We start from the raw sequence: 144,179 nt of genomic DNA, 5'->3' as shown, positions 1-144,179 counted from the left end.
TTTGTCTACCAAACCCAACTCTATATCTTCCCCTTTTTCATTTTCTTGTAATTGAGAAATCTCCAGGGATGCAGTGGTTAGGACCGTCATTACTTGCTTTTCAGTCTTCTGCATAGAGGACACCATTCACCAGAGTCATCGGAGTACTATGAGGCCAACACAAACAAGAAAACAACCAATAGCAGTAAAAATCTAGATTCTAAGATTGAAATCCTCAAACCAATATTTTGGATTGAGCCTTTGGACATTATCTGAGATTGCCTTTAAAACATTTTGTTAAGTTTTTGTATATCTGCTGTGTTTCCAGAGCCTTTTTTTAGAGTAGTTACTTACCCACAAGGTTGCCAGCAAAAGCTCCTTGTATGTGTTACTTGACTACTGTCCAATTGTGGGAGGCATTCCAAGGTAATGCAGTTACACACATACTATGACTAAATTCCCAATCACAGTGTAACATAGAGTGAGTGGCTAAGGCCTCTCCACGCTCTCCTAGCCATAATCCAGCTGCCTCTAAGGCATCTAATCGAGCTGGAATTCCTTCATCAATTTCTGTCTGGGAAGTCATAGCTTTAGTAACATTGGTCATTACTTCAACCACTGTATGTGCCATTTGGACGGATTCTGTCAAGGCCATGACTGAAACAGCTGCAGTAGCAGCAATGATTATAAATGAAATTATGAATGAAATGTTTTAGTTAATAAGTGGGTGTTACGATGAGCGTCCAAGGTCAGCTGTGCCATCTGAGGAATCGGATTGAAAGGCAGGTCCTTCCTGTTCATTGTAAGGTTTTATCTACCCACTGAGCCACCAGCCACTTGGGACCTGTAGGAGACAAAGCATGAGCATAACCACCCCCATGCCAATAACTTTTAAGACCTTGTCATTTAGGCCTTTGCTGTGGATCTCTGTACAGGACTAAGGGCTCTGTACAGGTGGGAGCTTTTTGTTGAAATGTTACTCTGCAGCTGTAGTGCCAACGTGTTCTCGATTTTAAAAAATTAAGGGATTGCCAGAGAAAGCTGATTTATAAGGGGTTCACCCATATTCCCCCTTTTTTGTTTTGTAATTAATAATTTTAAAGCAGCATTAGCATGTTCAACAATAGCTTGTCCTGTAGGGTTATAGAGGATGTCAGCTTTATTTCTGATGTTCCACTGTTGGAGAAATAATTTAAGTTTTGAGATGTATAGGCTGGCCCATTATCTGTTTTAATTTCCAGTGGTACCCCCATATGTGCCAAACAGGACAGCCAGTGACGCTTAACATGTAGAAAAATTTGAATGGGTACCTATAGTAACATGTACCCAAATGATGGAATATGTATTATGTCTGTTTGCCATAAGGCATTAGGGGTTAAACCTAACTAACAGAACTAACTCCTGTTGATGTAGGAGACCCTCCCGAAAATTGGTAATCTGGGCAAACCTTAATATCTTGAGCTTGCAAGAGCGTCGAATAAAAGGTTTTCATGAGTGCGTGAGCATTCTGGTGAAAAAAGCATGTAAACTTTTTGCTTGCTGAAATGTAGGAGTTGTTGCTACAGTGGCCTCCGCCTGTTGATTTCCTCATGTTAAAGGTCCGGGGAGTGGAAAATGAGAGTGAATGTGGGTTATAAAAATAGGATGATTTCGTTGATCTATTAAAGTTTGGAGAGCCAAGAATAAGGTTAATAGATGCTGATCAGCTAAAGGCTTAATAAAGGCTTGCTCTATTCTTTGTAACACTTTAACTACATATTGTGAATCACTAACTATATTAAGGGTTCTACTGTAAAATGCTGAAGACTTAATATTGCAGCCTGTAATTCAGCATGCTGAGTTGACCCAGACTCAAGGCTGTTAATATTTCTCCATTCCTCATTTTCTTTCTAGGCTATACCTGCTTGTGAGACTTACCTGATCCATCAATGAATACAGTTCTTGTCCCAGGTCATGGGGTATTATTGATTTTTCTGCATCAAGTTAAGGTGTAATTGAGGAATGTTTTGCAAGAATGTATTTGTCGGAAGAGAGTAATTAATTTCCCCAGTGAAATCTGCTAGAGCTATTTGAAAGTCTATTGCCTGGGAAATTAAAGTGGTAAATTGTTCTTGAATAAGAGGCAAATGTAGAATCTGAGGGTCATAACCCTGTCAGTTCTTGTGTTCTTTTTCTACCTTTGGCTATTAGATTTGCTAACTATTAGACAAATGGAGTTATTGTTTTAGATGGGGTAGCTGGGAGAAAGATCCATTCAAGATATTTTACTTCAGGTGTTGTCTTTTTAATGATCTAGGGTACTGTACAGTTAGATATACAAATAGCTGAATAGGGTCTTTTAATGACTGATGATGAGCTTGTCAGGTTTGTATTTGAGTAGTTATTTCTCTAAATTCTTGCTGCGTCTCCATAGATAGAGTTCTAGGTGAATTTAGTGCTGGATCACCTTTGAAAGTATTAAATAAGTGAGTCAACTGTTGAGTAGTGATACCAAGTGTAGGTCACAGCCAATTGATGTCTTCCAATAATTTCTGTAATTCATTTTAAATTGTTACTTTTACTGGAATGGTAAGTTTCTGGAGGGGAGCAGTTCTTGTCCCTAATATCCACCCTAAGTATTACCAAGGTTCTAATTGCTGTACCTTGTCTGGAGCAATTTGCAATCCTGACTCATTCAAAGTCTCCTGAAGCATTACAAAGACCTGATTTAATTGCTTTGGGTTAGAGGGAGCTAACGAAATATCATTCATATAATGGTGTAGATAAATGACAGGAAATAGTTTCTTTACTGGATCAATAGCATGATAAACATAGTATTGACAAATTGTTGGATTATTTATCATTTCTTGGGGTAGTACCTTCCATTGAAACTATTGCCTTGGTTCACTATTGTTAATGGAGGGAACAGATAAAGCAAATTTCTCTCGATCTGTAAAGACTAACGGGTTAGTGAAAAAACAATCCTTAAGATCTGTAACAATTACAGGACATTTTTCAGGAATCATTGTAGGACTGGGGAGCCCAGTTTGTAGTGCTCTCATAAGTTCTATAATAGCACTGATTGCCTTCAAATCATGTAGTCATCTCCATTCACCACCTTTTTTAGGAAAACAGTTCCAGGGACTGACTGAAGGTTCTAAATGATCTGCTTCTAATTGTTCTTTTATAAGTTTGTTTGCTTGTACTAATTTTTCCTCTTTTAAGCGCCACTGATAAACCCATACTGGCTCTGTTGTTTTCCAGGCCAATGAAAACAGGGGCAACTTTACCAGTGACCCCTAGCCAAAAGGCTGAGTTTGAATAATTATTCTCCATTGAGAGAGAAGATCCCTTCCCCACAAATTTAGGGGAGACTCCATGACATAAGGTTGAATCCATCCTTTGGGTCTGTCTGGACCTACACAGGAAGGGGAGCGAGTACTTTGTTGAAAAGCTTGAGTTCCTCCCACTCCTGTTACTAGCAAGGGTACTGGGGCTTTAGGCCATTTCTTAAGCCATTTCTTAGCTGCTATGATAGATATATCTGCTCCTGTATCCACTAATCCTGAGAATAGTTGCCCTTGTATATAAATGAAGAGCAAGGGCTTTCTGGTGTTAATAGTAGCCGTCCAGAAAACATCACACTGACCAGTGCTCCCAAACCCTGCATTTCCTCTTACTGTGAGGTGGCTTTGGGAACCCAGTATGGTAACAAAAGAAGTTGAGCTGTTTGGTTCCAGTGTTGATACTTGAAATCCCACCCCCTTAAACATTATTTTAATTTCGCCTTCAAGATCTGAGTCAATTACCCCTGGCATCACCTGTATTCCTTTCATTGTTAAACTAGACCTTCCGAGCACTAAACCCACCTTTCCCTCTGGCAAGGGGCCATAAACTCCAGTGGGAGCTAGATGAGTAACATCTGATTCCTCAAGGGTTAATTCTGTGGTGGTGACAAGTCCAGGCTGGCACTTACTGCTGTGGAGGCTCAGAGGTCTCCAACCCTCTGCTTGATTGACTGAGAAAAGCCTGAGGCTGAGGGACCCAGGGAGCTGTTTGGGCACCGGGCCTCATGCCCCTCCCCCTGTTTCCCGACAAGGGATTTCCAATTTTGTCAAATTTAGACTTACACTTATTGTCCCAATGCAGCCCGTTGCCACATGGAGGACAAGGCTTAGTAGAAATGCCACATGTTCTGACCTGTTGTGTTTTACATTTCTTCTTACAATGTCCTGGCTTGCCACAATTGAAACATAATTTGGACCCTTGTTGTTCTTTTTTAAACTCTCCAATTTGCAATGTTCCGAGAGCAGCAGCTAATGCTCTGGACTAATGCGTTTCTGTCCCTAAATTCTGACATCCTTTATATATTTTCCTATCTTTGAAGTCTTTCCCTTCAAAGGAGCAAGTACAGCCTGACAGTCTTCATTAGCATTCTCACAGGTTAATTGAAATAACAATGTATCTGTTGCTTCTGTGTCATCAACCTGTCTACTTCCTGCTGCCTGCAACCAATTAATGAATGACACATAAGATTCCTGTGCTTCTTGCCTAACTGTAGCAAAAGAGTCTGTCTTTCCCCCAGACTCTGGAACCCTTTGCCAAGCTTTAGCAGCTTCATCTGAGGCCTGATGAAACAATCTAGCATCTTGCCTTACCTGTACTCGGGGATCTAAATAGTTTCCTTGCCCTAGTAACATGTCTTGCCCAATAGGAATCCCTGCCCCAAAATTCTGCATTGCCTGCTGCTTGGCTTCTTCTGATATTTGAACTGCCACGTGGTGAACTGGGCCGGCATCAGCACTGTTTTAATGAGTGCCGTCCAATCCCAGGGAGTCATCTGATAACTACTAGCTACTCCCTCTAATATTCCTATAGTAAAGGAATTTTGCAAACCATTTTTTATTATGCTTCACCTGAATTCTCTAAAAACCTATAGGGCAAAGAGTCATGCACAGGTTGTTGACCTGGCTGTATTATAGCTGGAAGGCTCCAAAATCTCCAGCTTCCTGGCATCTCTAGGACAGTTCTCCATAGCTGGGTGTGGAGAGGCTGAGGAATCCTCCACGAAAGGTGGAGTGGGGTGGCTGATTCTGGGGTCTCCTCCTCTGAGGGGGAGATTGGAGCCCCCTCGCTGCCAGGACTGATTTCCCTAGAAAGCGGCTGCAATGCTGTAAATACCAGTCACCATAAAAGAAGGGTCTAGGTGGAAAGATTACACCTAAATCTTTGTGCACCCTAAAAGTTTCCCCTACTTTGAACCACATGTCAGAATCAAACGTGCCCCCCTTAGGGAACCATGGGCAGCACTCCTTCATGTCCCTTAGAAGCTGCAAGAGCTTCTGCTCTCATAAGGAGCATTGAGCTACTTTCAGCAGCTGTTGTAAGACTTTTGCATAAAGTTGCTGATGTTAGCTCTAACTTCCATATTACTGCCTCAAGCCTCTTAAATCTTTTACTTTCACATTGATGCCCCAAGCCTCTTATCGTTTAACCTTGCCCCAAACCTCTCATTTCAGGAAACCAAAACCCATCACTCCAGTCAGGCGGAACAGAATGATGGAACCACCCTAACCCACCCAAAACTGCAAACGGTCTCTTGACAAGAAAAACAAGTTTCAGGAGACCCCATCCCCAACCAATCAAGGACAACCACGACTCCTCAGCTGAACAACCACCCCAGCCCAGCCCTAAGTTTAAAAACCCTTAGTCTGGACAAGCTGGTTGCTATTTCTCTTTAGAGGTAGCCCGGCAGGTCTTTTCCTCAATAAACCTGCCCTCTTCTGGTTACTCAGCACCACCTCGTTCTTACAGCTGATCTTTCGAAAATCCTGACCCCATGCTGTCTTACTGGAAAAACCCTCAGGGCACTAGGTATGCAGGCAGCTGTCCCAAGTGGGGTGCCACTGATTTGAGATAACTTGAGCATACTTTTACTTTTGATCCAGATTGCTAATTCCCTTTCTAGTTCCCCTTCCTATACCGTTGCATTGCTGGTCATGTCCAGTCACATCACTGCATATTCAAGTCACGTGGCAGTCACCACTTGCTGAATCTCTCGGCCTGCCAGGGGTCATTGCAATGCAATAAACTATAAGCAGACACTGCGTGGAGTGAGGGGACATCACAGGGGAGCAAATGCTCCAGATCTCTGGATGCAGCCCAATTTATTTTCAAAGTGGTTCCCTAGGTTACATGGTGTTTTAGGTAATTAAGTCCTTGAGATCATGTCTCTGTTCACCATATAGCCAAGCCCAGCATATTTCCTGTTTCTTGCTGTTTTCAGCAAAGATACATCAAAACAAATTCATTCACTCCTGAGCATATCACTCATTGCCTCTTTCGGGGCAGTGTTCCAACCCTTTGTCATCCAAACCTTATCTAGTCTCAAATATTCAATACATTCAGTTTAGACAGAGTGGTGTTCCAACCCACCAGGCATACCTTATCTATTCATGTGCTTACTTTGATCCTCGGCTGGTCAGATGAGAATGCATGCCTCAAGGTTACATTTTGTTCATTCACCAAACCCCCAACCCTACATTTGTAGTCTTTGTTTAAATGAATATTCATTTTTATTGCATTCATATTCTATGGCTAGTGGGTACAATCATATACAGTGTATGCATCAAGCTAGATGTTTGAAATCTAAAATTTCTTAATTTGAAACGCATTTGGCCTCATGGGTATCTAGCTATGTACTGTGGACTGGAACCAGATAAAATTTATAATACTTCATCTTTTATTTGCAAGTATAAGTATGAGATTTGAATTTCTCCTGGTTAATTATCTCATCTGTGGAGGTCAGGATGAGGTCCAGGTTAATAATATCTTATTTTGAAAAGGAATGATATACATCTTACGAACGTAATATGAGGGCTGGGATTAGCCTTTCTTTGCAAATATGGGGACTGAGAAATGTAAAGAGGAAATGCCTTGCCTAATGTCACATGACTAGGTCACCACTGAGTCCTAGCTCAGCACCTTCCTGGTGATAGTTTTATTGCTTTCATCTCTGTCGGCTCTCTTCCCTCCTGTAGCATTCTGCTTAGACACAGGATTCTTAGACTCAGAAATGAATTCAAGCTGAGATGTTTACAGCTGACAGTGGCTTTTGAAAACATCAATATTTTGTCATCAGCTTTCATTGTCTGTAATATGGCAACATGACAAGGCCCAAGGAAGAGATGTTTTTAAAAACATAACTCCATTGTTGACGCTTGCGGAAGACCAGCATGAGCCCCAAATCTGATTGTTGTAACAAGTACAAATCAGTGCTCCAGGATTTCTGGATACTACTATTTCTATTTTTTAATCATTATGTGATTGATTGATCAATTACTAATGAGTAGTCTTACCTTTTTTTATGTGTATTTGCTTATTCAGTAAGATTTCTATATAGAAGTGTTTCTAACAAGTTGAAGGACTAAGTTAAAGACAATGTCACAACTGTTCAAATCAGTGGTACATACAAGTTACAGGGAAGATAATATAATGTTGTCATAAAACTTAGGAATCAGAGGCATTTTCTTGCTTACAGTATCACCAGCACATTTTCAAGTATATTTCATTTAAATAAGAGTATAAAAAATATGAGATCTCATATTTAAATAACCTGACAAATACTCATGCATCATGTATAAGGAATCCCCTTAATAAATAAAAAATTTCAAGTGTGCCAATAGATTACCTAGATACTTTTATCTATATAGTTTATTGTGGTATCCTGTACTAACAAATATTTGGATTGTACTTGACTGTCTTGTATGTAACAAATATGACAGAATACTATGTTATCTTTTATATTTCAAATATAAGTACAGTCATACTAAATGATTAAATATGGGCCTATAAAACCACATATAAATAAATTTCACACTATTATACTTAAAAGAATACACTACTGAATACTTCATGCTTACAAATGGACATTTATTTATAAGACAAAAAGTACTTGTTTAAAAAAGTGTTTAGTAATTTTTTTTCTTGCTTCATATAAAATGCAATCAGGTTTAAACAACTTCAGGATACATAGAAAGTAAAGCATCATTAAAGGATAGTATTCAGGAGTAATTATTTGTCAATATTAAATATAAGTTTCTTTTTCAGAAATTAATTCAACATTGTTATAGGCTTTCTTTCTTTCTTTATTTATTTTTATTTAATTAATTAGTTTATTTTTGTTACAGATGTTTCTCCTTTTTCCCCCACTGATACCCCCCTCCCCGTCCCTCCCTGCCCTGTCCCCAGCTTTGTTGTCCATGTCCATTGTCCATGCACACATGCATATAAGTTCTGTGGTTTATCTGCAGTTTATCTGCCCCCCCCCACCCCCAGGCTTTCTTTCTTTCTTTTTAAGTGTTTGCCTAGAGACTGGTCCAAGGCTTCACAGCTTTGCTAGTTCACCAGTGTAGAGATGTGAGTGACTCACCAAAGAAATGCCTTTCCCAATTAAAACATAAAATAAAACGAAAAGTTGGGTTGCTGGGAAAGTTGGTGTTAATAAAATTGGGTTTAGTCCACAAAACTATCAAGTAGCTTCTGTCCATCATGGTTCACTTCTAAATACAGTAACCACATTTCCTAGAATCAAGAATGCGTCCATCCCCACTGGCCGAATGTTCTCAATTGCTTATTTCTTACCCGCTGCTTTGTCATGACCAAAAGTTAGTCATGCTTATGTCCTCCCAACAAGTCCCTGAATCCCAACTGCTTCTGAGTCTAAGCAAGAGCTACAAAGGTGGAAAGTGACCTCATCAGCTTATCCTAGGAACTGGCTAACTCCAGCAAGACACCGTTCAAGTCAGGCCCCGCTGATCATGTTCTCTTGCTTGCCTGACTTTCTGTTAAAATTCCTGTTAATCTTTGTTACCCCTCCTCACCACACTTTTATGAAAAAAAAAACAAAAACAAAAAACCTGTTTTCATTTGATTTTAAGATACAGATCTCTGAGATCTAGGCATTCTCCCTTGTAATTGCCTTTCTTCTAAGTGAAGTAGTTCCCTGTCTAGACTCAGATTTGTATTTATTTGACACTACCCTGTGGCTTGAGATTGGATGTAAAGAGAGGGGCAGAGTCAGGGCCAACTCTTTGTTCTAACAAAAAAATCCAAAGCCATTTCCACTGATGTGCCCCCTGCTAACATCAGTTCTTAGCCCTGTAAAAGGGACTTCATCCCTGAGCATGATAAGGGACTCCATCCAGCCCAGAGAGCAAAGGCAGGGGGAGAATTGCTCAATTCCTCTCCATATCAGCACTTAGAATAAAAATCCATTTAACAGTGAACATTTGTGAGAAAGTCTTATCCAAAACTGAATTTCTTTTGCAGTGGTCTCCCCCATCATGGTTAGAAAGGTAAACATGCCATCTTATTCTCCATACAGTGATGTTTGAAGAAAAGAAAACAACCCCCACAGGGGGATGAAAAAGTTCATATAAAGCCCGAACTTGCTAATTTGCCAGGAAAGGAGGATTCATGTCGCTCTGGAAAGAGTTCACAGTTCACTCTGATTGTGCAGTGTGGGTGCTGGATGTAGGACCAAGATAGGGATAACGTCAAAATAGTACAAGATTTTCAGGCATTTTTGATTGGTTACTAAAGTGAATCCATCTTTTAGGTGATCATTCTTAATCATGACATATTTTGGGTGGGTTTTAAATCCAGTCTCAGTTCTTCAGCTCCAGAAAGGTTTAGGGCTCAAACAGGCTTGTGGGCTGGCAAAGATTTTAAGGAGGTAATTTCTTACAGAGGTCAAAGATATGTTTCTGGGACATGAATCTCTAACAGAGCTGGTGAAACATGTTATGCTATCAAAGTTGTGTCAAATGATGGTAAAATGTGTGACTGTTAGGAAAGTAGTGTGCTCATGAAGCCCAGAAATATCAGAACCCTCACTTTCCTTAAATCTTAAAGGGAAATGTGTATTTAAGATAAATAGGCTCATTTATTAATAGAAGAATAAAAATTGAGGATTAAGATATTAAAATATCTCCCAGACATTAAACATAAACCCCAGTCTTTCCATCTGTATTAGTTTGGTAGAGTACTACTAAGTGAATAGCTTAAACAATAGTAATGTATTCTCTGAAAGTTCTGAAAGCCAGATGTCTGAAATCAAGGTATTGGAGGCATTGCTTTCTTCTGAGGGCTGTAAGGTGTCAAAGAAACATAATTAAATAAAAATTCCTCCCCTTACCCAGAAGACTGCCCCACAAAGGTGGTAGAGAAATACCATAGCTTTGTAGTTCAGTGAGCATTAAAGCTTGTTAAGAGGTTGCAAAGACAGAGGACAATCACGCCCTTGCATATAAGCAAGCAGATACAACCCTTGCTGTATCTTTATTAATAAAAAAATATTTTTTAATTAAAGTTTACATTCAGTTTTATTTTGTGTTAGTTTTAGATGTACACTGTAGCAAATACGTATTTTCAAGGCAGACTTGACAGCACCATTTTCCACCATAATTTCTGCTAGATTCACATGGTAATTGCAGTGACCATCTCTGTTAGCTAATTGGCTTTATGAAGAAGAAAAACAAACTCTCATATATTTATGACAGAAGGCAGTTTTGCAAAGTGGAACAAGGTGCCTATAGAAATTTGGCACCTACCCTCCCATAGGAACTGGCAAGTCGGGGTGCTGTCTCTTTTGATGTTTAGATTTCAAAGAGATGGCTCCCAAGCCCTTCAAAAAAGACAAGCCTGGTCATAACACTGACAAAAAGCATACTTACTGTCTAAAGATATGTGTGTGTGTGTGTGTGTGTGTGTGTAGAGAGAGAGAGAGAGAGAGAGAGAGATTGATGTGAGAAAGAAACTTTGATTGGTTGCCTCGCATAGATGCCTCGACCGGGACTGAGTATTGAACCTGCAACCTGGGTATATCCCCTGACCAGGAATCAAATCCATAGCACTTTGGTGCATGGATGATGCTCTAACCAACTGAGCCACACCAGCCAGGGCTAAAAACATTTACATACATTTTGATCAGCCAGTGTGTCTCAGTGGTTGAGCATCAACTCAGGCACCGAGAGGTCACTGGTTCGATTTCCAATCAGGACACATGCCCAGGTTTGGGCCCGATCCCCAGTGGGAGGCACACAAAAGGAGGCCAATCGATGTTCTCTCTCTTGGATGTTTCCATCTCTCTCTCCTTCTCCCTTCTTCACTCTCTCAAATCAATAAAGAAAAAACAAAACAAAACATTTACATACATTTCAAAGAGACAGAAAAAGAACATACACCTAAAATTTCTAAAATAAATGATCTAAGAAAAGAGATTTTCCCTAATTTCCAAGAGAAAAAAATTAAGCCTCTTTTTAAAAATTTTTATTTTTTAATTACAGTTTACATTCAGTTTTATTTTGTGTTAGTTTTAGATGTACACTGTAGCAAAGAGACAATCATAAAATTTATAAAGTGTTCCTCCCCAACATTAAAAGTACCCACCTGACATCATACATAGTTATTCCAACATTGTTGACCATATGATCGATGCTGTACTTTACTTACAAGGACAATTCTGTAATCATCCATCTTCACTTCTTAATCTCTTCACCCTTTCACCAGTGCTCCAACCCCTCTGTCTCTGGCATCCATCAGTCTGTTTTTGTTTTTTGTTTTTTTTTATCTTTAAGTCCATTTCCATTTTGTTCATTTATTTTGTTTTTTAGATTCCACATATAAGTAAAAGTGTATGTTATTTGTCCTTCTCTGTATGTCAAGCCTCTTCTTTTTAATTTTTACTTGATAGGGGGAGAGATCTGTTTTCTGGCTTGTAGATGAACAGCTTCTCTCTGTCTCCTTACATCATCTTCCTTCATTTGTGTCTGTGTCTGTGTCAAATTTCCTCTTTTCATAAGGACATCAGTCATATTGGGTTAGAGCCCACCCTCATGTCCTCGTTTTAACTTGAGTAGCGCTGAAAGACACCACCTCCAAATTAAAGTCCCATCTTGAGTTCCTGAGTGTTAGGACTACCGCATTTGGAATTTAGAGGGGCAGATTCAAAACATAACATCCAACTACCACCTGCAAGGATAAGAGACTGAAGAAATCAGCATTACTCAAAGAGGAAGAATCACAGGTTAACTGGCTGGAAGGTTTGATCAGGTAGGAAAGGGGTACACTCCTTGAACTCAATTCCTCAGGCACAGAAGTACAGGAAGGCAAAAACAGTGAGCGGAAGAAACGGTACCGCTGCTCTGTAAAGGGAGTTACCAGCCTCCGGGCGGCTGCTTGAAAGAGAAAGGAACAAAGTTCTTGTTCTTTTAATTCATTATGACTTCAGCAACTATGAAAAGTAGCTCAAATAGTGAGGAAATTCGAATTTGTACCTGAAGCCTAGAATGATTTACAGTTCTTTCTGTGAATGGTGTTAACATGTCCGAAAAATACTTAATTGGTATAATGTAATATAAAAAGCTCAAAGCAGTGCTCCCCCGCAGGGGCTCATGATAACCATTCTGCTCTAAAACAAGTAAACACTCTTTATGGACTAGTGTACTTGTAATCCTCTAAGAAAATGATTTTTACCCCTTAAAAAGGTATAAATCTCCTCCTGTTTGATAAAACAGAGATAAGAAAATCCATATATGCTAAGCAAAATAAGCCGGTCAGAGAAAGACAAATACCGTGTAATCTCACTAACAGGAGTGAGGGTGGGGCGACTGGATAAATAAATTGAGGAGATTAGCTAAAGAACATATATACACAGCCCATGGACAGGGAAAATAGTGTAGTGACAGCCAAACAAGGGGGATATGGGGGTGGGTGGAGGTAGGCAAAGGTTTTGGGGAATGGGGAAGTCTGCAATAATGTCAACAGTAAACATTTTAAATATAAGTAAATAAGTAAATCACACACACACACACACACACACACACACACTCCATCTACTCTTTATTAACCACAGCAAGAGTCCTGTGTTTTTGTACAAATACACTAGTAGAGAAACTGGAAAAACATTACTGAAAATTGCTATGCAATCCCAGTCTCTGCTGGTTGAAAGTACCAGAATGGTATATTTAAAACTTACTGGAAACATTTATGTCAGTTAAATTCTGGGCTAAGCCCCCATTCAAAGAATTTGAGTCTGAGCTTTTTGGTCCGAGATGCATCAACAAGAACCATGGCAAATAGTCATACTGACGGCCTTCTTGTGAAACCTGGGGTTTCTGCTAGCCAGTGCCTTTAGTTCAAAACCTTGAGTGGTAGCATTGCCCCCAGGCATGACGTTAGGGGGATGGCAAAATCAGGGATCAGCAAAGCTATGAATATGGTGGCAAGCTAAAGCAAACAACAGTGAAAAAAAGGGTCAGAAAAATTGATAAGATATGAGACAGAAGGGTATACAGCAGATATTTTAATTGCTGAGATTTGTAAAGCAGGGAAAAAGAGGGTGAATTAGCAGATAGAGAGCAAACCATTAAACATTCACAATAATTTCTAGTAGATGTTATTTCAAAGTTCAAATGGAAATAAATGCATATGCTTGATGTATTAATTTAATTTTTAAAAATGTAACAATATTTGCCAGCTGCTATGTTTCATGTATATGGGTGGATGACTCAATGCAAAGAATCTGGAGTGGAATATTAAAATAAAATATTCTATTTTAGATTAAATTAAATACATTAAAAGTATATGCTTCTTTAACATTGAATAGTACTTTTGAATCTAAAATAACTATGAGGTCTCAGCTCACATAAAGAACAGAATTAACAATATTAACATAATAATAGTGATACCTCGGTTCTCGAACGCCTCGGATTTCGACCAAATCGGTATTCGACCAGGAGATTCGAGAAACTTTTGTCTTGGAATCCAAACAAATATTTGGAACTCAAACTTCCGAGATGAGCCGAGTTGAGCCGAATGGCGTTCATTCGGCCCAGCGCGCCTTGCTTGCGTCATCAGTGTGAGTGCAGAGAGAGAGTCACGCTTTGTGGAGAGAGTCACGCTTTACACTGAATTTAACCCTTAGACATACTGTACACTTTTATTTCTTGTTGAGACTTATGTTTCTCTACATATTATATACAAATTAGGCCAGTAAATAGGCATTTTCTGGGGCTTGGAACGAATTAATCCAGTTTCCGTTATTTCCTATTGGGTTTCATTGCTTCAGTTCTCGAACAATTTGGTTCTCGACCGTCCTCCTGGAACGAATTATGTTCGAGAACCGAGGTATCACTGTACAATGTATAATTTGAATGTGATTGTATAAAATATAAATATACTAAAGCAAACTCTTTTCTTTTTTATCAGATTCTGTATTCTGGTATATACCTGAGGTATAAAATGGTACAATGTAGGAGGAAAACACAAATTCAGAAAACTGTGGTAAGTGATCAATAACGCACACTTTTCATACAATAGTTAATTTTAAAAAAATGGTTGTTCAGTAAAACAACTATCTAATTGCACATAGTATACAAAATGTGTTGATTAATATGTTAACTAATTTCAACTGCTTTGGAGGTGTAATTAAAAAAATAACTTTGTATAAATAATAATTAGCTATCTAAAAGAGTAAGTTAAATCTTAATTAATTTACTTCAGTGGATATCCATGATTCATTGTTAACTAAAAAAGGTATGTCAGAGAATAATTTTATTAAATGATGCATATTCTGACTTAAAAAAAAATGTTTTATTAATTGTTTTAGATAGAGAAGAAGGGAGAGGTAGAGAGAGAAACATCCATTGGCTGCTTCTGCACGCCCCCTACTGGGGACTGAGCCCGAAACCCAGGCGTATGCTCTGACTGGGAATTTATCCAGTGACTCCTTGGTGCATAGGACAACACTCAACCATGGAGCCATGCCGGCTAAGCCATGCTCTGACTTTGTAACATGTGTATTTGCAAGTACATACATATGTAAATGTATGCATACATATAAACATACAATATAAATATTTCTGGCTTGCAATGTAGACATTAACTTCTAAATAAACCTAATATGTATCAAGATAAAATATATTCTAGTTTTAAACACATGAGATGGTGATTTTGTTGGCCTTCACTTTCCTGCAGAGATTTTTTTTTTAATGGTCTCTAAGGAAAGATAATGATGCTGTATCCCTGAGTATATCATCTTGAGAAAGCACAAGATTATAGCTTTTAAATGATAATGAGTTTGAATTAAATTTTGGCACAGTAATGAGTTTGCAACATTTTATTCTTTGTCCTGGCTTCAATCTCTGTTTTGAAAAGGAAGTATATACTGTTAACAGCTGATATTGTTAGAGCAAATAATGGTAACATAGACATCTTTTCTGAGGGATTTTGACAGAATGTGTACCATGGAAACAATCTCTGAGCAACAAAATCATCCAAATTGGAAAAAAATTCCCACGTCTACTTACCCTTTTTATCTATACTTTTGTGATTTTCTTTAAGCTATTTTGATTCGCCCACTATTTTGAACTCCAGGGGAAAAAAAAATCTATGACTAAGTTAATACTGTATTCTATTTGAATTAGAAAATCAAACCACAGAGTTATGGCTTTGACTGTTCCCTTAGAAATAATCAAGAGTAGCGCATTCATTGGAAGTAGGAGGAGAGCAAGATCCTGGATGCCTACCTGCCTTGCCCAAGGCCAAGTAGCTACTGACTGAGACAGCCTCCAGGGAAATACAATTTTTCCTCTTCTTTTTCAGGGACTGTTTTACTTTAGCTGTAACAAATACAGAATGTAAATTGAGGAGTTACCCATTTAATTAGTAATAAAGTATAATTTTAAACAGTATGCATTTATTTTTTTTTAAAGTCAATTCTAAAAAATATTTCCCAGGTGAAATTTTTTCATTAATTTGTTTAAAATTTACATTGATTTGATATTAAAATTAAATGATATTTAATTTTTAAAAAATTATACTGAATACCCTTTGATATCCATGAGATTGGGTTTATTAAATGTTACCTAATATCTTATTTTTTATAAAACAAAATAGAGAATGATTGTGTATAACAAATTCTTCATCTTGTTGATTGTAAAAGGAAGTTACTTTATTATTATTATTATTATTATTATTTTTGCATTTAACTTCAGATAGAGTGAAAGAGAGGAAGGAAGAGAGAGAGAAACATCAATGTGAGAGAGACACATCAAGTGGGTGCCACCTGCACGACCCCAACTTGGGCCGGGAACCAAACCCGGGACTCTCTGGTCCATGGGCTGATGCTCTAACTGCTGAGCCAAACTGGCCAGGGCAAAGGAAGTTACTTTAAATTAGACCTTTTAAAAACAAAAATAAAAATTGAGTAATAATTTATGAACAATCCATGGAAAAATAAATTATTTTCTGTATAGGCAGATATATAATCCATCTAAAGTTACTTTCTTATTTGATGTTGATTCATTTCATTTTTTTGTGTAGCATATATTTTTTTATATGAGCAGCTGCCATCTGTTTAAACAAAACAAACAAAAAGTTTCCAGAATCCTCTTTTCGCTTGTACAATTCTGAACAATTGGTTCCAGAATTGCCTCTGGCACCTTGCTTCTAAAATAAAAAAATAGCAGACAAACATGCTGTAGTTAGTTTAAACCAGAATGCTCCCAGTAAGTCTGTAATGGCTCTCTCTTTGTAAGTACTGTATATTCTATGGAGGACTATTGCTCTACATTATTTTCTCTGTGTATTTTCATTCATTTATTCTGTCACATATTTAATGAGGATATTCCATGTGCTCAGGTTTAAAGTTAACATTAGTGGGATAATTGTGAGCAAAGCATGAAGTTTCTTAACCTAACCTGTGGAGTCTCAGTCTAATGGATAGATATCACACTAGCAAATAATCAGAGAAATAAACCAATACATGTAATATACCGAAGTTCTGATGAAAACAGTATGCCTCGTAACCTTGAAATGGTTTAACAGTAGGAGTAGATCATTTCACATAGATCAGAGAAAGCGTCTGTGAAGATGTGACTTTAAATTAAAATTGGAAAGAAAAGTACAATTTCACAAGTGGAAGAATGTGTGAGGAGAATGAAAAGAGTCCCAGGCAATGCAGACAGTAACTGAAAGTGTTATTGGGGAGAAGAAAGGGGATTGTCTTCCCCTGTTGCTAGTGAGAGTGGGCTTCTTGGGGTACCACTGGAATAAGCATTTCCAGAAGTCTCTACAGGAGGATGAGGTAGAGTAGAAAGCTTTCTTTGCATGGAATTACAACCCTGGGTTTCCAAAGTTCCATTTCTCTTAGTCCAGTCAATAGCTGGGGTTTCAGCAGGGCTAAAATCAAAGTCAGTGTCCATGTTGGAGCCGGGTCCAGTTCAACATCAGGCTAGATTAGCTTGTATTTCCCTGCTGGAGCCCATTAGCCATTGCGTGTGGGATCTACAAGGCCATGGGGTATAGGGGTGAATGCAAGAGAGTCAAGAGAGCATGCCCTGAACAACAAGAGTCCTAAGAGCCCAAGAGTTGAGTGCCACAAGAGAGAGAATTCTTTTGTTAAGGGCATTATGTATTCCCAAATGTTTGTGCCCTTGCAGTGGCCACGCCCATTCTGGCCAGTAATCTCTGTTCCCACATGTGATTGACAGGCTAGTCCCTTCCCTATGTCACCCCAACTTTACTGGGCATGGGACTATCTTCCCTTTGTTGGATCCCTCCCCCAGTGTTTTGCAGGGAACATGCCTATGTCTGGCCTTCCCTTTGCTCCTTTCCTGCTTTTTAATAACTAATTAATTATAACAGTGTCAAAAGTGTCTTTGAACAGAAGCATGTCACATTTGCAAAAATGGGCAAAGGACAGGTTGGCTGGTATCCAGAGAGAATGGGAATGTAGCATTTGAGGCAAAGCTCGAGAGGTTTCCATGTCCTGTTAAAGAGTTTAAGAGCAATGGAAATGCATTGATTTTTGCTTTTAATATATATTTCTTAAGGATATGGAATAATAAGATTTAAACTTTGTAAAAGTAATCCTCAATGCTGGATAAACATAGTAGTTTGAAAAAGGTGGGCGTACTTGGAGGCAAATTAAAAGTCTATTGCTGAACTGCAGGAATGAAATGGCAGGTGGTTTTCCATGTGGAAAGAAGTAGACAGGTTTCAGTGGTGTTGGAGAAAAAACAATGACAAGAATATGGTGACGGGTTAGCTAATCGATACTGGAAGAGAGTATGATATTGTGGTTTCTAACTTATATAGCTGTTTGAGTCAGTTCATTTGCTAAGAGAGGGAATGCTGAAAGATAAGGATTTGGGGGGGGGGGGGTAGAAAGATCTTGACTTCAGTTTGTTTTGTTGAGTCTAAATTGCCCTTGAGTAAACCAGGGGTGATTCAAGTAGGCATGTGAGTTGTACATCTAGACCAAAGAGTATTTCATGGTAAAGCATTTTATATGTGGAAGCAGTTTTTACTAGAACTAAAAAAAAAAAAGTTAAGTGATTTTGGCTGACAATATAGAACTGTTAATAAAATCGTGATCACCCCAAGGCAATTTAATGTAATCATGTCTTAAATTCCACTCTCAAGTATAACTGTTATGAAAATGAATAATTCTTTTATTCTGAAATTATTGCTAATCTTTAAATTAATGTTTAAGAACATATTTAAATTTGAAGTAAAAATTAAAATCTAATTGAAACAAAACAAATAGTGGTATTGGAATATAATACTGCTATATACGTATAGATTCAAATATATACCCAAAAAAGTTCATCAGCCAGCACAAGGGCATTTCATTATTTTGTTTAATTAGTGAATATTTGGGCTTCAGAAGCATTAAGACATTTTCCTTACTTCAAACGTTGAAAACATTGGTGCTTATATCCTAGATCCCAGGGAATGTAAACAGTGTAATTTGGAATATTTCTTAGTTACCATGCTGTAGGAATTGTCTTATATGCAAAGCTTATGATGAAACTTTAAATGGTATCTTTTATCTAAGACTTTATGATTGTATAAAGTATCATTTGTTCCTTCAATAAAATATGGTAAGAGATTATTTGAAAAGTGCTAGGCAGACCCTGAACTATAGGACAAGATTTCTTACCTTTTTTCAGGCACTTATACTCTATCAGAGTCAGATCACTATAAAACTAAAGTGCCAGACAGTGTTATAGGAGAACAGCATTTGGGTCAAGTAGTAACCCAAAGGGAAGTGGCCAATTGTACTTGGAGGTGGGGTTAGAGTCTTATCAAGGCGGAAAAGAGTAAGTGTTCTTACTTCAAATGGAATTAAGCTGAAGTACATTTGATGGCACAGAGGCACTTTCTTAGATATCTATGTCACATCTTCTCCTCTCTCCTAAACCATTTAAGACTTCCTTTTCCTGCCTTGTTCCCAGACAACTTTAACTCTTTTAACTGAGAAAATGGAAGCAATGAAAAGAGAATGTCTATATGTACCTGCCATCAAATTGATCAAATCCATCTCAATCTATGTTTTGTTTAGATTTTTTTGTCTTTCTATCACAAGGTATACACTGGACTCCTTGCTAAGACAAAAGACCCACTTGCGATTTTGATCTCTTTCCTTCATTGCCTTCACTTCAACATTGTCCCCTTTCTACTTCCTCTACCACCGTGTTTTCTTTCTATTGAGGCATTTTCACCAACTATGATCCTGGCTTTGCTATATCCCAACTTCAAAAACTGTGCTTTGACTGAACTCCTTCCAACTGATAAAAACTTTATTGACTTCTCAGTTCAAGTACATTATTTGAATTTGAATTTTTCAATCTTCTGGTTTTCTCCTCCCTTTCTCCTTTGAAAACACCTCAGTCATGATTCAGTTCCCGTGACTCCATTGACCCAGCTCCTTTTATCATCACTGATAGACCCTGGCTGCCAAATTCAATGGACAGTTTGAAAAGATCATCTTTCTCAACTATCAGCAGCATTTGACAAAATGTTATCTAGGTGATATATACATAAACATGCTGCACATTTATATCTCTAGCCCATATCTTACTCCTTACCTCCAGAAATGTACCTCCTCAGTGACTTTCACATGCATGTCTAAGAGAGACTTCAAACTTAATGTGCACAAAGATAAACCTCTTCATAATTCCCTCATCGAACCTATACCTTTTGCAGTACTCCAATCTCAATAAAAAGGTACATCCATTCAACTTGCTCAGACCAAATATGTAAACTCTTTGTGCCTTCTCCACTGTATTTCAAATTCTAATACATGAATAATACTATTAGTTGTTTCATTGAAATCTATCCCTTGTTTCGTTGAAATCTGGTCACTTTTCACCATCTCCCTGCAGCAATCATTATCTATGACATCTAAATTAATCCTTTAAAAATATGTCACGTCGTATCACTTTAATTTGTCAAGGTTTTCCCAATCTTACCCAGACTACAATCCAAAGTATATGTGGTGGTCTTCCAGGATACATGTAATCTGAGTCACGATTTTATCAAGAACCCATCTATATACCTCTTTCACTCTTTCTCACTCACATTTTGATTTGTTGTTGTCAAAAGATAATTTCTGCCTCAATGACTTTGCATTTGTTTTTCTTTCTATATGGGAATTATTTCCTCAGAATTTTCTCTTTTTTTTTAAATATTTTATTTATTTTTGTTACAGATGTTTCTCCTTTCTCCCCCACTGATTCCCCCTCCCCCACCCTCCCCACCCTGTTCCCAGCTTTGTTGTCCATGTCCATTGTTCATGCATACATGCATATAAGTTCTGTGGTTTATTTCTCTCTCACCACCCTCTCTTCTGGGGATTGTCAATCTGTACCCCACTTCCACATCTCTGGGACTACCCCATTCCTCAGACTGTTATGTTCATTATATTCCACAAATAAGTGAGATCATATGATACTTGTCTTTCTCAGTGCTCATACAACTTAACAAAAGGAAGACAAAGAACCCAATTAAAAAATGGGCAGAGGAACTAAATAGGCACCTCTCCAAACAGGACATCCAGATGGCTAAGAGACATATGAAGAAATGCTCAACATCACTAATCATCAGAGAGATGCAAATTAAAACAACAATGAGTTATCACCTCACACCTGTCAGAATGGCCGCCATCAACAAATCATCAAACAACAATGTTGGCGAGGGCGTGGAGAAAAGGGGACGCTAGTACACTGCTGGTGGGAATGCAGACTGGTGCAACCACTATGGAAAACAATACAATGTTACCTCAAAAAATTAAAAATTGAACTTCCATTTGACCCAGTGATCCCACTTCTAGGAATACACCCTAAGAAGCCTGAAACACCAATCAGAAAGAATATATGTACCCCCATGTTTGTAGCAGCACTATTTACAATAGCTAAGATCTGAAAACAGCCCAAATGTCCATCAGTAGAATTTTCAGGCACTTTAAAAAAATGTCCTTATAGTGTCTGCTCAAATATTACCACATCAGGGAGCCTCCACCCAGTAACCTTATATGAAATAATACATACTTAAAATATTTGTCTTGCTTTACCTGCTTTATTTTCCTTCTAGTACTTAATCAACCTTATATTCTACTCTATCTAAGTATTTGATTTTGGTCTATTTCTCCAGTAAAATATAAGTTGTATCCACTAAAACATAACTATACTGAAGTTGTCTGTTTTGCTCCCTCAGCTGTATTAATTGTGATGAATCTGTGTATAGCATATATTTATCACATACTATTTGCTAAACAACTGATGGACTGACAAACTGAATAAGTGAATGAATGAATAAATGATTGAAAAACAATGAAAGTTAAGGTTTCAGAAGTTATGGAAAACCCATTGTGCCTAGAAATATATAAGTTTTAAAGTATGACTTCAGAAAATAGAATTTGTTTTGTATAAGAAAAAAATAACATGCTTAATTATTGTTCTTCCAGAAACAATTAATGTTTTCTACCTTTATAAAATCTTAGGAGTCAATTTCATTCAGGGTTTCTTGATATAAATGAATAATTTTGAGTGTTTATCACATGCTTGGCATCACTTTAAGCCATTGATATACAAAATGAAAAGAGACCAGACATCATTGATCAGGGAGAACAACCATTATGTAATTTCTATACAGAAGAATAAGTGCTGTGATTGGAGAATGTAGTTTTAAAATACACGTAGCAGAGGCACTTCAGATGGTTTTTATTCTAGGTTTTGTAGATTTAACTATTAGATAAACTAACCAGTTACTTAAAGCACCAGCAGAGCAAGGACATCAGTTATAAATTGAATTATTAAAATTTGTGATGATTTCTTTTTTTTTTATTTTTCTATTTTTTGTACAGATAGAGTGGGAGGGAGAGAGAGGAAGGGAGAGAGAGAGAGAAACATCGACATGAAGGGACACATCGAGTGGCTGCCACCCTCACGACCAACCAGGGCCGGGGACAAACTGCAACCGAAGTACGTGCCCTTAGCGGGAACCGAACCCGGGTCTCTCCGGACCGCAGGCCGACGCTCTAACCACTGAGCCAAACTGGCCAGGGCTGTGATGATTTCTTAACATTAATTTTGTATCCTGCTACTTTGCCAAATTCATTTATTAAGTCTAGTAGATTTTTGTTGGAGTCATTGGGGTTTTCTATGTACAATATCATGTCATCTGCAAATAATGACAGTTTCACTTCCTCCTTTTCAATTTGGACCCCTTTTATTTTTTCTTCAGGTCTAATTGCTATGGCTAAAACTTCCAATACTATGTTAAATAAGAGTGGTGAAAGTAGGCATCCCTGTCTTATTCCTGTTCTTAAGGGAAATGCTTTTAGTTTTTTTCCCATTGAGTATGATGTTGGCTGTAGGTCTTTCAGATATGGCCTTTACTATGTTGAGATTTGATCCCTCTATTCCCATATTGCTGAGCGTTTTTTTCAGAAATGGGTGCTGCTGGATTTTGTCAAATGCTTTTTCAGCATCTATTGATATGATCATGTGGTTTTTATCTTTCATTTTGTTTATGTGGTGTATCACATTTATTGATTTGTGAATATTGTACCAGCCTGGCATCCCCGGGATGAATTCCACTGGGTCACGGTGAATAATTTTTTGGATGTATTGCTGGATCCGATATGCTAGTATTTTGTTAAGGATTGTGGCATCTGTGTTCATCAGGGATATTAGCCTGTAGTTTTCTTTCTTTGTAGTGTCTTTTTCTCGTTTTGGAATTCAAATTATGCTGGCCTCATAGAAAAAATTTGGAAGTCTTTCTTCTTTAATTTTTTAAAATAGTTTGAGGAGAATAGGTGTTAGTTCTTCTTTGAATATTTTATAAAACTGCCCCGTGAAGCTGTCCAAGCCTGGGCTTTTCTTTGCTGGGAGTCTTGATTACATCTTCAATTTCCTTAATTGTTATTGGTCTATTCAAGTTTTCTATCTCTTTCTGGTCCAGTTTTGAGAGACTATGTGTTTCTAGAAATGTGTCCATTTTGCTTCAATTGTCGAATTTGTTGCCATATAATTATTCATAGTATTTGTTAACAATCCTTAGTATTTCTGTGGTGTCAGTTGTCATTTCTCCTCTGTCATTTCTGATTTTGTGTATTTGGGTTTTCTCTGTTTCTTGATGAGTCTAACTAAGGGTCTGTCAATCTTGTTTATCTTTTTGAAAAACAAGCTCTTTGTTTCGTTGATCCTTTAAATTGTTTTGTTTTGTTTTTTTTTTTTGTCTATATATCATTTATTTCTGCTCTGATCTTTACCATTTTCCTCCTTCTACTTGCTCTGGGGTTTTCTTTTTGTTTGCTTTCTAGCTTTTAAGTTGTGATGTTAGATATGAAACTAGACCATCAACTTACATCATACACAGGAATAAACTCAAAATGGATAAAAGACTTAAATGTGACTCATGAATCCATAAAAATCCTAGAAGAAAATGTAGGCAACAATATTTTGGACATCATACGCAACAGATTTTTCACTGATATATCACCTAAGGCAACAGAAACAAAGGAAAAAATGAACACATGGACTATATCAAACTAGAAAGCTTCTGCACAGCAAAAGAAACAACCATCAAAATGGAAAGGGAACCCACTATATGGGAGAATATAAGTGCCAATGATACATCAGATAAGGGGTTAATTTCCAAAATATATAGAGCGCTCATACAGCTCAACAAAAGGAAGACAAAGAACCCAATTAAAAAATGGGTAGATGCCCTGGCTGGTTTGGCTCAGCAGATAGAGCGTTGGTGCGGGGACCAGAGAGGCCTGGGTTCAGTTCCCGCTAAGGGCATGTACCTCAGTTGCAGTTTGTCCCTGGCCCCGGTTGGATTTGTGTGGGTCGCAACCACTCGATGTGTCTCTATCACATCAATGTTTCTCTTTCTCTCCTTCCCACTCTATATCTCAAGATAAAATGCAAAACTGTCCTCAGGTGAGGGAAGGAAGGAAGGAAGGAAGGAAGGAAGGAAGGAAGGAAGGAAGGAAGGAAGGAAGGAAGGAAGGAAGGAAGGAAGGAAGGGATAGGTAGAGGAACTAAATAGACACCTCTCCAAACAGGACATACAGATGGCTGAGACATTTGAAGAAATGCTCAACATCACTAATCATCAGAGAGATGCAAATTAAAACAACCATGAGGGATCACCTCACACCTGTCAGAATGGCCACCATCAACAAATCACCAAACAACACGTGCTGGTGAGGGTGTGGAGAAAAGGGGACTCTAGTACGCTGCTGGTGGGAATACAGACTGGTGCCGCCACTGTGGAAAACACTATAGTGTCACCTAAAAAAATTAAAAATTGAATTGCCATTTGAACCAGTGATTTCACTTCTAAGAACATACCCTGAAAGCCTGAAACACCAATCAGAAAGAATATATGTACCCCCATGTTTGTAGCAGCACTATTTACAATAGCTAAGATCTGGAAACAGCCCACGTTTCCATCAGTAGACGAATGGATAAAAAAGCTGTGGTACATATACACAATGGAATACTATGAAGCTGTAAGAAAGAAAGATCTCTTATTCTTTAAGACAACCTGGAGGAACCTGGAGTGTATTATCCTAAGGGAAACAAGCCAAGTAGAGAAACACAAATATCACATGATCTCACTTATTTGTGGAATATAATGCACAGAACAGTCTGAGGAACAGGGTAGACCCAGGGACGTAGAAGAAGGGTACAGACTGACAACCCTCAGAAGAGAGGATGGAGGGGAGGGAAGAGATAAACCACAGAACTTATATGCATGTACTCATAATCGATAGACATGGACAACAAAGCTGGGGACGGGGTGGGGGAATGGTGAGGAGGGTGTCAATGGGGAAAAAAGGAGAACCACCTTTAACAAAAATAAATTAATAAAAAGAAAAAAAATTGTGATGATAAAAAGGGCTCCAAAAATTTTTTAATGACCTCTATTGTCTTGTTTCATCAAGTGGCACAGATTATAAGTCTTTAATCACCTTTTTCTAAGGATGCACCTACACCTTTAATTTTATCACCATTCATTTACTGTGAAAGCCTTTTATGTAATGCTTATGACTACATTTGTCTATAAGCTGGAAAAAGCATTATTGAATGCTGTTGGCTAGGGACATCTGCCAATGCAGATCAAAGATTATGCAATACCATTTAAATCTACATGTGTCGGGCCATAAAAAATCAGAAGAGAAGGTGTTTTTACTCCATTTTCTACTTTCCCTGACTCTTAATGGTTCCTTTGATCTTGCTCAGTAGCTAAAATTGGAACACTTTCAAGTGAGAGAACCAGGAGTTTCACATTGACAGGGGAGTAATTTTGTTTCCTGAGGGTATGATTATCATTTTGTTAATTTGCTAAGAATAATTTTTAAAATTGAAATCTGATTAGTAGATTCCTAAGAAAATATATAATATTCCTACTTTGCTAAAAGAGGTAAAATAACTGTCCTCCTAAAGTAAAGTTATAAAAAGATCACACTATACAGTGGAATATCTGTTTTGCATTGATGTTAGTATCACAATAACTGAGATGGAGGTACCAAAAAAAAAAAAGAGACATATTAAGTGGCAGAAGCAGAATCATCAAAGAGCAAAATAAAAGTATGGAAATAAAAGCAAAGGATATCGAGAGTTTATACATTGTGTCAGTGAGTGCAATAAAGGTTGGTAGACTTAATCCTGTTTACACATTGGGTTATTTCAGAGAAAGGTATTGCCTACAAAGCATACAGAAATAGGCAAAAGTCAGTGGAAGGACAAAAGATAATTTGAATGAAAGTGGATCACAAAGAAGAAAGAAGTTACTAAAAATCTGTCCCTAAATATAGTCTTACAAACTACGTAATGAATATCTCGACACAAAATTAAGTAACTACATTTTTATTTTATTTTTATTGATTGATTTTAGAGAGAGAAGAAGGGAGAGGGAGACAGAAACATCAGTGAGAGAGAACATCAATTGGCCACCCCCTGCACGCGCCCGACTGGGAACCGGGCCCACAACCTGGGCATGCGCCCTGACTGGGAATCATCAAGCGACCTCTCAGTGCATGGGTCAACACTCAGCCACTGAGCCACACCGGCCAGGCTGTAACTACACTTTTAATATATTGCTATATATGCAAAACATATATTTATTTATAAACATTTATGCAAAACATATAATATTTAATATAATGACTTAATAAATCTAAGTATTCAATTATTTATAAACTAAGATTTTTGTACCACGTTTTACATTGGCTAAATCATACAATATGTTTGGTTGTCTTAAAATGGAGACATATGTCAATCAAATTGAAGTAAGCTAAGCAAATCATTTGAGGTGTTTTTATTCTACTTGTTACCCATGGTTGTCATGACATAAACCCTTTACAGTAAATAACAACTTAGTTTTGGTTTAGTGGCGTTTTCAGTCCTGGAATTTTTTAGTAGTTATATTGATAGTTGTTGTTTCTATTTTTCTGTAATATGTAAGTCATTGTTTTTAAATAATTATTTTATTGTCTGCGTCCATTGGAAAATAGTGCTGTGCAGGCATGGAGGGTGGAAGTGGGGTAGAGGGAATTAATGGGGGACAACAGGAGAACATCTGTGATACTTCCAACAACAATAAATTTCAAATACATAAATAAATAATTATTTATGTGCACAAATTGTCAGTGTGCCATGTGAAAAGACAAACGTAGAATTTTGTTGTAAACTTTTTCTGAGTGTTTTATTGTTTCCTTGATTCAAGTGTATCCAATAAATTGTGCAGTTAGTTGATATATCACATAGTTTCACGAATTCAGGAGAATAAAATAAGAATTTCAGATGATGATATCAAGAGAAATATTACAGATTCTCACAACCCGTTTAGGAGATAATTGCCTCAAATTATGCAAAATATTCATGGATTTACGCAAAAAGGCTGAATTTACATGAGATTTAAAAAGTGATTCTTTTGAGCTGATTTATGCAGTAACTTCTTTGTGCTTTTGGGAAAGATTTTCTTTCAGCTGGACTTGAAATATGTCTTTGTCTTTTAAATGAATACATTAGGAACTTTTACTTTGATAAATAGCCATAAACACTCTGAACCTCGAGGGGTTCTACCTTTGGATCCCACTCTTTTACTCTGAAAGTGCTGGGCCAATCCCAAGGCCTTTGATAAACAGATCACCTGGGAGAAGCGTGCATTTATTCCAATCAGATGTAGGAAAAATATGACTATTGCTTTCAGTGTTCAGAAGTAAGCATATATCTCCTAGATATTGGAAAATAAGTTTGCACTTACTATAACCTCTATGTCTTTTCTCTTCCTGCCAGTATGTTCTCACAGCAGAACTGAAAGTGAGTCCATTAACGATCATCCACAGAACCATTTAGCTTGATCCTTTCAAGGCTTTGAGATAATTGTTGTGTTTCATCTTTATAAGTCTAGAGTGAAAACAAATTGAGTATCTTTATGTCAAGATGTAAAATATAATTTTATTATTATTTTTTTTAGCGTAAGGGACCCACAAAAGCAAAAGTTCTTATGCTCATCAAAGCCATAATGCAACCCTGGACTACATGTTACGGGAAGGCTGGGAGTAAGTATGAACTACCTCCTGTGTCCTCTCCAACATCCATAAGCAGAAACATGCCACTACTAATAATGCTCATCTTTCAGATCCTTAAGTCTCATTTTATGTGAGGCTGAAAACTTACAAATTGTTCATGAAATACTTATGGTTAAAAATGCCTCTGGTAGTGAAAAAATGTACAACTACGATCGACTATAGAAAGTACCTACAATAATTGATCTCAACCCTTTTCTCAGCTTGGCAAATTTAGTGACTAATCTTAGTCTGCATCAAAATCAGAATGGTATAACATTCATTTAATACTTATAAATGAGGTGTATATTGCAAGAGAAAATGTGTTCTAAGAAAAACTCAGTAAAAGCACTGGTTCTTATTCTGATATTCAAATAAATAACACAGGATGAGAAACAGCAAAAGAAGTAGGATACCAACGCCTGGGCTGGAGGTCCAGATGCAATTTGCCAAGTATGGTGCATTTTGTCCAAATGACATGAGGATTCCAGTTCTCCTAAGGATTACAGTTGGTAAGTGTTCACAAATCTAAAATTGCTTCTCTTCTGTATTTGGAGGACATCTAATATATAAGCTAAATTCAGTTTTTTCTTCCAAATTCATGATTTCTTTGGTACTGTTAATTATTCCTTTTTCTAAAGAGTGCATTCGAATTAACTTATTTAATAATCATCATTTCTATGGTATATTTCATCTGTAGCAGAGAGATATAACAATAATTTGATTACTTAAAAAAGAGAGGGATTTCTTTCTCTTTTAGTACTAAATTCAGGTCAGTGTTACAGTCAGCTGACAGCCCTGCTCCACAGAGGCAGCGCCCTGTTCTTTCTGATCTCCAGCTTTACAAATTCTGGCTAATACTTAAAGCTGGTTTATCTTCCCATTATAAACTACAGTATATAACTTATTCAATTTTTTTTTCCACTTTTAGACTCTATTATTTAATTCATCCTTAAGGAAGCAGATTTTGGGTTTGAGTATAATAAACAGTTTAGAAGCTCATAATTATAGCCCTCTGATAAAATATTACTGGCTTATTATACAGTGGTTGCATCACCAGAATTTAGAGGCTGACTACCTGGGGAATATTTCCAGCTTTATTATTTATTAACTGTATAAACTTAAGCAAATTATTTAATTACTCTGTATTTGTTTATTCATATCCAAAATGCATGTAATAATAGTTCTACCTCAATAACAGATTGAATCAATTAATAGCTTTGAAGACCTTAGATTAGTAGCAAAGCTATGGTAAATGCTCAATAAATAATATTAACTCCTGTTTACTGAAATAATAAGTACCTGGAGTTAAGGTAAAGAAAAAATAAGTAGTGGTATCTCTTTTGTTTACTGTTGTTTCTCCAATGCCCAAAGTTCCTGGTAGATAGTAAACACTGAACTTTTTGATGAGTTAATAAAATTCAAGGGATTCCATCAAAATATTCTTACATCATTTATCAATTTGTAAATTCAAAGAACTCATCTTTACTCAAAGTGTGGTTTAATGTAATTGATATAGCATAGTGTTTGTGAACTAACATATTGGGATGAATCTGTTTAATTTGAATGTTGGATATTCCACTGCCCAAGGTTTATTTAACCTCTGAGCCTCATTTATCTTATCAATAAAATAGGATTAATAAAAGTGCACCTCTCAAATGTTATTTTAGGATCAGGTGATATGATATGCCTAAAGTGCTTAAGATACTACTTATATGCCCAGCCGGTGTGGCTCAGTGGCTGAGCATTGACCCATGCACCAAGACGTCGCCAGCTTGATTCCTGGTCAGGGCACATGCCCAGGTTGTGGGCCAGATCTCCAGTGGGGGGCATGCAGGAGACAGCGAATTGACGTTCTCTCTCATCGATGTTTCTCTCTCTCTTCCTCTCCCTTCCTTTCTCTCTAAAATCAATAAAGAAAAAATATTTTTTAAAGATACTGATTAAAAAAATGATAAATATATTATTAGTATTATTATTACTACTGTTATTACTTACCATTCAGATAATTACCGAAAGTATAGGAGTTCTCTTTTGCTGTAATTGAATTAGCATTCACTAAGACTACTTTATACCCTTGTTGTTCTTGTTTTTTTTTTCATTAACTTGCAAAATGCTTGTTTTCTCAGTAGTCACGTTTCATACCATTTTCTATTCCATCTGCTCTCACTGGTATATGACTGCAATGAATGCCAGCTGGTGATTCATCCTAGTGATTTAAGAAATAGTGTTCTTTAGATATAAAATCAAGTAAGTCATTTTCTCTGTGATCAATTACTCATGTCTTTCTTCCTTAAAAGAGTTTTAACAGTGCTGCCACTCAGTAACCTCCCAGAAACATGGTCTCCAAATATCTTCTCCATTGCAATGAATTATTTTTTGCCATCATGCCCCAGAATAGTAATACTTCTTTTGAACATTGGCTACTAACCCTTTAAGCATAGTTGCTGAGAAATGTCTTCACATAATCTTTTACACTTACTTTTTGTGAATTCTCTCACTGACAAAAGACAATCAAGTAATCTCTGACTTTATTATTATTTAATGAGTCTTTTTAGTAGAGACAATCTCTTTGGAAAGATTACTAAATCCTATTTAATTTTCTCTTTACAGATCATTTTGAATACCCTCTGACTTCTATAAGGTAAGGTTTTTCTAGTCTGCTCTACACTTTGAAGACAAGAAATATTCATCCCAAATATCTTCATTCAGGTAACCATCAAATGTATGTTATCTAGTTCCTGAGGGTTGGCATCTGCTTTGTGCTGAGGATAAATGAATACATAGGATTTGGTTTGTGTGCTCCTGGAACTTCCACTCTAATATGGGAGATGACTGAGTATGAATGAAAGTGAGAAATAGAGCTAGTGCACTTAAAGCTTATATTAAAGGAAAATAATTGATTAAATTTTGAAGCATGAAGAAATTTTTGCAACTTACTCAAAATATTAACTTGGTTGACTTTTGAACTTCATGAATGTTGCTAATTTTACTGTAAATCACTGTATTTTATTTATGTATTTATGTATTTATTTTTTGGTATGTACCCCTAGCAGGAACCAAACCCTGGACTCTCTGGTCCGCAGGCCAACGCTCCAACCGCTGACCCAAACTGGCCAGGGTGTATTTTAAAACAGTCTATTACAAAGAAATAAGAATCATTTATTTCAGACATATAGGATTCTTCTCTCTCATATTTTCTACTGAAGCAGTGCTTAGATGAATGAAGTACAAAAACACACTAAGTCATCAAAAGGATCACATTTCCTGAGAATTTATTAACCTCAGCTTTTAAGAATCCAATATCATTACTTTTTTTTTTTTTTTTTCATCCTCATCCGAGGACATTTTTCCATTTTTTGTTCAGATAGAGTAGGAGAGAGAGAGAGGAAGAGAGAGAGAGAGAAACATCGATGTGAAGGGACACATCGAGTGGCTGCCACCCGCACAACCCAACCAGGGCTGGGGACAAACTGCAACCAAGGTACGCGCCCCTAGCGGGAACCGAACCCGGGTCTCTCAGGACCGCAGGCCGACACTCCAACCGCTGAGCCAAACCGGCCAGGGCCAATATCATTACATTTTTATAGGTTTATTAACATCAAGAAGTTATCGCATAATGTTAAGGTCTAGTAGTCTATTTGTTTTTGGTGTGGTATATATGTTTTTGGAATATGAAATCATTATATAATCAGAGTTTGACCTTCTGAATGTTCTATAATAATAAACTTCTACTCATGTACGTTAATTCATTTCTTATGTAATTTTGATTAGTCAGAATGCTTTACCACTAATCTAGAAAATTGTAATTTCATCACAGACATATAGAATTAAGAACAAATTATATTTTAAACTTTCTTATGAAATTGAAATCAAAGAATTTATGTAGATTGACTATTTGGGTAATATTATCTTTCAAAAATTATTTGAAATTATTTTTATTAAAATTAGTCTTTGATTTATAACTGATATGATAATTTTTAAAGCCTCAGGAGCAAATCATATATCTGTATTATCATATTCAGGTTAATAGAAGATATTTTCTGCCATGAGCTATAAGAATGACACTGGGGTTGGGTCTTTTGGAGAGAGTTGATGCAGGCTGTCATGTAGCTTGTTCAGTCCCCTTAGGAGGTTCTCTGGAGGCATCTTTAAGTCAACTGAGTGACCTGCTGACTGAAGAGCTACAAGATATGCATTAAACAAGGGTTTTTGTTTGTTTGTTTTGTACAAAGCACTATGTTAGAGTTTGCTTCCAGGTTTTAGGAGAGAATTTGTGTACACTCTCCAGGTTAGAATGAGCATGACTGTCCCTTCCAATCTGACTGAGCAGGTGCATAAAGTTGAAGTTGGCTCCTAGCTGAGTGCTCAATGTTTGTGGAAAATGAGAGAGTCTATGCTGCTTTAGATATTCAGGTTCCTTTTGGAAATCTGCTTTAATTTCTGCCTATTAATTTCAGTGATGCTTCTTACCTCTGGGTTTTAAGGGCTGCCATCATTGCTTATTTCTCCAGTAATGATACTATGGAATCTTTTATAAGTAATGCAGAGAAGTAAACAAAATCACATACTCTGGATCCAGAGTGGGTATTTTTGTTTGTTTGTTTGTTTGTTTGCATCTTCAATCTTGTTCTTTTTAGCTGTGTGAACATGGGAAAAATAGCTACATGCTCTGGTTTCCTCAACTGTGGAATGGGGGTAATAATGATACTGATGTCATGGTGCTTTCAAGAAGAATATATGCATTCATAGACATAAAGCATGATAATCTCACTCAAGAAACATTAGCTTTATATATCCAGTGTGTTATGGATGTTTAATGGAACTGATACTAACGTCTTTTAATAAAAAACCCTGATGATTGTATGTTGCTGCCTCACCTGATCAATTTTCCAAGCTTCTCTGATCTGCCCAGTGTTGCTCTGCTCTGTGCTGTAAGATGCTAAAATCTACACCCTGGATCACGGGTTTTCCTTGTTTTGAGTTTTCCATAGGGTTTATCCAATGGATATCACTTGAAGTAAATAAAAGGGCAAGAGGAGAAAGAGGTCAAAATATTGTTGCTTTCTGCTTCTTGCCATAGTGTGGTATTAAACAGATTTCTCTACCCACAGATGCTGGCTAGGGACCCTATATTGAACTTTATTTCTGTCACACTGCTGTTCTCCTACTCTTTCAGGACCGTGGATGAAAAGTCTTCTCCTTGTCATTTGTCACTGAGTGCTTCATTCAACCTTATTTGTTCTCTGACAGTGTCCACACTATTGTATGAAATTTCTTTCTTCAGTTAAATATGATAAACACATTGAACATTACATCTTTCTTTATTGATGAATTAAATATAAGATGAGGACCAAAATGCATCAGTAAGTACTTCTTTGAGGCTCGCTAAGAGACCCCTGAAATGTCTCTGCTCTCTAATCACCAAACACCTGCTCCTCATCTATTCCTGATATGGGAGCTGTTGCAGAGAATCTATGTCCATTTTTTTCCCCATCATAGTTCTACCTTCCAAAGTTAGGCAAAGTTACTCCAAGAGATTCAAACATAATTTACACAAACAGATCAGGGATAGCTAAAAAAAATACAATCTATGCTTCTTCTTAACTAGATGCTCACTAAACTCCTGAATAGTTTCTTTACTCTATTTTTGTCATCAAGGTAGAAAGAGAAAACAAAACAGAATACCATTTTGGGACAATCTAACCTGTGTCTCCTAATTTTCAATGATGGAGAACATTCTGGAAGCTCTTTTTGTTGCCAGAGGAGGATCAGGATGAGGAAATTCTGCCCCGGCACGTTCTAGAAATAGGTTCTTGTGGTGTTGCAGGAAAGGCATTTCAGGGACATTCACAAAGGAAGAGTTTAGTGATAGTGGCAAGATTTATTACAGTGAAAAGAGATGGTATGCCCTCAGAGAGGCAGGAAGCAGAGGCAGGGTATAGACGTAGTGACCCGGAAGTCCTTGCTGGGCCTCCATATATTTCCTTGGGTTTGGGGGGGAAAGTAGGCTTTCTTTCAAACTATCCAATCTCTTTTCTGGATTGTCCAGGGGATCCTTTCTCCAATAGGATCCTTTTTCCAAATGTTCCCAGGCTACTGCCCTCCCCCTTTATGGTGCCATTTTGGCTACTACTGTGCGTGCTTCATAGTTCTGCTTTGTCATTTGGCTTCTACTGTGCAAGCACTTAGTACAGGGAATTTCCCTTCACTGCATTTCTTCCAACCCTCTCACACCCCACACCCTAGTTAATCTGGCTGAACGATGCTAGCTGCCCCCTGGTGTGACTGAAACGCATCTTTCATGTCTACTTGGATGCCTGGAGTAACTGTGAAATTGTCCTTTCCTACTTTATCTGGTTTAATCAGATGTTTGGCTCTGCTGTTCTCCCTTCTATTTTGTAAATGTCTAACTGCCGAATGTAACATTTCCACTACTGTGTAGATGCTTAAAGCAATGACACTGGAATATCTATGATAGTGTGGTAAGAACAAAGTACAGAATAACAGTGTGCCTGAGGAAAATATGCAGGATATCTCACAACTCCTCAACTCTACCCTCATCCTTACCTTCTCCATGACCTTGGAGGACAAAGAGAGCATCTTAGAACTTCAAAAATTCCACATGAAGGAATACAGAATTCACATATAACATGCCTGCAGTGAAAAGACTAATGATCTCTAGAAAATGAGAAAATCTATTTATGAGTATGAAGACAGTTGGTCAGGACAGTAAACGGTACTGATACTGTTATACTTAGCTAGTTAAGCATTACCATCTAGGCAGCTTCACCAGGAAGCTGCACCTTCACACTCCCCAGGGAATCACTGGTTTATTCCCTGCTAATCACTGGGGGAAGGGGTCCAACAAAGGAGAGATGGCTGCATGTGCAGTGAGTTGGGGTGACATGGGGAAGATGACTGTCTGTGAAACCTGGGAACAGAAATCATTGGCTAGAGGGGGCAGGGCCACTGCAAAGCTGCAAAAATTTGGAAATACACAATCCCCCAGGCAGAACTTTGCTTGCTTAACTCTCTTAACTCTTAGCTCTCTTGTGGATCCCTTGCATTCACCAATGTCCTTAGAGGCCACATGACTTTGGGACATGCTGAACCCACACCTAGTGGACTGCTGGACTGCTGGACTGCAGTTGAGAACACAAACTATGCTAGCCCGATGCTGGATTAGATGTTGCTCCAACATTGAACAGAACCTCTGGGCAACAGCTTTAATCCTAGTCCTGCTAAAGACACAGTTTAGCTTTCTCCTTGATGGGATGAAGGGCAATGGAACTTTTTAAACTCAGATGTAATTCCACAGAAATAATGCTTTCTATGGTATCTCATCCTCCTGTGCCAGTCTCAGAAAATTATTTTTTTCATGATATCACAGGAAGCCCACTTCCACTGGCAACAGGTGGGGACAGGGAGAGCTCCCCAACAATAACAGTTCCACACATAAAATGACTCAGTTTCTAAAGGTAAAGAGATGGTATTTTTCTTAGATAGCATTTGATAGTAATTTTTCTGTTGTCTTAGTATATATTGTCTTGAGGTTTTAGTTTCTTTAGGTATGCTATCAAAAATTTAATATTGGGAATTGTTATTAAGATAAAAATGGCCATCATTTGCTTAGTGGCTATATAAAAATTATTATATAGACATTGGACTGGAAAGGAATCTTATTGTTGTCTTTGCTCAACAAATTTCTAGCCCAGTACCTGGATTATACTGGATTCTAAAACACTTGTAAGAGACATTGTGCCCACATGATTGTCTACATTTTTGTATGGAACAAATTTTAGCATAACAACCTTAATAGTAATTTCTGTATTGCCTATATTTGTAAATAGTTTTTTTTTTAATTTTCTTATTAAACTACCTATTAGATGCTAATCAGAATATGATAAAATTATATATATATATATATTATATCTTTTTCTTTATATAGACTTGTTTCTTTTCCCACTGGAAATCTTATACTTGCTCCAAGAAAATGTATCTAAGAAATTTCACTAGGATTTTTATTCTAAAACTCATTTTGTGCCCATGTACTTGACAGAGTCACATTGTATGTATATTCATGTTCCTTTTCATTGCAAACAGTTTCAAAGTTGGATTTCTCCTTTGCGATGTACAGCGTGGGGAAAAACTAGGTTTACAATTGTAAATATGTGAAACAGAGTTACTTCTTTTATTATTTATCAATTATTATATTCATTCCCATACGAACAACTATACATCTTTCTTGCCCCACCCTGTATATTACTGAATGAACACATGAAGATGGACACATGATAACTCTAAATGTGGAAATGATTAAAAAAAAAAAAATACTTACGTAAGATAAGCACCATAAACTATGAAAGGGTGTGTGTCCTTCCTTTTCACCCCCTTCTTCTATAGAGATGCATTGCAAAGCTCTGTATTCATAAAGGACACTTGTCTCAAGAAATGACAAATACTATAAGCACACATGAGACCTTTCATATGAGGATATTGTTCCTTAAATCATTGTCCTTTTGTTCTCAGCAGATTAGGACTTAACTCATTTGTATGGTTGATTTTATTCTCTTTTGGATTTAATTTTAAATTAAATTTTAATGAGGTAATATCCCTTTCTTAGTAAATTGAAGAAGAATAAAGATAAAATTTCTTCTTTTTTCTTCCTAACAGAATTATATATATATATATATATATATATATATATATATATATATATAATTTGCAGCTACCCTTTGAGATTCGTAACATATTTCAGCTTGGGGCTTTTCTTTTTAATCACATACACTCGCTGCTTTTCCTCTTGGACCCCTTCAGAGAAATTTGTAAAGGGATTTTTTTCTCTCAACGATGAGCAAAATTTCCTCTTAATCTTAAGTTCACATTCTTTTTTTTTTAACCCTCACTCGAGGACATTTTTCCATTTTTTGTTCAGATAGATTGGGAGGGAGAGAGAGAGACACACACACACACACATCAATGTGAAAGGGACACATCCAGTGGCTGCCACCCTCACAACCCAACCAAGGCCGGGGACAAATTGCAACCGAGCTATGTGTCCTTAGCGGGAACCAAACCCGGGTCTCTCTGGACCGCACGCCGATGCCCTAACTGCTGAACCAAATCAGCCAGGGCAAGTTCACATTCTTGATCCCAATTCTCAAGGGTATTTTTTTTTGCCACATATGAAGAAATTTATCAAAAATAGAGTTATAACTTTACGCATTTGTTTTCTTTTGAAATATTGTATTATTTTATTTATAGACTTCTGTTGCCTGGTGGCATGAATATTTATTCATAAAAGGAAAATGAGTATAGTATTTAGAGAATAAATAGAACATTTTTTGTTAAGCTGCTGAAAATAACAATAAATCATGCTAATTAATTATTTTGTCACGTATGAACTAAAAGCAAGCAGTTAAGTTCTATTTGTTTCAATGGCCTGTGTTAGAGTAGATTTTTAAGTAAAATATTTTAGGAATTCAGATCGCGCTTATTTAACATAGATTTGCATTTAAATATCTTTTAACATTGCTTCTAAATTATTTGTTATTCAGTGAGCAAAACTGATGGTTATTGCATTAAAGTTTTAATGAGTAAAGGTTGAGAATATTTAATACAATTTCATGATAATAAGTATGAGAGTAGATTAATAATGAAAGATGCATAATATGATCTTTCATTATAGCTGGAAGGTTAAGAAATTAATTTTACAGACCATGAAATGGAAATAATGTCCCCACTCTTTTTATTAACCAAGGCTTAGATCAGTGTAATCAACTCTCCTATTCAGAGCATGTCTATTGTCTTATTTAGTGGTACTAGATCGAAATTTCCATTAGTTCATCAGGTTACTATAATTCAATAAATAATACCCAAGTAAGAAATAGATTCATATTACATGATAATTTATTGATAAGATGTTTTATATCACTTAGCAAATACAGCAACATTTCTGAAACTGAAACAAGTGTGGATTTGTTAGCTATATTTTTATGTTAGGCAGTTTATTAGTACGATGCCATTAATGTAGGAATCTACCATTAAGCAGGAAAAAAGGGGGAGTATTAAGAATACTGTAAACTTCTCAAATAGTTCATTCCCAGTCATTGGGTAAATTGTAATTCAAACTATGAGTTTTTTCTATAAAAATTAAAATCTGAGTGTACAAACACATTCAGCTAACATATATGAACAACCCTCTATATTTAAAAGTCATATATTATTAAATAGATTCAATCCATGACTGGAAGTCAGTATATGAATTTCTGTGTAGCACAGTGTTTTTCTAATTTTACCCTTAGCAATGGATGACATTTCAATCACTGAAAAGCTGTCTCAGCACTTGAGAAAATATTTGCCTTTGACAAATTTAAAACCATAGCAGAGAAAGGGCAGGTAGGGGCAGAGGGTAAGGCCAACACTATGCTCTCCTGGTTCCCCCCTATAATTTGATTTAATTGAATACACATAACCCAAAAAGCCATATATTTTACTCATTGTCCCTTCCTAGAACTTGTTTGCGTAAATCTCAGACCCTTTCATCTACAAGAAGAGTATTTTATATCCTTGGGTTTTTCAAAACCCCAAACTCTTATTGAACATTTCATTATATTTTAAAGCAAACTGAATATGGCTGGTGTTTTCTGAGACAAGTATGATTAAACAGTTCCCAGCTCAATGCTACTACCATGTTCTCAGTTTCATAAAATAACGATAATACAGTATAAGATACTGGTTAAACTCAAAGCCCACTGAGTCAAGTTGCCTAGATTTAAAACGTTGCTTCACCTCTTATGATATTGTGACCTTATATAGGTTTCAGTTTCCTGTTATATAGGATGAAGAAAAAGATAAAACCTAAGCAAAAGACTGGTGACTTAAGTGAATAATCCTTGTAAAACAATGAGATAATGCTGGACATATGTAAGCATTCAGTGTGTATGCATGTGAAGTTATTCTCCTGTATTTATCAACCTCCTTACTCTCCCCATAGCCAGATGCACACTGTGCTATAATTAAAACCCCCAGTATGTTCCAACTAAAATATTGAATTTAGTAAACGAATAAATTAAATTGTTAGCAATTTCATGATTCAGAGAACCATTAGGAGATTTTTCTGAAGTACTATGAAGATGGGGATAAAAATATGTATTTAGAAACTTTTATAGAATCTCCTTGTGTGTTATTCAGGTTGTTTTATCCTTACCAAATTACCATTTTTAGATATCAAAAACTTAACTATATTGTGTGTTATGATTATTTGGTTAAGTAGATGGACCACCCCCCCGCCACCCCTCAGAGTTAGGTTTGGTTGTGGAGACTGTGATACCATGTAAATACACCAATGGGATAGGAAAAGCTTTATTATTTACATAATTGAGATTTCTGAGGAGAGCAGGTCAGATATCTAAAGCAAATCCAAAATAGCTAGAGAGGAAGGAAAGGAGACTTGTCCTGGGTTTTATTATGGTTTGGGCTTTGGACCTAGTAAAAGTTTGCTCCTATGGGCAGGACATATGAGGTTTAAATTTCCTATCTGTACCCAAGGAAGGGGCACACAATCTTCCTTACTAGCTTGTCTAGATGTGGGGCTCAAGGAGAAGCGGAAGGAGTAAGGCTTTAAAATGATCAGTTGTCAAATATCAAAAAATGATGTTGGTATCCTCATTATGCTGTGACCTCAAATTTTAATATTAAAATTTACTGAGTTTAATTAAAAACAGTTTGTCACTGTATTTTATTCAAAGATGCCTTTGATTGATTTTTACTAGATACAGTATTTCTCATTGATTTATTTTTTATTATCATTTATTGATTTTAGAGAGTGTGGAAGGGAGAGAGAGAGAGAAACATTAATCTGTTACACTTACCTGTGCATCATTGGTTGCCCTGACCGGGGATCAAATTTGTAACCTTGTCGTATAGGGAAGATGCTCCAAGCAACTGAGCTACCTGGCCAGAGTCCATCTGTTTTTAAAAGATATAATTGAAAACACTTGTGAAGCAAAACAAATATCTCTTACCATTTTTTAACCTTTATATAATTTCCAAGCTCTAATCATATACCACTTTACCTTTTAGTTACTTGCTTTATGTTTTATCAATTGAACTAAATTCTAAACTCTTAAAAGAAATGAATTCTGCATTGTATTATTTTTTTCATTTTTCACCTATCCTCACATGTTAACATTTAATAAGGATTTACAATCCTTTTTTAATAAATCAATTTATCATTAATGTATATAAAATTTTTTGAATAAAGTTTTTTTGTTGCTAGAGCATAAAGAATAAATTATAATTGAAATTATAATGTTTATATTCATCTCAAGAATATGATCACTTAAAATATATTTTCTTATAATCCATACATGAAGTTATTACTGGTATCAGTAATAATTATATACTAAATTTCTAATGAAATAAAATAAATAGACTTATTAACAATAACATTTATACATTTTTAGAATTCTAGTCAGTGTTATATAATAGGACTTACAAACCAAATGATTATGAGGAGCTGAAAGGTCATATAAATTAATGAAGCAATTAAGTTTCCAAAAGGAATTTCTGGTGACTAAGAAGTTAAAACACTTCAAAAGTACTAATGAAATGTCAGGGTATCAAATACATCTAGAGCAAAAGTGAGAAGAAACTAATTGATTAGAAAGGAATAGGTCTTTTTGTTTAAAATACAGTGGAAATATATTAGATACAGATAAGCAGTAACATCATTTGGGAAATACATAGACCAAATTCGGTTAAATATAATGGAAAGAAGGAACAATGAAAGCAAAATGAAGTGCTTGACATGAGCTATAGGACTCAGGACTCCAACTTGGAAGGAGAGACCCAGGGAATGCCCAAGCTGACTGAGGGAGAGGTCCCAGCATGCACCTGGAATAGAGCAATCAGTCTGTCCCACTGGAGTGGCTCAGTGACTGAAAAAAAAAAAAAAGTATTCTTCAAGGAGATGAGATTGGCTCTCTACTTTTTGTGCTTGAGAATCTCAAGAGAGAAAATTTCAATGATCAACAATGAGTTTGGAGCCGACTGAGTAATAAGGACAGGTAGAAAATTAAGCAAATAATAGCAGGGAAACCATAATCCATAGCATTTATAACTTTGAGAACATGAAGATTAATTATAGTTAAAACAAAGCCACATATCTGTGAAAGTTATTTGCAATATATTATTAAAAATAATTGCTATAAATATTATATAATTATGTATTTAGAAACAATAAAACATATATAGAGATCTGAAAGAAAACTCACACATGCTCAGCTTGTGTCTCAGTAGTTGAGCATCGACCCATACACCAAGAGGTCGCCGTTAGATTCCCAGTCAGGGCACATGTCCAGGTTGTGGGTCCAATCCCCAGTGGGGGGCATGCAGGAGGCAACCAATTGATGTTCTCTCTCATCGGTGTTTCTCTCTCTTTCTCCCTCTCCCTTCATCTCTCTCTAAAATCAATAAAGAAGGACAAATAAAATAAAAAGAAATTAAAAAAAAACTCATACATGAAACTGAGTGATACATAAATATAAGGGGGAAATGGTTAATCTTACAAGTAGATTCTTCAAGAAAACTCAAAGAGAATGATTTATAGGTTAAATATATTGACCTTTAAATGCTGGCAATTATATAGTGAGTTTCTTCCCAGTTTTTAATTCTATATCAGCTAACACTCTTTTGTCAAACAGCAAAGAGAGCAAGTCAGATGAGCCCCACTGTGTCTGCATTGCTGCTTGACCGCAGTAGACGTACAGAGCTGGTTTTCTCTTCCATATAGACTATTACAACTAATATGTATTCTTAGAAGCAGTTATCTATTTCCCACAATTGGAATTCCCTAGATTATTGGAGAATTACAGGAAGTATCAATATTACATAGATCTGGTAATTTCATTGATCAAATCAGATCTTCTGATTTATAGCAAAATAAATATTAAGTATGCTTACTAAACATGAAGCCTCTTACCTCTGCCCTAATAAAGATTTAGTATATCAGTCTTTTATAGATCAAGTGAAGGGAGAACTCTGAATCTAACTTTATTACTTAATTGCCAAAACATGGTAGTCAAATTAACTTTTTTTCATAATGAAGTGTAAAAATTCAACATGACTTATTCTATCCAGTATCTGGTAAAATATTATTTTATCATAGCAATTGCAGATATTAAGCTGTAGGTAACTTGGCTTGCTTTGGTACTTTCAGTATTTAAAGCATGGCACACCCAAACAGGTAAAGGATATAACTGTTAATTTCTCCATCTCTGATTTGAAACATTTCTTCTTTAAGCGGCTGTTACATATACAGTCATTATAGGCCTCCTTAGAATTTGTGTCATTTATCCACCTAGTGATTATAGAATTAGAGGATTGGAAGTGGTATTAATAGACATCTGATTCATTTTGCCTGACTACCATGGCAGTCTATATGTTCCTACTCAGATGGTTTTCTGATTCATACTGGAAGAGCTCCAGCCATGAGGAAGCTAGTTACTTTCTTAGGTAAAAACTAAGTCTTTCTAAACTAAAACTAAAACTGAAAACTGTGTTTTCTGAGATATTCTGATGATTAGGGAAAAAATGAAATAATTCTCCAGTGCCCAATATGTTGCTTTTCTGTGCATTACATTAAATCTTTAATATGTGTTAGCTATTGGTTGTAAACTTATTAAAATTGTTTTCAAAAATTTTGCAAAATATTAACATAGTAGAACACAAAAGTGCCTATTTATGATTTGGTAGGTACGTGTTATTTAAATGTCTTGAAAACAGATTATTCAGTGTTAAATTTCTATGTAAATTTCACATAGGAATCACCCTGGGCATGACATTTTCTCCTTAAAGGATAGATAAGAAAAGAGAAAGAAAATGATAATTAATGGCACAGAAAATTAATAACAAGTAATCTTCCTGTGAAATTTCTATCTTTTTGTTTAAGTTTTATTCTCCAGGCCAAACTGGCACAAGTTTTCTATGACAGTCTTACAAAAATTACGAATAATCAAGTACAATTCTCCCTCTCCTCCCCTTCTGTGTGCAAGGGTGTCTATATTCCGTTTTCTGGACAATCTAATCATTAGTAAAATTTCACATTCCTTAAGGTTTCTTATGTTTAGTATACATGCCACTAGTTCTTCCAAGATTTACTCAAATAAAATGACTTTGTCTCTCCTCAATAACATGATCAATTAAAGAACTTATCTAGCGCTGGCCGGTGTGGCTCAGTTGTCTGGGTTTCATACCATGTACCCCAAGGCTGCTGGTTCAATTCCTCTTCAGAGCATATGACTGGGTTATGGGCTTTATCCCTGCCAGGGGGCATGGAGGAGGCAGCCAATGATGTTCTGCTCTCAAATCAATGTTCCTCTCTCTCTCTTTCCCAGCCCCTCTCTCTAAAAGTCAATAAAAAAATCTTTAAAAAATTGTAACAAACATATCTAGTTTATTGATACACACTTTAAATATTACCCAGGTTATATTCTATGAATTGTCTGATCATGAAGAAAAAAATCAGAACTATTATTTTTCTTTCTGAAAACTACTATTGATGGAGGAAGAGTGCTTTAGAAATTTTTCTTCATCTACATAACATTACTGACAGAATTACTCTCCGAATTCACTGGTTCATCACACAGTAAAGAATTGTACAAAAACAAACAACAACAAAAAACTAAGTTAATCATTCACAATTATATTTATAATATTTTCTATTTCAAATGTGTCTCATATCGTATTGATGGGTAAATACCAGTGGTTCAATAAACACTTGTCCATATTTAAGTGGTTGAAGCAGAAAAATCACAATTTGTAATAAAACTCTTCTACAGTTTCGGTACATACTAGTTCCAAATCACATGCAAGTAACATAGCTGCTTTTTCCCTGAGTAAATCATGTTTTAGCTTTAAAGATGTAAAAAATTTTTGTTATAAGTGAGATCAGAACAGCTTCTAGGAGTTAAATAAAATGAAATTTATTTTTATAAATACTAGTTTATTTCATAAAAATACAAAAATATAAATATACATTTATAAAAATATGAATAAATTAACATCAAGACATTCTTCAACTAAATAAATATGGCAGTAATAGTCATTCCTATTTCTTTAGGGTATGTTTTTTTTTTTTCCATTTTAATTTACAAAGCAGTTGCACAATGTTTCATTTAATAGTAAAGGTAACTGTAAGTCAATTAAGAAAACATTTATAAAGTTATTATAACCAAGAAAAGGCACAAAAAGCCTTTATGTATTTTTTATTGATTATTGATGTGATATACTTTCCTTTAGAGGTTGTTAGGCAAAGAGGGTGAATTGTTATTATTTTTAAAAAATCTATGTCATTCATATTCATTCACAGAAACTTACTGATTAAGCAAACCCTTACTAAGACAACACCTACGTATTGTTTTAATTTTGATTTTTTAGAAAATTTCCTCCAAGGAAGAGAATACAGGCCACTCAATCTAGGAACAAAGAGTATTTCCACGAACATCGATCAAGTCTTCTAATCCTCTAGTCTCGGTCACTCTCGTCACCCCCATACATATCGGCCAGTTTTTTAAACCGAGGCCCCCAGTCGCTGAGGTAATCATAATCCTGGTTACAATCTGCGGTGAGAGACTCCAGAGAACTGAGCGAATCTGCGATGGAATCGTTCCCTTCGTAGGCGTAGGTGGCCAGGGAATCGTAAGGGGGCGCACTTGGGTCGGAGTCATTCTCTTTTAATCTTCGATGGATGAAATCTTGTACGTCAATGTTTTCCCACAGAGGCACAGTCCTCCTTATCTGAAAAATAGTTTCCGGCATCACATCCCTTCTAAGTTTACTGTCTTCTCTTGCTTCTGGATTCCTTAAGGTGCCAATGTCAAACGCTTGAGTGTCCTCTTCCCCACCGCCTTCGTCGTTGTAGGTCACGATGTTGTCCCGGACATCGTCTTTGGAAATGATCAGAGGTTCCTTTTTCCTTTGCCTCTTCAATGAAGCAAACAGCACAACCAAGACTATGTAACGAGAGAGAGGGAGGGAGGAGAGAAACAGAGAGAGAGAGAGAGAGAGAGAGAGAATATAGTGAGATTCCATAATGCAGGTTTTAATTAAATTAAATAGAACACTTCTGTGAATTAAGTTTGTGTGGTGTGAGAAGTACTAAGACTGGGTAAAAAGAGGTACCAGCCTATACAAATACAGGGTGCTTGGGGCCAGTAACTAGATGCTCTGAACTGATAAAGGGGTAGATATTACAGTGTCATTTATTTATTTTCAAGACTCACTCTTCATGGAGTCCTGGCATTAAAAAAACTTTACTCAATTACAGTTAATGCATTTGGGCCAACTGTAAGTATATAGTATCTTATTCCTCCCAAACGCATGTTTGTTTAAAAATACTAAGAGTGTGAAGCTACAGTAATTATATGTCAAGAGAAACTGAGCATTAGTTTAATATTTTCTTAATGACTCAAGGGAATATATGTAAATCCTTATTCATATGTGTGCATATATACATATATGTACATTCTGTGTATCTGTTATATGTTTATATAATACATATGTATATGTATGCATAAATTTATGCATAAGAATTTATACAATATGTAACATACACATAACAAATAATAAATATATATAAAACATATGTACATCAAAATGTATATACTACTGATCTCATCCTTTTCCAAAGTTCATATCTGCTTACTTAAATTCCTTTATTGATCTGGTTTAAAATCCTGCTTAAGATCGTAAATATACTTCCTTATTGTATTTTATATTTAAATGTGTAAAATACAAACTCAAATTCATCTTAAACATATGCTGATCTTACAAGCTAGCTCAGATAATATCTTGTTACCGGGGACTTCCTTGACTTCCACAGTTGCATTCATGCTTTTTAGCTAAAATGTTAATTGTACTCCCTGTATTTTCTGTATTGTTTTTATTATTATATTATTAACTGTATTATATATTTACCTATCTATAGCTATAGTATTAACTGTAAACGTCCCCACATATGATATACATTTTCATTATATTGCTGGAATTTAATATATGTATATATTTGACAATAAACATGTGCAAAATAAATATATTATGTAATTTAAATATATTTTAAAAATAAGAAAAAAGCACATTGTTTTCAAATATAAATTTTCCATTGACAATGCACCACATCTCTGATATTCTAAATAGGAAAAGTTAAGAATTAAATAAAGAAAGTTTCCCAAAAGCACATTTACACATTGCCAGGAAGAAATAATAAACAGGTTTCCCTTGCTTGAGAGCAGCTAAACGTTTTGTCAATACTATTTATGTGTCACTGAAAAACAAGAAAATGTAGGCTCGAAAAAAAATCTATTATTTCTTTTCCCAATCTGTGTTTCAAGATTATACAAAGCAAACTCATTTATTGAGACTGTTCTTCATATTGGCCCTTGAGGCCTTCATAACTCACTGAAACCCTGTCCAATGCTATTGTCATATTGGCCAACACACAATCCTCAGCTTCTACTAATTGGTAGAAAGAATTTAAAAAAAAAAATTATTAGAAGCATCTTTAGTTAACCTCCACAGAATGAGCTTTGAATGCTGAGCTACATCCAGAATCATCTTGGAGACAATTTTTAAAAACTTCTATAAAGACGAGACATTGCTGTACTAAAAAAGATAAAAATAAGCCAAATCTAACATAGATTTAAAGTCCTACAATCTAGTGAACCATGCCGTAGGAAAAAAGGTTTCTTTCTAAACTTAATATTGAGTGCGTTAATTTATAAATGTTCTATTTTTTATAAAAGAACAAATATATAGTCAATTTATTTTAAAAGTTTATTACCTAATATAATGTGTACTAATTCTCACAAATGGTCCTTAGGACCTATAATGAGTGTTTTCTCCTCTGCCAGGTCAAAATTATCTACTTCTTTTTCCTATACTGAGTTTATTAATCTGCGGTATATGAATGGAACGTGGAGAGGCTAATATAAGGAATTTAAAAAGAATATAATTATTTTCACTAAATTATAATTGGAATTTAGCATTTTCATTCTCCATTTTACCATAAACTATAGTGATAGTAACAGTATGTGTGGCTGTTAAATCAATAGACATCACTTATTTTATATTGCATTAGAGTTACAACATATCTCAAATGATCATTAGATTTGTACCAGAACAAAGCAATATGACAATAATCAGGTGCATTTGACTTTTTTTGTTTTTTGTTCCATTGACAAATATATTTTGTTTTGTCTTACATGTCTCATTTTTATAAATTTAAATTGTTTCTAAATAGGTCCATAAGCTTTATCTGACTGCCAAAAATGTTCAAGGAACCAAAGATTAAAAAGTCCTGCCCTAGGTTTTTATTCCCTCCTTTGCCTAGCAACAAAGAAAACTAAGAATTATCTTTATTCCAACCACAAGAGGGTATGTCTAAAATATCACTGCCCATGCTATATCATTGTCTTGCAAAGAGAAGATTTATCTATAGAAATGCAGTAACTCCATCTAGCCAGTAGTACACAGCCTCAAAATAGCAGCAAGACTGCACTGCAACTTTGATAATGAAACCTTCTGAGGTCTTATTATCTGGTTCTAACCAATTTTAACTAAAATAATAGAAAATCACTCCACATTTAGGTGAATAATAAGTGTGTGCCTTCTATATTTCTCAGGGCAGAAAGGTGACAGACGTTTCAGAGTGAAAAAAGCCTTCTAGGATTTCTGCAGAGGAAAATATTATACTGTTTAATTTGATAATGCTGTTATAGCTAAGCTTTCTTTGGGGCTGCTTTTGTTCCCCCATGTATACATGTATATCTTCATGTATGTCTGTGTATTATATGAACATATGAATAGAAAAATCAAATTTGAAATACACATGATTTTATCTTATTAATTAGAGAAGTAAACTATCTGAGCAAATAAAGCAATATGAAAACATAAAAGTAGCAGTTAGCTAAAAGTGTAAGCAAAAATGTCATCTCCATAGGGGTACAAAAATATCTTACAGAAGAGCTGAACTTTCTAGCAGCAGGTGGAGATGCCAACCGCTGATGGTGATGGTAGTCGCGTGTATGTTCTAGCACTCTGAGAAAATGTTTTTCTAAATAGTTGGATCATTTTAACTGAGTAATAATAGTTTCCTCTTACTTTCATCAGTCCCCCACTGAAGTCCTGCAAGGATATCTGGCCAAAGGGATTTCATCCAGATAGTTTGAAAGGATTTGCAATGAAAAGGAGCCAGCACATATGGGCATTGGAACATAAATTTGGCTAGCTAGCTTGCCGTAAGCATAAGCATTTTGGATGAATATTTTTTGGAAACATTCTGGAGTAATGTTTTACAGTGGAACAACTGTTTAATTGAATTAAATCGTTGTCCTGTTAGGGCATGCTCCACTAAAACATTTGCTATTGGAAGTATGACTTTATTTAGAAAATATTGCAGGACAAGATATTCCATAGTGATATTTAAAAGAAATGAGCATAAGCTTTTAATTTGGTGTATTGCACCTGCATAAAACAAATTTTATGAAAAACATATAGTGACAACTGAAATGCATTTGGTGTCTGATATGCATCACAGTATTTACTGGTAATATTATTTGTAAAGGTAGTCTTTGGTTTTGAGAATAATGGTTAGAAAGGAGAATTCCGAATTCAAACCATCTGAGTTTTAATGGTAATTATAACACTTTCTAAGTGAGTTACTTCGTGTAAGTCATTAACCCTTTCTGTAGAAGAGTAAAAGTATTTACTTATAGAGTCGATAAAAAAACTAAGTCAATTATTAAATTAAAACTCATGGCTAACACAAAACAGTATAAAATAAAAATAAATTGATAATACATATAAATTTAATATCACTAGCTATTCTATCCTTGTTTTTGATCTCTCTAGAAAGCTAGACCTATCCCCACAGATGAAAACTCATTTTTTTTTTCTAGTTGAAAGGACAGTTTAACAAAAAAAGTTAAAATATTCCATCATTAGCTTTAGAGAAGAGGGCTTTTCAGTGCAGGATCCCTGGGCAAGGAGGCGGGGCGCTGTGGCAGGGGACTGGCATCCGGGGCGGAGCCTTACCGAGTAGTATGATGACACAGAGGAGGATGGCGACCAGGGCTCCGGTGCTGAGGCCGGCGGACAGGGCCAGGGCCTGAGCGCTGCAGGACTGCATGTTGCCCTGGTGGTCACAGGCGCACACGCGGATCGTGAGGGTGCCGGTGCTGCTCTGAATTGGATAATCGTTGTCAAAGATTAGAATTGGGAGTAGGTAGGTGCTCATTTTGTGGCGGCTATACCCATCTTTCCGGGTCATGATGCCTGCTGTGTTATCTGGGGAAAAAAAAACGGTGAAGGGGAAATAACTCACATCAGCTTTTCATTTTGCATCTTAAGGTCTCATAATTTTTTTGTTTTCAAAGAATGCTCTCTACCTTTGTTGTCTACGATGGTGAAGTTTGGATTGAGGGGAAACTCTGGCACTGGTTCAAAGAAGAATTTGTGGCCTCGGGGAGGATCATCTTTGTCCATAACACTGACAGTCTGAATCAACTAAAACAAAATACATTAAATAAAGCACAGCAAAAAGCAACTGTTGTTATCACAAGGCATTTTTAATCAGGGTTTGCGCATTAAATATACCACTGAAATTAAAGAAACAGAAAATATGCTAACTTCAGGAAACTATGCCAAGGTTTTTATATGGCTCTAATGTAAATTCTTTAATGAAGAATACAAAATGTCCATCACATATTAGTTAGTTCTCTATGAATCATATGATTCCTGGCCAGTGCAGTGCCCAGCCTCAAAGAAAAATGTGGTCACTCCAACATTAATGCTCTCTGAACATTTTTATAAAGCACCAGTCCTTTTTGTTATTAATTGGTTATCAATTTGATGTCTCCACTAGATAATGGTTGTCACAAAGGCAGAGAACATAACAGATGCGTTTTTAAAAACATAAACGTTCAGCATAACAACCTCCTATAAATGAAAAGCACTATTAATATAGTTTTGGAAAATGTGCAATAGGTCATATAATATCAGAAATCAAAAGATTTTAAAGTGCCCAGCTGGTGTGGCTCAGTGGTTGAGCATCGACCCATGCACCAAGAGGTCGCCAGTTCTGGTCGCCAGTTCTATTCCCAGCCTGGGCACATGCCCCAGTTGTGAGCCAAATTCCCAGTGGGGGCATGCGGGAGGCAGCTGATCAATGTTCTCTCTCATCTGTTTCTATCTCTCCCTCTCTATCTCCAATCAATAAAGAAAAAAAAATTTTTTTAAAGATTTTAAAGCTATGGGCACCATAACTACAATTAAATTGCATGTTTTATTTATATTATTAATCTTTCTTTTAATGGTATTTGTAAGGTTTAGAAAGATATACAAATAAATGTTTCTAAAGGTTTGTCAAATCAGAGCCTGCGTGGAGAAATGACAAGACCTCTTAGCTGTGCTCACTGTGAGTCAGAGGTGTGCTGTGGGGTGATGTCTGGAGCAGCAAATGGCAGATTGGGCACCAAAATTCCTCAGAGCACTTTATTGTGGAAAACACACTAAGTTACACACTGGGGTGCTTGTTTTTCCAGTTCTGGCATGCTATCTGCGTGATTCGAAATCACACTATTTTAATTACTCTTGCTTTCAAATTTCTCTTCTACAAAAACAAATGGTCACGCCACTTCCAGGTCACATTCTTGGATGAACACTTATTGGAATTTCTCAGTAGTTTAATGGTTCTATCTAATGTAGATGATTTTATTAAGAATACACAATGTCCCTCAAGTGTTAGCAGGGTATATCTCTGTGAATTGTGTGATTCCTGGGCATGCCAGTAGTTCAATATATGTGTCATTATGGTTGTTGCGAATCTTCGATAGGCATACTAATCTGCATAGTCACCAGTCAAGAGTTTTCCTCTTTACTTTGGTATTAACCATAATTTCATTCATTTTGACAGAGTGACATGTAACCTTATGTATTTTTATATAATGCTTTTGAAAATGCACAAACTGAACCCACTGTTTCTCCTTAGAAGTTTGGAGCATGACATAGACAAAAATGTACATAAGGCTTAATATTCTTGATTAAGATCATGTTCCAGATTAGCGATAACATATCTATAATTTAGTAATATTTTAAATCATAAACAACATTGGTCCTTTGATTATATGACTCTGGTTTTTTTAAAATAATTTTGAGCTTCTAGCCTCTAGAACTATGTGAGAGAATACATTTCTACTGTTTAAGCTGTCAAAATTGGGATAATTTGCAGATGGCTGCTTTCTTCCTGGATCTTCATGTAGTCTTTCCTTTGAGTGTTTGCCTGTAGAGATTGACCTCTCTGTGCCTCTTCTTTAAAGGACACTAATCCTGTGAGGTCAGGGCCACACCTTTATGACCTCAATTAACCTTAATTGCTTCCTTAGAGGCCTCATCTCCAAATACACACTAGTGGTTGGTGGAGTTCGATTATGAATGTTGGGTGGGAAAGAAACATTCAGTCCATTATAATCTCTATTAGAACAGATGATTATATTTCAATTTTATTTTCTATATTTAATAAAATCTAATGGCATTATATAGGATTCATCCACTTTTTCTTAAAGAAAGATCTAAATAACTGGTTAAAATTTCTCTCAGTAAAATTTGTACATTACTCCACTTGTAAAATACTCTATTAGTGTCAAAAATAAACATAGTCTGCATTTGCTTAAAATTACTTTAGAGATATCTGAAATAGCATTCTGTAATATTTTGCAGTTTTGCAATTTTTGGACTTTGTAATTCTTCTACAATATTTTTTTATCTCAATAATACAAAGTTGAAAAAAATCACAAACAAAATGTAACTTCTATCAAACCAAAATGTCTGACTATACAATTAAAAGTGGCAAAATGTAATCAGTGAAAGAATAATTATGATTCCCTTTATATTAATATACACATTGTTATTTATATATATTTAATGCATTTCCATTATTAATATAATTCAGTATCAACATAATTATGAATCCAGATAGGAACTTTTAAAATATGTTATATTCATTAAGTACCTGGAATATAAATTAAAGCATAGATTATAATTTTTCTTATTTTAGCATTGATTCCATAATAAAAACAATATTTATAGTCATCTTTTTCAGGTCACTTTGAGTGTTTTTGGTATGGGGAGATAAAAAAGTGACAAGAAGGACTGACAATAGAGGGCATGAAAAAAACGTGTACAAGTAAAGTAATGCAAAGTCATCTGCCTTTGTGAAGAGGAAATATTATTTGTAAAGTTTATAATAATTTTATTTACCTGCCCAGGTTTTGCATTTTCACAAACAAATGTTTCATAGTACATGGCAAATTCCGGAGCATGGTCATTTATATCTAGAATTCTGATGAAGACAGGAATGTGGCTACTTTGTTTTGAGTTATCTGCGAAGAGAACAGGTATAAGATTTCAGTCTCATTTATAGAAGAACAGTGGTACAACTCTCCCCATTTGTAACTTAGCAACAGATCGTTTCTGTGGTATTCACTGTTTGATTGGATTGCTGATGGATATCACAGCTTTCTTCCATGGTCCAGATGGAAAGCATGATATAAAGAGGAATATGATTGATAATAAACTATTATTTGTAAGAGATAATTTTCTTAAACTGGTTATTTTATGAAGTTAGATTATATTTCTATCTTATAGCAAGGTATAAAGATAATCAAATTTAAAATAGATGGATATTAGGTAATCATTAAATTCATTAAAAAATCCAGGCATTTTAAATCATTTCTCTCAGATCTTTCTAGTAATGGAATTGTTCCACTCAAGAAAAATAGTCTACTTAATGCCATTATTTAACCACTTTGGTGAAAAAATAGTGTGTACAGTTGTATGTATTTATAACTTACTTATTTCTGTGGCTATGATGGTGATGTTGTGCCATGGAGATAATTCCCGGTCAAGGGGCTTTAAAGTGAAAATAGAGCCATTTTCTGCGTGTACACTGAAAACCCGGTCCAGGTCAGTGTGCCGGTCCACAGAGTAACTGGAAAAAACAGAGACTCATAAATCCAAGCATTGTTTTAAGATTGTTAGTTCATGTTATTTCATAGACAATTAACACCATGTTTAAACAAGACATGGTCGGTCAAATGCTGAGAACATTAAAAAAATTTTTTTAATGTAATAGTCATTTAGACAATTTGATATATTTGGCTGTTTCCATTATTTCAGTTCTATGATTACATGTACTTTGGTCATCATTTATACTCATGAGCCCTTGTGGCAGCTTTTAGTTAAGTTTTTAATTGTCACTTGATTTAATTATCCTATCATAGACCCATGCAGTGCTTGAGACATACTAAGCAGTTATATTAAACTTGAGAGAGTCAATTCCACTGGGTAAAAAGAAATTATGTTTTAGAAAACACATAATAATATGTGTCCACAGTGTCCTTATGAGCATAAATGAATGTGGAGAGGCTGTTGTAAAAACATTGCTTTTGAATAACTGTTCAAAAACATAGCTGAATTGAAGGTTTTCCTCCAATCTACCCCTCCAACCTATTCCAAATAAAAATGAAATGACATTACCACAGAGTCCCATAAATATTTCTCATTAGGTCTAGATATGGAACATGCCACCAAAAAACTTTGTATCATTCTGTTGTTGGCAAAATAATGCCATTCCTTAAAGGATGTCCATCTCCACATGCCTGGACTCTGATTATGTTACTTTACATGGTAAAAGTTACTTTGCAAATGTGATTTAGGTCAAAAAAAATGAGATGCATATTAAATTGGATTATCCAGATGGGCCTAAACTAATCATATGTACCCTTAAAAATAGAAGAAAGCAGAAAAGTAAAATGTTAGCTGATATATGAATCATACAGGGATCTTGTTTTAAAAATTCTGATTCCATAGGTCTAATGTGGGAGCTGGGGTTCTGCATTCCTAACAAATTCTTAGGTGTATCCCATGTGGCAAATCCATGGACAAGGTTTATATAGCAAGGTGACAGACCATGGAGTACACTGGCTAAAATTATAAAGAACAGTTACAGACAACTAACAGACAAATCAGCTGCTGGCATCGTCCTCATTTTTCTAGGTTATCTATTAAAAGCACTTAATAAGCCCGGCCAGTGTGGCTCAGTGGTTGAGTGTTGACCCATGCAACAAGGGGGCACCAGTTCGAGTCCCATTTAGGACACATGCTCAGGTTGTGGGCCCAATCCCCTGTGTAGAGCATGCAGGGAGCATCCAGTCGATGTTCTCTCTCATCAATGTTTCTATCTTCCTCTCCCTCTCCCTTCCTCTCTCTCTAAAAACAATAAAGAAAAAAAAAATTAAAGCACTTAACAAAGAAACTTCTTTTTAATCTGGTGAATTGGGAAATTACAGTTCCCATTATAAATCTGTAATATATTTACAATCAGGCACTGACTTTGACAAACATAAGTAATATATATTTAAGTTGCTAAATATTGTGAAACATTGGCAATTTTTAGACATTGGATGGAAATGCATTTATCTAAATAGTATGACTTTTTTAGTTTAGTAAAGAACATGTGATTTAGTCTGTTAGTATATGAACTGGGTTGAACCTAAGGCACATGTTAGTAAATTCAGATTTCAAAAATGATTTAAACAATTTAACATAATACATGCTAGTCCTTGCCTAATTTATTTTCCACTAAACTTTGTAACTGATTTGTTCAGACTGACAAATATTACGTCAAAGTGGAATAGCTAAGAACTTTAAGTAATTGTTCCCAGGTTTTTTTCTGTACTTCACTCCCAAAATATGGTATCAGCTCAGTCACCTTCTTGTTGTCATTTGGAGGGGTGATGCAATGAAAAGCATAGCTCCATGGAAAGGTGGCATTCCCTCACTTTTTCAATCATCATGATTATCATTTTTCTGCATAATTATTATAAAAATATTTGGGGGTCTTTGAAAGACTCATAGACATATGGTCACTGCATAAAAGTAACTATATTTTTGGTGTGGAAAATCCTAGGAACAGGATACTTAGAAACCTAGATATAATAATAAATACATAAAATGCATAATGATAACCAAGAATTTTAACCAAGAATTCTTCGTCAGACAAGAATCTGAGAAAGTTCTTATTTTTAAGATCTCTATTAATGTACTAAAATTGAGGATGACAGTCATATGACATGTTTTAAAATCTCTATTGCTTAATAGTGCTAAAATGAAATCAAATATAATGTTTATCTCTAGTTGTCAACCCACCTACAATTTAATTTCTAATGTGGGCTGAGAAAGACACTGAAACATTAAAATAATGGTTTATTTTTTTAAATTCTGCCTATGAATAACAACAATCTTGAATGAAAAGAGATAGCAAAGTAAAACAAACTAACCCCATCCATGTATTGAATGGAACTCAATTCATATTATTCGCCTACATATGTTTCTCTCCATTATTGAAAAGGTCAATAGTGAACCATTATCTGCTTATGGCTGAATAGATCTTGGATTACTTCCTACTGTTCACATTGAAAATCAAAGAGGAAAATAAAAATCTCTGTGTGCCCATTGCTGTTTGCCTTCGAGATTCGTATCATGGTTTCTATGATTAAGGAATAGTGAACAGTTCTAACAATATACAAATCTAGTTTTGACACACTTGGAGCTTATGTGGCATCAAAATAGGTTGAAAAATTGGCGGCTCTACTTTTAGGTTCAAAGCTGAAAGGCCCTGTTTTCAAGTTAAGCATTCATGAGGGACTGGCACTTTGGTGATTTAGAAATAGCTCACTTCAACATTAACACTACATTTTTAGGTCTATATTCAGAACTTTGTCCCAGTGCAAATAATGTCCTGCAGATATACAAAGCCCTGGGATAATTTTATTTTACTTAGCAGCCAATATTCCATTTTCAATGCAGAATAGGCCATTCTGATTTACCTATTAATAATAAATGCACCGGATTACAACAAATGGCCAGAAAAAGCCCAATAAACATTTAACACAGGACAAAGCCATCCCTGTGTTCCAGCAGATTGCCTATTAAAACAACATTTTATTGATCTCCTTACATAGAATTTGAACAATAATTTTTAAAAAAGATTACTGCATAATTTTTTGAATGAATACCTTCTTCAGAGACAAGATCCAATCATATAGGCTGCAAATAGCAATTTAAAAAAAAGATCACAAGAGAACTGAGCCTATGGAAGCTGAAATCTGGTTAAGTTTGATCTTTGTTTATTTTTTATGTTCTACCATTAACAAACACACATCAGATCCCTTTATTTAGATCTGCTAAAAAAATAATAATAAATTAAATTAAAGATACCAGAACAAATTGATAATATAAAGATAGCATTTCTTTTTCTTTTTTTTTTTACTGAGTTCCATGCACATCGTCAACCATCTAAGTCAATATAATAATTAGGCTATGGCCATAATTTTTTTTTTCTAGCTACTGCTTGTCAGAGATGTGTTTGCTGGTTAAGAACAGTAAAACCTTTAGTCACCTTCAAAAAGACCTTTGTCTATATAATGTTTGAACAAAATAGTTCAAATCTATTTTTTCACAAATATTAGTGACATATTTTCAAATTATTATTATTTTAGTCTCTATAATAAAATCAGCAAGTACTAGGGATACAGATATATATGAATGCACTTACCCATTTATTCTCGCTTATGGTGGAATCATGTACATTTTATTGAGGCATAACTAATTTCTCAGTAACAAGTTTGTTTTGGACTTGCTCTTGATTTGAATTCAGTAAAAAAGAGTTTTTTCAAAAATTCATTGAACTTTAAATATGTTCTGCATAAAATAGGTGTGAAATAGGACAACACGTGGTTTCAGAACCTGTAAAGCTATAATCAATCTTATAACTTGGGAAATACATGATTACTAATGAGGTGAACACAGTTGACAACATCTGCTACTATAACCATAATCTCATGTTGCAAATGGCAGATGTATTTCAGAAAATATGTTTGATGAACAGATTTACTGGTGGGTGAGAATTAGTTCCCAAGCTTTCCCTGGAAAATGTTTCTCCGTGATGCTTATCATAGCCTATTTCTGCTCTGGGGATTAGCCATCCTTCTAAATGCTATCAGAGCAAACAAATGAGTCACATTACCATGTTACCTCCTTGTTGAATCATTGCTGGGTTTTCACAGTATAATTGTATATTTACGGTATTTATTTCATACATTTCTATGCTAACAGGAAGCACCTATATTCAGGATAGCTTTATACGTTGGCAGATTTGCCAGTATAATTTTGGAAACGTAATTTGAGATTAATTTGTTCTCAGTATTTGTCATAATTCTTGAGATTTTTACAGCTTAAAGTGCTGTTCGTTGCTTTTTCAAGACTTGATACCCCGTGAAAAGCAAATATTCCTGGGATAGCTCTGAACTTAAAAATGTATCAACCACTTTTATATACTGTGAAGGAAGGTTGCAAATTTTACAATCAGTTCTCGGCCCACAAATTTTACTCCTAAACTTGTATCCTCATGATAGTAGATATAGGGCAGAATAAGCGTGCATGTATGTATGTGTGTGAACATTGTGTGGGGTGGCTGCGTGTATGTATGTCTCCAAGCAATCTAAATTTTTATCAGATGGTGTATCATCTACATTATAGTATGTTATATAATACAACAAAACTTGAAGAAATTAATGACATTGGCAAATATTCACAATTAATAAAAATACACATCTATATGTATATTTTAAAAGCTCTACTCAATAAAAAATAGTTAGGAATACAAATATATATAAATATAATATCTAAGAATTTGGAATAACTCAAAATGTGGATCATTAAGTGAAGATAAACTTTTGTTGTATTCCTATATGTTGGAATTAGAAGAATAAACTGTTGATGAATACAACAACATGGAAAAATCTCAAGGTAGTTTTGCTAAATGAAAGATGTTAAACAGAAGAGAATAAACACTGTATGACTTCATTTGTATAAATTTAAGAAAATGTAATCTGATCAAATCTATATTGAAAGAGTAGATTAGTGTTTGCCTGGGGGTGGGGGTGGGTTCTGAGAAGTTTGAGAGGAAGATATTACAAAGAACTATGAGGAAAGAATAAGATATTTGTACATTATATTGATTTTGGTGATGATTTAATAGGTGGATTAATATGCCAGAGGTTATGAAATCATATAATTTATAATTGTATAGTTCATTTTTTGGTCAATACAATCTCAATACATTTATTTAAAAAGCAGAATAAAAGTAAGGCCATAATTTTCTGAGCAAACATGTTTATAGTGTGAGCTTATGTAATTCCATATTGTAAGCAATGGAGGAAGCAATGAAAAATGGAACCAAATCCTGAGGGACAAAAACCATGTTTTCAAAGCAGTGGGTGGGACATCAGAGGAATGGCAGCATGAGGGATGGACTCTCCCCCTGAATTTTCAACAATTTAAAAAGCTAAAACTCAACAAACGTTTCCCTTCTCAATGCACAAAAATACCTGAGAAATCCAAGCAATGAAACATCTAAAATGGGCAAGTGGTAGCAAACGGGAGAGCACGACGGGAGACAAGCTGAACTGAGCCTTGGACCTGCCCTGCAGCTGGAGGCTCACAGCAGGCTCAGCTGGGACAGAGGAGGAATCAGGTTATGGCTGCCACTGCCTTCAACTGGGAGGAGCAGGGAGATTCAGTGGCATTCCTGCAGGAAGGGCAGTACAAGCTGTGGCTGAGCCCTGAAACGTGGGCGAGGAGGACACAGAGCAAACGTGTGCCTGAAGCTGTTGGCTGGTCAGCATTCCAGACAGAGAAACAAAGGCACGGTGCCTCGCTTCCCCATAGTCTTCCAGAGCGTGCCTCCCGTTGCCCTAGGTGTGGAGTTGCAGAGCACACTACCTGCAAACCAGAGAACTGGTACAACCGAATCCGTTTTCCCTGAGCCAAGGGTTCATTATGTGACTGGTCCTGGGTTGGGGTGCAGGTGGGACCCCACAAAGGTCTTAGGTCACCATTACTAGGAAGGCAAAACAACACAGAAGGCCGCTGGGTTCACCCTGCCCAGCCCACTCATTATGGCTACACCGATGCAGTGGTTGGCTGAAAACAACAGCACAAGGAATTCACAGAACTGATCAACTTGTGATTCAGTGCCACCTACTGGAAAATAATAGAAAAACCTCTTCGTAGTAATCTGGTAGTAATCTGCCACTCATACACAGATGCCTAGACAAAGACACTATACATCATAAATGATGAAGGCAGTGAGGCAGCCCAAAAAGAAAATAAAAAACCTCAAGAAAACAAACCTAAAGACATGAAATAATGCGATATAAATGCCAGCAAATTCAAGATTGTAGTTCTGAAAAATCTCAATGAGATGCAAGAAAATAGGCTATTTAATGACCTCAGAAAACAAATTGACAAAAATCAATGAACAAAATGTATATTTTACCAAAGAGACTGAAACTTTAAAAATAAACCAAATTGAAATTCTTCACATAAATAACGCAGTAAAAGAGATAAAGAATGAACTAGTAAGCATAGGAAGGAGAAACCAAGCAGAAGGAGACAGGAATTAGTGATATTGAAGATGTAAATCTATAAATAATGCTCAAGGAAGAAGAAAGACATGAGCATAAAAAAATGAAAGCACTCTAGGATAATTGTTGACTTCATTAGAAACAGCTACATATAAATAATAGTCATACCAAAAGAAGAAGAGAGGGAGGAAGGAATGGAGAGCCTATTCAAAGAAATTGTTGAGAACTTCCCAAATCTATGGAAAGACCCTAGATCCTTGAACCCAAGAAGCAAACAGAACACCCAATTATCTCAATCCAAAAAGGCCTTCTCCAAGGCACATTGTATTAAAATTCAAAACCTAATGACAAAAAAAAGTATTATTGAGGCAGTCAGGAAAAGAAGAAATTAACCTATAAAGGAAAGCCCACTGGATTATCCTCAGATAGGAACTTCTCAGCAGGAACTCTACAAGCTAGAGGACAGTGGAATAAAATATTCAAACAATCGAAAGAGAGAAATTACCAGCCAAGAATAATATATCCAACAAAGTTATTCTTTAGATATGAAGGAGAAATAAAGACTTTTCCAGGCATACAAAAGCTGAGGGAATTTATCATCCCAGGAGACAAATCTAAGCTGCAAAGACAAAGTTAGAGTCAAAGGAAAGGGTGGAAGATGATTCTCCAAGCAAACAGCATCCACAGAAAAGGAGGCGTAGCCATACTTATATCTGACAAAATAGATCTCAGGATAACAAAGGTGACAAGATACTAAGACGGACATATTAGCCTGGCTGGTGTGGCTCACTGGATTGATCATCATCCAGGTTTAATTCCTGGTCAGGACACATGCCAGCTTGCAGGCTCGAGCCCCAGCAGGGGGTGTGCAGGAGGCAGCCTATCGATATTTCTCTCTCACATCAATGTTTCTCTTGCTATTCTTTACTCTCTCTCTAAAAACTAAATAAAAACACATTAAAAAAACAACAAAGATGGACATTTTATAATAATAAAAGGGACACTACATCAAGAAGACATAACACTTTTTTTTAAACCTCACCAGATGATATTTTTACATTTATCTTCAGACAGAGTGGGAGGGAGAGAGAGAAACATCTATGTGAGAGAGACACATCTATTGGTTGCCACCTGGGGCTGGGGACAAACCGCAACCGAGGTACTTGCCCTTGGCTAGAATCGAACCTGGAAGTCTTTGGTCCATGGGCTGATGCTCTAACTGCTGAGCCAAACCGGCCAGGGCAACATAACACTTCTTAATATATATGCACCCAATCAGGCAGCACTGATATATAAAGCAAATACTAACAAAATTAAAGGAGGAGACTGACGAAGACACAATCATAGTTGGGAACCTAAATACTCATTGACAGTTCTAGATAGATCATCCAAACAGAATAGCAATAAAGAAATATTCTCCTTAAATGACACATTAGACCAAATGGACATATTTGACATTTGCAGAGCCTTTCCTCCCAGAATATCAGATTATGCATTCTCTAGTGCAGACGGAACATTCTCAAGATAGACTAGATGTTGAGTCACAAAACTAGTCTTAACAAATTCAAGAAGATTGAAATCACCAGGCATATTATCTGATCACAGTGCTTTGAAATTAGAAAACAACTGTGAAAAAAGAAGTAGAGAAACCCACAGAAATGTGGAGATTAAACAATGCTACTAGGAAATTACTGGGACAAAGAAGAAATAAAAGATGAGCTCAAAATATAGAGAGAGACAAATGAGAATGACAATACAACATAGCAAAACTTCTGGACTGCAGCGAAAGCAGTAATAAAGGGAAGTTTTTATCATTACGATGTCTCAAGAAGCAAGATAAATCCCAAGTAAATAACCAAATATTACATCTTAAAGAACTAGAAAAATAAAAACAAAATGAACTCAAAGTCAGTAGAAGAAAGGAAATAATAAAAATTAGAGCAGAATTAAATTGAATAGAGAACAAAAAAACTATACAAAAAATTAATATAACAAAGCTGTTTTTTAAAAAAATTTATAAAACTGACAACCTACTGGCTAAGAAAAAAGGCAATAGACTCATATAAACAAAATCAGAAATTAAAGAGAAGTTATCACATACATAAAGATATACAAATGATCGTATTAGAACACTATGAAAGACAACATGCCACCAAATTCAATAATCTAGAAGAAATCGATAAATTCCTAGAAATATATAACATTCCTGGATTAAATCCTGACAAATTGATAAATTTAATAAGACTGCTAAACAGTGAGGAAATTGAAAGAAGCACCAAAAACTTCTCAAAAAATTGAAGTCCCGGACTGGATGGCTTCACTAGTGAATTCTATCAAACATTCAAAGAAGATTTGGTACCTATCCTTCTCAAACCCTTCCAAAAAAACTGAAGAAGAAGCAATACTTCCTAACACATTTTATGAGGCCAACATAACCCTGATACCAAAACCTGGCAAGGATAACACAAAAAAAGAAAACTACAGACTGATATCTCTGATGAATACATATGCAAAAACACTAAACACAATGCTAGCAAATCGAATACACCAATACATTAAAAAAAAAAAAAAAAAAGATATATCACGATCAAGTGGGGTTCAATCCAGGGGCGCAAGGATGGTTCAACATATGCAAATCAATCATTGTAATGCACCACATTAACTAAACAATGGATAACAATCATACGATCTTATCAATAGATGAAGAAAAAAACCTCTGATAAAATACAACATTCATTTATGATTAAAACATACAATAAAATGGATATAGAACATAACAAAATGTATTTCAACATAACAAAGGCCATATGACAAACCCTTTGCCAGTATCATACCCAATGGTAAAAACCTGAAGGCTTTTTCTATCAAATCAAGAACAACACAAGAAAGTCCACTCTCACCACTCTTTTTCAACATAGTTCTGGAATTCTTAGCCAGAGTAATCAGGAAAGAGAAAGCAATAAAAAGCATCCAAATTAGAAAGGAAGAAATAAAAATGTCACTTTTTTGCAGATGACATGATTCTGTATATAGAAAAACCTAAAGACTCAACCAAATTTTTTTAGTAACAATAAACAAATACAGTAAAATTGCAGGATACAAAATCAATGTACAAAAATTCACTGCTTTCCTGTATACTAACAATGAAACCACAGAAAAATAAATAAAAAAAATATTTCATTTGCAACTGCAACCAAAAGAATAAAATACTTATGAATAAAATTAACAAAGGATGTAAAGGACCTATATACTGAAAACTGCAAAGCATTATTAAAATACATTGACAAAGACACAATAAAAAAGAGAATCCATGTTTATGAATTGAAAGAATAAATATAATTAAAATGGCCATATCACTCAAAACAATATACACATTTAATGCAATACCTATCAAAATCCCAATGTCATTTTTTAAGGAAATTGAACAAAAACCTTCATCAGATTGGCATGGAATCACAAAAGGCCCCGAATAGCTAAAGCAATCCTGAGAAAAAAAGAACAAAGCCAGAGGTTTTGACTTCAAGTTATCCTACAGAGCTATAATAATCAAAACATCATGGTACTGGCCGAAAAATAGGCACACAGACCGATGGAACAGAATTGAGAGCCCAGAAATAAAGCCACGTGTATATGGACAAATAATTTTTGACAAAGGAGCCAAAAACACACAATGGAAAAAGAAAAGCTTCTTCAATAAATCATGCTGGAAAAATTGGAAAGCCACATGCAAAAGAATGAAACTAGATTACAATTTGTCCCCATGTACAAACATTAATTCAAAATGAATCAAATATAAATAAAGAGAAAGAACAGGATATGGGTATGGACAAGAGTGTGGTGATTGCTAAGTGGAGGGGGAATAAGGGAGGTGGAGGGTATTCAGAGGATAAATGGTGACAGAAGGAGACTTGACTTGGGATGGTGAGCACACAATACAGTGTACAGATGATTTGTTGTGAAATTGTGCACCTGAAGCTTGTATCATTTTATTATCCAGTGCCACCCCCCAATATTTTTAATAAAAAGAAAAAAAATCAAAGACCTAAATATAAGATCTTAAACAATAAATTACATATTACATAGAAGAAAACATAGGCACTAATTTACGGAACTTGGTCATAGAGAACATTTTATGAATTTGACCCCAAAGGCAAAGGAAGTAAAGGCAAAAACAAATGAATGGGACTATATCAAATTATAAAGCTTCTGCATAGCATAAGAAACCACCAACAAAACAAAAAGACAACCAACTGAATGGGAGATGATATTTGCAAACAGTAAGGGATTAATATCTAAAATACATATTTTTTAAAATTATACAACTCAACACCAAACAAACAATACAGTTAAGAAATTTGCAGAGGACCTGGTCTGTCTGGCTCCTTGGTTAGAACACCCGCCTCCAGACCAAAAGGTCCAGGTTTGATTCCCAGTCAAGGGCCCATATCTGAGTTGCAGGTTCGATTCCCAGCCCCGGTTGGGGTCATGTGGGAGGCAACCAATCGATGTGTCTCTCTCACATCAATGTTTCTCTCTACCTCCCTCCCTCCCACTCTATCTAAAAATCAATGGAAAAATATCCTCAGGTGAGGATCAACAACAACAACAAAAAAAGCAGAGGACCTGAACAGACACCTCTACCAAGAATACATACAAACAAACAGCCAACAGATATATGAAAAGATGTTCATATATCACTAGCTGTTAGGAAAATGCAGAACAAAACTATAATGAGATACAACCTCACACCTGATAGAATGGCCATTATAAACAAGGTAATAAAAAGTGTTGCAGAGGTTGTGGAAAAAATGGAAACCTCATTCACTACTGGTGGGACTGTAAACTGGTACAGCCACTATGGAAAACACATGGGCAGTTCCAAAAAATGAAGACTAGAGTTACCATATGACCCAGGAACCCCTTTTTGAGGTTTCTACCTGAAAAACATGAAGACATTTATTTGCAAAAATACATGCAACCCTATGTTCATTGCAGCACTATTCACAGTGGCCAAGGCATGGAAACAACTAAGATATCCTTCGATAGACGATTGCATAAAGGAGACGTGGTACATTTATTCAAAAGAACACTGCTCAGCTGTAAGAAAAGATAAAATATGTACTGCCATTTGTGACAACGTGGATGAACCTTAGAATAGTATGCTAAGCAAAATAAATCAGCTAGAAAAACCTAAGAAACATAATTTTAGTCGTATGTGGGATATAAAACAGAAACTTATAGACACAAACTATGTGATTGTTGTCAAAGGGTAGGAGTTTGGATTAGTGAAGGGTGAAGGGGCTAAATATGTGTTGACAAAAGATGATTTCACTTTAATTGTTGGGCACACAATGCATTATACATAATATATATCAAAGAGATATACATTTGAAACCTAAATGATTTTATTAACCAATGACATCCCAATATATTTAATAAAAAGAAAGCCATGTTTTGCCTTTTGCATAATTTTGTTCTTGAGGACTCTACTTTGTACTGAAGTCAGTCTAAATAGTTGATTAATTAGAATATTATATTAATTACTTCTAATTAATAATCAGATCAGTAAGAAAGTATAGTATATCTTCTAAAAATTGACTATGCATTTAGATCAACAATACTTTGAATCCTCCATCTGCTAATTATTTTTACTGTGTCCTTGGGAAAGTTCCTTAAACTCTTTGCATCTCAGTGTATTCTTCTATAAAACATGGGTGATAACAATGGTACCTACCTTATAAATTTGTGGTGAGGATTAAATGAGCTGTAAATATAAAGCTCTTTAGACAGTTCTAGTTCATAGTAGATGCTCATAAAATAACCATTTTATGGAGGAAAAAATGGGCACAATGTTTGACAGTTTTATTTCATCAAGTTTTTGCCACAATTGGAGTAGTAGAACATATATGTTGTTACCTATTATTTAACTTTATAATAAATGGAAATAGTGTATAGAAAACAGTGTTAAACTGGTACAGCTTAATGAAACTCTTGATGTTCTCTGAATAAACAAATACCCTTGGCAACATAGAAAAGTCCAGTGTCTCTCTCAAGTTCACCAACATTCACTGAATTCCTAATATGTAAGATATCATACAAAATGAATGAGAAAAGCATACACAGATTATTAAGACTTTGTCTCATTCATACTGAGAACTGCTCAATAGTTTGTACATAAATGGTTCTTTATCTGAAAGAATTACTACACTGCGACTTGTCTACAACTTTCTAACAGTGGATGATATTAATAGGCAAAGTTACAATCAATGAATTTTAAAAAAACATAGACCTTAGAAAATTAACAGAAACCTTTTGTGCCATAAACTAGGGAGAAATAAAGGGACAGCAAATATTGACTACTATTTTTTTTATCTGACAAAAACTACCAAAGGCAGATACTAATTGAGCATTTATAGCTGGCTTTTGGTATGAACAAGGTCCTATTCTTTTTAAGTATAAGTTGCAATTTATTTCCATTGTAATATTGCAAAAACATGGACATAATGTAAGCTTTCTATCGTTAACTTAAAATGAATGCACACCTAAGAGATGCCAAAACCAATTGGCCACATACAATTTTAATAAAATAAAAAGAAATATTATTTTGGAAATAAACATGCTAGTACACATACATAGACCACTTGAGAAACTAGATTATTTATTCATTTAATTTTTGGAGTTTTGTTTTGTGTAATATAGGGATTTTAAATACATTTTATGTATGCTGATAAAAATTGTCAGAGTAACCTTCTATGCATGATTATTATTATAACTTGTTTTTTAAATAATATTGAACAATATGCAAAATACATCATTTGAACACAAATATTTATTTAAAAGAAAGATATGAGTTAATTTTATTTTAATTAACCTAAAATTAGCCAAATATTTCAAGCTAATATAAACTCTGAGCATTAACTACAGATTAAAATTATGGACTTGTAATATATAAATCAATCAGCAAATTAAATATTCATTAGGATATATTTAGTGCAACAAATGTTGCTTATAAGTTAACACTATTGAATAGTCATTACATATTTTTAAAAATTAATAATTATCTATTAACAGTGTGGTTACTAATTTCATGTCTGATAGTATGACAAAGTCTTGTAAATTTGAGCTTTTCCTATAATAATTTACCCATTTATTTTCTTTAATTAAAAAATCAAATTTTAATGAAGCAGACTTTTACTCATTTTCCTAGCCACACATTAGCACATGATGCATTATTTATCTGTTATTTCAGTAGTCTGTTTTCCATATTTTTTCCCATTTTCATCCACCATCTATATATCCATTTATTGTTTATACTCTCCTTAAGCACTGGGTATAAGAATTATTTAAGTTTTTGGCATATTAAAAGCTTTAAATGGTTAATGCAATATTCAAACTTTGTAAAAGTATTACACTATACTACACAACATTATACATATTTTTTTTTTCTTTTTCCTCACCCGAGGACATTTTTTCATTTTTTGTTCAGATAGAGCGGGAGGGAGAGAGAGGAAGAGAGAGAGAGAGAAACATCGACGTGAAGGGACACATCGAGTGGCTGCCACCCGCACGACCAACCAGGGCCGGGGACAAACTGCAACCGAGGTACGTGCCCTTAGCGGGAACCAAACCCAGGTCTCTCTGTACCGCAGGCCGACACTCCAACCGCTGAGCCAAACACTTCTCAAATATTATTACTCTTTTTCCTAATTTTGTTATTAAATAAATGTAATTGACATTGTTTCTCCAAAATTTTGATACATGGTTTGACTAGTGACTGGTTTCAAATGAAGACATTTCAACAGTTTCAAAAGTTATCTCTTAATATTTCTAGAAGATCATATTTTTTTTCTAATTTATTTGTTTCAATCACTTTTTATTTAAACTATCATTTACCAAAAAAAAAAAAAAGACAAGAACAGATAAGGGATTAAATCAGAACAGATAAAATCAGATAAAATCAGAACAGATAAGGGATTAAAAGTCATAGGCTCTGAAATGATCAGCCCGATTTGCAAACCCAGGCTGGACACTATTTGGGAACTTGTTCAACTACTCAGTCCGTAGTCTCGCCATCTTCAGAAAGGTATACTAGTAGGTTTTACTTTGTAAAGCAACGAACCAAATTAAATAAAATATACAGGGCATTTAGAAGACTGCCCAGGTAAGAGTCTGTGCTATGAAGTGTTTGTACTTGATCATACATTGTGCAATGCTATTTTTTTCCACACAGCTTGCAAAGGGTGAGATTATACTTCTGCAAACGCGTTTTCCCAAAATACTTACTGTATGAAATTGTTTGTAGCATCTGGGTCATATGCTGTAACTTGTCCAATGATGCTGCCCTCCTTTACATCTTCATCTACCTCTATCAAGTAAGACATTTTACTGAACACAGGAGGCTCATCTATATCTTCCACAGATATTTTGACCACAGCTGTGTCTTTGAAAGGTCCCAGGTGTTGGAATCGTGGATCGAGGTGCGTGTTACTTGCGTCCACTCTTAAAGTGTACAGCATTTTGTTTTCAAAATCTAAATTCTGAAGTTCAATCAATTAAGAAAAATTAATATAATATAGCAGACATAACAATGGAAGATAACGTCAATATTTAATGACCAGCTCTCTTAGTAGTACCAGTAATTCTGGATTAATAGCTTTCCCAATTATTGCTTCATGGGTATATAAAATAAATTAGTAAATATTGTTCTGCCTTACACGTATTTACAGGAGATAACTGAGTTTTATGGCATCCACATTAGTATTGATTCCCACTTGGTAATACATTTCACATTTTGGTGTTCACAGGTTTATTATCTAATGGATATGTAGTTTATTATTATTATTATTATCATCACAAAAGGTATACAAAATTAAAATTAGAAGAAAAAAATATAGTAGATATTTATCAAACTATTCATATAATTTACTTCCTTAGTTTCTAAACCTGGTATTACAAAAAGAAAAAATAATAATTTCATTCATCTGAACATTGTGGAAAGCAAGAGGTGAATGAAAGCAAGTCATCAGGACAATAGAAAGTAATCAATATTTAGCTGTATTATTCAATGTAAGCTTCATACTGTTCTCCCTCATTACATTAAACATCAAGAAATCCAACAAAAAGCACACTGCATCTTCAGGTTTCATCACCTTGAACAGAAGGCTACATTTCACAATTTGAATATGTTCTAAAAGTGTATGGAACAGTGATGGCTGCATGCCTATTTTTTCTGCCTTGGAGAAACGTGAAACAGGACTTCAGAGGTTATCTAATCCTGGTTTGATTGTTGCCATTGATAAGCACAAGCAGCCGAGGTTTTTAGGACTTTTTTTTTTGTTATTAATAAATTAATTAATTTTTGTTACAGATGTTTCTCGTTTTACCCCACTGATTTCCCTCTCCCCCTCCCTCCCTGCCCTGTCCCCAGCTTTGTTGTCCATGTCCATTGTTCATGCACACATGCATATAAGTTCTGTGGTTTATCTCTCCCCCACCACCCCCTCTTCTGGTGATTGTCAGTCTGTACCCCACTTGCACTACCCCATTTCTCAGACTGTTATGTTCATTATATTCCACAAATAAGTGAGATCATATGATACTTGTCTTTCTCTGTTTGGCTTGTTTCACTTAGGATGATACTTTCCAGGTCCCTCCATGTAGTCTCAAAGGATAAGAGATCTTTCTTTCTTACATCTGCATAGTACTCCATTGTGTATATGTACCACTGCTTTTTTATTCATTTGGCTACTGATGGACACTTGGGCTGTTTCCAGATCTTAGCTATTGTAAATAGTGCTGCTAAGAACATGGGGATACATATATTTTTTCTGATTGGTGTTTCAGGCTTCTTAGGGTATATTCCTAGAAGTGGGATCACTGGGTCAAATGGAAGTTCAATTTTTAATTTTTTGAGGTAACACCATATTGTTTTCCATAGTGGCTGTACCGGTCTGCATTCCCACCAACAGTGTACTAGAGTCCCCTTTTCTCCACACCTTCGCTTATAGGGCTTTTTAAGTGTCAGTGCTGAAGGTGCTTCGCTTACTCGAAGTAAAATCACAACTATTCCCACTTACATGAAAGATAGACAATATGTAAAGAATGGGAAAAATAAATCTTAGGCTTTTCTTCCATGAACTGAAAAGAAAAATGCAACCATAAAGTGCTCAATGAAAAAATGAAGACACGAAAAGAAACCTGTTTGACAGTTATGATCCCTTCCTGTGTGTCCTTGTCAGTGATGACATCGAACACGTTGGCTTCGTCTCCTTCAGCAATGCTGTATTCCACCTCAGCATTTTCCCCCACGTCGGGGTCACTGGCCTTTATCCTTCCAAGATGGGTTCCCAGAGGTACAGACTCAGGAGAATTAAACTGATACGTACCTGAAAATTAAATCAGAGCTCTTGACATTTCATCTTTAGATAGCAAAAATCCTTTATTTCTTTTGCCATTTTTACTTAAATAGATTAATTTGAAATTGGAAGAGGTTTTCATCGTATTGAATTGTAAGCTGTCAAAAATTATAGATTTAATAAGTTGGAAAAATAATTTATAAAGGCAGAACACTCTCATTTTGTAATTGAGAAATATAAGTTCCAGAAAGATTAAGTGAATGTCCCAAGGTTATTCAGATAATTGATGGTAGGCTTAATATTAGAATCCAGAACTCAGACTTAGGGCAAGAACCAAATAAATCTTTTAAATAATTTAATGTAAATAAAAATGTGTAAGGACAGTGTTGATAGCTCTATATAAGCAGCACATATTTGATTTCTTGCCCTGTTAAGCATTTATTTATTTATTTATTTATTTATTTATTTTTTTATTTAATCCTCATCCAAGGACATTTTTGCATTCATCTTCAGATAGAGTGAGAGGGAGCGAGGGAGGAAGAGACAAAGAGAAACATCGATGAGAGAGTCACATCAACTGGCCACCACTCACACAACCCCAACCGGGGCCAGGGACAAACTACAATGAGGTACGTGCCCTTAGCAGGAACTGAACCCTGGTCTCTCTGGACCGCAGGCTGACACTCTAACCACTGAGCCAAACCAGCCAGGGCTGTTAAGCATTTATTTTTATATTCTAAATCAGGGATAAAACAGTTTATACATAGCAGTGTTGTTTTTGTTTTGTCAATGTGTTAATGCCTTTAAGTGGGATCTGAATATTTTTGTTTCCTGCAGTTCTAGCCAATCATTACATTGCATTGTGTTATCTCTGAAAGCATTTTAGTTTCTGACTATTCATTCAATATAAAAAAAGGAAATAAAAATACAAAAATATGTCAACAAAAGTTAGAAATGTTTTTAAACATTTAATATGCATGGAACTCTATATAAGGCTAAAGGCCCTCTATGTTAACTTATTGAATTCTAACATTAGTCTTTTTTTTTTTTTTTCCTAACATTAGTCTTTAAAGGACCAAGACAGGTATATTATCCTCAGAGATAGGGCTCAAGGAAATCATCTTGTAAAATTGAGGGAAGCAGAATGCAAAACAAAGGTCCTCTGACTTCAAAATCTGTTCTCATTCCAGTTTGCTTGGTGGTTAAGATGAGGGACTTCCAAATATAAATGCCTGGACTTGGATTGCCATCACTGGACAAGTTAGTTGAATTCTCTAACCCTTGTTTCTACATCTATAGAATGATAATGATAATGATAAAAATTGACTCATAGGTTTGTTATGAGGATTGCATGAAATTATGCCTTTAATATACTTAGCTCAGGGGCCCGCTCTTAAACATTTTTGCTATTACTATTGTAGTTCCAAACTTTTGCTAAGTTTATAATAGAGTTACAGAATGGCAAGCCACTTGAGAATTCATTAAATCATACCCTTTGATTTAAATCGAAGGAAAGTCAAAACAAATAGACGTATGTTAATTAGGCATATTAGTTTTGTTCTTAGCAAATTTTATTTTTTAACATTTATCACATGTTTAAGTCCGCCATCCAAAACTGAATCATCAAATACTTTAAATTTGATTAGTTTGGAAAAATGTTTTACTGTATTGGCATCAGTATCATAAACTGAAATTTGAGGTCCTTAATTAAACATTTTAAGATGGGGTCCTTTATACATTCATTTACTAAAAAATGGAAACATTTTCAGCAAAGCATGGGTGGGGATCTGTTTTCACAGGACCTCATGGTATGCAAACGGGTGACGACTGAAAGAGCATTGACTGACTGAACCTTCATAAGTAAGTAGCAGATACCAGCAAACTTTCACATGTCTCAGATGCCATCACCACCAAGGTATGCCATAGCTGTACCTACCACTAAGAAGGAAAATAAAATGCTGCCAATTGAACCAACATGCATGGACTTTTATACAGTATCTGGTATCAGAGATTGTTAAAGCATCAATTCTGTGTTTTAGAATCAATTAAATAAGCAATGATAATTCTTATGTACAGACAAGAGAACTGAGGAAGACAAGCATGATAGACAGGGGATTTAAGCCAGGCAGTCAGATTTGACAGTCCACACTCCTAACCAAGAAAGAGACAAGAAAAAAAACGAGCAGGTCATAGTGAAGTTTGGGAGAGGTCATTTGGAAAACTTTACAGTTCTTCTAAAAACAGAAGAGGATAAAGTTGCCAAAGAACATCATGTTCATGTTTTCTCTTGCTACCTAGTCACTGATGAAAATGATTATAATGAATTTCAGTTTGTGGGGAATCTTGATATATTGCAGGGGTAGCTGTTGTGGATTTGCCTTTATGCATAAACTAGTAGTGAAACCACTAGAGCAAATATTAGCCTCTGTTTGTAGTGTGTTGGAAAAGCCTTCTGATATGAGATCACTAAGACTGTTCTTACTCTGGGGAAATCGAGGAGGGTTGTTGTTGACATCCGTCAGGGTGATGTTCACTGTGGTGGTCCCGGAAAGGCCTCCCATCTGGCCGCCCATGTCTTTGGCTTGTATAACCACTTGGTACTGCTCCCTGTTTTCTCTGCTCATGTCTGGTAGTGCAGTTTTTATTATGCCTTTTGGAAAAGTAGAGAAATATTTTATAATGTAATCACGGATTTTAAAATTGAGTGTGCAAGGTCCATTTTACAGAAATTAATCATAACAAGCAGATAAAATGTTGGTGTACCTAAATCCATATTTCAATATATAAAAAAATTAACTTAATTGACAGAACAGAAAGGATTCTTCCATTGGCTACTGTTCAGGAAGTGAGTTTTTCTAAATCAATTTGATTATCCTTTTGATGAATAAAGTAATAACTTCAAAAAATCCTCAGATGAATAAGCTTAATTTTGATGATTGTCACATTCTTTAGGTTTGAGTATTTCCTATGACACATAACGTGTTGCATCTTTGTGAAATGTTGTAGTTGGTATCATACATTTAAACTCAATAAACAGTCCAAAGAGCTAATAATTCAAATGATCTATTTAAATGACAAGAACTGTGCTTTTATTTTCACGTAATAATTGTAGGGAAGAAGTAGAAACAGATACTGAATAGACAACTTTTAAAATACATCAAATATACAAATTAATTGTCCATCCAGATGCCTTATATAAGAAAGAGACCGAGTATTGAATATCATTACCTGACTCTGGGTCCACTGAGAAATATGGCTGTCCTTGCAGAATGCTGTAGACCACCTTGGCACTGTTTCCATAGTTGGCGTCATCTGCATCCGTGGCCGTCACTTGTATAACAGATGTACCTGCATGCATCCCCACCCAAACACAGACACTTAAATACGCCAACATTCGAAACTATCTTTCTGAAAATTACTGTTGGTAGTGTAATGTGTTAGACCATGCTTAGGTGGAAGACATTTGTTTCAATGATGCTGCCTCAAAAAAACAAAATCTTTCACTTTTTTATTATTTTTTTTAAATTTAAAAGTTCCTTGTTTTTATGGTTTGAACTATCTAAGAAAATAAAAAAACATATCTTATCACATGATGAATACAATAAAGCAAATCGTGAATTTTACTCGTAAATTAACTATATATTGTAAATAGAATGAAAAATGGAGAGGCCTTGTTTTTATTTTCTTTAATGGTATAAAATTGACCTGCAAAGTTTTTCTTTTATGTTCAAGATACATAAGATTATTAAGTGTCTTTGCCTCCCTGTAAAATGTAGTTAACAGTCATACTTTATTATACCTCTAGATATGCTACATGTTATTATTGCCCATATGTAAATCAATAGATTTTCCCCTTATAGTTAAGAAAGCATATAATTCTGTCACATGCAATAGTACAATTTAACATTGCCCTCTGTTTAATTTTATTTTACAGAATTTAAATTATTTTCTTTAAACTTTGTCACAAATAATCCTCTTTAAAATAGTATTAAATTTTAAAGGAGCTAGCTTCAGGAGCTAAACACAATGCAATATATTGATAGACTTTTCTTATATTTCACTAGGTCTTTATAAAGAGCCAAAGCATGGTTGTAAAACTACTATAAACTGAAGCCTCCCTTGGGAAAAATGTGTTTGTATGACATATTTTAGTATACTACATATAAATGTTCAAATGTTTGAATCTGATTCTTACATAGATTTTTAATTCCTTAGGCTGGACAAGTTTCAAATTGACCCTGTTACCTGTTTTAATACCCCACATACATTAGACACTCATAACCTGTCTAACTGAGTTGTGGTGAATGTTTTCACATTTTTGCATTTATATGTGAATGCAAATTCAAAAACTCAATATGTTGTGCATTAAGATTAAATTAATAGCTCATTTCCCACTGATATATTTGAATACTAACATATGAATTTAGCAAGTCTTTTTATGTGTTCTGGAAATTAATTATCAAAAGATGAGAACTTGAGTTCTTCCTCCTGAGGCCTCTGTTTCCTCAGCTGCCACAGAATTACTATGTCCTGTGAGAGGGTGCACCCCAGCTCCCTCAGTCCAACCCAGACATAAAAACTACCCACTCATCCTAGCTAGACCAGAGCAAACATGATAAAGTAACACACACCCCCAAACACACACACAATAATGTGCAGAGTTCTCAGCACTTGATTTGTATTATTTCTTTACCTTAATGGTAAACATAGTATGCAGGCCTTGGGGCCTATAGAGGTTGCTCATGACCACACACCTAGGAGGTGATAAGGGTGAATTCAACCTAGTCAGCTTGAGGAATGAAAACTTCATTTAGTAAAAGGCCTGTCTGGCATTAGGGTATGACTGTACGTTACAAATTGAATTCACAGGTGGTGAACCTCTAAATATGTTCCTGCATTAGGACACGAGGGATTCAATGATGAGTTATTTGTGTGATCTGTAAACAACTACAGAGGAAATTCCTTGGTGGGTGGATGGTGTGGAAGGAGAACTGGACACGTTTTTGAGAGACACGCTAGGAGAAATACCTGGTCAATAAGAAAGCATGTATCCCAAAACACCAAATTTGCCTACATGAAGATGAGTGCATTCAAATATAGAAAGTTGTTAGATAACCTATAATAAAAATATGATGACCATAAAAAAAATCAGTGATCTTCTATAAATATTTAAATCAAAGTGTATCCATCTCATTGTTCTTCATTTTATATCCTCATATATCACCCAGATTATGTATTCTGATCAAAAGGTGCTAATGTGTTTCATGTTTCAAGAGTTAATTGGAATCATTGGATTTTAATTAAAAGGGGGGAGGGACACATAATTTCGAGAAATAAAATGAAATATAGCATATGATTCTGAGAGAAACATGGGCAGAGGGAAAAAGCATGAAGGGTTGGTGAGAGAGAAAAAGAAGAAGAGACAAATATATTAAGACAAAAATAGATAGGAAGAAGAGAACAGTGTAGAGTACCAGTCGATAACATTGAAAAGAAGGGTACATTATGAAAAATAAATCTCATTCTTTTCATTAGAATTTTCTACCTCCAAAATTAATAGAACCAGTTTTCAACTCTTTGATCTAAATGAAAATTACTAATATAATAAACGTACTATTAGAATGAATCATTGTGCACTACTTCATTTGTAGAGGCATTCTTTATTATGTGATTATGCATGGGCTTTAACTGTCAGAGCGTGCATTACACATAGTCTGACAGAGTTCCTAAATATCACCCTTTAGTTTCCTTCTGAAAATGGTTATTTGTATAGAAAAAGGCAGAAAATATCACATCTTCCAAATAAAATGATTTTATCTTTATTTTTTTAAAATCAGGTAGGAGAATAACTTACCAAAAAGTGCTCAAAACTCTCATTGTAAAATACCGTCCCCTCCTTCCTCTTATTATTCTTATTTGTTTTTTTATCAATGTGTTAATTAGATGCAAATTTATATTTTGTATTTAATTTTAATTCTTTGAATTACAAGAATAAAGTAAGAAAATGGTGCTTTGTGGCATCATTAAGAATAGGATAAAATGAGCCCTGGCCAGTTTGGCTCAGTGGTTGGACCATTGGCCTGTGGACCAGAGAGTCCGGGGGTCGGTTCCCACTAGGGGCATGTACCAAAAAACAAACAAACAAAAAGTAAATAAAATGCTAATTTTGCCCTGGCTGGTGTGGCTCAGCGGTTAGAGTGTTGGCCTGCGGTCCAGAGAGACCTGGGTTCGGTTCCCACTAAGGGCACATACCTCGGTTGCAGTTTGTCCCCGGCCCTGGCTGGGTTGTGCGGGTGGCCACCACTCGATGTGTCCCTTTCACGTCGATGTTTCTCTCTCTCTCTTTCCCTCCCACTCTATCTGAACAAAAAATGGAAAAATGTCCTCGGGTGAGGATTAAAAAAAAAAGAATAGTATAAAATGAGAAGTTTTTCAAACTGTATTTTGTCCAAGCATAACTATTTTGCAATGGAGAAAAACAGTTAAGTATTATATTTATCCAGCTATTACTGCATTTATCAACCTTTAAAAAACACCAGTATAGTAAAAAGATATGTCTGTGTGTTTTGGAGCAAGTCAATTTAACTCTTTTGGGCTCATTCTTATTTATTAAAAGATATAATTAAACCAAGTATTATATCTTCTACATGTAAATACTGTATAGATTTAAAGATGAATACACATACAAAGATACAAAGTCTATGGGTGGTCCAAGGAGGAACTAATTAGTGCAGTGATGTCAATATTAGTAATAACAAATAATTCCTATCCTCTATAAATAGGACCATAGGACTAAGTCTTACCTGTAGTTCTTATCTTTATTAGTATCAAAAGTTGCAACCAGAGCCATACTGCTGCCTCTGTTTTTTAGATTTTTTTTCTTTTTTGTAATTATAAATTTGGAGGTGATGCAATTGCAATAGTCCAAATTCTGAATTTTAATGCTTGTTATAATAAAAAATTGTACTGTCTACAATTTAATCTTATATAAATAAAATATAGATTTCCTTACAAAAAGGGTGTTTTGGACAAGATAATCTGCAAGCTTTCCTCTATGCATAAACTTATGTATTCTATATTTTATTATGGGTATTTAATAAGAGAAGGGCTTTCAAAAAATAAAATACTATACAGAAATGCTTAGTCCAGTCGGGATCTTATTACATACGTAATAAGTACTAATCTATACTGTATTTGTTTTTCAAATGAGAAAGAAATATTTGAATTATATATACAAAGGTTGGTAAAAGTAGATTTACAGTTGTAAGAGAAATAGAGTTGATTCTTGTATTATGATTTATTAATTATTGTATTATTTATTTGTATTATAACTGTAAACCTATTTTTGCCTCCCCCTGTTTAGATGAAAATATTCCATTAACTACACAAAATAATATAACAGAAAACACAGGCTACTTAGTTTAAATATCAAATTAGCAAAAAACATATATGCCTTGCCATGGACACAGACAACAGTGTAGTGAAGGCTCGGGGAGGGGGAGGGGCGGACTGGGTAGAAGTAGGCAATGGGGTGGGATGGAAGACATCTATAATAGTGTCAACAACAAAGAAGTCTCTAATAAATATTGTGATTTTTTAAAATAAAGTAATATTTTGAAAATTTGAAGTTATACAAATTTAAATCAATTATTATCTAAATGTATCATATTTAAATATTTGTGTTATCTCAATTACACTTTTTACTCCTATAGGTATATCATACCTTTTTGGAGAAGGAAAAATCAAAGTGTGTGTACTATTAAGCATCAAAATATCTCGCAAAATAACATATATACAAGAAAAAACAATAATGTTTTGTAAAAATTAAAGTGTGTTAACTGGAAAACCAAACTGCTTAAAAATGCTCATGAATAGGAAGTTGAGATGGAGAGCATAATTTTTAGCTGTATCTTCATCTCAAATGTAAGCCCACAAAGAGATCATGATGTAGATTTACACTGGTGCACTGGTTGACCTCTACAGACCTGTCCAGTACTTTTCATGGAACTGTACCAGGATAATAGCTATTTAAAATTATTAAAGAAAACACAGCTGCTCATATTTCATCCTAGGCTTCATGATTGCATAGAATTCCTGTCTAATTTGGTACATCCCTTTCACATCATTGAAATAAATGCCCAAAAAGGCAGTAGAACTGTAGTTTTCTCAGACAGATGAGGCTTCCTTTGATGTTAGAGGAAATTATGTTTTTTTTTCTTTTTTCTTTTTTTACCAACTCTTGGTTCTTCTGACTACATGGCAGAGTTAAGAAACATTTTAAATCAATCACTCACTAAAGATGGATATAAGTTTATTTTTTCTCATAAGGAATTTATTTTAGACTGAAACATGTATTAATTATAATAACATCAAACTTATATACTTAAAGCCAATTTTAAAATAATATTCAACTAAATAGCATTAATTTGTGAAAATCAGTTTCAGAGTTTGGATGCTATAAAGACTTATTTTACTGAGTCTTTTTAGAAATATGTCATGATATATCTCATTAACACATCAAAACCTTTCATATAAGTAGAGCTAAATGTAGTCAGATATAAAGATAAAATTATTGCATAACAAATGGTATTTAAAACTATGAGCAGCCTTAAAAATGGAACAATTATTTTCAGTTTGCACTATAGTAACTAAAATAACATACAAGACTTGAAATATTGTTTTTATGCTACCAGGTTATTTGATCTTAATGCAGTTGCTTTATCTTTCTGATTCCTGGGTTCCTAATTAACAGAATGCAGATTTGAAGTTCTGTTTCTCATGCCTACAGCATTAAGTTGTTTCAGTGATCAAATTAGATGATCAAAAGAAATTTGTCAACTGCAAAAGCATTTGTTGTTATTATACAAAATGATTTGAGCAAAACAGCCCCAAACTGCCAATACTATTTGTTTTCCATTCATTTCAGACAAAAATACAATCAACTTGACTGCCATTTGAATGGCAGTTGAGTGGAGGTGGAAATGATGGTTGAAATGCAAGGGAATACTTGCTCTCAATACTAATCTTTTTAGATATCAGTTACAACATAGCAGGAAACTTTAAGATGTACACTGTTGGAAATATATAGAAGTGAGATCGTTAACATTAAATAGTTTTCAGTTGTCGTTCTTAACTTGAAAGAGGCCACATATCATAACTGAATGTCCATAATAATTACCATATCAAATAAACAAATAAAAAATTAGTTTACATGGATTAGCATATACCTACCTACTCCAGACATTTCAGGAACACTGGCAGTGTATAAGTCTTTTGTGAATTTGGGTTCATTGTCATTGATATCATGGATTTTAATGATAAATTCAGATTCAGGTTCCACCTGCCGCCCGGTCTTTCTGTCTATAGCCTTGGCACGAAGAATGTACAGGGACTTTTCTTCTCTGTCTAATTTCTTTGCAGCGTGAATGTCTCCTGTATTTTCATCTATAACAAATAGATTGCCAGCCCCATCTCCTGTTAATATGTATTTTAAATTTCCATCTCCTTTATCTTGATCAGTGTGAAGCTTTAGAGAAGTAGAAAAAAAGAGTTCTATAAATATTTGCATTGTTATTAAAGAAAAAATAATTTTGGCACAAATCAATGTATCTCTGCGTAACGTCACTGGAACAATGATTGCAATGATTATCAGAGTTTTCACTGTGGTTTTCTAAAGCATTTCAGTTTTATCATTCTCAAAATTTTAAACAATTATATTTATACACCATAATGGACCAAATTTAAAATATAATGAAAATGAACAGATCTTCTTCAAAACACAGTGTTTCCAAAATATTTTTAATAAAATGCTACTGCTGTTTAAAGCTCTAGTACCTTAACAAGAAAAATGTTTCTTAACCTAGATCTTGAGTGTAAAATATTAATATACTCTTAATTACATTCAAAATCACTAAACTGAACAGAAGAGATATGGGGAATATCTGAACTTATTATGCAGATAGATTTAGAAAATACATTGCAACTTTGAAGTGATTTTACCTCCTTTCAGTATAATACTGTCTGTAGATCCACAAGCTCTGTCATCCGAAAGACCAATCAGAAAAGAATAATTTTAATCTCATGCATTATTTTCTATGGAACTTTGCGAAGGTACTCTTTCAAACACAAGGTTCTCTCTCTCTTTTTTTGTTGTTGTTTCGGAAATTGAGATTTTATGGACATTTGAAATCTCAAGTAATATAAAATATACAGGGCTTTTCCACTGACCATATAGCTAACTAGGAAAATATGAGGATTTTTTCATAAATTATCTTCTTTCTTCTGACACATAACCATCTTAGAAATAAACTTCTTAATGTATAAGGCTGTACATTGGGCATTTAAAACAGGTGAAATGAATCAAGTATTCATAGAGATTTTGCACTGGAAAATAATCTTACGGAGTTAGCAACCTAACACTGTTCTGGAACTTGTGTCTTCACTAGCCCATGTCTGCTGTGTTGTCATCGATCACATATTTCACAATTCCCGTTACATCCTGGTTCTCCTTATTTCTTTGGTGCCCCATTCCATCTGTTCATAATTTGACTCTTTGAATCTGTTTTTTATGTTTACCCAAATTAAAAACTTGATATTTACATTTTGCTCCTCCTTCACTTGCAACCCCAAAGTTAAAACAACCATCTTCAGCCTTTTCTTCTGTGAAATGTCTTCATGACCCATCTATCTATCTCCATTTGTATGTTAGCAACCTTGCTTTGTTTTCCACGGTATCTTAACTAGACCACTAGAACAATCACCTAATTGATGCCTGCCTCCCCTCTTGGTTTGCTGAAGTTGATTTATCTACATCACAAATCTGGTCAATTTATTTCAAGCTTCAAAATCAATATGACACATGGTAAGAATCATGATTCGAAAGTCTTACAAACCAGCTCTAGTCTCATGCTAATTTGGTGTTATATTGGGCAAATTGTGTGTGTGGTTGGGTGTGTTTACTAAGCCTCTTTTATTAATGGGGATACTATTCTTTTTAAAATAATTTTGCTTTTATTGTTATTCTAGTTGTTTGGACTCTGTAGCCAAATTTATTAATTGTCCATAACCTCATCCTCATCTCCACATGTATTGCTACCACCTTGTTTTATTTTCTTCATTTCTCAGACCTGTTTCAACTTTTATTCCTGATGTTTGCATATTTTTTCTCACCATTCAGCATCCTTCTTCTTCTCTGCATTTATCATTTTTGTTAAATGTTTGTCATTTTTCATTTAAAAATTTTCTTCTTAGAAAAACTTTTCCTGACTCTGTAGATTAGAATCAACATAGCTGTTCTATAACTCTGGAGCACATTTCACTTTTCTATTATAATATGCATTTGAAATTGTTTACTCTGCCCAGTAAAGTGTAAAATAAAAGAGAAAGAGTTTTTTAAATGGCTAGAATTGCAACATGTCAAAAACTAAATATTTTCTCTTTTTTGGACAATATGTTTACAACAGATTTAATGATCAGTTATTGCTGGAAAAATCAGACAATAAATAATATAAATTTGCCTCTCATTTAAATTACATCTTAGAAATCTCTTTGTCAATAACATTCTTTAATAACTGCATTTTTCAAATACTTCTTCCAGAATTTTATAATAAATATTGTGTACATATACTCTTGTATTACTAGTATTTTTATTTCTGAGAGGAGAAGAAAAGAAGAGACTTTTTAATTAATTAATTTATTTATTTATATATTTTTTAGAGAGAGAGAATGGGAGAGAGAGATAGAAACACCGATATGAGAAACATTGATCAGCTGCCTCCTGCACACCCCACACTGGGGATCGAGCCCACAACTCCGGCATGTGCTCTGACCGGGAATTGAACTGGAACCTCTCAGTCCATGGGATGACGCTCAAACCACTGAGCCACATCAGCCAGGGGGTGAAAGAGATTAATTTCAACAAGAGAAAATAATTAGGAAAGGATGAAAACATTGATAGGTGGGTTGATTGAGAATTGATATATATTACAAGTTCTATTTAATTTGGCACAATTAGTGGAAACAGCTAAAATTTTTACCTTATTCATCTGTTTAGGCTAATTAATGTACAATTGTATTATCTGTAGCTATTAAAATCATGAAATGTTGAACTTAAGTCATTTAAATAAGGCATTCATGTTAAAATACAGTATCTAGAGTATAATTTCAACTTTTTATATCTTTATTTTTATAAAAATACTAACTACAAATACATAATATTGGAAGCAGTTATTCAGTTTTTTGATGTTTTTTTATTTTTAACTTGAACATATCTTGTATAGTTTTATGAATTAATTTATATTAAAGAAAACTAGTTAAGAACAATATATGAAATAAACAAAACTAGTTAAGAACAATATATGAAATAACTATGAAATGTCTCCCAGAGCTTATAATTTACTGTTCTCATTTATATACGCTCAGAAACATGAGAGGCTGGTCGATAGTCCATATTGTCATACATATTTTCAGATTGAAACAATGGAAATCAGAAGTGGTGCTAAAATTTATTGAAAACTGTGGGGCAAAGAAATCCTATCCAAAGCTTATTCTATGGAAATTAGTACGTAGTCAAAATAAAAAGAAGGAACAAGTGCATACTTTTATAAAATTTCAATGGAAATTTCACATACATACAAATAAAAATTAGTTTTACATTTTATATGTCTCTCCTAATTACTTTTTTATTTATTTAACATAATTATGATAATGTTATAATTCAATATTGTGTTATACCTTTATTTTTGCATTTAATAAATGTTTCACTTAACATTTTATTGTGGTAGATTAGGATATACAGAGAACTGAATCTGTGTCTCTGAAACTAAATTAGTCTTGCTTAGATTCAAATATCTATGCAAACAATTCTTTTTTCAAACATATTTTCTCTTGTAAAATATTTTAGAGACTGTAAAAATAGTTAGACAAACATGGTAGTAATCCTAATCACTACACTTTCTCTGAATGGCTTACATTCAATTTTATTTATTATTTTAAAATTATTATTTCTTTGTTGGCTTATATTCAGTTTTTAAAAATTCAAGGAAAATTCAGTATTAAAATCATGCTGTTTGTCCAAGAGAAATGAAAATATTAATGAAATTACAAGATTTTCAGAATAAGTTTGTTGTCTAAAACTATTGATTTTAGTTATAAAATAAAACATTTACAACAGAATGATATAATTTTAGTAATTTATATACTGAAATCATTATTATTTAGATTAACCTATTCCTACCTGTTTTAGTTCCTGCCATGATATATTATATAATGCTCTTTATTCTGTTAGAGTACCATTTACAAAATATTTTATACATAACTAAACACATTTTAAAATATTGTCTTTAATTTTAAGAACGAATCCACCCAATATTTATTTTCTGGTGCCATCTCACAAAAACAATAACTATTTTCTTAACATACTAAACTTTTTTATCGTTTACATTATTCATTTTAAATCACACATTTAGAATTGATAGAAATCAACAGTAAAATTTATTATATAACAGCCTATATATGTAAAATATTTTACATGAAGCCAAATTTAACATTTTTTTTAGATTCACTGAAACAGAATAAGGTAGAAATCTTATAAATATTAATGATCTATTGTAGAATAAAACCCATATAAAATGCCTTAAGAAATATGAGTACCAAAATATAATTATATTCTTCAGATCTCAGTGAAACAAGTAGTCTTCCTTCTCTGGAAAAAACTTAATTTGCCTCTTCCAAACTTGAATAAGTACATTGAAAATTCAATGAATTCTGGGTAAATTTCTAAATTGCTAACTATTATGTTTCAACAGTATCATTTTTAGTTTTGCCACACTATAGTATTTTTTATTTTTTAGAAATTTGAAAAACATTAAACATGTACATGCAAAGAGACTAAAAATTTAAAACACATCTGTGATGGCTAATTTTATATGTCAACCCGACTGGTCAACAGGGTGCCCAGATATTTGGCTAAACATTTTTCTGGCTGTGTCTGATGAGGATTCTTGATGAAATTAACAGTTGAATTAGTAGACAGAGCAAAGTAGTTTGCCCTCCCCCAATGTGGTCCTCATCTAATCCATTAAAGTTCTGAACACAACAAAAGGTTGAGTGTGAGAAAATTTACTCTCTCTCCCTGTCCGTGTTGGATCAGTACTGGCAGTGACATAGCTTACTCTCAGGGTTCTCGAGCACTGGCTCAGACTTCAACTATTATATTAGCCTTCCTGTGTCTCCAGCTGGCTGACTGAAGATCTTGAGATTTTACAGGCTCCATAATGGCATAAGCCAATTCTTTGTTATTTGTGTTTAGATGTACTAATGTAATATATAACAATATAACATATAAAATATGTAAGGATAATACTATAAATTAAATATATATTTGCATATAATAATATAATGTATACAATATATAAATTCCCAAGAAAGAGAATCAATTTTGTGTACATATAATATAATACATAAATACATAAGTTTCATTTTATATCAATAACATTTGTATTAGGGTTTTCCAGAGAAAGAGAATCAATAGTCCTTAGGGAGATTTCAGTATTAGAGCAGGTTTGTTTTTTAAGATCTACTCATATGTACTAAGTGTCTAGAAGATACACTTTCTCTCTCCGAGACTTTCCCAAATAAGCCAACGTCCTTTATCAGGGTAACTGTGCACTGAAAAGAAAAGAGAATTAATTAGACCTTTTGGGATTATTGGGCACTGGCTCTGAACTTACATTGATTCCTGGAGACCTAAAATATTAATGTGATCTACACATCAGAGTAGAAAAATATAGAAGTCAGGTGATTAATGGAGTTTTACCTGAGGTTTGTCTCATAGTGAGCACAGTGGGTCCCCCAAACCATGTTGTGGTAATGGATACATTGTTACATCTGGCCAATTCTACAACCAAATAAAAGGGGGCACAATGCCTAATGGGCCTCTTTGGATTTTTTGGAGACATCACATTCTTCATATGGGAGTGTTATTCTATCCGTTTACCAAATCACCTAAAAAACTGCTAGTGTTGAGTGGCGGCCAGAACTTGAGAATTCTTTACAACAGGTCCAGGCTGCTGTGTAAGTTCTTTGCTACTTGGGCTATATAATCCAGCTGGTCCAGTGGTGTCTGAAGTGTCAGTGGCACATAGAGATACTGGTGGGAGCCTTTGAGGTGAATTGCAGTGTGGCCCTTAGGATTTTAGACCAAAGCCCTGCTCTATTCTCTGTGAATAACTAATCTTTGTAGAAACAGCTCTTGACCTTCTACTGGGTCTTGGAAACTGAATACCTAACCACAGGCCACCAATTTACCATATAACCTGAGGTGTTCATCATGGACTGGGTGTTATCTGACCAATAAATCCATAAAGTTGTGTGGGCACAGCAGCATTCCATCATTAAATGGAAGTGGTATATATGTGTTCAGGTCTGAACAAGCCCTGGCAGCATGGTTAAATTACAGGAAAGAGGAGCTCAAATGCCCATGGTCCCCACTCCACAATGCCTTCTTTCTCCCAGCATGCACCTGTGGCTTCATAAGGACTCCCTTATGATAGAAGAAGAAAGGTCTCAGGCCTGGTTTAGAGATAGTTCTGCATTCTATTCAGGTATCAGTAAAAAGTAGACAGCTGAAGCACTACTGTCCCATTCTTAGACATCCCTGAAGAACAGTGGAAAAGAGAAATCCTTTTCGTAGACAGAACTTCAAGCAGTACACCCGGTTGTTTATTTTACTTGGAAAAAAAATGGCGAGATGTGCAATTAGATGTAAATTCATGAGCTATCACTAATGGTTTGCTGGATGCTCAAGAAGTTGGAAAGAACATGATTGGAAAGTTGGTGACAAGAAAATCTGGAGAAGAAGCTTCTGGGTAGACCTCTCAGAAAGTGCAAAAAATGTAAAGGTATTTGTATTCCATGCCAATGTTTACCAAAGGCTGACTTTAGCAGACTACAGTCCTAATAATCAAGTAGATTAGGATGACCTGTTCTATGTACACCAGTCTGCCCCTCTCCCCAGTTTTTGGGCTCATGAACAAACTGGTCATAGAGGTAGGGATTGAAGTTATGCTTGGGTTCAGCAACATGCACTTTCACTCACTCAGGGCCATCTGGCTACAGCCACTGCTGAGGATCCAATCTCCCAACAGCTAACCAACATTGAGTTCCAGAGATGACACCATTCCCAGCATTGCAGACTGATTACAGTGTTCTGCTTTCATCATGAAAGAGACAATCTTTATCACTACGAGAGTAGACACTTTGAATATGGATTTGCCTTTCATGCACACAATGCTTCTGCCAAAATAACTATCATAGACTTACCGAATGCCTTATTTATCATCATGGTTTTTCATATAGCATTGCTCCTAATCAAGGAAATAACTTCACTGAAAAAGAGTCATAGCAATGAGTGAATGCTCATGGAATTCATTGGTCTTATGATGGTTCACATCATCCTGGAGTAGTTGATTTGATAGAATGGTGGAATGACCTTCTGAAGACTCAACTACTGTGACAGCTAGGAGCCAATACCTACAGGGCTGGAGTAAGTTTCTCTAGAAAGCTATATATGCCCTGAATCAGCATCCGATATATGGTACTGTTTTTCCCACAGGCAAGATTCATGGGTCTAAGTATCAAGAGGTAGAAATAGGATTGACACCACTATTATTCTATTTATTTATTTATTTATTTATTTATTTATTTATTTATTTTTTTTTTTTTTTGTATGTACCCCTGGCGGGAACCGAACCCAGGACTCTTTGGTCTGCAGGCCGATGCTCCAGCCGCTGAACCAAACAGGCCAGGGCACCACTATTATTCTTATTGACCTATTAGCAAAACTTTTACCCCCAGGTCCTATAATATGCTGACCTAGAAATGTTAATTCCAGAGAGTGGAATGTCCAGAAGGAGATACAACAATGATTCCATTGAACAGGAGAACTGTTTCCTGGCTACTTTGGATTCCTCATGCCTCTGAATCAACAGGCAAAGAAAGAAGTCACTGTACTGTCTGAGGTGGTTGATCATGACTATAAAGGGGAAGTTGGACTGCTAATCCACATGAAAGGCAAAAAAGAGTATGTCTAGAATACAAGAGATTCCTTAGAGCAGCGGTTCTCAACCTGTAGGTCGCGACACCTTTGGGGGTCAAAAGACCCTTTCACAGGGGTTGCCTAAGACATAACAGTAGCAAAATTACAGTTATGAAGTAGCAATGAAAATAATTTTATGGTTGGGGGTCACCACACCATGAGGAACTGTATTAAAGGGTCATGGCATTAGGAAGGTTGAGAACCACTGCCTTAGTATCACCGTGCCCTGTGATTTAAATCAATGAAAAACCATAACAACTCAATCCACATAAGACCACTGATGGTCCAGATTCTTTAGGAATGAATGTTTGAGTCCCCCTACTGTGTAAAGAACTTCAAGCAGATGAAGTGCTTGGTAAAGGCAAAGAATTAGAAGTGGAAGAAAGTAATTACAAACACTAGGTAAGATCACATGACTAGTTACAGAAATGAGGACTGTAATTTTCTTAAGTATTTCCTCCTTATTTTGTTATGAATATGTTTGAGTCTAAATAAGTAAAACAGATACCATTTTTCTCTTCTATTCCTTTATCATACAACATAAGATCAACTGACTTTATATTGTAGTATTTAAGTATTGTTCATATTACATCACTGTATTGAAGTTAAAAGATATCAAAGAAAAGAGTGCACATCAGTTGACTTTACCTCTGCTTCTGGGGAAGGGATTGGTGTGATTTCAGTTGTGTGCAGTTGGTTGTATCATGTTAGATGAAATAAAAATCTTGTTATTGTCTTTATTTGGAGATTAAGTATGGTTTAAGGAAGTGTGTGTGGGTATGAATTTGACAAGGGGTAGACTTGTGATGGTTAATTTTATGTGTCAATTTGACTGGGTCATGGGATGCCCATATATCTAGTTAAACATTATTCTGGATGTGTCTATGAGAGTGTTTCTAGATGAGATTAATATTTGAATTGGTGCCCTGGCCGGTTTGGCTCAGTGGTCAGAGCATCGGCCCATGGACCAATGACTCACAGGTTCGATTCTAGTCAAGGGCACATACCTTGGTCGTGGTTGTTCCCAGCCCTGATCTTTTCACATCTATATTTCTCCCTCCCCCCTTTCCCTATCTCCCACTCTATGTGATGATAAGTGGAAAAATATCCTCAGGTGAGGATTAAATATATATAAATTTGAATTGGTGAACTACGTAAAGCAGATTGTGTGAGTGTGAGTCATTCAATCCATTGAAGGCCTGAATATAACAAAAAGCTGACTTAAGAGATAACATGTTCTTTCTGTCAGGTTGTGCTTGTGCTGGAACATTGATCTTCTCCTGCCCGTAGACTCAACCTCAGACTGGTACTTACACCTCCAGCTCTCCTGGTTCTCAAGCCTTCAGGCTCATCATGAAAATATATTTTTGTCTCTTCTAAGTCTCCTGCCTGCCAAGTGCAGATCTTGGGACTTGCCGGATTCCGTAATCACATAAACCAATTTCTTACAAGAAATATATATATATATATATATATATATATATATATATATATATATATACTGCTGATTCTCTGATTCTCTGGACAACCCAGACAAATACAACATTTGAAAGTAAAATTTAGAAAATCAAAACAAATTCATTCCTAATCAATTTTCCTTTAAAAGTTAGAAGTGTGTTTTGATTATTTGCTTGTTTTGACTTTTGTTTAAAGTGTTTTTAATTGCCAAAGTATGCCACAATATCCAGCTCATTATCAGCAATACTCACTAATCCTTAAAAATATATTTGAAATCTTCTAACATCTTGTTTAGTTTTTAATAAGGGGAGACATAAGATCTATTGCTAATAGTTGCTAAAATAGCTATTAAAAATTACTATAATATTTTCATGTTTTAATAATGTTCAACTACACTAATATATTTTCAAGAATTGTATGTGGTGTATTAGTGTTAAAGGTAGATTTCTCTTCTTAAGTTACACATTTTTTCACTGTTATTATTATATAGAAAGAATCGAGGACAATAATTTGTGAATGCATGACAGAACTTATTACACACAGAAGTGCTCTATTCAACAGGCAGTGGAAAGCCTTGTCATTAAAAATGGGTGACTAAGGCTCTAAGGGTTGGCTTAATCATTTCAGTGAACATGCTCTAAGTTTGAATATCAGAGGAGGTGAGGTGAGACATCACTGGAATTGTTTGTCGAATCTAGGGGTAGGAACAGAGGAATGGGGGATGCGGTTACAAAATACTCCACCTTTCTACGTATGAGACTTTTTTCCTCATTTTTTTCATATCCAGTGATGCCAGACACATTTAAAACCTTTATATATGTAATGAATGCCTAAGACCTAATTTTGATGACATTGAATTTACCAGCACATATTTCTAAAGGTATTTTGAGATGAGTCATAACATCAATGCTTATGGCCTACTAGAGCTACCTACAAATGCAATTCCATTACCAAGCAATGTCCTAGATCCTTTACCTGTCAGATTCCTCATCTGACTAGAGATGGGGGTGGAATATGGTTGAGAAGTGTGAGTAAGGCTTCTTATATCACCATCTCCGTAGGTAGATAACATGCCTGCTAAGCTAACAATCAACCATAGGTGGAAAAAAAATAATAAATAGAAATGAGAGATATAATAAAAGGAAAAGGTATTCATAAAAGGATTAGTATATCAGGGAGGGATGCAACTATACAGTTTTCAAGTGAGCATCTCAGGGGAAGAGAAAAATACTCTTACTTATCCCTATGAGGTCTAATGATGACCAATGGCAAGTGGAGGGAGAAACCTCAGGACTTGTTATCCCCACAAAAGAATCATTTAACTTCTGCTTGTTTTACCATTGAAACAACCTATGCAGTGACTTAATAAACACTGGCCCCACTGTTTCAAATCTTCTGCGGATACATTAAGAGCTATCCTTAGACTCTGAATAGGACTAAAGCAACGTTCCTAGAATGTTGTTAGAATGATGAAAAAGTCTTGCTAACCCATATAAAGACATTAGTCTCTTCTCCAGGAGAGTGGCAATGACTGGAAATTGATCTTGAGAGAAAACAAAGCTCTAATTAAATCCATTAATTAAATAATAACTCTACAGAGCTTTCAACAATAGTGAAAGAGGGCTTATTCATTACAAGGAGAGGTTATCAGATGTCATAGTGTCTGGTGGCTTTAAAGACCAGTAACTCTGTGACTTAGTGAACAAAACAAAGGACACTTAATTGTGTGAATACTATATTAAACTTCAACAATAGTAGGGCATCACAAAAAAGTGTGGCGTGTATCATTGTTTTTAAAGTTCAGAATATTACAAATAAAAAGAAAATTAAGAAAGTATTCACTATGGTGTAATTCATTGGGTTTGAACAGATAGAACCTCAAAATTTTGTCATCACACCTGGAAGCCAAAGTCCTAAACGCTTTCCTGTTTAACTAGGATATTACTATATCCACAAACCACATATAATTCACAGCACAATGTTTTTAGTCACCATCACAGTCAGTTGGAATGTGTGGAACACAGGGAAACAAGTACATTAATCTCTGACAAAGCAATAGAATGAACAAATGGTTTGTAAATTAATGTATAGAATTATATTAAAACCAGACTTGAGTAAATGATAACTCTCCAGGATGAGAAAATATTTTATGAACTGCATTGAAGTCACCACTTGATAAAAGACTTCTAAAAACCATCCAGAAAAGGAAGTACATTTGGCCTTATAAAAATTACATATCCAATAAACATTTACATCAACAGATATAAAATGTTCAACTGACAGTAGCCACTGGAGGAATAAGAGTAATTGCACTGACAAAATGATATTAAAACTACTCTGAAGGGATATCACTGGGTTAAAAAGCTTTGCAAATTCCTATTAAAGTATGGTATGAGTCAAGTCCAATTCATTGTCATGGTGTTAGTAAGATTAAACATTGTAGAAAATGTAACAAACTATAAGAAAAAAATTGAAAATATTTCTTAAAAATATATATTATGGAAATACTGAATGAGGACAGAGGATTGACTCGGAAGTTCAACAGTTCATCTTCAACATGTTTCCTTCACATTACTGGAGAATATGACCTATCTTGTTGTAAACACACCGAAAAAGAAAATTGCCCCCAAAACAAACAAATGTTATTTAGTAGAAGAAGTATACTTACCTTTAAAATGCTTCAGTGCACTGTCCATGGTTTAGGATCACCTTTAGTTATTAAATCAAGAATCTATGGTTAATGAAGCTGCTCTCTGGAAAAGTTCTCATACACTATGTGAGTATATAATGGAGATGCTTAATAACCTAAATAAAACACCTTTTATTTTATTATTATTATTTTTTAATCCTCACCCGAGGACATTTTTCCATTTTTTGTTCAGGTAGAGTGGGAGGGAGAGAGAGGAACAGAGAGAGAGAGAGAGAGAAACATCGATGTGAAAGGAACACATCGAGTGGCTGCCACCCACACGACCGACCAGGGTTGGGGAAAAACTGCAACCAAGGTACGCGCCCTTAGCAGGAACCGAACCCAGGTGACTCTGGACCGCAGGCTGACGCTCTAACCACCGAGCCAAACCGGCCAGGTCTAAAACACTTTTTACAGCAGGTGGCTGTCCATGTTACTTAGGGACTTTTTCTTTAGACATGGGCTCGATGATGTATCCTTTGGGGATCTGAGAAGCTGTCCTAAATACCCTGCAAGTCTTCCTCCTTTATTTTTTCCCACAGATGCATGTTTCCTCGAATGATCAGTAAACCTTGCTATTGGGCAGTATCTCTGGCCTATGCAAATCCGACTGGACAATTCCATATCATCTGTCTTCGCTGAGAATGAAAGGACAACCATTAATCATTCCTCAATAGTGACATCCCAAGGCTGTTCTCACAGATATCTCTTTCTGTGGTCCCACAGTGCCCCCAAACTTTCATCCTCAACGCACAGGCCCAATTAAAAAAATAAAAATAACAGCAAATTTCCCTGGAAATTTCAATTTGCTGCTTTAAGATGAATTATTATTGAATTAACCCAAAGTATCTTCATTCCTTAAAGAACACACTGTTCAAGAAGAGAAAAGTCAAAGTTGAATGGTAAGGCTCTTTTAATAAGGAAACCAAAATAAATATGTAATTAGGAAATGCTATATAATTGATACTCTATGTGGTATCAGCACAAAACACACTGGCAACAGTGGGTTCTTCATATTAACTTTAATGTAACCTCGATGTTTATGGAAGTGTTTATATTTCTGCAACATATTTCCTCATTTTTATTGCAAAACATTAAAGTTAATACTTAGTAATGCATCAGACATTTTCTTAAGAAAGCCTAATAAGGCAGTAATTTGACATTTACAGGCATTATATAATTTTGATTCAATTATTAAAGCATGAATTTGCAACTATAACTATCATTCTATTAAATTTTTCTTTATTACACTTCAAAAATATTTTTAATAAATAAACATATACACTAGCACACTACAAGAGAATTACAAAGCATTTTCTTCTAGACATTGCCATGGATACTGCCTTAATAAATTTATCATTACACAATCAAGAGTCTTTATTTCTGTCCTTTATTTGTACTTTTTTAAGTAGTTTATGTAATCCAATGGCTTTATAGGAAAATTATATGTAAACACTCTCACAATGATATTTCCATTCTTAGTTTTCCCCTTTTCAAATCTAATATTTAAATGCCTGCCTTTTATAACCACCAGTGTGTCAAAGAAGCCACTTAAAATATGATATGTTCCAAATACAATTCTGTATTTCTCTCTGAGCCATCCACTATTCATCCCTCCCAGTCCTTTCCAGCACTCCACTGCCGTCAGTAGCGCCACCCTTCGTATGATTGAGTGCATCAAATTATTTCCTCTCTCTCTCTCATCCCCTTCATTCAATCTATCTGTAAACTCTATCATCTCAATCTCTTCTGTTATCATTTTAGTTCAAGCCAAAATGGTTGACTACTTGAATTACTTTAGTGGCTTTCTATTCAGTGTTCCTGAATCTCTTTTGTCTTTAGAATCCATGTTCTGCACAACAAGAGTGATTTTTTTTTAAGATAGAATTAGTTTATATGAATCGCTTACTCAAAACAGATCTATGGCTTTTCATTCCAGTAAACTAACTCTCTCTCTGTCTCTCTGTCTCTCTCTCTCTCTCTCACACACACACCAAATAATCATTAACACCAAAAAAATCAGCATGACTTCCAAGAACCTACATGACCTGCCCTCTTTTTACCTCCTAAAATTATCTAGTTTTTGTTTCCCTCCTCACACACTAAACTATGCCCATATTGGCTTTCTTACTTCACCGAGGGTCACAATATAATTGAGCACCAACTCTTTAATTTAGAGTGACAGATTAATTACCTTGCCCAAGGTCATGTTAGAATTTAATTGCAGAAAGGTATTTAAAACAAAATTTTCTGACTCCTCATTACTCCTATTCATTCCTTTCTATAATATATAAATTCCAGTTAGCAATAACACCTTCCACAGCTTCCTTTATTAGCGATTAGTTATCAGTTTTGAGTATTAATTCTCTCTCTAACTAGAGTTATAGAAAAATTAGAGTTTTTTGTTTGTTTGTTTGTTTGTTTGTTTTGTGTTTTTTTTGTAACTGCCCAACTGTTCTCATTCTGGAAAAAAAATAAAACACTAGTCTTTGGATCTTAAGTGCTCCCTTCCTGAGTAAAGATAGAAAATTATATCCATTTACTTATGGAGGAGGAGGATATAGAAGTAGAAACTGGGCACTAGTTCATATACTTATGAATCAGTAAAGACTAAAATAATATCCCATGTTGAGTTGGTTATTTTGAAATATGATAAAATTTGTCATTGAGGTAAGACAATGCTATTAACTGGATGATCACTGAATATATCCATCATTTTTCAAGACAGATATTTTTACTGGGGGGTGGGGGAAATAGGTAAAAATGATACTGGATGGCAACTGAACTTGGGTTCTAATGAAAAACATCTGCAAAGGAATCTGTGCAATCTAAAATTAATCCAGATGAGTGTTTACTTTGGGAAAGAAGTTCTGAAGTATCCCCAAAGCAGTTTACTAACCAATTAAAAGTCCTCCAAAAAAAGAACTATTGGAAAGCCAGTAGGTGAGGTGGAAAGAAAAGCTCCCTCAATTTTTTGGAGGAAATTGCTTTAAAAATACTTAAATGAGGCTACCCACTGTATGGGAGAGCATAATTACCAATGATACATCAGATAAGGGGTTAATTTCCAATATATATAGAGTCCTCATACAACTCCACAAAAGGAAGACAAAGAACCCAATTAAAAAATGGGCAGAGGAACTAAATAGACATCTCTCCAAACAGGACATACAAATGGCTACGAGACATATGAAGAAATGCTCAACATCACTAATCATCAGAGAGATGCAAATTAAAACAACAATGAGGTACCACCTCACACCTGTCAGAATGGCTGCCATCAACAAATCATCAAACAACAAGTGTTGGTGAGAGTGTGGAGAAAAGGGGACTCTAGTACACTGCTGGTGGGAATGCAGACTGGTGCAGCCACTATGGAAAACAATATGGTGTTACCTCAAGAAATTAAAAATTGAACTTCCATTTGACCCAGTGATCCCACTTCTAGTAATATACCCTAAGAAGCCTGAAACACCAATCAGAAAGAATACATGTACCCTCATGTTCATAGCAGCACTATTTACAATAGCTAAGATCTGGAAACAGCCCAAGTGTCCATCAGTAGACGAATGGATAAAAAAGCAGTGGTACATATGCACAATGGAGTACTATGCAGCTGTAAGAAAGAAAGATCTCTTAACCTTTGAGACGACATGGAGGAACCTGGAAAGTATCATCCTAAGTGAAACAAGCCAAACAGAGAAAGACAAGTATCATATGATCTCACTTATTTGTGGAATATAATGAACATAACAGACTGAGGAATGGGGTAGTCCCAGAGACCTGGAAGTGGGGTACAGACTGACAATCCCCAGAAGAGGGGATGTTGGGGGAGAGATAAACCACAGAACTTATATGCATGTATGCATGAACAATGGACATGGACAACAAAGCTTGGGACAGGGCGGGGAGGGAGGGGGAGAGGAGAATCAGTGGGGGAAAAAGTAGAAACATCTGTAACAAAAATTAATTAATAAAAATAAAATAAAATAAAAAGTCAACAAAAAAAAAAGAAGTCACAAAAAAAAAACTTAAATGGCTAAGTTTACTTAGTACAATTGAGAATTAAACTTGTTTATTTTAACATTGCGGTTACATCTGAAATAAATGTAGGTGATGTACTGGTAAAATATTATAATATAAGAAAGAAAAAGGAATGATAATTTTTATATTATAATGATTCTAACAAAAGTTTATAAAACTAATGTTGTATCATGTGTCATTGTAAAATTCAGTTTAAAGGACAATTTATAATGGACAGAGTATTTTCCTAAATGGTTAAACATTTGCTGTCAACTAAAACCAAACATCACTAGTCTATCATTCTTCAACTATTCTTTTTCTTTCTTTCTTTTTTTTTTTTTAAGCTGTTTGCTCTCTCTCTGTCTCTCTGGTCTAGCATCAGCGCCCACTATGAAGAATGTCTTCTCTCCACTTCTTTGAAATATTATTTCCTGATAGTTCTTCAAGGCTCAGGTTAAATGTTCCAATATATAGAAGCCTCTTCTTATAGCCTGTATTAGTTTCCTGTTGCTGCCATAACAATTTGCCATAATCTTAATGGCCTACAGTAACACAAATGTATTATTTTACAGTTCTTACCATTCTCTAGGTCAGAAATCTGACAGGTCTGACTAGGCTAAAATAAAGATATCAGCAGGGCTGCCTTCCTCCTGGAAGCTCTATGGGAAAGTCTATTTCCTTTTGCCTTTTTACGTTTCAAGGGACTGGCTGACTCCTTGGCTCTTAAGTCCCTTCCTTGTCTTCAATCCCAGCAATAGCTGCTTGAGTGATTTTCACATGGTGTTTCTCTGAACCTCCTACTTCGACTGCATTTCTCTATCAATCTCTTGCTGTCTCTCTCTGTCTCTACCTCTACCTCTCTCCATTTCCATCTCCATCTCCCTCTATCTCTGTCTCTCTCTCTATCTCTCTATCTTTATCTGTATTTCAAGAACAGCTGATTAGCAATCTCAATTCTCTTTTGCCATATAATGTACCAAAGTCACAGATTCTAAGTATTAGGACATAGCATATCATTCCTCCTATCACATATCTTCAGGTAGAGTTTCCTACACTGATCTTTCTACAGTTAGCAGATGTACTATTGATATATCATACACTAGGTTCCATTAAGCATCAATATAGTGTAATAATGTTAAAAAGGATGAACTTGTAGAGGCAGACAGACATGTTTAAAATCCCAAGTCTGCAATGGATACTATGTGACTTGAGCAAGTGATTTAAGCTTTCTGCATATCCATAAATTAATCATCATAATAATAGCAATCACCCTTACAATTGAGGGTTAAGTTTTAAAAAATATATATGAAACAATAATTAACAACTGGGCCATGGTTAATGCTCAATAAATATTACACGTAATCAGTAGCAAATGCATAAAGTTGTCTTTTCCTCTGCTTTTATCTTTTAAAACCCTAACCTGAGGATATATGTATTGATTTTAGAGGGAGAGAAAGGGAGAGAGTAAAATGTTGATATGCGAGAGAAACATCAACTTGTTGTCTCCATATGCCCTTAACCATACATACCCCGGCCCGATTGGACCTGCGACTTTTTGGTGTATGGGACAATGCTTCAACTAACTGAGCCACCCAGCCAGGGCTTTTCCTCTGCTTTGTTCCTTTCCTTGAGGATATCTAATTACCTTCTATCCTTAGTACTTAGCTTTTAACATTTCCTTAAAATATTATAGTAGAGTTAATTTGATAACTTCTGTACCTCCCTTTTTTAAAGTTCATTTACTTGCTTCTTCAAAAATACCCATTTAGTTGAATTTTAATATCACACTCTTGTTTTCCATTTAAAATACTAAAATACATAAACTTATTTTTGAAATTTATAATCACTTTTGCTATAGGAGTGCTATTGAATATATTTTATATATTAATGAGAAGCATGCATATGTAATATTAATGAGAAATGATCTGAAAAGCATAACTTAGGAATAACAATATCTGGTTATTACAGATTACTTTCTTGTCAAAGTGATATTTCCATGAATATTTGAAATTACCTAAATGACATATTTGATGCACTGTTATGGGCATTATGCAGATTCATGCTATAGAGCAATATGCTTTCTCTGCATCAAATTAGTAATGTGTTCTGGAACTGCCTATATTTTAAATAAATAACCATTATTTTTATATGATTCTATTTAAAGATTACCTCAAAGTCATTATGAGACTTCTGATTTAAAATGACAGATTAAGCCAACACATTTAGCTTGTTCTTTCTCACAAACATACTGAAATATGGCATAAGAAATACCAAAATGAGTGCATTTATAATGATGTTGAGAACAAGAACTGATGCATTAGTTAATTTCAGCCAATTCCTGCAGAGCAAGTAGGTGGGATTCACACACACATGATTCTGAGAAATGAGACACAAATCTCAGTGAACAGCTACAGATAATACTCTAGTGAGGAACAAAGGAGTCTGGGTTTTTTGTTTGTTTTGTTTTTAGTACATATGAACCCCCGGGGTTAACAGAAATGGAAAGTAAAAATGAGAAGGATGAACACTGAGGGGTCCATCAAAGAGTGGTTTCTAAATTGTCATCATTGGTTGGTTGGCGTTTGTCAGCCTTCTTCTCAAACCAACATGAGGGAAAACAAGGTTTACTTCCAGATTAAACAAGAAATATGCTTTCTAAGGAGTCAGAAATCTTGCATAGTTTTCTTTTTTATTTATTTAAAAGGTGCCTTCCTTGTTTGCCTGCCTGATTCCCATACATGCCTGCTAAGATAATATCTCCCAATCGGTAGGGATTTTTCCTAAGCACAAAGCTGAAGTTCACCTGTAAGTTAGGGGATAGAGGTGGCTAAGCAGTCATAGATATGAACAAACAGAAAGTGCTCATGATATGTTTGAAGAAATCTGGTTCCTAGAAAGTAACTATTAGGATAAGAAAACTAAACACAGAAGGTACTGCATCAGTGCAATGAAGGCAAAATTACTTTAAATACATTTTAAATTGTATGCTGATTATATTCATGGAGAACTTAGCTCCACCAAGGAAAAATATTTACTATCAAAGAAGGACAATTGGAAACCTGAAAAGAATCAATATAATAAAAATATGCAAAAATATTAATAAGAATGATTGGACAAAAGTTGGGATAAAATTAAATGATGCCAAAGTTAACTCAAAATAGATCAATTACCTAAGTTTAAGCACTAAAAATATGAAAATCTAAGAGGAAAACTTAGAAATAAATCTCCATGACCTTGTTTTTGGCAGTGTATTCTTAAACATAACACCAAAAACACAAGCAAAAATTGGATGTCTTAGAAGCAACAAAAAAACTATATGCATAAAAAGACACCATCAGGAAATTAAAAAATATTAACTACATAATGGGAGGAAATATTTTCAAATAGATATCTGATAAAAGGTCTAGTATCCAGAATATATAAAAATTCTTACAATTTCAAAGAAAAACTATAAACAATACAATTAAAAAATTGTTTAATGACCTGAATAGATATTTTTCCAAAGAATGTACACAAAAGCCAACAAAAAAAAAACACAAAAAGATGCTCAACATTATTAGTCATTAGAGAAATGCTGGTCAAAACCACATGAGATACCACCTCACACCAACCTTAATTGGCACTGAAAATAAAAGGGATAAAAACAAGTCTGGAAATTGGAACTCGCCTGTATTACTGGTGATAGTGGAAAACAGTTTATCTACTATGGAAAACAGGTTGATGGTACATCAATAACATGACCTAGCAATTCCACTCCTACATATTCCATGCCCAAAAGAATTGAAAACATGTATTGAAACAAATTCTTGTTTATGAATGTTTGTGTCAGCACCAATCTCTGTAGCAAAAAGGTAAAACCAAACATCCATCAGTGGAGAATAAATAAGCTAAATTTGATATAATCATACAATGGAATATTACTCACCTATAAAAACAAATGAAGTACCTGATGTGCCTCAAAATTACTACACTAAGTGAAGAAGCAAGAAATAAAAGATACATGGCATGATTTTATTTATATAAAATATGCACAAGAGATAAATTCTTAGAAACTGGAAACTTGTTAGTATTCACAGGGCCCAGGGGTTAGAGGACTTGGTAGTGACTGCTTAGTAGGTATAACGTTTCTTTTGCGGGCGATGAAAATGTTTTGGAAGTAGACGTAAGGGCTACACATTACAAATATACCAAATTCCATTGAATCATATGCTTCAGATGGTTTTTATGTTAGAAATACTTCAAAAAAAGTAAAAGAAAAAAAGTTAAAGCAATGAGACAGAAATTTGGATCTCTTTAATTTGAATTTGTTTCTCTTCTGTTACCATGACATTTTACTACATAAAGAAAATCATCCTCAATGCTCCTGGTAAGGGGATATAAGCAGATCTCCTGTAGGAGAATGTGCATTTTATAAACAGTAGACTTCCCATCAACAATCTTGGACAATAAATAATAAAAGAGTGATCAATGATGTTAATGTTTATGATCAAATTATTTGAAGCTTGAATTTCATACTCAGTAAAGTTATGAATTAAACATGAAGATAAAATCAAGACAATTCATACATGGACAGAAAAAGCTTACCTTCCATATGCCATTTGTAAAACAACCAAAAATTTATACACCACTTTAGACATTACAATTAATTAATTCTGACCCTAGAAGCTTTCTGTTGAGGATGGCATTTATGAATTTTGTTAACATAAAATAAATTCAGTTACTTAGAAATTAAAATACTCTAGCCTGGTTGGTGTGGCTCAGTGTTTGAGCGTGGACCCATGCACCAAGAGGATGTCGGTTCAATTCTACGTCAAGGCACATGCCCAGGTTGTGGTCCAAATTGCCAGAGGGGGGGCATGCAGGAGATGGCCAACTGATGTCCTCTTTCATTGATGTATCCATCTCTTTCTCCCTCTCCCTTCCTCTCTCTCTAATATAAATAAAAATATTTTTTTAATGAAATAAAATACTCTAGCCCGGCTGGTGCTGTTCGGTGGATTGAGTGTAATCCCACGGACTGAGAGGTCGCAATTTGATACCTGGTCAAAGCACATGCCTGGATTGCAGGCTCAATCCCCAGTAGGGGGTTTGCAGGAGGCAGCTGATCTATGCTTCTCTCTCACATCGATGTTTCTATCTCTCTCTCTCTAAAAAAAAAAAAAAAAAAAACACACAATAAAAAGAAAATACTCTGAAGGTATACACAGTCAATTAGAAACCAAACACAAGGTTTTCTTACAGACTTTCACTGACCCTCCTTCACCAAACTTCACCAAAGCAGCTAGCCTCTGTCGTAGGCACATCCTCTAGACTACTGTCCTCTTGCTCTGCCCACCACAGGACCAAACAAAACGGAACAACATCACAACCTTCTTTTCACTCTTTGTTCTCACTGTTGTTGGGTTAGGTTCTGCCATAAAGATTTCACTCTTTAATCAGTTTATCAAGTTTTTCTCAACAAAAAATTTTGTAATAGAAAGAACCCTCCTGATAGCTAAGTCTATATATTTTACAACAGCAAAAACTATTCTCTTTGAACAAGTTAATATGCACAGTGATTTCATAAGAAAAGAAAAAGTAAAAAAATTACTACTGCCCGGTCGGTGAGGCTCAGTACTTGAGCATCAACCCATGCACCAAGAGGTCGCCGGTTTGGTTCCCGGACAGGGCCCATGCCCCGGATGTGAGCCAAATCCCCAGTGGGGGCACGCAGGAGGCAGCCAGTTGATGTTCTCTCTCGTTGATGATTCTATATCTCTCTCCCTTTCTCTTTCTTTCTTTTTAAAATCAATTTAAAAAAAAAAGAAAAGAAGTTTAGAAAAAAAGTACTAATTGCTATTATTTGCAAATACAATTACAGTACTATGATACACAAAAGTGATGAGCAATAACTGATCAGAGTCCTTAAATCACATTAGAATTAATCACTTAGAACTACTGGTAATGTATAATCTTTAATCTATAACATTTAGGCTTTTGTCCTTTTTGAGATATAGGGCTTATTTTGTAAAGAAGAAAACATAGGGCGTAAAATAGCACGAACGTAATTTACATTCATTGTAGGATAGCCGAGGATCTAGCTCCTGGCTCTAGCCTCCTCTAAGGTACTTTTTGCAAAACTACTTTTAAGTTGATTTTGGATATACAACTCATGTCTTGGACTTTCTCAAAGTAGATAGAAAAAGTATGGCCAACCACCAAGGCAGCCAACTCTGTCTTTCCTGGTTTATGGTGAGAGCAGCTATTCATTGCTGACATTTGAGCCCAGCCAAACATTACAGGCTAATACTTTGTTGCTTGCTATGAAGATGTAACATCAGCAGTAAAGAAATACATGTATGCATCTATACATACATATATGCATACCAGTATACAAAACAAAGAGAATATGAAGACCTCATTTGTCCTCAAATCACTTACCTACAACACAGACTAATATATCAGAAGTTATTTATATGCAACTATTAATTGATGTTGATTATCCTCCTAAAATTAAAATCTGCACTTTTTCTTTTTACTAAATAATTGATCTCAGATAGCTTCATATGTTATTTTTAAAAGTTGCATATATAGATTTCACTGCAAAAGAATTGTTCATTCTTATTTAAGCAATCTTTACTGAATGGATATTTAGGTTATTTCATTTGTTACTGTCACAGGTTATTAAATTAAGTGTTATAATGAATACTTTTGTACATATATCTTTATATATTTCCAAGAGTATGTCTACTGGATAAATTCCTAGTGGATAAATTGCTGCATCAACTATTAATTATTATTTTTGGATACTTATCACTAAAATGCACTTCAAAGTCTCTTGCCAAAGTATGAAACTTTTTTATTTTAGGGCTCACTGAAGAAGAACTGCAAATTGCTTTAATATTACTTTTATTTTTGATTCAAATAGAGAATCTGTTGTTATGTTAGAAGCCAGAAAAATATTTTCAGAACGATAATCATTTCAAATTTCTGCAATATCAGTGTGAAAATTTAGAACACAAAAGTAAGGCAAAACAGGGATTCTATTTATGTGGGTTGTGAAAAGTGAGCTCTTACCTTTGTATGTATGTCCCTGCTCATTGTGGTTCTTGTAAAGAATCATTCATTGTAAACCTGAGATGTCCTAGCATACTACCTGAAACTAACAGATACCACTAAACAGTTGTAGAGTTTAAATGGACTGCATTGCTACTTTTAAAATTCAAATTTCCTTTGCCTGATACTTGTGCTTATTATTTCTTTTCATTCTTTTTTCTTGCTGTATTGCTGATATCAGGAATCCTAGATATTAGTATTTGTTTTGTCTTCTGCTGATTTTACTTATGGGTTGAAAAAGAAATATGTGTAATATACGTTATATCCACATATACATATACATATACCTTTTCCAGGAAAGTCATAGGAGTCTCAAAACTTCTTCATACCAAAACCAATTTAAAATTCTTGAAAATGTCAAATGACACTTTGAACTTTTTTTTAGCTTTGTAAAATAAACTTTATTGGGAACAATGTAAGAGTATGCTTCATGATATTCATTCTTTCCACTAACTCATCTTTGTCAGGGTATTATTTGGCAAAGGAAAAAGTTAAACTTTATTTTATTTTTTAAAATTTTTTATTATTGAAAGTATTAGAGATGTCCCCAATTTTCCTTCATTGACCCTTCCTTCCCACTCCTACCCCTCTCCTGCTTTCCCCAACCTAAGGTCTGTGTCAACTGGTTGTGCATACATGCATATAAGTTCCTTGGTTTATCTCTTCCCAACCCCTCCAGAGATTTGTTAGTCTGTTTTCTAATTCCATGACACTGGATCTCTTTTGTTCAACAGCTTATTGTGTTCATTATATTCCACAAATAAGTGAGATCATGTGGTACTTACTTTTCAATGACTGGCTTTTTCACTTAGCATAATATTCTCCAGGTCCCTCCATGTTGTCTGAAAGGATAAGAGATCTTTCTTTCTTACAGCTGCATAGTACTCCATTGTGTACATGTACCACAGCTTTTTTATCCACTCATTTATTGATGGACACTTGGGCTGTTTCCAGATCTTAGCTATTGTAAATAGTGCTGCTATGAACATAGGGGTACATATATTCTTTCTGATTACTGTCAGCCCTCGTTTATCACAGTTAAAAAGTTTCAGACTCTGCCATGATAAATGAATTCCCGCAGAGTAGGATTCTTTGTTTATATACAGTCGTCTCTCACCACCTTGTGCTTTGACTTTCTACTTTAGTTGCCTCACTATATTGCGGACCCGATGAACTGATGCTGCGAAAGTCGAAGCACCAAGTGGTGAGGGACAACTGTATAGGTGTTTCAGGCTTCTTAGGATATATTTCAAAAAGTGGGATCACTGGGTCAAATGGCAGTTCCATTTTTCTTTTTTTGAGGAAACACCATATTGTTTTCCACAGTGGCTGCACCAGTCTGCAATCCCATCAGCAGTGTACTAGAGTCCCCTTTTTCTCCACACCCTCGCCAACACTTGTTGTTTGATGATTTGTTGATGGGGGCCATTCTGACAGGTATGAGGTGATACCTCATAGTCAGTTTAATTTGCATCTCTCCGATGATTAGAGATGTTGAGCATTTTTTATATATGTCCCTTGGCCTTTTGTATGTCCTGTTTGGAGAAGTATCTATTCAGATCCTCTGCCCATTTTTTAACTTGATTGTTTATCTTCCTTTTGTTGAGTTGTATGAGTGCTCTATATATTTTAGACATTAACCCTTATCTGATGGTTGTTGCAAATATGTTATACCAGAGAGTGGGTTCCCTTTTCATCTTGATTCTGGTTTCTTTTGTCATGCAGAAACTTTTTAGTTTGATGTAGTCCCACTATTTGAAAATTCCACTATGTATGATGTCTAAGATTTTTCTCTACATTTTATTCTAGGATTTTATGGTTTCACGGGTTACACTTAAGTCTTTTATACATTTTGAGTTTATTCTTGTGTATGGTGTAAGTTGCTGATCTAGTTTCATTTTTTTGCATGTAGTTGTTCAATTTTTTCAACATCATTTACTGATGAGACCGTCTTTTCTTCATTGTATGCTCTTGCCTCTTTATTCAAATATTAATTATGCATGCTATCTTCAGTTGATATCTGGGTTCTCTGTTCTGTTCCATTTATCTATATGCCTGTTTTTGTGCCAGTACCAGGCTGTTTTGATTACAATGACTTTGTGGTATAATTTGGTATTGTGATCCCTCCCACTTTGTTATTCTTTTTCAAGATTGCTGTGGCTATATGGGTCTCTTACAGTTCCATATAAACTTTTGGAGTATTTGTTCTGGATTTGTGAAATATGCCATTGGTATCTTAATTGGTATTGCATTGAATCTGTACATTGCTTTGGGTAGTGTGGACATTTTAATGATGTTGACTTCTCCAATTCATGAACATGGTACATGTTTCCTTTATTTTTTTTTATATATATCTTCCTCTATTTCTTTTTTCAATGTCCTACCATTTTCTGAGAAGAGGTCTTTTACCTCCTTGGTTAAGTTTATTCCTAGGTATATTATTTTTTGTTGTTGTAATTGTAAATGGGATTGTTTTTTTAGTTTTCCTTTCTGAGTGTTTATTATTGGTGTATAAGAATGCCATCAATTTATTGATGTTTATTTTGTATCCTGCTACTTTGCCAAATTCATTTATTTAAATCTAATACATTTTTAAAGGAGTTTTTAAGGTTTTCTATTTATAATATTATGTCACCTGTGAATAATGACTGTTTCACTTCCTCCTTTATGATTTGGATCCCTTTTATTTTTTTATTTTTTGTATAATTCCTGTGGCTAAGACTTTTAGTACTATGTTAAATAAGAGTGGCAAATGTGGGCATCCCTGTCTTGTTCCTGTTCTTAAGGGAAATACTTTTAGTTTTTCCCCAATGATTCTAATGTTGGCTGTAAGTTTTTCATATATGGCCTTTATTACATTGAGATATGATCTCTCTAGTCTCACTTTGCTGAGCATTTTCATCAGAAATGGGTACTGGATTTTGTCAAATGCTTTTTTAGCCTCTATTGGTATGAGTATAAAGTTTTTATCTTTCATTTGTTTATGTGGTCTATCACATTTATTGATTTGCAAGTATTGTACCAGCCTTGCATTCCTGGGATGAATCCCACATGGTGATGGTGAATAAGATTTTTAATACATTGCTGGATCTGATTTGCCAATATTTTGTTAAGGATTTTGGCATCTATGTTCATCAGGGATATTGGCCTGTTGTTTTACTTTTGTGTAGTGTCTTTATCTGGTTTTGGAATTAGGATTATGCTGGCCTCATAAAAAGAGTTTGTAAGTCTTTCTTCTTCTGATATTTTTTGGAATAGTTTGAGAGGAATAGGTGTTAGTTCTGTCCCGGCACAGGCTTTTGTTTGTTGAGAGTTTATTGATTGCATCTTCAATTTTCTTATTGTTATTGGTCTGTTCAAGATTTCTGTCTCTTTTTGGTTCAGTTTTGGGAGACTGTGTGATTCTAGAAACTTGTCCATTTTGCCTAGGTGTTCCAATTTGGTGGCATTAATTAATTGTTCATAGTATTTTTTAACAGTCCTTTGTTTTTCTGTGATGTCAGTTGTTACTTCTCTTTTATTTCTGATTTTGTTTATTTGGGTCCTCTCTCTTTATTTCCTCATGAGTCTGGCTAAAGAATCATCAATCTTGTTTATCTTTTCAAAGAACCAGCTTGTTGTTTCATTGATCTTTTGAATTGTTTTTTTACTCTCTGTGTTGTTTTGTGTTTTTTTGTTTGTTTGTTTGATTTTTCTGCTCCAACATTTACTATTTCTTTTTGTCTACTTCTTTGGGTTTTTCTTTTTGTTTACTTTCTAGTTCTTTAAGTTGTAGAGTTATATGATGTATTAAATTTTTTTCTTGTTTCTTGAGATAGGCTTATAGTGCTATGAACTACCCTCTTAGGACGACTTTCACTGCGTCCCATAGATTTTGTATTGTTGTGTGTTCATTTTCATTGATTTCCAAGGAATCTTTTATTTTTTTCTTGATCTCCTTGGTAAACCATTCCATTGTTTAGGAACATGCTATTTATCCTCCATGTGTTTGAGTGTTTTTGTTGTAATTAATTTCAAGTTTCATGCTACTGTGATCTGAGATGCTTGATGTGATTTCAATCTTCTTGAACTTGTAGAGACTTAGTTTGTTTCCTAACATGTGGTCTCTCTTTGAGAATGTCCCACGTGCACTTGAGAAGAATGTGAATTCTGAAGTTTTGTAGTATAATTCTCTAAATATTTATTACATCCATTTGATTTAGTGAATCATTTAGAGTCTTGGTTTCCTTGTTAATTTTTAGTCTAGAGGATCTATCCACTGATGTCACCAGGGTTTTGAAGTGCCCTACTATAATTGAATTGCTGTCAATTTTTCCTTTTAAGTCCTCCAGAAGTTTTAAAAAATATTTTGGTACTCTTTTATTGAGCGCATATGTGTTTACCAAGTTTATAGCCTCCTGTTGAATAGATCTTTTCAATATTTTATAGTGGCCTTTTCTGTCTTTTGCTGTGAGGTGGGTCTCTTATAAAAAACGCCCAGCCGGTGTGGCTCAGTGGTTGAGCATTGTTCCATGCACCAAGAGGTCTATGGTTCGATTCCTGGTCAAGGCACATGCCCAGGTTGTGGGCCGAATTTTTAGTGTGGGGCATGCAGGAGGCAGTCAATTGATGTTCTCTCTCATCGATGTTTCTGTCTTCTTCTCCCTCTCCCTTTCTCTCTCTCAAAAAATCAATAAAAAAAAAAATAAAAACAAAACATGTATATGAGTCATGCTTTCTTATCCATTCTACTACTCTTTGTCTTTTGATTAGAGCATTTAATCCATTTTTATTTAAGGTTATTATTGATATGTACTTATTTATCGCCATTTTTATTTATTATGGGTATGTTTCTATATTTCTTCTGCATATTACAGTGGTTTTTTTAACATTACTTGCAGTGTTGGTCTGGCGCTAATATATTCCCTTAGCCTTGTTTTGTCTGAAAAGCTCTTTATTTCACCTTCTAATTTGAATAATACTTTTTGCTGAATAGAGTAGTCTTGTTTTTCATTACTTTGAATACTTCATGCCATTCCCTTCTGGCCTGTAGTGTTTCTGTTGAGAAATCAGCTGATAGCCTTATGGGCACTCCTTTGTAGATAACCTGTTGCTTTTCTCTTTCTGCCTTTAAGATACTCTCTTTGTCTTTAATTTTTGGCATTTTTAATTACGATGTGTCTTATTGTGAGCTTCTTTGGGTTCTTACTTGGGGCTCTCTGTGCTTTCTGAACTTTTTCCTACACCAAGTTAGGAAAGTTTTATGCCACTGTTTCTTCAAATATATTCTCTAACTCTTGCTCATTTTCCTCTTCTTCAGGAACTCCTATGATGGAGATGTTTTTTACATTTTATATTGTCCTACAGTTCTCTTTAACTGTCCTCCTGTTTTTTAATTGTTTTTTCTTTTTAGTTGTTTGGGTGATTTTTTTCTAGTCTGTCTTCTAATTTGCTGATCCAATCCTCGGCTTCCTCTAATCTGCTGATTATTCCTTCCAATGTGTTCTTCATTTCTGCTTTGTCATTCTTTATTTCCATGTGGTGGTTTTTCATTTCCAATTGGTTGGGTTGATTTTCTTTTTCTTTTTCTTTTTTTTTTATCCTCACCCGAGGATATTTTTCCATTTTTTGTACTGATAGAGTGGGAGGGAGAGAGAGGAACAGAGAGAGAGAGAGAAACATCGATGTGAAGGGACACATCGAGTGGCTGCCACCCGCACGACCAACCAGGGCCGGGGACAAACTGCAACCGAAGTATGTGCTCTTGGCGGGAACCGAACCCGGGTCTCTCCGGACCGCAGGCCGATGCTCTAACCGCTGAGCCAAACTGGCCAGGGCCCAATTGGTTGATTTTCATTGTTTCTATATCTTTACTCATGCTGTTGAGTTTCATCATAATCATTAGTCTGAATTCTACTTCTGATAACTTGCTTAATTCCATTACATTTATCCCTTCTTCTATAGAATTCTCTTGTTCTTTCATTGGGGATTTGTTTCTTTGTTTCATCATTTTGGCTGTCTCAGCAGGGTATGGAGCCTGCCACATTTTTCCTGTGGGTGTTGGTGTTCCACTGATTGTGGCTCCCTCTGCTGGATGTGGATGAGTATGTAAGGGACTATGTTAAACACCAATGTGTAGTCTTACTTACCTGAGTTGCAGGCCAAGCAAAAATTCAATTATCCCAGAGCCTTTGCCTGCAGGCTATTAGTCTCAGTTACTTAATGATCCTCAGGTTGGAGCCCTCAGCGGAATGAAAGATCCCTCAGGTGGGCAGGGTAAGAGAATTTCCAGTGGTTGGGGTAATTGCTTTCCCCTGAGTTAAAGTTGCTTTGATAAGAAAGTGGTTTCTGCACTGTGGGTTATTGGCTCAGTGCAAGGATCCAGGCCTCAGCCTTCTCAGCTCAATACTCAGCCAGGACACCAACACTGAGGGTCAGGCCCAAGGCTCAAAGCGTTTAGAATCTCCTCTCTGCCTACTGGCTTGCCGGTAGTATTTTGCTGTTAATGAGCCTCAGGTTGCACTTCTCCATGCCAGGTGGTACTAAATTCCCAAGGAAGGGGCAGTTACTTCTCCCCCAGGCTACGGCTGCTCTGGAAAGGGGCTGTTTGAGGGAGATGGCTACTGTCCTGTGGAGAGTGACTCAGCATAGTGTGTCTGATGGCCTCCTTCCCAGCTGTCTCCACAATACCATGAATCCCCAAATCTTCTCACTCAGTTCCAGTGCCGTCTGCCCTTCCTCTTCTGGAGCCCAAGGTGAGTGGCTGTAGCTGTAATTTAGTTTACTGGCCCTCCACGGAACTGCTGGTATTCCCTGCACCTCTCCCTGCCAGAAAAAACCTCTTCTCTGGTGATTTTCTCATCCATGTGTTATGTGGGTGCCTTTTCCTGTTCTGCCACTCTGGGCTGGGGAGCAGGCTTGGGGTTTTAATGCTGACTTATCAGCGGGAATTTCTCATAGCTAAGACAGCCCTCAGCTGCTTCTCATGGGCACCCAGCCAGCCCTCTTATGCCTTTGCAGCTCCTACCAGAATTGATTTGGGATCCTCTTTACATCTCTGGTTCTAACGGTTTTCTCCAGCTGCTCTTGAGTTGGTTTTCCCCAATGGCTTGTCTTTATTTTAGTTGTTATTCTAGTTTGGTCCTGGGAGATGGTCAGTGTAGCTTCCATTCACTCCATCGCCATTTTGCTGATCCTCTAGATTTTTGCATTTTTAAATGAAAATAAAGTTAAAAATGTAGTAGTAAATTCTGAATTCTAATAATTTCAGATTTTTTTTATGGAAATATCACAAATCTAAATTGTCTTTTTGTTTATACATACGATTTAACATATAGTTACTAAATTATAATTCTTTATAACCACATAACTTTTTTCAAAAAGCTTAGTGAAGAAACAACCATGATACACACTGTTTAGTAGTAAAGAATAATCTTCATAGATTTATTTATAGTTTTTCTAACAACCTACCCAACCTTAGAAATGTATGAGGAAAAACTTCACTACATCAGAATATATACATATACACATTGTATGTGGTTCCATATGTCCTATAAATTGTTTTCTCAATATTGTATTGCTTGGATAGTCTTGACCAAGCTTCATTAAGTTACACCATATTTATCAGGCTTGTTAGCCAAAAATAAACATAGAAAATAACTAAATAATTTCAACAACTCTAAAGAAGGATGATAGAATAATTGAGTACACCCTGAAGTTTTTGCATTGGTAATCAGAACCTTCATTTCCCTGCCTTCACTGATTTTTTCCATATATTTACATAGACTAGACCTTATTTATTTGACAAAAAAATCCCTCATTTTGCAAGTTTGACCTTGTCCTGTATACTTGTATACATATAAAGACGATTTTTTTTTCTTATAAATGTTGCAAGTTCTACAGTGATTCAAATGTCAACTGTAAATAAAGTAGGAATAAATGGTACTGGGATATTCACATATAATTCATATTGAATACCAACATAAACTATAATTTTTCTCTAAATGTTCTGATCTATAACAGAGAAAAGAAAGTTAGCAGTAAAAACCTCAGAAATGCTACTAAAAAGAAGAGGTCATTCTTATCACAATTTACACATTTGTTACCTTTTATTCTATGAAGTTCCTTTTGACATAAATGCAAACTCTGCTTCTGTTCAGCTTTATGCTAAGCTAAAATGGGAGCCTCTATTTCTAGCCTTGACCAGAAAGTCAAAAAAGAGAGTGTGTACTGTATGATTCCAGCATTATTCACCATAAAAATGGTCAAGATGAAGCACATATTGCAAGGAATGACATGAGAAAAAATTAGAATTTACTTATCGGTCATATTATATCTTATAGAATACAAACAAAGATTATAGCCTTGAATACATCATTTTCAAGAGGCAATTTTTATAGTCTAGGGAGTGCTAACTACAGCAATGTATTATCACTCTTTCAATTTCATTTCAACTTTAGGGAAATACCCACTCAGTGGGAACAGCATTAAACAGTATTATCCATTGTGTTTTCAATGCACAAAATTCATTAAATATAAAACCTACAAGTCAATAAGAAGGGAATTTAGAAAGAATTGCTATTATGTGCCATAGATATAGATGTTGCTAAAATCAACTACATGGCTGAATACTTTGACAACAGAATTTGCCTTAGAATATTTGATTGTGATATTTAATTTCCTTTCCAAAGCTATTCTTATTGCTCTAACATGTGTGTGTGTACATGTGCTTGCACCCCACTTCGAATTGTTAACTGCACTGAGGCAGTAGTAAGCTTATATTTTTAGCCAACTTTGAATTGATACCTATTCATTAGATGAGGCTTCAAAGAGAATTATTGAGCATGCTTTCTATATTATCTCTATATTATGTCTTATGTTAAAAGCTTAAGAAATTGAGCCCTGGCTGGTTTGACTCTGTGGTTAGAGCGTCGGCCTGTGGTCCAGAGAGACCTGGGTTCAGTTCCCGCTAAGGGCATGTACCTTGGTTGCAGTTTGTCCCCGGCCCAGTGGGGGTTGTGTGGGTGGCAGCCAGTCGATGCGTCTCTCTCGCATCGATGTTTCTCTCTCCCTCATAAACTGAAACCAAAACTTTTAAAGTGATTCTAACAAAAAATTTAACTGGTTCCAGTTTATGTCTCTTTGCTCTAATATACCTTATGGAACATGTTTTAATAAATATTTCCTTTCCTTGAATGGTTTTTCTTTAATTTTGTTTTGTGTTAATCATTATCTGTTTTAATATCATGAACAAATTGTAGGTTCAAAACAGTGTTTATGATGTATTTTTATAATTTAAAATACATTTAAAAATCAATAAAATAACACATAATGAGTATATTACTTAATGTGGCTTAATTTTATCTAAATGTGTCACATAATATATTTTAAAACTTAATTTTTCCCTTTCTGTACCAATTTTTTAAGATTGTTTTCATGTTAAGAAAAGGCCGTCTTTAGTGAGAAATATGATGATTTTGTACTTATAAAGATTAAGCAAATAGGCATAATACATGATTTTTTTCCTCCTTTGCAAAACGCCACTAAAGCAGTTCATTGGGTTTGGCAGATACCTGTCTGTTCATTTTTAGCTCTATCTTACAGTAATTACAATAATGACGATACCATCTGAGTCCTGTGCTCAAAAACCTGAACTAAAATCAACATTGAATTGACTGCTGATACGTGCCAGGAACTGAACTGAGGCAGAGCAGAGGAGAAATCTGTATTTTCAAAAAAGCAGTCTGAATAGATATGACAGAGGACTTTTTAGAAAATTCAGGAAAAACAAAATAGTGACATGTTTATTTTACATAACTGTTATATTATATACAGTAAAATAAAAGATGAGGTAGTTCAAAAGACAACCGGTGAGCCTGGCCTCTGCCCTCTTCCTGCCATGGGTGTATGGGCGGGTACGGGCAGGTGTTCGAAACTGCACTGGAAAGAAGGGGCAGCGATGACTGACCTCGCGGTACTTGAGATGTGTGATTGGAAGGCGAAGTGTGACTGTACAGTGACGTGTTGGTCCACACAAGAAGTGAACAGAAAATGTTTACAAATGGCTACTGCAGATTTCCACTCGAAGGTTTGAGCTCTTTGCCAGGAAGAAAACACAGTTCCGTTCTATTTCTTGACATGATAGAGGGCATCAAAATGTCAGCGATTCTATCCTTAAAGGTGACTTCAAGTAAGAAATGGATTTACTCTATCACCTATGATATAAATACTTGGAAGTTCTACCTAATAAAATGAAACATGAAACAAAAATTGTAAGTGTAGCTTGGAGGAGAGGAGAGAGAGCTTATTTTGACCTAGCACTTCAGACACGTTTTCAAGGTTTACAATACTACAGTGCTGAGTGGTGCACGAGACCTGCATATTCACATTTTGATGTGTTTCTTAAAAGCAATTTTGGGATTGGGGTTTTTATCCTCACAAAGCAGTTGCATTAAAAAATATACCCACAGAGAATAATTATGAACCTGTGGCCAAAACAAAGACATATGCAGACCTATAAAGCCGACACTGGACAGTTTGATGACAGTTTGTTAACTCTACACACCAAAACAGAGGAAGAGGTGCAAATGGCATGATCTTTAGCTAAACTTTTGATGGCCTATACCATTACCAGGATTTTCCTTCCTTCTTTACTTTCTTTGGGTGAAATTCATAGAAGTGCAGGAAACTTTCATTCTTTTATTCTTGCATTGATTGCATTTTTGAAAATAAGTACTTCATTTCTTCCTATAAGAGTTGAGTCCTTTATTTTACAAAACAAAATTGTTGAACTCTGATGTGTGTAAGGCATTACTAGAAGTCAAAATATATAGTAATAAGATTATGAAGTTTATGCCATTCCAATGGTGGACAGGTTTTTTTTTTTAATTATGGTAAAACATATATAATATTCAGTTTACCATTTTTACTATTGTTAAGTATAAAATTCAGTGGCATTAAGTATAGTCACTTGGTTGTACAAACATCGCCACCATCCATCTCTAGGAGTTTTTATTATCCCAAACTTGAATTCTGCACCTCAAACAGTTGCTGCCTATTCTCCTTATAGAGGCTACTTCCTGGTTGTGGTGTTGGGGACAATATGTAACTAGAGTCCAAGCAGAAAGAAGTCAGAGGAGACAGTGGTTAGAGTTTGGGTCTGCCACAGTGGCTAGAAACTGGAGAACATAATCTTAGGGAGGATGAATTCACAGAGATTTGATCTCCCAAGTGTCTGTTAACATCCCTAAATATTTAGTCGATGTTTAAACCTCATGTGCACTAAATACAACTCCAAGTAAGACAGATAACATTAGCAAGACAGCTAAGACACCAAACAAAGATTTCATCAGCAGGGAACAGAAATTAGAGTTGAATCCTTGCCAAGTTAGTGTGGGTATGCAACTAGTCCATGTCTTCTATAGTGCTCAAGAAGGGGCAAGTCCTAGAAACAATGATTAAATGGAAATAGTTCTGCCATAATATAAAATCTTTATAACCCAAAAGTGATAAAGCAAACTCAGTGACATATTGATAATTGGTACAGACTGATAATCCCCAGAAAAGAGGGTGGGGGGGGGTGAGAGATATACCACAGAACTTATATGCATGCGTGCATGACCAATGGACATGTACAACAAAGCTGGGGACAGGGCAGGGAGGGAGGGGGAGGGGGAAATCAGTGGGGGGGGGGGAGAAACATCTGTAATTAACTAACTAACTAACTAACTAAATAAATAAAACTTAAAAAACAACAACAGATAATTGGTAAAATTGCTGAATGATGTACAGAACTTCTTTGCACAAATTGAGTGACCATCCAAACCTTTTCGATTATTTTTAAAGTTAAATGAAATACATGGGGCTGTTAATTGGGAGGTCATTTAATCTTTAGATTTAGTCTTACACTCTCTAAGCATATTGTATTTCTCCATTTATGTCTTCTTTAATGTTTCTAGCATCTGTAGTTTAAATGGATCTGTGAGAGTTCCAGAATGTGCATATCATCACCTCCCCTTGGGATTTTATTCTTAATCATTCTGGTTTTGAGGGTTTAAATCTACATTTCCTAGTGAGTTGAGCTCCCTATCATATATATGCTTCCAGCAGGAGACTTGGATATCATTTTTTTTGTAATGCCTATCCAATCTTTTTGCCAATTTATATATTTACCTGTTTATTTGTTTCTTATTGTTTTATAGACTTCTGTAGGTCTGTGAATGTTTCTCTTATCTATTATTGCAGGTATTATATATACTAAAATTATATTCTCCCATATGTAGACACACTATCCATTTATACCTCTAGAATTTTAAAAGTGTTGCATATAATTATAATAAAATTACCCAAAATATTAACACTATAATTATATTTAACATTAAAATAAACAGTCCATTTTCAAATATGTCAATTATTCCAGTAATGGTTATTTACCACTTAAACCCAAGATTCAATTCAGGATCACATATTTCCTTAACTAGGCATATCATTTTCAATCTGAAATATTTTTAATCTGAAACAGTTTCTGAGACTAGTGAAATTGAAAAGCTAAGTTTAAAAGTTTTATGAAAATGCTAAAGACCTCAAAAGCCACAGTGATCTTGAAGATGATTGGGAAACTTAAATGACTAGATTTAAAAAATTAAACAATTTGCTTCAGTAATTAAGGTCACTTGGTATTACCACACAGATAAATAAAATAATCATTAAAATGACTAGAAGTACACGCACACATGAGTAGATAGGTCAATTTAAAAAGACAGGCCATTGGAATTAGATACATAAATGATTTTTTAAAAATAATGATGCTGGAGCAATTCCAGATCTCTATGGACCCTTTGATCTCTACCATACATCTAGTCTGACAATTAACTCAGATTGGCTTATAGACCTAAATCTGATGGATACAATGATGAAGTTTCTAGAAAAAAACAAACAAAATATCTTATATTAATGTGAAAATGTCACCCCCCCACTTTTTTTTTTTTTAATCCTCACTCAAAGATATGTTTTTATTGCTTTAAGAGAGAGAGAAACATCTATCCATCAGTTGCCTCCCATTGGTGATCCAGCCAGAGATGAACAGGGATGGAACCCTCAACCCGGGCATGTTTACTGACAGAGAATACAACCTGCCACCTTCTGATGTACAGGAAGATGCTCCAACCAACTGTGCCACACTGGCTAGGGAAGAAAATGTTTCTTAAATAGGTACCAAAATTAATAACCTTAAAAGAAGAGCTTGATAAATCGAACTGAATTAAAAGTAAGAAACTTTCTTCAGTAGAAAACACAGTAACAGCAGTAAAAATGTAACCTGAAACTGGAAGAGAATAATTTCCATATCTCTACCTTTTAAATGACTATCTCCAGTGTAAGTAAAGGCCTTTATAAAGTGATAAGACAAAGATTGATAACAATAAAAAATGAGCAAATGCCTATACATTCAAATCAAAATTAAGATCTCCAAATGTCCAATTTAAATGAAAATGTGCCTAACTTTAACATTTTCATGGTCATTCAAATTAAAGTTACAATGAGATAATACTTTAATAATAGCAATGCAAGCATTAGTAAGGATATGGAGTAACTGGAATTCTCAAAAATTCCTGGATAGAGTGTAAATTGGTACAATTTCTTTGAAACCCTTTAGCTAATATCTACTAAAGATGTATGTCCACTTTATGATTTAATAACCCTATTCTTGAAATATGCCCAAAGAAAATAAATTCATATGTGATCATAAAAATGTGTAAAAATGCTTATAACAGTTTATTTATAATAGCCTTCAGTTAGAAGCACATCAATCTTCTATCAATAGAACAGATAAATTTATTGTGGTACATCTATACAATATAAAACTACACTGTCATTAAAAATTAATCCTATGTACAATGTCATGGATGAATTTATCCTCCTTAAATTTGATAAATAGAAGCCGGGCATACCATTTAAACCCATATATATGAAATTCAAGGACTGTCAATTTCTCATAAGAGATTGAAGTCACAAAGTGGTTACCTCTGGGAGGGCACTGATTAAAAAGGCATAAGTTACAGGGTACATTCTTGAATGCCTGCAATTTTCCATATTGCGATCTTGGTTATATTAACATAGGTATATACAATTATAAAATATCATTGGCACAATTAAGACGTGCATACATTATGTTATACATGTACATCTTTAAACAGGCAAGTGGGTGACATGTACACATTTGTACACATACAAATACACACATATTCATTAAAAATTTATATGTTGGTTCAGAATTATTATATCCATAGGCATTATTTATGTTACAGTCGAGCATGGCTTAATGGGGATATTTTCTGAGAAATGCATCGTTAGATGATTGTGTTGTGTGAGCATCACAGAGTGCACTTACACACATTTAGATGGCCTAGCCTGCTGCATGTCTATGCTATAACCTATTGCTCCCAGGTTAAAAACTTGTACAGTATATTACTGTACTGAATAGTATAGGCCATTATAACACAATGTAAGTACTGCATGTTAAACATATCTGAACATAGAAAAGATACAGTAGAAATATGGTATGAAAGAGTGTGTGTGCATGTGTGTGCTTTCCTTGGTGGGTCAGGGGAAGGACTGTGGAGGGAGGTGCCTGTGGAGTGAGAGCTGATGTCAGGAGGAGGAAGGGCAGAAGGGATGTAGGGAAGGAAGAAAAAGGGAGAGAAGGTCAAAAAGACCAAAGAATGAAGCATGGAAAGAGTTAAAGTAAGGAGGAGAGAGAGGGTAGAAGGAATGAGGGAGGGACAGAGGAAGGGAAAGAAGGTGAAAATGGGGAGGGAGGAATGGAACTGGGAAGAAAAAGAAGAAAGAGAAGTGAGTTTGTGTGCACAAGTGTGTGTGCGTGTGTGTGCACAGAGATCAGGACTCAGGGCTACCATTATGACTGAAAATTGAGAGGAGGAAATCTAGGAATAGAAGAAATCACAGAAAAGATAGCCCTAAGCTATGGATGCACTTTAGATCTTAATGTGGCCGACTTTAAATCTGATCATTTATATAGTAAGACTCCTAGGAATCAGAGAAAAGAAACAACCAAAAAGTTAAAAAATGAGCAGAGATCTTACACTACAAGTAATACAAAAAGAAGTCGTTAGTCTGAAGGGACATGGAAGCAACAAGAAAGAGTCAACTGCACCGACTCAAATGGCTATTATGTACAATAATATAATGGAATGTAATATGTACATTTAAAAATTTTAATCAATATTGAAATACTTAAAAATAAATATTAGCAATGTAAGATGCATTTTATAGTATATACAGAAGGAAATTTGTGACAAAAATAAAGTCCCACAGAGGAAATGAAAATATACTATTGTAAGATCATTGCATTGTATGCTAAATCATATAATGTTGTTTTAATTTATATTATGATAGGTTAAGAATTACTTATAATGAACATGAATTCAAAAATACTGAATTGATCCAAAATATGTACAAAAAACAGAAACAAATGCTTAAAGAACAATGGGGTAAATAAAAACAAGAAAACAGTAGACATAGCCAAATGTATCCACAACTGCATTATATATGATTGGACTTAATTCTTCAATTACATGTTAAGGATTTTCAGAGTGGATAAAAAAAAAAATCAAATTTTAGCTGTTTACAAGAGCTGAGTTTTTTTTCTTTTTATTATATTTTTTATTGATATTTTTCAGAGAGAGAAGAAGGGAGAGATAAAGAGATAGAAACATCAATGTAGAGAGAAACAGCAATCGACTACCCCCACATGCTCCCCTCTGGGGATCAAGCTTGCGGCGCGGGCATGTGCCCTAACCAGGAATCAAACCAGGACCTCGCAATCCATAGGACGCTGCTCAGTCGCCTGAGCCACACAGGTCAGGCAAGTTTAGTTTTTTTGTTTTTTTTTAATTTTTTTTCTTTATTGATTTTATAGGGAGAGGGAGAGAGAGAGAGAAATATCGATGAGAGAGAACATCGATTGGCTGCCTCCTGCATGTCCTCCACTGGGGATCAGGTCCACAACCTGGGCATGTGCCCTGACCAGGAATCAAACCTACAATCTCTTAGTGCATGAGCAGATGCTTAACCCCTGAGCCACACCAGCCGGATAAGAGCTGAGTTTTAAATAAAATTACACCAAAATACTGAAAGCGAAAGGGTGGAAAAAGATAAACACCACAAAACATATCATAAATGTATTATTGTGAGTATATTTGCATCAGGGAAGGTAAACTCTAAGCAGGTAATATTATCAAACATAAAGGGCAGTATTTTACAATAATAGTACAACAATTAATCAGAAACATAAAAGATAATAGACTATTCACCTAACAGTTGCATAAAATAAAGAAAAATTGAACAAGATAAAGAAATTTTAAAATGGAACGTGTTGATATTCTTGATGGTGCTTGTGCTTAAATAGTTTTTCCTATCCCTTTCTGTGTGCTCTCCTGGAGATTCTACTACTTCTATTTAAGTTTTCTTCTTCTTCTTTGTATAACACTGATGAATATGTAAGGGTGGATTTGATGTTTTACAACTTTGAAAATAGAGGAAGAGAATGTTGGAATATTAGAAATAGTACAAAAGCTCTGACATCGGTGTCAGAAAAAATTCACACAAAATTTGCTAATGATACTGATTAATATTTTCCACCACACTAATATTTCTGAATAGTTTCACAGACATTTATATTCCCACAAAAAACAAAAAAACTGTTTACTCGAATTTTAAATACATTTAACATTTTTAAATGCAAATGTTACTAGGACTAGTTACAATTCCTTATTCAGTCGGAATTTGTTTAATCTTATCTTTATCATTAGTATCCCTTTGAAATTATCTGTATTAAGGACACTGACATTATTTTGGTGTGAAAATGAATCTCATGTATGTGCTGTCCGAGGGCATAGAGCAAATGGGAAGGGCGTGGTTATTATTAGGGCCCTGAAGTGTAGTGGAAATACAGGACAGGGATTGGATTTGGTGCAAAATGTGTCAGGAGAAGGAAATATACTTATTTCTAAATCTCTCTGATCTTTCTGTGTTTCATAGTGTCAATCTCTCAGGATCCAGATTACAAATGCTCAATACAGGTCTTCTGAGAGAGCAGCTGAATATTAATGTTGAGTAAAATATATGATGCCAAACAGTTTGGAGAACTGAAACCCAACACAAATTCAAAGGTCCCAGTTATTAGGTGGTAAACTAGTCGACCAGAATAATTAAGATTGTGGCCTGAATAAGATTTTGATAGATGATATAATTTTGATGGGGAATTCTAGCTGGGGGAATACAGATAGAGTATATATAAGAGAATGCATTTGAGATTAGACTTAAAACGAGAAGAGGTGAAATTATGGAATAATATTTTCTCATAAAAGTTCTGTGAATACTACACAATAGAGGTCGAATATATGGAGGAGCAAAGTTTCACTCTGCCTAGAGCTAAGTCTATGAAGTTATGGGAATAGAACAGAAGCTGTAATGTACAATGGTACTGAATACTTTGAATTATACTTAAGTAGCTTTGAGTAATTTTTCTATAGACATTTTGTCCAAGATATTGCTATAATTTAAGAAACAGTATGAGCTATATATACATATATAATTGTTTTGCTTTGTTTTTTTTATTTTTGTTTGTTTGTTTGGTTTTTGTTAACCCTCACCCGAGGATATTTTTCCATTGATTTTTTTTAGATAGAGTGGAAGGAAGGGAGGGGGAGAAAGAGAGAGATAAACATTAATGTGAGAGGGACACGTTGTTTGGTTGCCTCCCTCACAAGCCAGAACAACCCTGGCCATGGCTGGGGATTGTATCCGCAACCCAGGTACATGTCCTTGACTGGGAATCGAACCCATGACCTTTCTATCCACCAGTGAATGCTCTAACCATTTAGCCCAACTATCCAGAGCTGTAATATATATTTGAGAATGTAAAGAAAGTCACATAAAATGACTCTTTAGTATACCATGTAGTGATGTGATAATACAGTACTGGCAGTAAGAATTAATTGATGGCATTCTATTATAAAAGTTGATTTTGAAAGAAGTCAGTGTGAAATTAGCATTTATACATTGTCCTGAGAACCTAGTCTCAATACTTCCCTCATGTGTCGCTAGTGTGAAACGACCAACCTGTAAAGAGAACTTTTGGAGACAGGATGCTTTTAAATCAAAAGCAGCTGCTACATGTACTGAGCCAGAAGTGATGACATTATAAAACCTTTATAAACGTAATTCATTTTGATTCTGACAAACACTATAATACTATGAAAATTTATCCAACATCCTCAGAAAGTTGGAGGCTTTGTTTCTGTGTCTGTATACATCGTACCACCATATCCTAAAGTCTAAGAAAAAGCTGCCTATCCAAATACATCATTTTATGTATGCTTTGGGGAATAGCAATGCATACATTAACATATGTAAGTGCAAAAGCTTTATTAGCCGACAGCTTCATTACACAATTTATTATAAACCAGACTCCTACTTGTTTTGCAGTTGCTACCTGTGCTTTTATTGTTTTAGTTAACATCTAAACCACTTGTATCTAATTTTAATCAAGAGTCTGACAAATGTTAAAATCCCCTTTCATTCTAGGATTCTAGGATGATTTAAGCTATGGAATGGTAAAATGTTTTCATTAAAACTATGAAAAATTTAGAGCTAACTCTGTAAAAAAGATATATTTAGATGGTGACTACTTATAGGCAGGTCCAGGACACTATGTCGATTGCTCTGAGCAAAATAAGTGCTAAATATGGATCTTGGAATTAAAATGTACTGGCCAATAAAACACCAATAAGAAAGAATATATGTACCCCCATCTTTCTAGCAGCACTATTTACAATCGCTAAGATCTGGAAACAGCTCAGGTGTCCATCAGTAGACGAATGGATCAAAAAGCTGTGGTACATATACACAATGGAGTACTACGCAGCTGTAAGAAAGAAAGATCTCTTATCCTTTGAGACTACATGGAGGGACCTTGAAAGTATCATCCTAAGTGAAACAAGCCAAACAGAGAAAGACAAATTTCATATGATCTCACTTATTTGTGGAATATAATGAACATAACAGTTTGAGGAATGGGGTAGCCCCAGAGACGCGGAAGCAGGGTACAGACTGACAATCCCCTAAGGAGTGGGGAGGTGGGGGAGGGATGAACCACAGAACTTATACGCATGTATGCATGAAGAGTGGACATGGACAACAATCTGGGGAAGGGGCAGGGAGGGGAGGGGGAGGGGGAAATCAGTGGGGGAAAAAAGGAGAATCATCTGTAACAAAAATTAATCAATAAAAAATAAATTTAAAAAAATAAATAAAATGTACTGGCCAATTAAGTGGATATTTCAAAATTATTTTGTGAATACTAATGTTTTTCTTAAAAAAAAGCATAAACCCTATTCCTGTAAATTTGATATCTCTCCATGCAATCAGTGTTTTAATAACCAGATATTACAATTAAATACTTAAATTCTGCTTGATTCTCAATATAATAGGCATATGACCAATTAATTATTAATCTATGACAACTAGGGATTCTTCAGAATCTAGATAAAGTGCAAAAAATAAAATTCATATGAAGATTCACTAACAGAATAGCGGAAGCCTTTGCAATGCTTCTTGTGTTGTGGAATGTGCACCTGAAACCCATATAAATTTGTTAACCAGTGTCACTCAATATATTCAATAAAAAGGAAAAAAAAGTATTTTAATTATTCTCTTGAACGATATTACTACTTCTCCTAAGTAATCTATTAGATGTATCTATTCAAATTACAGGGAAGCTATATGGCAATTGTAATCTTGTTTGTGAGAACCAGAAGTTTTCCTTAGTATGGAAACCAGCATTGGTAAAAATCTGATAATTTCAGTCAAAAGTGAGCAACCAAACTTCAGATGGCATAATTGTGAAAAACGAAAATTATTCTTCATTTCAACATTGCTGACTTTTTCTCTCCTGTCTTGCAAATGTCTGAAATGACATAAAGAAACATTCTATAGTATTTCCTTAGAAAAATATCATTGTGATTCATTTTCTTGCTCCTCCAGTTCATACAGACAATGAAAACAAATTACTGTGCTCTGTGAATTGGGTCAAGAGCTTTCAGCAGAGGCTCACCTTCCATGCTGGACATTGAAAATAACTCAGCATGGGGGTCTGGGCCTTTCACAGTAATGGATAGTCTGAGTGTGTGTGTGTGTGTGTGTGTGTGTGTGTGTGTGTGTTATCATGCCGTATGAAATCCTGCCTACTTGAATTTTCCCCAGGCAGATTTTCATTACCTTTTTACTAGCTCCTCCTGCCCATATACACAGCCTTCTCCACAATCATAGATAATATAAGACATGGGGAGTTAAAGAAATCTTAATAAAAATTGAATTTAACCTAAGAAGAACCTGGGGTTTTTGAAGTTTAACTGATTTCTAAACTCAGCATAATTATTAAATGGTGCAAGCAGGACTAAACCTTGCCATGTAGGTTACATGTTTGTGTGTGTGCACAGTTAGGCTTTATTGAATCTTGCTGCTGCTACTTGATTTGTTCTAGAACTGCTTCCTCTAAATTCAGAATTAAACCCTATATTTTACATTCAAGGGTTATATATCTTTCTGACTTGATTCAGTTGTATATCACCTATAAATTAATGTGGGTCTTATTTTCTAGAATACCTAGTTTCTGTAAGACTAAGAAAAAACTGTGAGAATCTCTTCCCACTAGAAGCTACCTATTTTTCCCAGTCCTGGTGATACATGGTAAATATGGTAGGCCTTTGCTTCACATGGAATATGACCAGTATCGTAGAACCAGGAAGACAGGTTGGTGTTTACCCAGGGCCACCAGAGCAGTGTGATCCAAAGGACAATCTGCATTATTGTTCAAGCAGTTAAATCCTCATTAAAACTCATGTGTCCAACCAAGTTCAGAGTAAGAGTCTAGCTGGTCTCTGCATATACTAATTAATAATACTGTCAAATGCCAGGACAGCAGGTTAGGAGACAATTTATAGACTACTAACTTAAGAAATACTAAAAAGTAGTTGGAAGTTCAGTTTTATGGTGAAATAGATATGTCGTGTATGGCATATATAAGACAAAGCCCTATTACAAAACAGAGAACGTTTTGTTTTTTTCTCCACAAAGTATTATAAGTATTTTTATTTTTATTAAAATCTCTCTTTTATGTACATATTGTTTTACATGAATAATATAAAATAGTTGGTATACATATTGTATTCAATTCTTCTCATTTGAGAAAATTCTGATTATTATATATGGATTTTTCATTTTGGCTCATGACCTGTTGTCAAAGATAAATAGGCACAAGAAATTGAACACCTTAACTGGTCCATAGGTTAAAAAAAGAAAAAAAGAAAAAGAGGTTATTTTCCAGGACAAATGATAACATTTTATGAAAAATAATTAAATAATACTATATACATACTTTTAGTGGCTTTGACAGATTACAGAACTAATTAAAAATAAACAGAATGTTACAGAAAGATCTAAAGCATATGTATGTTCTAAAATGTCGGCATAATATTCTCCAGGTCCATCTATGTTGTCGCAATTTCAGTATTTCATCTTTTCTTAGACAGAGTAGTATTTCTTGGTGGACAAAGAATGTAATATACAGACCACGTATTATAGAAATATATACTTGAAACATGTATGACCCTATTAACCAATGCCACCTCAATACATTTCATAAAAATAAATAAAATAAAATCTACGAAGTAAAAAAAAAAGAAAATGTCAGTATAGTAACAGTGTTCAATTAATGAATACACACTCAATTTTTAAAAGAAGTATTTTTGTTTACAGCGAAAAGTAAATGCTTGTAGTGGAGCCTCGATTGTCTTAAGATCACGAGTATCTCTTTTTATCTATGGTTATTTTTCTGTATCGGTGAATCTCCCAGGATGAAACCTTTTATATAAGGCCCCATGAACTGAATGTGTCCTTTATACACTGCCTTAGAAAAGAATCATAAAGCAATTTCAAGTTCTTAGATACAAACATTTGTCAGTTGAACTTGAAGTATCGTGATGTTAGTTATCAACTACAGAGTGAAAGTGATGTTAAGTGGGGATGCTGGAGGATGCCACATGGCTAATCTGAGGAGAGTAAGAGAGAAAAGAATCGTCAGGTGAACTGTATTGGGCCAAATGAGTGTGACCTTTGGGACCTGAGGACAGAGATTTCAAAAGAAGTGGAAATAATAGATTTTGATAAAGTCAGCTGCATTAGAAAAAATAGACTGTCACACACAAAAACTAAAGAATTGGGTCAAGATTTTGGAAATTTCACAGATATTGCTGGTTTAAAAGAACAGGAACAACTTTTGTGGTGTCAGGTGCTTTTTGCTTATATTTTCCTTCTTTCCTTCCTTCCTTCCTTCCTTCCTTCCTTCCTTCCTTCCTTCCTTCCTTCCTTCCTTCCTTCCTTCCTTCCTTCATGTGTCTGATGGTGCAATGAATCGAGCGATGCACTATTACGATCAACTCTAGTATCCTATTCCAAGAATCAAGAAATGTGAATAAGGATCTATGGGCAATGTTTGCATTAATCATTGTTTATTATGTTTTATTTTCATGATTTGAAATCAGTGGGCATAAATAGGGGGAAAATGCACAGAGAACACAGAAATTTCCCGGTGTATAAAATAGTTTGAATGAGATTGGTAAGGGAAAATAGAGAAATGGAAAACTTTCGACATTGGAAAGATCATGTCATAGTCTGAGACGTGGAGGAAAGGGAAGGTAAGAGAATAGATCTGCTTGCTCAAAACTGAATACACAAAGGGGTTGTGTATTTTTCATTGCCATTTGCTCCTGACTGCTAACCAGAACCATCAACAGTGTACATCAGGATAATGAACAACATCATCCTCTACTAGGATGCTATTAAATATTTCTAAAGATAGTTTCTTTTTCCTACTTTTATTTTCTTTCTCCTTCTGCCTCTAACCCTTTGGTCTGGATTGTAGGCAGGAAGTAGTTTAGTTTGACTGATATTAAAAAACAGAAGCCTATGGAAGAATTTGTGCTTATTCACTTCTCATACATATACTATTCTAAATTATAATAAATTATTCATCAGTAGAGACCAATATATCTTATAATTTTTGGTATAGTATAATAACATTTTATATTGCCTCCTATAACACACTGTTATTTACCCATGACTTTAAATTAAATTTCAGAGATAGTTTTTAAATCTTTTAGATATGCACACATATAAAATTAAGTCATATTTAGCTGATTAATAATGAATCAAGTCCACATATAGCATACAACAATGAATACTGACCTACATTTAGCTACCTAAGCAAATCACATCCCTTACCCTACTTTACTGAAATAACATGCAATATCACACCTTTTGCACATCATAATTAGTCAAATATTGTTTGAATAATCATTAGTCATGTGAAAAGTTGCTTTAAAATATAAACCTTCTAGATTATCATATATAATTCTTACCTTGCCTACATATTGTGTATCTGTACCTGTGTACTCTTCCAACAAGAAGAACTGATTCCACATCCATCCACGCTTGGTGCGGTGTAGCATTTTACCACCATCTTTTGTCAAACTCATCATCCTTTTGCTTGGTAAATCACTGTTAGCTTTTCCTTGTAATGGGATAGCATCAACTGTATAAAACATATAGGTCCAGATGAATAGTGGTAGGCAATGGTAAGTCCTCATTATCTGCGGCTTCAGCAGGATATCAAATTCAATGTACCGTCTATTTCCCCTGAGGAGTAGGGGGAGAAAATGGTTTATTAGGTTGTGTTTCACTTTCAAATAACCTGTAAACTGTAAAACTTTTCTAAATGTTATTTACATTTTCTATACATTATATACACATACACATTATTTTTTCATGTTATATTAGTGAACTCTCTTTAAAAACTCATGTAGTTAAGTTAGGAAGACATATATTCCACTAATATACTAAACAGGAAGTTAATGGCTGACTTAATATAGTTATATCACAGCATATAAATGTGAATATATTTATAATTTAAAATGTAAAATATTTTGAAAAAATTAATCTCTACATTACATCAAAGATAATAGTGATTATTTCTAGAGGCCTTAGGACTAATAAAAGTGGACTTTTTATTGAAATAATATGTACGTATAATTGAACCTATATATATATATGTGTGTGTGTGTGTGTATAGTACATATATATGAACCTATGTACTTTAAAGAAAACTGTTTCTGCCCACATTTTATTGAATTGTACAATCTGCCTTCCTTCTTCTCCTCTTCCTTGTCCCGCACCTTCCTGTTTTTCTGTAATACATTGAGATGTTGTCTCAAGGAAGATTAAATGATACCAAATATACTTTGGATTGTGTCTTGCAGTCCATTGCACCATCACCACGTTGATCCTTTATAACTGGAAACTATTTGCTTTCCAACAATCAGTTGAGTGAGTCACTCAAATGTATGAGACTGAGTTGAATATGCTCTAAGTGGAAATATTTTGCCTGACAATTAAAGATAACACATATTTATTTCCTACTATAATAAGAAAAAGGAGCCCACAAAATTGGTATTGTGAAATTAGATGTGGAGCTTACCTATGGGATAATTTGATCCAGAATTTTGAAAGAAAGAATGGCTCTCTGTGGAGATAGTATGTGGACTCTTCTTGAAGTAGAAACAATAACTCTTTTGGTATATCAGAATTAATTTTATTTATTAGCACATTGGTTTAAATTTGTCAGGCATTTAATTTAGTAGATATGAGATGATAACAATGCTGCTGCTGCTGCTGATGATGATTTGGTAAGCAATAGAAACATCTCAAATTTGTGTAAGCAAAATAAAAATTCGTTGGATTATAAAACCAAATTACGTGTGGAAAGGAAAGAATGAGAGGGGCAAAGAAGTTACTGAGCATTTCCTGCTCATGAGAACTAGAATCGAAACTTGAGTACTATTCTCTGTCTCTGATTCTGTCTCTCTTTTCTTTCTTATTTTAAACACTAAGCTGTTTCAACCTGATGGAATGTGGGAATATATGGAGTTGAGATTTAACATGTCCCAATCTAGAAAACAACCGATAGGCTTTTTTAACTGGAGTTGGAAAAATCCTGGTAATAGATTTGGATTTACCTGGCTTAGGCCAGATGCTCAACACTAGACCATACATCTGTAAACTCAATTGCAGTTATCAAGGTCTAAATGCCAAATATAAGCCCCTAGCTTGCCTTTATCCCTAGTTATCTGTGAGAGTATGGGATATTTACTCTCATCACTAGATCTCAACTGCTCTTTCTATCAAAGGAGAATATTAGTACCTGATTTACAAGGTTCCTTAATTTTATTTTGAATTTCAGTTTTCATTTTTAGTACAAGGACTTATTTTTACAGCAGCATATACCTATGAAATCATAATTTGATAAAGACCTTACAGGAGATAAGTGTCAGAACTAGTTTTAGAATCACAGCCTTAAACAGTATTTTTTAGATAACATGGGCAAAGAAGTTAACACCATACTAACACAAATTTTCAAGATATTAATGACTTTTTTTTCTTTATTGATTTTAAAGAGAGAGAAAGGGAGAGGAAGACAGAGATAAAAACATCAATGAAAGAGAACATTGATTGTCCGCCTCCTGCATACCCCTCACTGGGGGTGGAGCCCACAACCTTGGCATGTGCCCTGACCGGAAACTGAACTGGCGACCTCTTGGTGCATGAGTCGATGCTCAAACACTGAGCTACACCAGCTGGGCCTTAAAGATTTTATCATCATTATCATCATCAAAAATGGTTGTTCCCACTCCAACACAGAAGAGCAGAGAATGGTGATTGGCATATAATACTGAAGCTTGCTGTGTCCAGAGCTATTGGCTCTGTCCAGCACACATGCACCCTATTTTCTATACTTATTGTTTCAAAAATCTTCTTACTTAACAAAATACACATATATGGCCACAAATCCACACATTCAAGAATTAGAGGAATCAAAGACATGCTGATTTTGACTGTGAAATCTTGGGTGATGGGAATTTTCTTTTCTCAGGACTTTATGCGGCTATTCACAATTTTGTAAACTATGGAAAACTGGTACATTTAACCACAAGCAATGTAAAGTTCTGAAATTAATATCAGAAAACTACCATGTCAAAAAGTGCTTAGGAAAAAATGTAATGGCAAAGTACCATCTAGTGGCCACTAGCTCAGAACATGCCCTGCATGCTGTTGCTTAGTGATGGTACAGTGGAAAATAAGCATAGAGACTCTCAAGGACAGCTGATAGGTCGCTTTGATAAAATGCAACAGGTTCCTTAGTTGAGCACACTGATGACCCTGAGTTCTTCTCACTGGGAGTTTTATTTTGCGGGGATGGGGTGGGGGAGTTCGGCTATTATTCGTTTTGATCACCCTTGCCAGAGAAATTAGAGAGCATACTTTATTTTCTAGAGCTACTCTAACTATGATGCCCACTTTGGATGGAATGTAAGCCTTTAAGCAGAAAACTCAAATTGCATCAGATGGAGCCAGAGACTTAGGCAGGCAATAGGATCTCATTGGTGTTAAAGCTAGAATAAAAAAAATTGCATTCATTTTCAGCGAACTGGAAAGCAGTTGAAAAATTTTAACATGGCATGTTTGTAAATGATCAGTCTGGCTACAGAGTTAAAAATAAGTTGGAGGGTAGGAAAGGATTTGGTTAAGAAGGAGGATCAGTTAGAATCTATTGCTCTAGTCCAATAAGAGACGACAGTGGTATATAGAGAGATGATTGGAATTGGACAGCGATACTCTGTCAGGTTCCCTTTGATTTTTAAATATGGCCACACACACACATGCACGCACATACACACACACACCATAGAGCATACACTACAATTTTTGTATGTTTTTGTTTCTTCTAATGGCCTGCACCTGCAACTCTCCTTGGAGACCTGCCTTTGGCTGCCGGAGCCACTTTGCCACATGCAGAGGGAACCTAAAGTACTGCAACTTCATAGTCATCTCCCACAAAATCCCGGAGCCACAGTGTAACAGGTGCAGAAATCTGAAAACCTACATGTTATTTACATCCCAGAGCTCCTCTGCCTAATCATGCTGGGGCTGCAACTTTGACTAACGCCACACCTTGTTTAGATAATCCTCCTGTCTTGCTTTTTCCCTCTCTCTCCATAGCTTCCTGACCTAGAAGCAATTTATTAACCAATCCCTTGCATGGAAACTTTCACCTCATTGTTTGTTTCTAGAGAACCAGACCTAAAACATAGATAAAATACACATAGTCACAGACTAAATACTGCCTTCACATGTATTGGTTGTTATGGAGGGAGGGTAAAAATAATGAGAAGTCAAATATAATTCTTAGATTTTTGATTTGTGAACTAGTAGATGATTGAGCCATTTACAGAGTGGAAAAGAAGGGGAAAAGAAGTTCTACTGAAAAAATAAAGTATCAAGTGTTTTGTTAGTCTTGGTCAAAATAAAGAAGTAATTTTTATACTCCTACTACTAACAACATTTTAGTGTAATTAATAATAGGAAGAAAACTATTCACTGTCCTACTGATTTAATACAATTTAATTGCTATTATTTATGACAACCCTTTAAAGTAGAGGCTTATATAATTACCCATGTTATTGTGAGGCAACTGAGGCACAAAGAGGCTCAATGATTGCTTATGTTTACATAAGAGAGACAGATGACTTGAGAATTAAATCCAGGAACTCTGTTGCATCTGGCTCAGCCTACTGACATCTATGATGCTGGATGCTGGCAACCAACATTTATTCTAACTCGCTTTCTGTATTCTAGGTAGCTTGCTGAGTTTTTCTTCAAACACTTTTTATGTAACATTCATCTCAGCAATATTGCAAAGAGGGTATGGCTGTGTTAGACAGAGGGTTGAACTGAGGCTTTGCTTGTTGAAGCAACATGCTAATATCACAGGGTGGCAGGCACCTGTGGAAAGGTAGCAGGCACCCAGGATCTGAATTCTGCACGACTGATGACAGTGCTTGCGATAGTAGTTATACAGCTGCTAAGTAACACGAAGTGCTTGCCTTGACTTACATTCTGACCTGGTACAACCTTACGTAGCTCACCTAGAGCATCTCTTTCTCTTTATTTTCAGTCCCTGTTTACTATTTTGCTTTCTTGAGAAGTCTTCTAAACAACTTTTTCAAAAAATAGCTTACCCCATGTCAGTCTCTATTGATTTCTTTCATACCATGCATTTCTTTTCTTCATATCATTAACCATGATTTTTATTATCTCTTTCATGTAGTGGATTATGTGTTTATTGACTTTCCTCTTATGATAATGTAACTTGTATGGTGGTGAGACAATTTGTAAATGCCGGCACCCTGTATAAAACCATATTGACCTGCAGTAGGTACTTAATAGGTATTTATAAAATTCAGTGGTTAATGATACATGAATAAAATGAATAATCTCCCATGTGAGCCTGGGATCACATACATTGATTTAATAGTCCATTCCATAAACAAGTTAGTAGAGATATGGAAAGAGTTAAACTGGGAGGAATGTGCCTTTTAAAAGAATGCACCTGGCCCTGGCCGGTTTGGCTCAGCAGTTAGAGCGTCGGCCTGCAGTCCGGAGAGACCTGGGTTCGGTTCCCGCTAGGGGCACGTACTTCGGTTGCAGTTTATCCTCGGCCCTGGTTGGTCGTGCGGGTGGCAGCCACTCGATGTGTCCCTTTCACGTCGATGTTTCTCTCTCTCTCTTTCTCTCCCTCTCTCTCCCTCCCACTCTATCTGTACAAAAAATGGAAAAATGTCCTCGGGTGAGGATTTAAAAAACAAACAAACAAAAATAAATAAAAGAATGCGCCTGTTAACCAAAGTTACCCCAATAAATTAAATAAAAAATAATTTAAAAAAATAAAAAATGTTTGTTATAACAAATGAAATATAATCTACAGTGAAGTAAGAGTAATAATATTCATTAAAATTTACATAACATGGACTTAAGTATAAATTTCACAACACAACTGGTATAAATGATAAAATGTCTGTTTGAACATTGAAGACTTTTCATGCAATATCTACTCTTTTTCTCATAATTCTTGACATAATTCTTCACATTTAGGCAATAAAACCTGTTCCCATAGATTTTATTAAAAATTCTTCATATCCTTTATTCATTCAATAGCAACTAGCTGATTACTAGATTTTCTATGCTTAATTATCTCTGTCAGCTTTAAATGCTCTGCATTTTAATCACATGTTTTGTTGTTAAACAAATACCATCAGATGTATTATAAAATACAATATTTAAAATTTGGTTTAACTTTGATTTTTGTATCCAGAGAATTCACTGGAATCTTTTTAACTTTAAAAACTGAAAACAGTTTTATTATTATTCCCTGTTCCCTTAATTATATTTCACTTGCATTTGAGAAAAATGGCTTTGGGCTATTTGTGAATCAAGAAAAAATGTGCATTATTATAATTAAGTAGATATTCAGCATATAAAATCCACATCCAAAATTAAATTATATTATTATTTCTTATCCCCATAGTTTAAACACAGATAAAGTATTTTAATAATTTCAATCTTGTTTTCCAGGCAAGTCTTTTTAGATGAAATATACATATAAGACAAGGGAATATGATTAATTTTAGTACCTTATTATACAACTTATTGAAGTAATCAACAAAGTCCTTCCACACAAACAAACCTATGTATCTTCAGAACAGCAACAATTGTGAGATATGGTCATGTCATTTAAATCCTTCCCAAGGTGAGATATATAAGGTTTGGAGAGATGAAGAAAACATTTCTCATTATCCAGTTATTTTGTGGTTTGAGCAAATTCCTACATATGTCATTTGATTCCTTGGCCAGTGACTTTTCCAACACACTGTTATGTTTTTTATATCAGTTGGAGACACAAGTCTGACAGCTCAGTTATGTAAAAGATACATATGTGGACCAAATTCTATGAATAAACACCAAAATAGTGAGTATTATATAATCAAGGCACTATATATATATATATATATATACATATATATATATATATACACATTTGTAAGTCTATATTAAATTTAATTTTTTAAATTTATTTTTGTTACAGATGTTTCTTCTTTTTTCCCCTTAGACACCCTCCTCCCCATCCCGCCCCCCCCCCCCCCCCCGCCACGCTCCCCAGCATTGTTGTCTATGTCCTTTGCTTATGCATATATGCATACAAAGTCTTTGGTTTATCTCATCCATCCCCCCCGCCCTCCTCTGAGGTTTGTCAGTGTGAACCACACTCTTTTCTATGCCTCAGTCTATTTTGTTCATCAGCTTACTTTGTTCATTATATTCCACAAATAAGTGAGATTATATGGCATTTGTCTTTCTCTGATTGGCTTATTTCACTTAGAATGATGCTGTCCAAGTCCCTCCATGTTGTCTCAAAGATATGAGATCGCTCTTTCTTACAGCTAGCTGCATAGTATTCCATGCTGTATATGTACCACAGTTTTTTTTTATCCACTCATCTATTGATGGCCATGGGCTGTTTCCAGATCATAGCAATTGTAAATAGTGCTGCTTTCTGACTGGTGTTTCAGGCTTCTTGGATATATTCCTAGAAGTGGGATCACTGGGTCAAATGGCAGATCTATTTTTAGTTTTCTGAGGAAACACCATATTGTTTTCCATAGTGGCTGCACCAGTCTGCATTCCCACCAGCAGTGTACTAGAGTCCCCTTTTCTCCACACCCTCACCAGCACTTGTTTAATGATTTGTTGATGGCAGCCATTCTGGCAGGTGTGAAGTGATACCTCATAGTTGTTTTAATTTGCATCTCTCTGATGATTAGTGATGTTGAGCTTTTTTTCATATGTCTCTTGGCCACTTGTCCTTTTTGGAGAGGTGTCTATTTAGGTCCTCTGCCCATTTTTTTATTGGGTTCTTTGTCTTCCTTTTATTGAGTTGAATGAGCACTGTATTATATTTGGGAAATTTACCCCTTATCTGATGTATCATGATATATGATTTAATATATCTATCTTACATAGTAATTGATAGTTCTTTGTTTTTCTAAATTTTTTTTCTTTATTGAATTTAGATAGAGAGGAAGGGAGAAGAAGAGAGATAGAAACATTGATGAGAGGGAGCATCAACTGGCTGCCTCCAGCATGCTTCCCACTGGGGATTTGGCCCACAACCTGGGCATGTGCATTGACCAGAAATTGAACCGGCAACCTCCTGGTGCATGGGTCGACGCTCAACCACTGAGCTATACCAGCCAGACAGTAATTGATCATTCTTATATTTATTGTACAAATACTGGTGGATATATAAACTAATGATATAGTTTGTTATATTTATTTAATATGTATATTTAAAGTCTCTAAAATAATTTTTTGTTTTTTTTTCTAAGAATCCATGTCACTTTGTAATTTCAGATTCTACCCTTCTTTAAATAAATGTTATACAATAATTTTTTTAGCTCTGCCTGTTTGGCTCAGTGGTTAGAGCATTGGCTTGCAGTCCAGAGAGACCTGAGTTCGGTTCCCGCTAAGGGCACATACCTCGGTTGCAGTTTGTCCCCGGCTCTGGTTGGGTCATGCAGGTGGCAGCCACTCAATGTGTCCCTTTCACATCGATGTTTCTCTCTCTCTTCCTCTCCCTCCCTCGCACTCTGTCTGAACAAAAAATGGAAAAATGTCCTCGGGTGAGGATAAGAAAAAATACAAAAACAAAATAAAATATTTTTTTAAAAAAACCATAGGAAATGATGGAAGAAATTTGAGCTGCCAGCTTTATATAAGCAATCCTTAATAGTTAACACCACTCAATTCCCAGATTTAAAAATTTAGCATTTGGTTTTCAATAAAACCAGCAGTATAAACTGTTATCAGAAGGAAAGCTCTTGAATCAGGTTTTGCCAATATTCTATCAAGTGAACAATAATAACATTACATATAATAGCATAAAAAAACACATAGGATGTAGAGTATTATAGACTATAAAGAGAGAAGTAAACCACCTATTACCAGTATTTGAGAAAAGTAACCACTATCTCTAAGGATAGTGGAGCTGGGTTGAGAAAATAATGATTGATAACTTTTTGTTATATGAAAAACACATGGACTTTCAAATAAAAGGAAATAGGCAAGCACGTTTGTTTGTTTGTTTGTTTTCCCATGATTGGTCCCCTGAATGGGAATCAAGAGTATCAAAATTTATGTATGACCCTCTACAAATGATGCCCCTTTTGAAGTTGGTCAGATATTATATCTACTCAATTAATGCACTCCCTAAAATATAACAGGACAAGGGAAAATATAAGATGATTTAGGTGGCATTGTTTTAGAAATATTTTAATTTAGAGGTATTCTTTATCAGTAAATCATTTTAGTCTGTCAGAGATTTAAAAAGAAGAGAGCTGTCTATGCTCTTGACTTATTTAAGAATGTTGGCTAACAAGGAATTATTGATGTGGGTGAAAGTAAAATGCAATATTATCATAGACAAATGGTGACATTTTTAGTCAATATGTTCTTAAACACATTGGAAAATGGACAAAATGATTTACAAGTTGGTGTGGCACAAGGACATCATATGCAGCAAAAATCGGGCTATAACAAAGCCAAGGGAATGTGCACCATCCTGTCAGCATAAGGATGCACAGTGCACTTTCCTCTGAAGCTTTAGGCTATGAATATCCTGTCTTCTAAAGGAACCACGATTCCTTGGATAAATAGCTCACACCAGGTCTTAGGGAGAAAATGTGCAAGATGACTTTGAAACATCTTGTATCGAAAAGCAAAGAAGTGAGCAAAGTCAACTGGACTCATGTCAAAAGGGCTCAAGAGCTCATTTGAAGGGCCCCCAACTAACCAATGATGGGATGATTTGAATATCAAAAAGGATAATTGCTGCAATGGATTGAAACATAAAATGTTTACAAATCCATGAATACATAAGGATAATAAATTTAAAAACACTTATTGTTCATATTATTCTGAAAACAGATTAATAAGGAGGAGAACAAAAAAAAGTTAGAGAGATAAATTATGTGTGTTGGAAGAGGTACTGTTATTTTCAATAATATGGTCAAAAAGAGTCTTTCAATTATGGTAACATTTGAATAGAAAGCTGAAGGGAGTCAGATGTGAGTTAGGATTTTAATGGGAACAGTGTTCCTGAAAAAGAACTAACAAAATGTAAATACTTGGTAAGGAGAGTTTTGGGGGGCGGGGAATCATGTGCATTTTAGAAGCCTTCAAGTCACAGAAGTGACCTAAGTGTATGACAGTTGAGTCAACAAGGGGAGAGCTGTAGACTCTGAGGTCAAGGGTGGGGGACAGGATTCCAGAGTCCTTTAAGCCATGATAAGGAGTTTTAACCTTCATGATACGAAATCAGGGGATGGTTTGCTGCAGAGGACAATCAACACATAATGTTAAATGTTCTAGCTGGCATATGAAAAATAGACTTAGCATGGCAAGAAAGGACACAAAGAAAATGCTGAGATGATTAAACTAATCCTGATAAAATGTTCTTACTGGCTTGCAATTAGTAGAAGTGGAGGAGTTACGAATAAATTCCAGGCTTTGGCTTGAACACCAGATTTGGAGCTGTCATTGACTGATGAGGCACTAGAAGAGTTCAGGTTGTGTGTGGGACTAGAAATATAGCAGATCTATCACATACAATTATAGTCTTCCTTTTCTTCAAACTGAGATTATTGATTAAGTCATCATATAATTATAATCAATCAAGGGGCAATAAAAGAATATGCATTTGCCAAGGAAACTATAAACGAGGTTAGAGAAGGTAATTGAAACTATTACATGAACCATTTTAAAGGTACAAGCACATTCACAGTCCATTCACAGTCCACTGTAAGTGTTAATCTGGATTATGCTGTAGATGCTGTGGTGCTCCATGCAGATCCCATTGACAAAGCCGGCTACTCACCAGCCAGCTACTGTGAGGTTTGGCTGCCAATTGCTCAGAGCTATCCCTTCCTCTCAGAATGTTCCTAGACTGAAGAGCACCACCAAGCTAGGAACGTTACTCCATTCACCACCATAGTCAATTACACTGAGGTACAAATAGCCAAGTGCCATGCCTCAAGATGGGTCAACTCTCATTCCATTTTATTCTCAGAGCCTTCTCTCTGTAATCAGGCCCAGGTTAGACTCCACCTGAGACAATGTTGGTGTCGTGGTTTTTCCCTGTCTCTCTCCTGCTTCATTCTTTCCCTTACAGTATTCTCCTGAGAAGCACATTTTAAATGAATCACCTGCATCAAATCCAAGTCTCAGACTGATTCTAGGAAACTACATATGATCATATATATATAGAGAGAGTCTGAATGAGCATCTACTTCATTGGAAGTGAACCATTTAGTTATTCTTCAAATATCTATCTGGTGTCTACTATTGCCAGGCACACAGCACACTTGACGTACTAGGAACAGAAAACAAACAAACAAAACAATCACCCGAAGACTCTTGTTACTTACATTCAAGCAGGAGCAAACACTTCACAATAAACATAATAAATATGAAAAATAAAACATATAGTAGAATGTGTTCAGTACTATTGAAAAAAAATTGCAGCAATAGAGTTGATTCTGAACATAGGATCAGAAAGTTAGGGGCTTGAAAATGAAATTCCATGTTGGCCTTATTGAAAATAAGTTATTTGAATAAATTCATGAAGAAAAGGAAGCTATCCAAGGAGGCATATGAAGGAAATATTTTCAGTTGAAATAAAACTGAGAGCATGGGTCCTACCAGAGTAGAGTTCCTGGCTTGTTTTATACCTCAATGAGATCCAGACTTTCTTTTGTCTAGGCTGGTGGTTTCTTTGACAGGACAGTTCTTTTAAATACTAAATGACTCCTGATATATTTGATTACATTCAGTTGTATATGATGTCAAGAGACACTCTACAATTTTTTTTTTCTATTTAAATATACTTCTTAGATTTTATGTATTTATTTAACCACCACTCCACAAGTCTTGCTATTTCTACTTGATCACAGTTTCCTTCGTTTTATTGGATTTCACTGGGCGAACCACAGCTTTAGTATCTTTGACATAATGCATTTTGTTAAGTGAAAGGATTTGCTGGGATCCACTCTTAGCTGGCTCCTTAATCTTGCTGATAACCATTCATTCAAAAGTTTTAAAAACAGCTGTGATGGCCATTCTCTCATTTTTGCTACAAGAGTTTCAATCAGCAATGTTCAACAAAACTGTTGTCTATGGCCATACCACCCTGAATGCACCCGATCTCGTCTGTTTTATCATGAAAAGTTGTCTCTCCTTTTCAACCAGCCAGTCCCTCATCCCTGTCATCTTCATTTCCTTCCCTTGTGTCGGCAAACTGGCAATAGCTCTCTGAATGTGTCTCTTTCTTAGAGTGCTTTGATAATACAACTGTAGTGATACTTTGTTTTCCCACACTTCGCCCTAGGGCTACAAGTTCATTTGACCTAGTTTCTGCCTTCCAAGTTATCACAGTGATAGCTTTTCTGAATATTATACCCCTGCAGGAAATACATTTTCATTTTTTGAGACTCTGATAAGGGATTCTTCACTGCTAGATGACCAGGCCTTAACCCAATGCTACACATTTTATATGTTTTCTGTTGTTATTGTTTGAACAGCATTCTAGTAGATATTTAGGCACTAATAAGAATAGGCTGGGTTATGCTGTAGTAACAGAAAACTCAAAATCTCAGTGGCATTAGAGACAAATATTTGTTCCTGCTTTGGGTGTATGACCACTGTGGTTTTCCCAGGAGGCTGTAATAAACCTTATCACTGGGAAATCAAGACAAGGGAACTTTCATCACCAGGTTCTTGTGATTACAAAGATAAGACTTAAGGAACATGGAGATACTCATGTTGGTGCTTAGACCTTCCACAAGAAGAGACACACTAACTTTCCCTCACATTTCAGTGGGCAAAGCAAATCCCACTGTGATGTCTATATTCAGAGGTAGGGGAGTACAGTCTCATGATGTGCTTGGAAAAGAGAAATCCAGAAATATTTGGTCAACAGTTCTGATTATTGTTTAACTAGTATGAGAGTTATTGTTACGGGTTTAATATTGTCCTCGAAAAAGATATAGGAAGTCAACTCCTCACCCCTGGTACCAATGAATGTGAGCTTATTTAGAAACAAGGTGTCTAAGTGTGTAGTTAAGATGAAGTAATCTTTTTTTGTTGTTGTTGTTCTTTGAAACAGTTTGGGGTGATTGAATTTAAAATATTTTAATATTTTTAAAATATTTTAAATAAAATTTTGTGACTAAAAAGGAAAAATATGTATTCTAATTATGCTTTGTAGTAAGATTTAATAAATATAATCAGCCCAGCCGGTGTGGCTCAGTAGACTGAGCATCGTCCCATGGACTGAGAGGTTCCAATTTGATTCCTTGTCAGGACACATGCCTGGGTTGTGGACTTGATCCCCAGTAGAGGGTTTGCAGGAGGCAGCAGATCAATATTTCTCTCTCACATTGATGTTTCTGTCTGTCTCTCTTCCTTCCTGTCTCTCAAAAAATCAATAAAACACATATTAACATATTAAATATAATCTGAAAATAATATATATGCATAGAAAAGACTTGAAAGATTCACTCTGGTGTTAATAATGTATTTTTTAGGTCTGCATTTATGTATGCATTTTACTTATTTATGTTTTCTTTTTTATTGATTATATTGGGGTAACATTGGTTAATACAATTATAAAGGTTACAGGTGTACAATTCTATAATACATCATCTGTGTTTTGTATTGTGTGTTCACCACCACAAGTCAAGTCTTCTTCCAAGATAAAGTCATGTTTAATTAGACTGGTCCCTAATCTACTGTTACTGATCGTCTCATAAGAAGAACAGAAGACACACATATAGAGGGATGACAGCCATGTGAAGATGGAAGTGGAGATTGGAGTTCTGCAGCCACAAGCCCACTGCTGGAAGCTGAAAGAAATATGGCAATATTCTCCATTCAGTCTATGGAGAGAGCATAGCTATGCCAATACCTCGATGTCAGATGTCTAGTCTCCATAACTATAAGGGGATACAATTTACTTACATTAAGCCTCTCTGGTTGTTGTACTTCATTACAGTAGCCCTAGGAATCTAATATAGCACTACTCAAATATTAATATTTATTATCCATTTGTAATATTTCCTTGACTTTACCAGACAAAGATAAGAGATTTTTTCTCTTTTTCTTTTCTGGGCTTCTGCATCACTGAGACCATAATACTAAGGAGAGAGAGTTAACATGAAGACTTTTTTAAGATCACAAATTTAGAATTACTTCAAAAGACTGTGCTACCTACTAGTTATGTAACTTTTGCCAAGATACCTCTATGTCTCAGTTTCTTAATTTGTAAAACAGAATAATAATAGTTCTAGTAATACTCAAAGAGTTGCTACTAATTCTCTTAAAAGACTTTGAAAATGCTCTGCTAAGATTAGCTATTTTTATACTACTTGTGACTACTTATACTCTTTTTTAGGACTAGAATTAGTATAGGCTTGCGCAGTGCAGGAGAAGATCCAAATATATATGGGGGAACTAAATTACTTAAATTTAAAATCCTTAATATTTAGTATGTTAAATTATATATAGTATATCTTAAAATTTTTTAAGAATTCAAACAGGAAACAATGTAATATGGAAACATACTATACTAAGTTATAAAATTATATCAATCATAAATATTTCCATTTAAATGTTTTTCTCAAAAAAGTATATTTTTAGAAAACATATATACATATATTTGTTTTTCTAAGTCTATATGAATAAAGATACCAGCAAAATTACATTTGCATTTCTTTTTTTTTTCCTTTATTGATTTTTAGAGAGAGAGGAAATGAGAGGGAAAGAGAGATAGAAATATTAATGAGAGAGAACATTGACTGGCTGCTTCTTGCATGCCCCCCACTGGGGATTGGGCCTGCAACATGGGCATGTGTCCTGACCAGGAATCGAAATGTGACCTCTTGGTGCATGGGTCGACCAACGCTCAACCACTGAGCCACACCGGCCGGACTATATATATGTGTGTGTGTATGTGTGTATATATATATATATATATATATATATATATATATATATATATGATTTATATATATATAATTTCTTAAGTATTTGAGTACTATGTGTGTAATATGTATACTATATTTTCAAAATAATTTGACTATTGTTTTCAAAATTAATATTTAGAAGTTAAATTATCTAAAATAAATACTGTTTTTAAAGAAGATATATTAGTTGGAAACACTACAATCTCTCTAAAAAGATAACTGAGTTAACAAAAGAATTTAATGTAAATTTGCTTTGGGAACAAGGAAAAGATGTCGTAAATATTTCTTGGCACTGATGCCAATTTAAATGTCACTATAGCAATCACCACAGTAATGTTGCCAATTACTACTACACAGTCACAGCATCGCACGATTCTAGTACACCATTTGCAACATCATAATGGACCTCCAGATTATTTCATTTTTTCAGTCAAATATAATCTAAATAGTCCAAAATAAATGGAATAAGCAACCACCCTGATTTATCCCCAGGTTTCAAATTTCAAATACTCTCTAACTAAACTTTTAAAATATTTTAATATGAATATACTTTAGACGTATATTTTTGCAAGTTACCTATTTGAACACAATACAATTACAAAATGTTTTTTAGTATCTCATTGTCAGACATTGATATATAAAAATCCTATATTTATTTCATCTGGAAATTTCATCTGAAAATAAACTCACATATGATCAATTAGTGAATTAATCTTATGGAGGTAAGGAAACTGAAGATCATAGTAACATAACAGTCATTTATTATTGTTGTATGCAGCAGTTGTTAAGCACCGGTTATGGACGAGTCGCTGTTCTAATTGCCTCACGGTGTGTGGCAGCCATTTGTTCTGTCCCCGAACAGCCCATGCCTCCAGGCAGCCCTCTTCCTAGCCCCCTGGGGCTGTGCTTCTCTGCCATCTTGAAGTTCTGCGAGACTATTAAATAGAGCCAGTGAAGCTTGAGTGATGTGATGTAGGTTCCTTCTGGAAAGCAGGTTTATGAATTGTTCCTTGAGCCTGTCACTGTCTTTTTCCCTTTGCCGTACCACATAGCAAGACTTGTCAGCCTAGAACCCAAAACGATAACAATAACCTACCCCACCCCCTGCCAGCAAAGTTGTGATAAATATATAATGGGAGAGAAAAAGAAACTGTTTAAAAAACTTCACTGCATACTCTAGTCCTTAACAGTCTCAAAACCCACTTGATGAAGGTGCTATTATTCCCATTTGATACATGAAAAACATGAAAGTACCAAGTGTTTAAATATATTGACCAAGATAACTACCTGTTAGGGGATGAGGACAAAATAAAAATCGGCTCTGAGAGCTAATAGCAGGCACCTCCCTGGCAACTGAGAGCTAGATGTGATTTCCCTGCTGAGCACAGACAGCTTAACACCCTGTCAGCATCAGACAATCACACTCAACATCTGTGAGTAAACTTGAAAAAGAAGTGGCACTGGGTACCCCCAAAATGAACAAAGATCTTCTTTTCCTGGTTACTACTTCTCTTTTTAAAAAAATATTTTTTTTTATTGATTTTAGAGAGAGAAGAAGGGAGACGGAGAGAGAGATAGAAACATGGATGAGAGAGAACATTGACTGGCCGCCTCCTGCATGCCCCCCACTGGGGATCGGGCCCACAACCTGGGCACGTGCCTTGACTGGGAATGGAACTGATGACCTCTTGGTGCATGGATCAACGCTCAACCACTGAGCCATACTGGCCAGGCTGGTTACTACTTCTTTATCGAAATCAACTTCAAACTCTTATTATAGCTTTCCAGACAGAAACTAATACACATCTACCAAATTGCCCCAATTTTCTGACATTCCCCAATCAAGTGCTCATCCCTGCTTTATGAGCACTCCCCTAATGCTCAGTATATTTCCAAACTCTATAATAAGCCTATCCAAACTCCCTCTGACCCAAATACCTGAAATTTCTTATGATGGGCAGCATGTCTTTTTGTAAGAAGTTGATATACCTACTTTTATTTGATTACAGCAGTGTTCCTGGTCATTTGCCAGCATTGGGCTTTTCCAGCGGTAGCTGAAATGTATACTTAGGGAGTCTGACTCTGGTACCCATGGCATAAGCACTAGGCTGTGATCCACATAAAGTAGTATGCAATTTGAGAGTTAAATATGTAATTAACATAGGTAATTTCCTTTCTTAAAATTGGTGCTACGTTAGACAGTTTTACTAAACAAATCAAGGGGTCTGATTAAAACAACACATCAAAGAAAAGTAGTGAACTAGTAAAATTGGCAGTAGAATCACCTTCTGTGTTTGTATGATAGGAATGCACGGGGAAAGTAGTTTCCACCCTACTGCCCCAGCATCACATGCGGACTGTTGGACCAAGCATGCTTCCTGCTCACGGACCATAATCATTATTGGTTCATGCAAGGCCCTTCACTTGTTTCTTTGATTTATTTTTATCTCAGCTCCCTCAATTTTCCTAAGGATTTTGCAATAAAAACCTGTGAATTAGAAGTGTTTTACAATAAAAATTAATTATCCTTATGATGAATACAGTGTGGAATTATGGTCTGACTTGGAGGAGGAGAAAGCCTAAGACTTCCTGTGGTCCAGTGCTCTCAGGCTGTGCCTTGTAAGATGAGAGGTAACAAAACACCTGCTGGTAGCAGACTATTCAATAATTTGAACATGTTATCTTTTACCTTACACATAATGCCCATAATTGTGTCTCATTTTTAAATCCCTGCAAAGTTGAAAATGTTTAAAATTTACTTAGAAACACTACACAAACACACAATGAAATGTGACAAAAATATTACACGACTCTATATCTCTATTAATCCTCTGAATTTAAAGAAAGAGTATTATTTAAATAATCACACTCTCACTATTGATTTTTTAGGACATCTTTTCTTTGCTGGAAGAGGAAATCTAAAAAGTAGAAATGCATCAGAGTTAACCTTCTAAAAAAAGCCTATTGAAGCTCCTTACTCTTCTTATGAATCCTTCTCTTTATGGAACTCACTTAAGTTTGCCACATGATAAGACCATTTTATTTATTTTATTTTTTCTCTATATTTGCCAAAGGAACATATTCTTGCTACTTAAGTATCATCATTAAGCATCAGATATATGCTATATTAAATTAAATATACCTTCATCAAAGCCAAAAAAATCCTCAAATAGTTGCCTCTGAGAAAGGTACCTGTTACTAAATATTAATTCTAAAATATATGCTCTGGTTTCTTGTACATTAATGGTAGTTCTCAGAATCATTTAATTTATGTTCTATTGCATAGCATTATAACACTATATCTGCCAAACACTGACACAGCTGTCTTTTCTAATAGGATTCTGCTTATTAAGCATATGAGGGTCACCTATGTGAATACTGAGACTTGGAACTTTCAATATGTAATTTTGTCCTGTTAATAACTTTCAGAAAAAATATTTTTTAGTTCAGGATGTTGTCATCCTACATTATCATCAGAACTAATGCAGGTAAATAGACAAAGGACCTGTATAGATAAAGACAGATACAACATGTACTAATTCATTATATAATTTTTATTACCAAGATAATCTATCCTTTAACATTTTTCCGTATTGTCCTTGTTTAGTTTGGTTTATTTTTTCTTAATTATAGCCATCCTCAGAAATAGATACTGTAGCATCTCAATATATTTCTAACAAACAGTACTGGCATGTGAATATCTACCATTAATAATAAACTTTATCTTTGATTTTCTAGAGCATAGACGTAATATCAAGTATGGGTTTTTGAACATGTCACAAGTCATTTCTATGACACAGTGCTGGAAATAGACTATACAAGGTTGAGGAGAGGGATGAAGGTGAGATTGTTGTTTGACTAAAAAATACATTACTTATCACAAAATGCCACAGTGTGAACAGAAATAATTGTAGGATTTATATACAAAAGTTTAAGTGCTG

At 35.1% G+C, this 144,179-nt stretch overlaps 1 protein-coding gene across 1 annotated transcript; it reads right to left on the bottom strand.

Annotated features, from left to right (window-relative positions):
• Window positions 1-43,973: 43,973 nt before the first annotated feature.
• On the bottom strand, window positions 43,974-125,889 carry CDH9 (cadherin 9). The gene is made up of 11 exons (XM_036279430.1): window positions 125,632-125,889; window positions 79,029-79,323; window positions 73,026-73,145; window positions 72,280-72,447; window positions 69,640-69,827; window positions 67,726-67,979; window positions 52,807-52,943; window positions 52,214-52,335; window positions 49,345-49,462; window positions 48,992-49,243; window positions 43,974-44,913 (listed from the first exon to the last, which is right to left on the bottom strand). Exons 1-11 carry the CDS (start codon window positions 125,857-125,859, stop codon window positions 44,426-44,428), a joined length of 2,370 nt encoding a protein of 789 aa, XP_036135323.1. The 5' UTR covers window positions 125,860-125,889; the 3' UTR covers window positions 43,974-44,425.
• Between the last annotated feature and the right edge of the window lie 18,290 nt (window positions 125,890-144,179).

Source organism: Molossus molossus, unplaced genomic scaffold (genome assembly GCF_014108415.1).
Source record: "Molossus molossus isolate mMolMol1 unplaced genomic scaffold, mMolMol1.p scaffold_m16_p_3, whole genome shotgun sequence".
Lineage (NCBI taxonomy): Eukaryota > Metazoa > Chordata > Mammalia > Chiroptera > Molossidae > Molossus > Molossus molossus.
This window is presented reverse-complemented; position numbering and strand designations above follow the sequence as displayed.

Bases quoted from the DNA above. Each gene is read 5' to 3' on its own strand.
- CDH9 (XM_036279430.1), bottom strand. From the start codon at position 125,859: ATGAGGACTTACCATTGCCTACCACTATTCATCTGGACCTATATGTTT. The intron at 79,324-125,631 runs GTAAGAATTATA...ACTTCTCTAAAG, and splicing joins ATACACAATATGTAGGCAAG to CTTCACACTGATCAAGATAA. The intron at 69,828-72,279 runs GTAAGAACAGTC...TTTAATTTTCAG, and splicing joins CCCTCCTCGATTTCCCCAGA to GTACGTATCAGTTTAATTCT.